The following is a 122500-nucleotide window of genomic DNA, read 5'->3' on the forward strand; positions in this document are numbered from 1 at the left end:
ACGTGATAAAGTGAAAGACACTGACCACATGACAGCCGGAGGTCACATGAGCCCATTTTGGTAAAGCCTCGGGCCTCTGTCAGCATTTCCTTGGGATCCTAGCTCAGAGCCAGTTGTATGGAACAATGTCCTGAGACCATGCAGAAGGCCACCACCATATCTGCCTCCCTCCATGCCCACTCAGTGAATCAAATAATGTCTTCCGGAAGTCATGTCCACTCGGAACCTCAGAATGTGGACTTATTTGGAAATTTGGAAATACAATCTTTGCCGTTGTAATTAGCTAAGATGAGGTCATCCTGAATTAGGGTGACCCTTAAATCCAGTGACCGGTGTCCTTATGAAAAGAGGAGAGACACACAGAGACAGAGAGAAGATGGCCATGTGACAACAGAGGCAGAGTCTGCAGTGATGTGGTTAACAGCCAAGGGATGTCAGGATTGCTGACAACCACAGGCAGCTGGAAGAGGCAGTAAGGATCCCCCCTTAGAGCTTTACAAGGGAGCACAGCCCTGTGACACCTTGATCTCAGAAGGAGGGAGGGGCCTCGATCCTCCAGACATGCTTGCCTCATTTTTCCTGTTTCCTCCTCTGTAAAATGGGGATACATTACCCAAATGCACAGGATTTTGAAGAACCTGTACTCTTGCACGTGCAAAGCACTTAGTGAAGTCTAGCTCTCTGTCAATGCTCAATAAATATTGTGAAAAAGATGAATCTGAGGCAGAAAGAAGCGAGGGGGAGGAGTGGAGACCACCCTGAATTTGTAACAGGTGCAGTCTCCGAGCCAGTGACTTTTCCTCTCTCGGCCTCAGGGTCCCCATCTGAGAACAAAACATGGTTGATGCCAACTTAGAAACAAAGAGCTTAATGGGACACCTCGCAGACCCCAACCGGGCAGGTACTACTTTACCTCACGGTACAGGTGGGAACCCTGAGGCCGGAGCCCCCCTGCCCCAGGCCACTCAGCCGGTGGGTGGTGGGGACAGGATGCTGCCCCGGGGTGGCCCCTGCATGCACCTCCGGGATGAAACTGGGCACCAACGGGCTCCTTTGGCTGGGATGTTGGGAGATTATAAGTGGATGGTCCAGCGCTGGATGAACGTGAGCTGCTGCTGCTGCTGCTGTTGTTGTAGTTATTATTATTGAAAGGAGCAGGAGGGGAGGAGGTGGCGGATGGCGGGGCACCACCCCCCCCTTAAGCCCTTTTCCGAGCTTATTAAGAGCCTCGGGCCGCTGCGATCGATGGCCACTGGGCGCCGGCTGCAGCATCCCTCCCGGCCGCGGGCCGCGCATGCGCACGGGTGCCGGATTGATCGTGGCCGCCTCGGATCCATCGCGCGTCGGCCCGCCCCTCCTCCCGGCCCGCGTTGCCCAGCAACAGCAGCTCGGCGCGCTCCCATTGGCCGGCGGCGCACGGGGCTACCCGGCTGCGCGTGGTCAGTTGGTCAGCGCGGCCGCGGCGTGGCCGAGGGCCTGGCTCCGGGCGAGGGTCGATGCCGCCTCCCGTCTGACCTTTCCCGGCGTGGGGAGGGAGATGCAGGCGGGAAGGGGGCCTGGGGAGGATGGAGCAACCCGGCCCGTCTTGGAGAAAAGTTTATTGACCCGTGTCTTATCTTGGGGACGCACGGCTTCCTGAGGTGGGGGCGACTGAATAGCCAGGGTAGGGGGTGAGGAGGCGGGGCGAGGACCCCTCCCCAGCTCTCCCCTGGCCCCAGCATGCACGGGGCTGCATCTGCGAACCCTACCTGGCCATCTCCCTGGACTGGCTGGCCCCATTCCCTTGCTGGGAAAACCAAGACTCGTAAGAGCGCAGTGGCTTGCCTGGTTCACAGGTCATAGGATGAAGGTGGGCCTGCCACCCAGAAAGTGTGGCTCAGGGGCTTTGGATTCTTACTGCCACATCTGTGTGACCACTAGTCACCCCCCCCCCCCCAAAAGGAGATAGAAACATTTATCCCGTGCTTACTGGGTCCTACACACTGGCTGCCCCTGTAAGGAAGGACAATGATTTAAACTATAATATAATGTTGAAATTAAGGGCTCGGGGATGCTGTGGGATCTTCCTGTTTAAAGGGCACCCCCCTTTCACAGAAGTTCAGGGAGGCCCAGAGGCAAGGGTGCAGACTTCAGAAAATACACTGGTTATTTTGAAGGGGGTGGGGGTATGTGTGCTGTCCTAAACCTTCCAGTTAAAAAAAAAATCCCAAAGCGCCCAACAGTCAATTGGGTTTATTAAAATGAACAATTGGATTTTGTCAAAGAAAGCTTTTTTGTAAAACTAAAGATGCTGTTTATAATAAAATGATAGGGTTCCTGGCATGGGGCAAAAAATATTTCTTTGAGGGTGAGAAACAGAAATGAGTTATTTGATGCAAATATGTGATTGTTAAAAAAATTGAATGTACATAATAGTTTTAATATGTATCCTGTACCAAGTCCAGTGCTGAGAGATTTATTTAAATGATCTCAATTAATCTCCCCTCACACACACATCCACAGATCAGCGTTGCTTTGCAGAGGTAGAAACTCTAAATTCAGTTCTATAACCACTTTAAAAGGAACGGAAGAGGACGCAACCATTGGCCACAGGCTCACCCACCTAAAATCAGCTGCGGTCATTCTGCTCAGTCCTCCTCCCTGGCTTCTGTGCACAGTACAGACACGCTTTACAAAGCCGCCAGCCTCCCTGGGTTTTGCATTTATTTTATTTTATTTTTCGCATCACATTGCACCCAGTCTCCTTCCCTGGCCTTTGCCTTTCTAATTCTTAGCAGCTGAGGAAGCTTGCATTGACTGGTGGAGTGTGTGGGGTTATTTTTGAAAGCAGATGCTGGAATTCCATTTTTATTTTAACCTGGTTATTGAGTGGGGTGGGGGAGGGAGAGGCTGGCCAATTCGTGTGCAAGGTGAAAAAGCTGCATTTTATCACAGGCTGAGCAATTTTGACAATGGCTGCTTGGGTGTGTGCTGTGTGAGTGGTTCCAAGGCAGTCCTGAATGCGTGTGTGTGAGTGTGCAAATGTGGGTGCATTTGAGCGTGTGAACGGAACGGGTGTGAGTGTGTGTATGTGTGTGCACTGTTTGAGGGGGTGGGGAGAGAGAGGGGGCAGAGGCTGGTCTGTGCACCTGACCGTGTATTCTTAGTGTGTGCGCACGGGTGTGCGAGGGTGTGTTGGTACGTGTGTGTGGTGTGGGTGAATGCATGCGTGTATCTGTGCGTGTGCCTGTGAGTATGTGGATGATGTGCCGGAGTGTGTGGGAGGATGCGTGTGTGAGTGCATGCCTCTGCACGTGTGTGTGAGAACTGTGCGTGCCCGTGTGTGAGTGGTTACAGGTTAGATAGGCGTGCGTGTGCTTGGGATCACGTGCCTTGTTGGTGCACATGCGTGAGCGCGTGAGGCTGTGTGGCTGAGCCTCTGCCCCACCTGCCTTCCTCGCTCCTGCAAGCTCAGCTCCCAGCTTCCCGAGACCGCTCTGCCCCTGCCCGGCCTCCCTGCCTTCTCTCTGATGCCCCTGCCGCAGGGACGCGGGTCCGCACCTCTTCACTGCTGCCCTGCTCAGTCTCTCACGAGCCTCAGGTGCCCCACTCGGGACAATATGCTGAGATGCAGTCATTCCATAAATGTTCACCTCCCCTGGGAGCTGTCTGAGGGCAGGGCCTCGCGTCCAAAGCATGGCTCAGTCCTCAGTCCCCAGAGCCCAGGACAGGACGACCGGACGAGAGTACGACACCCGTAGATAAGAACAGTGGCCTGGATTGTAGGTGCCCGCACACTGCGCCAAGGGCGGCCGTGGAAACCCCCTTGATGGATGGGGAAACTGAGGCCTAGACAAGAGGTCCCCCCACCCCAGGGATGTGCCTCCCACCCCGACCAAGCACCGGCCCTGCTGGGTGTCAGCTGTCCTGGAACACTTTCCCTGTCGGACCTGGCCCGGCGCATGGATTTCCGCAGCCATCTCTCCATCTGGCAGCTTTATTAACCTGATTCGACCGATCGAGTGATTGACGTGTTTGCTTATTGGCTACTCCTGCCCCTCGAGGGACCCTGACTAGGAGCCCCCCACCTCCATCTCCATCAGCCCAGGAGGACAGGGAACACTAGGACCCTCTCACAGGCCCATCACACACACAATTACTCACAATTAAACACTTGTGGTGATTGGGTCCATTTGAGTGGATCTTTCCAGAAGATGATGTGCCAACATCTAACAAAAAATTAAAACCCAAACTGAAAATGCGAGCTTGGCGAAGACAAGAACTTTTATCTGCCCCCTTCCTCCCTGGGTCCCGAGCCCCTTAAAACCATGCCAAGCACACAGTCGGTACTCAATAAATAGTAAATGAATTCCCCTGGCCTGTGTTCTTACTGTTAGAAATGTACCCCATCCCATGGCGGCATGCACAGTGGGGCAATATTTACATAAGAGTATGTTCCTAGAGGCATTCATTGTTCCAGCAAAAATCTGGAAACAGCCTAAAAGCCAGGGATGAGATGCTCTTGAAATCAGTTACAGAGTGCCAGCAGCTCCGAGTGCTACACAGCTGTCCCAAAGGCGAGTGCCGCCCAGGCAGCGGCACTGAATATTCCCAAGATGTATTCAGTGCAAAGGCTAGTTGCCCCAAAGGAGCCAGCAACTTATGTCCGCGCAAGGACCTGCACAGGGGTGTTGATGGCAGCTTTATTCCTAACTGCCCAAACCAGGAAGTAACCGAGATGTCCTCTACTAGGTGGACGGATCGTCCAGAAGATGCAATGTTACTCCACACTAAGAAGAAAGCTAACAAGCCACGCATAGAAAGACACGCAGGAACCTTAAACGCACATGGCTGAGAGGAAGAAGCCAGTCTGAAAGGGCTACACACTATGATTCCAACTCTGGGACATTCTAGACAAGGCAGGACTCTGGAGATGAGAGTAGGATCAGTGATGCGGGGATTGGGGGAAGAGGGATGGATGAGCGGGGCCCAGAGGGTTTTTAGGGCTACAAAACCATTCTGTATGACGCTGTAATGCTGGATGAACAGTATGATGTCATGAGAGCCCATAGAACTTACAACACAAAGGGTGAGCCTTAATGGAAGTTATGGACCTTAATGTGCCCTAACAAGGGACCTCAGACTGAGTGGCTTAAACAACAGAAATGATTCCCTCCCAGCTCTGGAGGCCAGAAGTCCAAGCTCAGGGCATGGGCAGGGCTGATTCCTTCTGAGGGCTTGGGGGAGCATCTGTTCCAGACCTCTCTCCTGTTTCTGGGGATTGGTGGTGATCCTTGGTGACCTTGGCTTATAGAAGCACCACCCCGATCTCGGCCTTCATGTTCACATGGCCTTTTCCCTGTGTGTGTGCTTCTATGTCCAGATGTTCCCTTCTTATAAGGACACCAGGCATGTTGGATTATGACCCACCCCAATGCCTATCTCAACTTGATCTTCTGCAAAGACCTGATTACTAAATAAGGTCACGTTCACAGGTGAACTTCAGTGTCTTTTGCAAGGGACAAAATTCAACCGATAACAATCACTTGTAATGTATTAAGGTCAGTTCATTAATTGTAGCTCGTGTACCACACCGATGGTAATAATAGAGGACGGTGTGTGTGTGTGTGTGTGTGTGTGTGGTGGGGGTGTATATAGGAATTTCCTACACAGTGTTCACTTTTCCTGTGAAACTGAAATTATTCTAAAAAGCAGAGTCTATTATTAAAAAAAAAAAAGCTAGGTACTAAACAGTGAGAAAGATGCTCAAATTTGAGCAAAGCAACGGGGGCACATCTTTGTGTGGGGCTCGCACAGATACAGGACACAGAGGCTGCCAAGCTCGCCCTCCTCCTGCCACCAAGCCTTTGCATATGCTGTTCCCACTTCACTTAATTAACTCCTGTTCTACTTACAGCTCTCAAGGCAAATGTGCTCTTCTTGGGGAGCCCTCAGGCTGCCTGTCCAGCCCCCAGTCCCCCTTTCAGCCCCCCTTAGTCTGGGTCATGCTTTAAGGTCTGTCATCCCCAGACTGAACTCCCCTGCTCCCCCTGCGCCCCGTCCAGTCCTGGCGCACAGTAGGTGCAGTAAAGATCCTTTGAGCGATTATAAGATTAAAATAAATGGAGACTCCACAGCCTCTTGTAGCAGGAACTCAGCAAATGGGATCACTGTTTGAAGGGTTATTAGCAGCCATCAGGAGCCCCCCCCCCCCTCCATGAGCCCTCGCAAGCCCGAGGAGGGGGGGACAGAGGCCCCTTTAAGGGTCCACCGCCACCCGGCACCCACCCACCTGATGAGCCTCAAGCAGCCCATTAAGCGATTTTTCCCCTCCACTTACAGCTAGCGGCATCGACAGGGATACTCAATATCTGAGGGGCCGCTGGCCTTGGAAGAGAGATTGCAGCCACCTCGATAAAACATTCCCTCTTGTCAGCGCCTCCCCCGCCCAGCCGAAGCTGTGTGTCTGATCCCCTCCCCTAATGAGCTCCGTTCTCTCCCCTCCAGGAGGATGAGATGCTGCCCCCTCCCAGGCTTTCAAGCTCAGCTCAAGGGTTGAGGGTGGTGGTGGAAGGAGAACCATTCCTACTTCCCATCTGTCCAGATTCTGGTGGGGTCACCTCCCCCAGGAAGTCCTCCAGGACCACCCGAGTCAGGCTCTGGATTCCTGCAGCCTTGCTTTGGGAGGTGGGAGGCTGGGGTACATAGAAAGAACCGGGGACTGAGTGGGGTCACCCAGCAGTGTCCAGATGCCACCACTTTCAATTGTCCATTTGCTCAACAGAGAGCGAGGCAGAGCTGGGCTCTGGTACTCCCAGCCCCGTGAGGCTAACAGGAGGGGCTGGGTAAGATGGGGTGGGGCGCCGGAGCTACAGAGCAGGGAGGGACCAGACAGGGTGCAGGGCTAGAGGGAGCCGCCTCAGGATGCGATGGCAGCAAACTGGAGGGCGGACAACCCGATGTGACTGAACTGGGCTCATCCAGCCTGCCTGGGGAGGGGGGACATGGCCTCTGAACGCTGTGGCAGGGGAGGGAGCTCAGCTGGCCAGGTTGAGGGGGCGGGGGGAAGCCCTCTCCCCAGGCTGAAGACCTCCGGTTCTAGCTTCAGCACCAAGAACAGCTCCCCAGTCCTCTCTCGATGGGAGGGGACCTCATTCGTCAGAACGCAGGACCTCTGAGAGACACCTCCCAGGACCTCCTTGGGTCTCAGTGTCCCCAGTAAGATGAGAAAAATGCCTCGCCTTTTTGTGGTGGGGGGGATGGGAGGCAGCAGAGTCAACGCCAGAGTGAATGAGTAAATAAATGATTCCAAAATTTCAAATCTGACTCAAACCCCTTGTTCAAAAACAGGGAAACTGAGACCTGAAGAGAGTGTGGCTCTGCCCCTCCTCCACAGCCATATTCCAGAATCTTCTCTCCGGGCCTAAGGGTGAATGGGAAGGGGGAGGCAGGGAGGGAAGAGGGTTGAGGGAACTGCCACCTCCCAAAACGAGCCCTGTTCATTGTCCAGACACTGATCCACTGCGCTGGGAGATGCCAAAGTCCCGGAGGGCCAGCTCTGGTCTGGATCTCAGGAAGCCCCCAGGCTGAAGGGGAGATGGGCGGGGGGCACTGGATGGGCCAGAGTGCGAGCCCCAGTGTTCAGGAGTCCCTGGAGCGGGGAAGTGAGGGTGCTGGAGTCGGGCAGCTGGGGAAGGGCAGCGAAGGTTCTATCTGGGAGGGGTGGGGAAGTTGTATAGAGTGGGGGCATTGGGACTGGGCTCTGCAGGTAGAATAGGAGTTTTCTAGAGTGAGCAGAGGGACAAGCAGAAACACAGGTGAGAGATCATGGCTCATTTGGGGAGGGTTGGGAGGAACTCAGATGAGGAGTACGCCCCCCGCCCCAGAGGGGAGAATGGGGGTGAATTGAGGGACCCCCTGGGGCCTTGGCCGGGACTAGGAGAAGGTGGGGGCTGAGGAGGCCTGCTCAGAGGGGCCCAGGCACCCACTGCGGGGACCAAAGCCTCACCTTATCCCCACTAGCCAGACATCAAACCCAGCCTCCCTGTCTTTCAGGTTATTAATTTTTCAGAGAAGAAAATGCTTTTTGTATTTTTTCCAGGCAAAATATTGATAATGGTTTTAATGTGCCTTTCCTGCTTTTGTGTGTTGAGAGGACTTTTCCATCCTGGTTGCCGCAGAGGCTGCTATCCCCCCTACACACACATACACACACACCGCTGCAGCCCCCCATCAGCGGACCCGCGCTTGGCTGTGGAGGCCTGGGTGTCTGCAGAGACGGCTGGGAGTGGGGTGGGGGTGTTTTGATTGCTGCCGGGTGGGTTTTGATTGCAGCTCCCTACCCGCCTCAAGCCCCCCACCTCTGCCTGCACAAAGCCTAGCTTCAGCCCACCCGCCCCAAGGTGGGTCTATGTGCCCTGCCAGGGGAGCTGGTGTTTCCAGCAGCTCCAGGCTGAGATACATCTTCAGGTTGTTTGAAATATGCCTGCCTTATTTTCATGACGATCAAGAAGCAGGAAGGTTGGGAGGCCCATTCATTTGTTCATCCATCCATCCATCTACCCATCCCTCGTTCACTCACTCACTTGTACGTCAGCCGGTTACTAGGCACTTACTATGCACCACGCAGGGTACTGGAGCCACAGCCACCACCAGGCAGCCCCTGACCCCTGCCCTTTTGGAGTTCACAGTCTGGTAGCAGAGAAGGGTACTAACCCAAAAATTCCAGGAAAAAAGATATCATTACAACTTGTGACATGACCGCTGTGAGAGACGCATAGGTGTGTGAGACTGTAAAACAGGGAGGGGTCAGGGACTTCCTTAGGGCCGTGACACCAGCTGGGCCCTGATGAGCCAGGAGGAGCGGCCTCTGGGAAGAGGGGCAGTGAGGTGCTCAGACCTCCTCCGAGGGGAGCAGCCTGTGTGGGACCCCAAGGCACCAGAACCGACTCTCAGTGGTTCTGAAACATAAGCAGGTTTCACAGTCCCATGGAAGGCTCCCTGATGCCCAGCCAGCCAGCCCCCCACCTCTGGGGCACTGATTCAAAAGGGGATCCTCTCTCTGAAGGCCACCGCACCATGGGAAGCACCAGTGATTGGTGAGATCCAGACAAGGGCCATACCTCCAGGTACAGGCAAAGGGGGGGCCCTGGGGCCAGACACCCTCAAGGCCCGGCTTACCGTCTGCATGCTCTGGGGGGGCTCACTTCAACCTTCAGGTGTCAGCTTCCCTGTAGGGAAAACGAGCACGGTGAGCATCCCAATTTCCTGTGACAGGAGAAGGGACGAACCAAGATGACCCAGATCAAATACTTAGTGCAGAGCCTGGCACACGGTAGGTGCTCAATAAATGTGAGTGCCAATGATGATCAGGTGCGTGACTAAGGAGCAGGAACCCTCCCCTGAGCTGATGCCCGATCAAAATGCAGAAAGCAAGAGCACGTCACACCATGTATCAGTTAGCTACCGCTGCATAACAAAGCATCGCAAATGTACCAGCTTGGAACAGCACACATCTACGATCTGTCAGGCTCTGTGGGTCAGGAGTCAGGGCACTGGGTCCTCTGCTCTGTTCCCACAGGCCACAGTCAAGGTATCAGCCAGGCTGAGTTCTTTTCTAGAGTTCAAGTTCCTTTTCCAAGCTCACGTGGATGTTGACAGAATTCAATCCTTGTGGTCGTAGGACTGAAGTCTGGGTTGTTTCATTTTTTCTGGCTTTCAGAAATGAGTGTGCCAGCTGTTTCCCAACACATGCTCCCCTCCAGGGACCCCTCACAATATGGTAGCGCACCTCTTCAAGGCCAGCAGGAGAATCTCTGCTGGGATCGGGTCTTATATAACACAGTGTAATTATGGGTGGACACCCATCACCTTTGCCATATTCCACTCGTGGAAAGCAAGCCCACGCTCACGGGGAGGGGGTTATACAGGATGCAACACCTGTGGGTGCAGGTTCCGTGGCCATTAAAATTCTGTTGAGCACACCCTGCTTGGGCACACACTCACATGCACACGTCCAGGACCAGGCTTAGCAATGGCCACAAAAGTATGCGTGGCCACAAGTATGAACATACCGGCAAGTGCTTCTCTTTTCACATTGCCTGCTGGGGAGCTCAGAGCCAATACTGTGGCCTACCTGCTGGGTTTAGAACCACCTGCTGTGGGTTTTATGGACTAACTTCTCTTCCAGCTACAACTTCTCTCGACCTCATTTCTAATTTATTTTCTCTGGCTGCCTTATCCCTCTGCAACCTCCTCCGTCCCAACTTTCTGGACCCAAAACAGGCTGATAAGGATAGCAGTTCCCATCTGCTCAGTAGATGAACACTGTTCTAAGGGCTTTACATGAATTCTCTCATTTCATCCTCAGTAAAACCCCCTCTTGCAGATGAGGGAAATGTTGCACAGAGCGGGTGTGAGAACCAGCCCAAGGACACCAGCTAAGAAGTGGAATAGAGAATCTGGATGAGAAGCTGGGCTCAATTCCAGGAGATTGGGTTTGAGATCTTGGGCTATAGGCACCCATCACGGACCTTCAATGAAAACACGTACAGAGACTGATCTGCAAAGCAACCTCGGAGAGGGTTGAACCAGCAGGAAGCCTGCCCAGCCGTCACCTCCTCCCCGCTCCTGAACCCACAGCTGGACTGTGGGGCTGCCCCAGCATAAATAATCTTCTGCAAACGCGCCTCCACCCACACATCGATCTGTGGGCAGGACGGAAAGCGCTGCTTCAGGGAAACAGTTGCTCCAGCGAGCAACGTGAAGCCCCTGCACCAGCCTGCTGGGGACCCCCCTCCAACCCCCGGACAAAGGCCCGGCCCCATGCCCCTCCCAGAGCCCCCCCCCCAAAGGGAAGATGAGGGGCCCAGGGCTGAGGCAGGATGCTTGCTCACACCATGTGTTTAGCTGTCCTCAGGGACTGCACAGGCCCCAGCCTGCTGCTGAAGCACGCTTGAACGGACCTTCCGGGCAGGTGTCCGTCCCTACTGAGCGCCCCTGGCCTGAGCGGGGCGATGGGGACACCAGGGCACCCCAAATCCTGTTTGTGCCTTCAGGGGATGCCCAGGCCTGGGAGAGAGACAGCAGGTAAGAGGCAGGGCAGTGCACACTCTGGGTGGAGAGCAGATGGAGCGAGACACGACGGGATCACAGTGGGGCCTCTCAGAGTGTGGTCCTCAGACCCTCCAGGCCCCTCTTCCAGAGCTGCCTCCGTGCAGCTTTGGGCAGCCCCGGGTTCCAAACACAGGCCTGAGTATGCATCCAGCCACCTTCATTAGAACAAAGGCCCTGCATTTCCCTTGAATCAATTCACAGTAATTCAACGTGATCCCCATTTTACAGATGGGGAAACCAAGGCGCAACGAATTGAGTGTGTTACCCAGAGTCCACCAGCGGGGGCCTGAGCTCACACCCCAAGTCTGTGATTGTCAAGGTAGCGGGGGAGCTGGGGCCTCAGTCTCCTCACTCGTAAAAGGGGAGTGACCACCCTGGCCTTGCCCACCTGCTGGGATTGGGGGCAGGAGGTGAGCTGAGGCCCACAGCTCAATGATGCTCAAGGATGCTGAAACCAGGGCCCTAGCCCTGCCCCTGCCCAGTCATTTCTGCCCCATTCAGAGGAACAGAGGGAAAAAATAGCCCTGGGAAGGTACAAGGAACAGAAAATCAGGGGCTTCGTACACAGAGGCAGACTGGGAATTCCAGAACCGACACACAAAACGAGGGCTGGCTAACCAGAGGCGCCTGAATCCACCACCATGCGCCTGGCACTGCCGCCCTGGAACCTCCTGTGAAGTGTGGTCGGGGTCCTGCGGGGCCTGCAGGGGAAAGGAGGAGCCTCCCTCGCCCCTGCCCGCCCCTCGCCCTTCTCTCCTGCCTCTTCCCAGGATCAATGTGCAGATCAATGCCAGGCTCTGTCCTCTTGGCCCTGCCTCAGGGACCCTCTGACCCCCACCCGGTTCGCTCTCCCTCAGACACAGCTCGGTGGCTGCACCTGCACAAGCATTTCCTGGGCATCACCCAAGAGCCCTTGGGTTTGCACCATGCATGTTTTGTGTCCATTCCACAGATGAGTAAGTTGGGGCACTGAGAGGGTCCGTGAGGTGGGTAAGGGGGCACTGGGGTTCACATTCAGAACTCACCCTTGACTTTGGGGGGGTGAAGCCCTGGTACCAAGGACCCTGAACCAAAGAGGCACCCACAGGGGATTGGCGCCCCAGGGGGCTGGGGTCAGTGGCTTCACGGAGCAGCCAGCATAAGGCTCAATCTTTCTATCTGTGAAATGGGTCGCCCCTCAGAGGGGTCGAATCAGCCATGGCAGCACTTAGCTGGCTTGACAGGGGTCGTCCTCCTGCACCCTGTCCCCCACTATGCTTCTGGGACCTTCAGAGGGCTTTTCCCGGGCAGCGGATAGATGCTCAGCACTCTGGGAGGCAGGAGCCTGGGTTCTGCCTCAGTTTCTTCACCCAGAAAACAAGCAAGGGGTCGACCAGATGACCCTCGTCCCTCCCCAACCCCTCCCCCTCCTGCCACTGCTATGGTCCTGGGGAACCCCGCCCCCCAGACGTAGCAGCCCACACGGGGACCCTCCTGATGGGAGCACATCCCTGATTTCTCGCTCCACCAGGGCCCTTGCCCTCCCGTCTACCTTCCCTCTATGCGGAGGGCAGGTGAGGAGGGGGCTGGAGGAGCTCTCCCTCCAAGTTCCCCTGGGAGACACAGCCAGTGGGAGCCTGGCTTCTTCCCTCCCGATACACAGGGAGTTCGAGGTCGATAATAATAGAAATGTTATGTTGTGCATGTGTGCGTGTGTGTGTGTTTGTGTGTGTGTGTGTGTGTGTGTGTATGTGTGTGTATCTTAAGTAAAGAGGAGGAAGCTGGGTCCCTACCCAGCCAAAGTAGGGGATTTATTACAGAGGCAATTACACAGGGAGCCGGCAGGGACTGCCGGGGGGCCAGGGTGCTTGTTAAGGAAGTGGGTTAACCAGCAGTTACAGCTGTTAGCAGTGGAGGGGAGGGGAGTGGAGAGAGGGAAGGAGGGGGAAGGGGAGGAAAGAAGCGGGGGAGGGAAGGAGGGGGAGGAATAGCTGGAGAAGGTGGGGGGAAAGGGAGGGATGGGGGAGGGAAGAGGGAGGAGGGGGGCATCAAGACCCCCCCTCTCCTTCCTGGCAGACCCTCTCAGTCCCTCCGTGTTGGGGTGTCTGGGCCAGGCTCTGCTCTCCCCACTCCCGGGGCTCCCCAAAAGTCAAGCTGGAGAGAGTTCGAGAGGGACTGCAGCGGCCTTTTCTGGAGGAGCCCCGTTGACCCTACCTCTCCCCAGTTCTTTAATGATTATCTGGCTGGGTGGGAGTCATGGGGGAGGAGGCAGGAGCCCCTCCAAACTTTAGCCTCCATGGCCCGGCTGCTGGTTCACAGGCGCTGAATAGGGGACGCCCCGAAAGCGCAGGCTGGAGTGTCCCTCTCAGTCTCCTCATCATCACCCCTCCCCCGAGTCCCTGGGACTGTCCAAAGCGCTGGGTTGAAGGGAGGGACCGCAGGCAGGGATATTCTGTGTAGCTGGACCCCGTGCCCCACAGATTCGGCTGGGACTTCAGCGTTGCCGCCAAGACCAACTCTATCCCCAGCTGGACACACCGATGTGTCCACAACACATACAAACTGGGCGCACACTGGGACTCAGGCCTGGGGTCGGTCGGCTCACCGGCTGGGAGTCTGGGGCAAATCCCTGAACCTCCCAGTGCCTCAGTTTCCTCATCTGAAAAATGGGAATGATTAGCGTTGCTCCCCCAGAGTCTCACCTCCCCAAGCGCACAGCAAGCATTGCTGGGGTGGGGGGAGGGCAGGCAGGTAGAACCGGGTTCTGCTGGGCGCGTGACCCGCCAGGGTTCAGGGAACCCCCTCACGCACACACCTGGGGAGGGAGGAAGAAGGCGGCAGATGACAGAAGGAAGGAGAAAACTGTTTCCTTCCCGCACACCTCGGTGACTCACCTGCTGGGCTCGGGAACAAACAGCTCTCCCTCCCCCAGTGTCACCGCCCTGGGGGGAGGGGGAGGCATTCAGCCCCCACCACATCCATGAGGACGCTTCTTTGTACAGACTGGGGCTGGAAGGAGTTGTTCTAGAGGCCACTGGGACCCCCTCCTGCTGGCATCCCAGCCCAGGAGAGAAAGCCCAGCCCCACTTAGCCTGGCGTTCAAGGCCTGGCTTTGACACCCACCCCCTCCTGTCAGGTCCCAGTTTTATCTTATTGACTCATTTAACAAATATTTCCTTGATGAAGGCCTGTGAGCTAACGCCAGCCTCCTGCCCCTGCTCCATTCCCTTCTGCCCCAAGTTAGAAGGGGTCTTTTCATCCCTGGACTCGCCTACCTGACTCAGACTCCTGCAGGTCATACAAAACCCAGCCTCGAGGTCCTCCCCTCCAGGAAGTTTGCTCCCTCCCCCCAGTCCTGCCCTCGAGGGCAAGAGTGACGGTAATCTTTGTCTCCTCCTCCCCAAGTAGAGGAGCTACACCTGGAGGGCGGGGGCTGCAGCCTCAGCTCTGGGGTGAGGACTGAGCAGAAGGGTTTGTTAAATCAGGTGAACAGCCCAGCTCCGTTCCTCCGTCCTTGACGTGTAGATTCTGCCTGGCGGGGCGCGCACCCCGGTCCCATTCTCAACTTCTCAGTGTCCCTCAGACAAGTCTCCTAGATCCCCTCAGCCCCCAGGGGTGCAAGCAAAAGAGACAGACTTAGAGGGCAGCTAGGAGGTAGGGGGCGGTCAGCCTTGGGGATGGGGCCGGGAAGCCTCCTCTGCCTCCCCTCCCCCTTCCTGGCCCAGCGGAAAGGGCACGGGTGTGTTCAGATAAATGGCGCATTAATGGGGCGCCAGGCCAGGGCGAGGCTCCCCTGCCGGATGCCGCGGAGGGTAACCCACGGGGGCGGGGCGTCGGACCCTCCCCGAGTAGGGGGGCAGAGTCCTCCGTCCCCGCTGGGCCTCCGTCTCCGTATCGGGAAAGTGGGTGCTCTCCCAGGCCTGTGCTGCCCACCCCCGCCTCTGTCGTCTCGTCCTGGGCTCTGGGGATCCAGGGCAGGACCCTCCCGGGGGTCGAAGCTGGCGTGCTCGGGCTCAGCAGAGCCCGCACTGCGACCCGGGCCAAGGTAGCTCCTGGAGGTACCCCAGGGTCAGCCCCGCTGCGGTCCGGCCGGGATCACCCGGCCTGGGGCCTCCCCGAACCCATCCACAGCGCCCCGTCCCACCCCCAGCTCCAGGATCCGCGGGCCGCCTTTCTGCAAGGGAGAAAGCGTAGTGGATTAATATATACATCTTTACTTGTCAAAGGAGCGTCCCTTCCGGGAAGGGCAGAGGACGCTCAGGACCGCCCAGGGGTGGGGGGACTCGCTTCACTGTCGGGCCCGGAGCTTGGCCGCGGGGATGGCCCGGCCTCTCCGGAGCGGGCGCCAGAAACGGGTTTCGTAGCGCCGGGGAAGTCAGCGGCCTGCGATGCCCGGGCCGCGAGGTCAGCGGAGCTGGGTAGTGGGGCGCCCCCCTCTCCCATCCTCCGGGAGGCCGCAGCCCGCGCCCTGCCTGGCCTGGCCTCAATTTCCCCGACTGCACACCGCGGAACAAGGTCGAAGTTTCCTCACTTAGCAGGCGGCGGGTGGGGGGGGGGGGGGGGACGACGGGTTGTGATCGCGAAGGAGCCGAGAGACCAGGGGTTCGGGCCTGAGGGGGGCGTCTTCGTGTCCCCAGCCCCTTCTGTCTGCGCCTCCAACTCGGCCTCTCCGTATTTACAAGGTCGGCGTCCTAGGCTCCAGGCCCCCAACCCAGCTCCGGGACCTGCACGCGATCCCCGGCGCGCAGAGGGAGCGAAAGCAGGTGGAGAGGGCGGGAGGTGAGCGAGCAGATATCCAGAGCCCTGGGGTCCCCTCGCCCCTGCGGGTCACTTTCCAGACCTGGCAGGAGGTGTGGGCCCAAGCTCCGCAACCCGGGCGCCCCGCGCTCCAGCCCGGTCCTGGCCGCGACCACCCACCCGGAATCGTAGTGGTGGGGGTGGAATTCTCTCCGCTATCTGTGCCTGGAACTCCCGGGCCCGCGGAGGCCGAGCTGCTGGGGGAGAGGGACGAGGACGCGGGGCCCCAGGGAACCCCCCGCCGGCCGCGGGCTCCCGGTTCGGGTGCCCCGGCGCAAACAAGCTTGGTGTTTGCAGAGAGCGCGGCGGGCGGCTCGGCCCGGGAGCGATGAGGATTCGATGGAGCCGCGCGGCGTGGCGCGGGCAACGGAGCCAGGGCGGGCGCGGGGATCGATCGGGCGCAGCTGTCGCCGACACGCCTGCGGGAGCATCCACCCCGCGGGCCAGCGCGACCCGGCGCCCCGCGACCGCGGGCAGGAAGCTCGGACGTTCTGCCCGCCAGCTGCGAAACCCCAATGTCGTGGCGCCCCAGGTTCGGTGCTGGGATGTCCGCACACCCAACGTCCGAGACTGGAACCTTCGGGCGCCGCGAGCGCAGCCGGGCCGGGACCCCCGGCCGGGCAGGAAAAGTCTAGCGCCCTCCCCCCACGCCCCCAATCTAAATAAAGTCCTCCGACCCCGCCCGAACGAAGGCGCAGGAGTCTGGAGGAGCACGTGGGCCCAGCCAAGTGCGAGCCGGCCAGGAGTTGGGGCGTCTGCAGGTTTGGGGGACTGTACCTGGGGCTGACACGGATCTCGAGCTGGGCGGGACTGGAAGGGGGACATTAATCGTCACTATTTATTAAAACCTCGCTCTAAACAAAAAGGAAGGTGCGCAGCGGCTGGTGAGTTTCATTTCCGTGGGCGACAAATCGAATCACAGAATCAGCAGAGAACCGTGCAGGGGCCTAGCGGAGGCCCGGAAAGGGAAAATTTTGAGTATAACACCGTCCCCCCCCCAAATTTTTGGCTGCGAGCTGGAGTCAAAACAACAAGGAATGTTGCCTGTCCAAGAAGAGAGGAGGTGGACGGTACTGATTTGAGTTGTGGCGGATTGGGGGTGTTGAACCGGAGGAGATGGCTGGGCCCCCTGGAGCGGGGAGGAGGCCCGAGCTCCAGCCAAGCCTCCCTGCCGCTCGCTGGACGCTGCGAGCCCCCGGGTTAGGGGGATGCGGGGTTGCACTTCCCGGCTTCTCCCAGGCCCGGCTGTGCACAGAGAGGGTGGGCATTGACAGAGGCAGCCCAGCGTGGGCCGAGGCACCCCCAGGCACAGACGCGGGCTCCAAGCGTCAAACTCCAACTTTCCTGGACAGGATACTGAGGCCAGAGAGCGTCCGCCACGTGGCCAAGGTCGGGGCAGGGGCGAGGATGCGGGTCGCCCTGCCCCCATCCAGCCCACCCTTCCCCCTGCCGCAATTTGCCTAATGACCCAAGATCGATCAGGGCCTGAGCCGCCGGCCCGTCCGTGGTCAGCTCAATTCTATTTTACTAATTACTAAAGGCCACTGGTGGGGGAAGCCGGTTCTGGAGCTCCAGGGGGGCTCTCCACTCACTCTCTGGAGGGTGGCAAATTTTTGCTCAATCTCCCAGGGGGACCATAGCCTCTGCGGGAGCGGGATCCCTGTCCCTGTGGGTGTCTGAATGTCCAGCCTAAAAGGGGTGCAGGGCTGCATGCACCTGGATGAGCCTGGTTCCCCCGCCAGGCATCCCCTGCCGAGTGGAGGTGCTCAGGGTGTCCTGAGGCAGCAGAGGGGAGGGGGCTCCTTCATCTCAAAGCTGCTGGTCTCCCTCTTTCAAGATGGACGCTTTCCGCGTTAGAAAAGGCACACATGCTTGTTATAAAAGTGAAAGTGATAATCAAGCTGGAGGAAATATTTATATAAAGATGGAGGTAAAAGGCTGCATGGCCCTGACCCCCACATAGCGCCCCTTGGTTGACTTTGGGGGCACTTCCTTCCACCTTAGCTTTCCCACCCATAGAGACCCCCCCGCACCCGCCTGATCTGTGCTTGTTGGGCCTGGGATACGATCATTTTATGAAGGCTGATTGATTTTTAGATCCCACGATTATTTTTAATTATCTGTGATTGTTGGCGAGTGAGATGGGGGGGCGGGGGGGCTGGAGCCCCGCACAGCCAGAACCCAACCTCCCAGACTTGGAATCTGCATGGGGAGGGGGATATTCACTTGTCCAGACCTGCCCATCTCTGCCACCTCTGTTTTCCTACCTGGAATATGGGTGTACTGATATATAACCTGAAATTATGTATAAGTCCTGAATTGAAAACGTCATGGACCTGGACCTGGGGGCAGTGTTGGCCCTTGGGAAGAATGCCAGAACAATCACTGCCACAGTCTACCTTGGACCTGAGGCAGAAGCAAAGCAGCCATGCAACTTCCCCTTGGGGCTTGGTGAAGAGTGTGTGTGCCTGGTAAAGAGTAGGCAGCCACTAAATGCTGAGTCCTGAGCACAAGGCACTAAGAGGGGTCCCTTTTAGCCCTATCCCACCCCAGGCCATTCTACTGTCTGATTCTCCAAAGCTGGGGGTCAGGTCATCCTGGTTCCCCAACTCCCTCACACTCAGAGACCCTCACCTCCCTCTCCCGCTATGACGGAAAACACAGATGTGCCCCAGGCTTTCAGCTGGGGCAGGCAGGACGGGACCCTCCTCCCCGTCAGAGAAGGGGAAACAGACACAGAAAGGGCCCTGGCACAGGGTCCAAGCCCAGTGGCCGTTCAGAGAATCAAACCTCCAATGTGTAGCCGCGTCTACAGGGGCGGGAATCCTGTTGAAGGTGGTGAGGGAGGGGCTGCCCCAATGGTCTGCGGCGGGGTGGGGGGGGCTAGCTCGCTGATAGGGTCTTCCCCTCCCTCCGCCCGCAGATTAGAGCCCTGATCCTCCCCTCGAGGTGGGGGTTCCCGGGGTACCCTAGCAGAGGGCTTACTAGCTCTACCCTTCCCCTCCCCATTCTGGAAAAGGCAAAGGTTTCCCCCTGGGGCAGATGTATGGGGAAGGAAGAAGGGGTGGGGCCAGTTTGGGGAGTCCCTCCTCAGCCCACACTCTGGCCTTCAAATGGGAACACCCTTTGGGGTCTGGCTTGGCCACTCCAGACTCCCCTCCCTGATCTGCATCTTATTCCAATAGAGGGATCACCTTGGGGGGGGGTCTCTCTGAGTGTGGGAGGCCCCCTCATTTATCCCAGTTCCCAGAGATCCCTGGGCCTCACCTGTCTCCACATGGTGAGGAAAAGGAGCACCCTCGCTCCCCCCCTAAAAGCGGGGCTTCCCTGGTGGCGCAGTGGTTGAGAGTCCGCCTGCCGATGCAGGGGGCGCGGGTTCGTGCCCCGGTCCGGGAAGATCCCACATGCCACGGAGCGGCTGGGCCCGTGAGCCATGGCTGCTGAGCCTGCGCGTCCGGAGCCTGTGCTCTGCAACGGGAGAGGCCACAACAGTGAGAGGCCCGCGTACTGCAAAAAAAAAAAAAAAATAGGAGAAACCCCAGGGAGAGCATGGAGCTGGACCGGGGCTTTGTGGGAAGCTGGGAGGATGTGTCTTCAGCCTGCCTGCTCTGGAGGGGGAGAGGGGTTCTTCAAGAGTCACCCACAAGCTGCTCCCATGCTGGAGATGAAGGAAACTAGAAGGACCTGGAAGTGGGAGGTGCCTTGGGCACCCCTGAAGCCAGGCGCTCCATTATACAGCTGGGGAAACTGAGGCCCAGGTGCCCACACATGGGGGCAGATCCAGACACTTGGGAGGCACAGGCCGTGACCCAGCCTGAGGACCTCGCTCCAGAGAGACCTTTGTGGGGGGCTGTGACTCCCTACCTGTGCTGAGATAGAGGAAGGTGAGTGAGCAGAGGGACCACCTCCTGGGGGGTCTGTGTGGGTCGGGGGGAGCACGATCACAGACCTCCACTCAGCCACGCTCCTGCGCACTCCCTAAAGATGGACTCATGGGTGCCAGGTAGGAAAGTAACCTTCACGACCCTCGGGAGAGACAGGGAATCAGAGACCCAAAGACAAGGTCCCCAGTCTCACCTCGTCAGAGTCTGTCCTCGACCCCCGCCCATTGTCCCCGGATACGACCAGTCCCCAGGGGGCACGGCGGAGACAGAGGCAGGGGACCCCAGAAGCCCGGAGTCTGGCCCACTCTGGCCTGCCTGGCGCTGAAAGGGGCCGGGGCGGGCGGAGAGCAAGGCGGCGGGAGGTGGCGGCGAGGGGAGCCGGTGGGCGGGGGCACTGACGTCAGACCCGGGCCCGGGAGCCGGCGGCCGCTCCCCCGCCACATCCTGGTGGCCGCGCTCGCAGCCGGGCCGGGCCGTGCGCCGCTCAGCCGGGCAGCCTCGCGCGCAGCCACCGGGGAGCGGGCGGGGGCCATGCGTCGGCCTTGAGCGCGCCGGGCCGGCGCCAAGGAGCGCGCGCGGCGGGCGGGCGGCCGAGCCGGCGAGGGGCCCGCGCGCGGCGGCCGAGCATGGAGCTGAGCCTGGAGAGCCTGGGGGGCCTGCACGGCGTGGCCCATGCGCAGGCGGGAGAGCTGCTGAGCCCGAGCCACGCGCGCTCGGCGGCGGCGCCGCACCGCGGCCTGGTGGCGCCCGGGCGCCCCGGCCTGGTGGCCGGCATGGCGAGCCTGCTGGACGGCGGCGGCGGCGCCGCCGGGGGCGCGGGCGGCTCGAGCGGCGCGGGCGGCGGCGCCGACTTCCGTGGGGAGCTGGCGGGCCCGCTGCACCCGGCCATGGGCATGGCCTGCGAGGCCCCCGGCCTGGGCGGCACCTACACAACGCTCACGCCCCTGCAGCACCTGCCCCCGCTCGCGGCCGTGGCTGACAAGTTCCACCAGCACGCGGCGGCCGCGGCCGTAGCCGGGGCGCACGGCGGCCACCCCCACTCGCACCCGCACCCGGCGGCCGCGCCGCCCCCGCCGCCCCCGCCGCAGCGCCTGGCAGCCAGCGTGAGCGGCAGCTTCACCCTCATGCGCGACGAGCGCGCGGCGCTCGCCTCCGTGGGCCACCTCTACGGGCCCTACGGCAAGGAGCTGCCCGCCATGGGGTCGCCTCTCTCGCCGCTGCCCAACGCACTGCCGCCCGCGCTGCACGGCGCCCCTCAGCCCCCGCCGCCGCCGCCGCCGCCGCCGCCGCTGGCAGCCTATGGCGCGCCGGGCCACCTGGCGGGGGACAAGCTGCTGCCGCCCGCCGCCTTCGAGCCTCACGCCGCGCTGCTGGGTCGCGCGGAGGACGCGCTGGCCCGCGGGCTGCCCGGAGGCGGCGGCGGCGGCGGCAGCAGTTCGGGCGCCGGGAGCACCGGGGGGCTGCTGGCGCCGCTGGGCGGGCTGGCGGCGGCAGGAGCGCACGGGCCTCACTCCGGCGGCAGCGGCCCGGCCGCGGGAGGCGGCGGCCCCGGGGCGGGCGCGGCGGCCGAGGAGATCAACACCAAGGAGGTGGCGCAGCGCATCACGGCGGAGCTGAAGCGCTACAGCATCCCGCAGGCCATCTTCGCGCAGCGCATCCTGTGCCGCTCGCAGGGCACGCTCTCCGACCTGCTGCGCAACCCCAAGCCCTGGAGCAAGCTCAAGTCGGGCCGCGAGACCTTCCGCAGGATGTGGAAGTGGCTGCAGGAGCCCGAGTTCCAGCGCATGTCGGCGCTGCGCCTCGCAGGTAGGAGCGCGGCGCGTACCGCCCGACCCTAGGGGTCCGGCTCGGGGCTCCCCAGCACCAAGCAGTGCGGCAGCGGAGAGCCCCGGCTCCCTCCCCAGTCGGCGGCCTTGCGCCCCGCCACCCCCTCAGGACCCCCTTGCAGGAGGCTAGAGCGCGATCTGCGCCCCTGCCCGTCAGTTCCGTCAGCAAAAGGGGGAAAAGGATTGTGCCGCCGTCCCTCCCGTAGACTCCCGCCCAGCCCCTCCGGGAACTGGGAGGGGGTCCCTGGACCCTTTTTAGACTGCTGGAGGATCCCCAAGCTGCCAGCAGGGTGGCTCATTGTGTGTGTGATGTGTGCGTGTGTGTTTTAGGGGGTGGGTGCCCAAGACGCGCCGCCGCTTTCAGCTCGGGGTGCCACTCCCCCCCTCCCAAACGACCCCTCGCTGCGCCTCCAGCCCCGGGGCAGAGCGCCGGGACCGTGCACCGGGTGCCAGAACCTTAGCAGCCAGGGCCGGGCCCGCGCTCAGCCCCCGGCCCCAGCGCGCGCTTCTTTGTAGCTGGGCCTCTGCGATCGATAGCCCCCTCCCCCTCTCCGGCCGCTGGCAAAGGTCACCCGAGAACGGGCGGGGGAGGGCAGCCCGGGGGACTCTCGGCCCGCGCGGCGCGGAGGCCTTTACACCCCAGCCGGCCGCCCGCCCCACGCGTTTGCTCCTGGCTAGGGTGCGCGCACCCCACTGGCCTCTCTTTTCCGTTTTGTGTTTCTCTCGCTTCTACTTCTCTCTCTGTCGGGCGAACTGGGATCTATTTTTTTTGCTCTGTCTCCGTTTTCCTCCTGGTCTCATTCTTTCTCCTTCTCTCTGTCCCGCTCCCTCTCTACCTCTCTCTGCCTCTGTCTCCGTGTCTCACTCACACTGATGCTCATCCCCCCCTCGCTCCCTCCTCCCTCCCAGCTGACAACAGCTGGGTCCACACCTGCCCCCAGAGAGCCGGCGGCCAGGACCCCTTCTCCTGGGTGTGCGTGGTGGGGTGCAGGAGAGCCCCCACTCTCACCACGGTGGCCTGGCTTGGGTTGGGGGGGAGTCTTTTCCTGGCCACTCTGGGGAGGGCTGCAGCCGCCCCAGCAGCGGGGACAATAGCGGCCCCGGGCGCCTGATCGATTGCTTCTCTGCGCACAGGGGCGAGTGGGGCTGGGTGGAGTGGGCTGGGGCTCAAACCAGGCACCCCGTAAGCGGGGAGGCAGGGAGGGACTTGGCTGTGAAGGGCTGGGCAGGGGGGCTGGGGAAGAGGGGGTGCCGTTGGGGGATGGAGAGGGGTCGGTGTTCGTTGCTCCCCTCCCCCTAGACGTCCTGGACAACCTGGGGGACTTGCACCCACACACGGGCCTCAGTTGCCCCTTCTGCAGAACAAGGTGACTGCCTGAGCCCCGGATAGGCTTCCTAGATTCTCCACATTGGGGACTAAATCCTCCTTTGATGTGGCAGGTAACCAAGTGCGTGGAAAGGTGGCCGTGAAATGTTAGAAATGGCATCAGGAACCTGGACGGTCTCGTGTGTAAGGGCAGTACCCACTCCTCATGACACATGCAATGACACAGGTGTGCTCACGGGGGACACTCAGTCACACCAACACACAGCCACAGCCTGCCGTGTGTGATGCAGGTGATCAGGGAGCAGACGCCGTAGGTACTAAGGGCATGGCCCTGACGCCGTAGGTACTAAGCAGCCCCCAGCGGATGGGGTCACTTGTGAGGTTTGACTTACTGTACACTGGCCACCTTCGGCCTCCTCCCCGGCGCATGTATTTTGGGGACATCGTGTCTGACATGTGTGTACCCAAAGGACACACCACTTTCCGTTTTTTTCCCCCCGTCACTGCCATTTAACTAACTGGACCTCTTTGTGGTATTTAAGTGGCACACTTCGGGGCCACCCGATTGGCCAGGGCATCTTAGAATGACAAGCCTCATGTGAGAAGTCCCTGTGGCGGGTGCCTGCTGTGAGGGATCAGTGCCAGCCAGCAGGGCACCAGCTCCCAGAGTCGGTGTAAGTGCCGGGAGGGCAGGGGAAACTGAGGCTGCGTTTGCATCCCAGCCGGGCCTCCCTGGCTTCTGCGGCGGCAGTCAGACGCCTCACCTCTCTGAGCCTCGGTTTCCCCTTTTGAAGTGGGAGTCAGAATAGTGGCCGTCTCAGGACCTGGTACATGCTCAGGTCCAGGCGACATTGAGCCGCGACACCCGGCCTGTCCCCGGCTCCTCCAGGCCGCTGCCTACGCGTGACCCACCCACCCCACCCCACCCCCGTCCGCCTGGTCCGCGCGCCCGGCCCTGGGCCCCCGCCACACCTCTAGCGCGTCCACAGCGCGGGGCTGGCCTTAGGATGTCAGAGGTGGCCGGGCCGGGGTAATTAGGCACCGACCGGCCGAGAGGCCTTTAGTTCCGGTCGCTGCGCGAATGAAAAGCGGTTAAGTGGCGGCAAATCGCAGCGGTTGGTGGCGGAGGCGGGGCACATCCCTCCGCAACGCGCCGACCCGCAAGCGACATCCCAAAGCACCTCCCGGCGCCCAGACCCGCACAGTCCAACCCCGGCAGGGAGTACTCACCGCCGCCCTCCCTCCTCCCCGCCGCACCCCGGGCCCAGCGAAAGCCGCTCACCTTACCGGGACCCTGCAGCTCCGCGCCCCAGTCCCACCCCCTCGCGCTGGCCCGCCTCCGGCCTCCCCTCTTGGCCGAGCTGTTCCGGACTTCCCGTCAGGTCGTCCCGTCCTTGCGCTGGACCAGGAGGGTGAAAGACACACGCAGAGACAGAGAGAAAGAGAGATAGGTAAGGAAGGACAGAGAGTGGCAAAAAAAAGAAGAGAGAAAGTCAAAGAGACAGAAAAGGAGAGACTGGAAAGGGGAGTTGAGAGGTCCCAGCGGCTGCCCGTCTGCTGGGTTCCACTAGTCTGGATCCTGTCACCTCCCAGCTCCCCCGCCTCTCTCCTTCCCGACTCTGGGGCTGAGGAGGGAAGAGCAGTTTCTTTGTTTCTCTGAAGCACCCAAGAAATCTGGCCAGGTAGACCTGAGGGTCTCCCACTCCGTTGCCCCCAGGCCTGCCTGTTCTTTGTGACTCAGTTTACCCCCCTGTACAATGTGTGTGCATCGGGGGAGCCAGGCTCTGGGTCTGACATTCTGGGGATGGCCCATCCTGCATCCCCCCAACCCCACTGCCATGGTGTGGGGGGGTGTCTAGCCCTACTCCACCCCAGGATCCTCAGATTCCCACAGCTTCGGAGCCGCCGCCTCTTCGGAGCCCTCCCCGACTCTGTCTCAGACAGTAATTACGGGAGAGGGGCTGGGGGAGGGGCTGGCGGACTCCGCGGGGGCGGGGCGGTCGATGAATTCGAATTACCGTCTCTAATTCATCACCGTCGCCGGGTCGATAACTTCGGCCGTCTTCAAATATTGTTTAAATTGCAACTCCGGAGGAAAAGTAGTTTTTGTAACTGATCGGAAAAGATATATAAAATAGCAGATGGTGGCGATTGAAAGAAGGGCCCTCTCCTCCTCCTTCTCGCCTGCCGATGAGCCCCAGACCCAGAATCCCTGAAGGCTGCGGGAGACCGGCCGTGGGGGAAACTGAGGCAGAGAGGGAGCCATTTCCGGAGGTGACAGGGGGTGGGCACGGTGAGGGCAGATGTCAGGGTTGGTGGTGGCTTTGCAGTGTGGTGGCCAGGGACCTGGAGTCTGGAAGGAATGGTGATGGAAAGGGGAAAGGCACACCAGCTGCCCCCCCGCCAGGCTAGGACAGGCTTTTCCCCCACCCCTGCCCCCATTCTGCAGCCACCATCCGGGACAGGTGTTGAACGGGAAGAGAAGACGAGACTCAGCCCACAAGGTCCAATTCCAGAGTCCCACTTGGAGGGACACTATCCATCCCCCCCCCCCCCGCAAGCACTCTCGACCCCCTCTCCCCTCCCCCCATTCCCCCACCCCTGCAAAGACCAGTGTACCTTCAGTAAAACCTGACCTTGATCCACCCACAAGGGTCCACACCTCTTGCAGACCCCTCCAGAAAGCCACCCCAGCAGAGAATTTGGAGACCTGGCCTCACCCGGGCTCAGTCACTGATGGATCTTGGGTGAGGCTCTGAGTCTCAGTTTCCTCATCTGAGAAATGGACAGAATCAGATACCACCTCCTAGGTATTGGTTGAGGTTTTTCTTATCAACCCCACCCCCGCCCCTGCCAGAACCCCTCAGGATGTATTCACAGACCCTGTACCCCGAGGTCACATTGCTTAAGCACCCACTCACACCCACATCTCCTTGTCTTTAGGGAGGACCTGGGTCACCCCTGGCAGCCTGTGCTTTGTGGGACCCACAGAGAGTGGGAAGGGGAGCCAGAAGGGGTCTGGGACCTGGAGGGGACACTGCAGGCCTCCTCAGGGAAGCAGGGAGTGGGGGGATACTGTCCGGGGCTGTGTGTGCCAGGGCCATGAGGGGCTGTGCGTGATGCCTTGGGTCCCCCAAACCAGTCCCTCCTTCTAGACCACAAGACCCAAGTGGGGCAGCACCAGCACCCTGCCCAGGTTCACTGATTCTGGCTTCCATTTCCATGCAGAGGGGGAGGGAGAGGAGAGGGGTAGGCTGTCAGATGGGGAGGGGGCGGGCTGAGATGCCCGGAAGCCCTCCCCCTCGCCCTCGGTTCACCTACCAGAAAGGAGGGACCTTTTAAGCCAGTTTGGATGTCGAGTCCATTTTGCAGACCAGCAAGCCAAGGCTGAAAGGAAAGTGCTTGCCAGTGCTGCACACTCAGGGTGACTCAGAGCCTTTAGTAAATGGGGCTTGAGATGCTCCGGCTCCCACCTCCCTCAGAGATGGGGGGACATTCCGGGCAGGTGGCCCAGCAGAGGCAAAGGCTGGGAGGGGAGCTCAGTGGACTGAGGCCAGGGACAGGAGGGAGGCTCTCAAGGTCATGTCAAGGTCCATTTTACAAACCGTTTGGGTGACCCTTGGGCCGGGAGGGCAGGCCTGCGCTTTTCCTTCCGACTCAGAGTTGGACAGGATCACGGACCCATATGAGTCCCCCCAGGGACCACAAGAGACCCTGGGAATGGGTCCTGCTGCTGCACTCAGAGCCACCCACTTCTGCTTTTCCTGGTGAACTGCTCCCTCCTGGCTGCCAGCCCTCAGGGGGAACCTGGGCCCTGAACTGGAGGTCCAGCCCTCCTTGGACCCCAGTCCCGATAGTACCTTCCAGCCTGAGAGACAAGGATGGTCGTTCCCGCGTCACAGAGAAGCACACAGAGGAATCTCCCGGGTGAGGGGCTGGAGCTGGGCTTTGGCTCCTTTATTCTGAAGTCCCCTTACCTGAAAATCCTAGGACTAACCAAGACCCAGCCATTCTCCCTAAACTCCCTCCCTATCAACCATCACCACTCTAGTCTGAGCAACCCGCCTCTGGCCGCTGCCTCCTCCTTGCTGGTCTCCAGGCTCCACTCCCTCCCCTGATGTCCTCACTCCAAAGCTGGAGGGGGCTTCTTACAGTAAGTCAGAGCTCATCATTCTTCTGCTTAGTACCGTGCCTCGTGGCTCCCAAGAGCCCAGAAGTAGAGGAAACTTCCTGCCACGGCCCTAACTTTCTGTCCTGCGTCAATGCAGGTGGAACCACCGAGGACAAAGGCTGGGAGGTGGGAAGCCAGAGCTGCTGTAAGGATGGAGGCTGGACCCCTGCGGCTGGAGTCTTTGTACGTAGCAGCGAGATCAGCTGAACCAGGGGAGCTCAGGCTGGTTTGAATCAAGTGTTTAATTAAATATGGCCCTTGATCAATAAGGAAGGCTGTGCTCGTGGGGGAGGGAAGAGGCTGACCGGGAGCCAGGGGCAGCCTGGGAGACCCACCTGACCTTGGGCAGTCCAGGGACACCTGCGGCCTCAGTTTCCCCTCTGCCAAGTAGGTGTGGACGTGGTGGGGCTAGGAAAAGGGGGGACTCTCCTGCTGCTGGTGTCTTGCCCTATGGACAGATGTGGGGTAGGCTGGGGGCTTAGACCTAAAGAGTCACACGCATAAAGCCACAAATTGGCAGCAGATGGAAACGGACAAGGAGAGGTGCCCATGACCGGCGCGGGCCTCTGGAGAGAGGGGACGGGAGTGTAGACGTGCCAGTGCCAGCGACACAGTGTAGATGCACGCGGGGAACGCAAGCGGAGATGCAAAGGAACGGGGGATATAAGTGTAGATCCTCACGGGACACAAGTGTAGACGCCCACATCCACACTACGGCAAGCGCGCGCAGACTCCGGCCCAGGACCCCCACCGCCCTCCGGTCGGGGTCTGGCACATCCCGGTACTGGGGGAGCAGGGAAGAACCCACTTCCCTCCCCCCCCCCCCACACCTTCGCTGGCGCCTGGGAATTTTTCACGGGCCCCCAGCAGAGCCGCTGGGCCACCTCTCCTACCCATCCACTTCCGGGCAGCTGCTGTCCGGACCCCACTCCCTAGAGCTGGGGTTGGGAGAGGGTCACGTCCGCCCGCGGTGATGGAGGTAGGTGATGGGGGACCTGGTGCGGAAACAGCAGGGTTCATGCTTTTCTACGCACCCTAGCGCATCCGCGCCCACTAGGGAAGATGTCGGTGCTTCAGTTTCCACCACCAGGCCAACGCCGCCCCGCAGTGCCGGCAAAGCCGCGGAGTGCAGCCGGGGCCGCCACGTTCCGCACGTCTGTCTTCAGCGGACGTGGGATCTCACAAACCCAAAAGGATCTAGCGTGCATCCGCCCTCCACAGCCTGGAGGGACGTGGGCGCACGCAGCCCAGTGTAAGGACCCGGCCCCTTGCCCTGCACACCCGCGGCCTCCGAGCCTCAGGGTCACCGGCGCGCCCTCAACAAGTGCCCGCATCCTACCCCGGGGGAAGTCATATCCCACCCGTGGGGAGCCACCTCTGGGTTTGCCTCCCTCTGGCCCAACCCAGGGCGGCGGCGGACTTGACGCGCTTGGCTGTGCGCTCGGAACGTCGGGTCACAGCTCCTGGAATGCAGACAGCACAGCGCGGGGGCCGGGGCGCTTGGGGAGGGATGCGCGCGGCAGCGGTCAGGCCCGGGACTGTGGACAAGGCGCTTCCCCTGTGCACCTCCGTTTCCCCAAATGGAGACTAGAATCCCCAGCTCGGCTGAGAACGAAGCACGTAAAGAAAAGCCTCCTGCGCGCGTTGGAGCAACGGCAAAGTCCCTGCTTGCTTCCTCCACCTCCCTCCTGTCTACCCACCCTGTTCTTTAAAAAATGCTGTATTATTTTTTTTTCACACAGCGGACACATTCGCCAAGTTCCAAATTTAAGTGGAGCAGGTCCCCTTTCTGTAAACCGCAGTTCGTATCGCTCCTCCTAAAGAGAGGTTACACTTAATCCGGCAGCCATAATGCAGGTATTTTCCTTTTCCTTTTCCTCTTTTTAAAAAACACCGGCTCTGCTGTGCTTTTGCTTCACCGACAGCCGGCACATCCACATCAGGAAAGAGAGAGCCTCGACGGCATTTTTGCCTGCTACATAGTATTCTCTTTGGCCCTTTCCTTCTGTCTTCAACCACGTCCCTGCCCAATGGACATTTAGGACAGTTCCAGGTGGTTTGTTGTCGCCCCCAGGGCTGCAGTGAGCACGACAGTTTTGCCTGTGAGTTTATCTGTGGCTTAGTTTCCCAGTCACTGAAATGCTGGGTCCTCCCCGCCCCCCCCCACCCCCCGGCCTTTTCTGCTTTGGCTTCTCTATGCTTTTTCTTATCACCAAAGGTTCCTTTCCTGTCATCTTTTTCAAATCCATTTCCAGCTGTCAGCCGCTGTGACTCTTAACAATTTTTTTAAAAATAAAAGCTCTGTGTGCACCCGCTGATGAGGTTTGCCCCCAGTGCCTGAATGGGGGGGCGGGTCTCAAGGCGTGAGAGCTGCCCCTGGACACCCCCGTCCCCCCATCCCCAGGCGTTGCAACCACCAGATGGAGCCCCCCCCCACCCGGGAGGGGCAGCCCAGAACCCAGTGGAAACGCTCATTTCCCTGATAAGTCTTTGAAAGGCTCAGAACTAATTTGAAAATGCGGCCATTAAAATCCCATCAGGGGAAGCAGTGGGGTGGGGAGGGAGGCTGGGTGACAGCCAAGGTGCGTTCAGAGGCTGGGGGAGGGGGAGGTGTGGACCTGGCGGGCAGGGGAGGGGTGGAGGGGCAGAGAGTGGAGAGGCATCGGAGACAGAGGAGGGGCTACTGAGGCTTCCAGGGGGTCCACATCTGAGGGCAGGGGCCTGGCTCAGCATCGTCTCCCTGGAGATGACTCCCCTCCCCCCCACCCATGGGAGCCTCTTCCCGGTGCCCTGAGGAGTGCAGGGTGTGGATAAAGCAGGTCCGAGGCATGTATATGCTCCAGGCTCCCCTCCGAGTGACTCACTGTGTGACCTTGGGCAAGTCACTCACTGTCCCTGGCCAGGGGAGGCCAGCGGGGGATGCTCAGGGCAGCTCAGCCCAGTGGGGACAAGCCACTAGGGTGGTGGCATCAGTGTGGCCCACATCTGGGGCTGAGCAGCTGGTGGCCGGGGTGGGACGTGTCGCCAAGGAAACCGGTCATCATCCCAGCCGGGGACCTGGCTCCGTATTGAATTGTCTGCCCCGAGAAGCTGGGCTGAGCGCAGGAGGTGGCCGGAGGGGAGGGAACGGGACAGTGGCTCTGGCTCCCGCTCCCACACCACCACCCCGTGCCCAGGTAGACAGATCCTGCGAAGGGGGTGGTACAGGCACACAGGGCTGGGGCCCTGGGGCCAGGCAGGAGTGGCTCCGTGGTGGCTTTGACACTGCACAGAGGGTGACACAGAGGGATGAGCACTTCTGGGGCCAACGTCTGGCTGCTGTCCTCCCCTGTCAGACCCAGGCTTTCACAGTGGGGGGAGCCACCCTCCTGATGCCACCTGGCTTCTTCCAGATCTGTTCCGCCCTAGCCGGGCTCATGTCTTCCCCCCCAGAGAGCCCAACCGTGCCCACCTCCATCCCAAGCTGCTGGCGGCCCGTCTGGGAACAGCCAGTCATCGGTTTCCCTGTATCTGTGCGATGATTCGGGTGACGGTGTTTTCACACCACATCGAGGCTCCGTGGGGCCTTGCACACAGTGCACACAGGAGGTGCTGATAACTGTGTGAGTGGAGGGGGGAGGGGGAGGAGTGAGCAGCTGCAGGGTCCGCCCCGGCCCACATTTGGAGCCAGCTTTGCTTGGGACGCCCAACCCCACGGACAGACGGGGACATCAGGACCAGGGGTCGCTGGGCCCGCTTTATAAACCAGGAAAACCGTGTCCACAGACTGTGGGCTCAGGGCCACTCGGCCGCCGGAGCCCAGGCCCAGCGTCCCCGCTGATGGGGAAGGGCAGGGCAGTGGGGCAGCTAGCAGGCTCAAGGCCAGAAGACAGACAGGAGCCACCCCGGGGGTCTCGATGGCCCGTCCTACATCCTGTAGGCTTAGCACCGCGCACACTGGCTGTCACACCCAGCAAGTCACCTTCAGCCCTCGACTCTTCACACTGCATCCTTTGTCTGACATCCACACTGTGTCCCCAACCCCCGAGGCCAGCTGCAAGCCAACGTCACGCTGAGGCCTGCTGGCCTCCGGGTCTTCCCCCGCTGCCCACTGACCTGCCACATCCTCTGAGCCTCTGCCCCCACTGCCCCCCAGGTCCCCACCCGCTGCCCACCTGTCTGCCTGTCGCACCGAAGGCTCTGGCTACCCTCCCAGTTTTCCCCGTTCCTCACACGCGTACGGTCTGCTCTGCGTGGCTACCCCTCCCAATACAGCAAAGCCACACGGCACACACCGCCTTCCACCCGGCCAGGCCCCGCGCAGCCCCACGCGGGCACACCCAACTGATGGGGGACAGGCAGACTCCCGCGTGCGCAGCCGGCTGGGGCCAGGGATGGCCCAGGACAGGCACAGCAGGGGCACTCAGCCCCCCATGTCACCCACCCAGACCACAGTGGGCCTCTGGAGGAGGAGAGGAGGAAGGTGCAGGATGCCAGAGGGGAGGGGGAGACGGAGCGGGGGAAGAGACGGGTGTTTGAAAGGTGATGATGGGGGTGAACAGGTGCAACCCTAGCTCCCTCCACTGCGGACCTGATCCTTTCCATCCACTGAGGGGCGACTGAATCCAGGGACACCCCCCTCCCCCTCCTGCTGCACAGCCCCAGCTTCTCCCTGGCTGACTGGAGACAGGGTGCTCCCTGCTGAGGGCCCTCCCTGGGGTCCCCCTGCTTTACCGGACCCTCCAGGGCAGTGACCAGCCGGGTCTCCCTGCGCAGGGTCTTCCAGTCTGGGCTGAGTCCCCTATCACCCACACAGGGGTGTCAGGCATTGGACAACACAGCCAGCTGGTAGCCTCCCATGGATCCACTCTGTGCTGGGCACCAGAAGGCTCCTAGGGGAGAGAATTGGGGCTCTGCTGAGGGTGAGGGGAAGAGTTTCCTGGGGCAAGGGCAACTGGGGCTGGGCCTTGAGGGATGTCTAGGAGTTCTTTGGCTGAGGCAGCCCAACTCCCTACTCCAGACCTCATTTTCTCCATCCCTCCCCCCTCCAGGAAGATTCTAGGGAAGGTGCTGAGGCTTGAGGCCTGCCCTGAGAGGGGGAGAAACTTCACGGCTGCCCTGCAAGTGGGGCCCAGAGCCTAGCTCCTCCCCGGGACCCCCATATGGGAGCTGGGAGCCTCATCCCAGCCCCATCATCGTATTCAAGACTTTTCTGGCTAAACCCTTTCTCAGAGCCTGACAAGGCAGAGATCATGATTAAGACAATTTTCCACTTGAGGAACCTGAGACTCAGAGGCCGTCACCACGCAGTAATCCACGGTGGGGACGGGTCTGACTGCCCTCTTGGGCCCCTGGACGCGAGCAACTTTGTAGAAAGGCAGGAGGGACAGAGGTGCCATGGGAGCAAGTCTCCGAAGGTCTGAAATGAAAGGGAACTTGAGAGTCCCGCCAACTCACCTCCTGTTGCCGCCACCTGAAACGTGGACCAACAGGGCCCACCCTCCTACCTGGAGTCCCAGCCAGCGCTGGGGCGGGGTCAGCTCCCCTGTCAGTCACTGCCAGAACCGGAACCGTGGGCCAGACCAGCGGAAAAGCCTGCCGTTAGCGCCTGCTGGGCTCCCTGTGAGGCAGCTGATTTGGGAATAAGGTCTCTTCTGTATCTCCTTTGATCTCCTCCAGGGCTTCTGGGACCCCCCCAGGAGCCAGCCCCAGACCCTCCTCATCCCTGGACTCCAAAAAGACTGATAGCAATGAGGGAAACAGGATGGGGTGTACCCGCCACCGTGGTGTACCTGCATCCCCTCCTCCACCTGAATCATTTCTATCTCCATCACCTTCCCCGCCATCTTGAAGATCAGAGTATCTTGGAATCAGCAGCTCCAAGTATCAGATTCTCAGTCCCTGGAGTCATGGAGGGTGGACAGGAGAGAAAGTTGGGTGCAAAACCCTCACTCTGTGGCACCCCTGGATAGAGTGGGAGAATGGTGTGGAAAAAAGAAAGAAAAAAGCAGAGGAGGGAGAGAGTTGCAGTATTAAATTGGGGGGGGGGTCAGGGTGGGCCTCACAGAGAAGAGATTTGAGCGAAGAATGGAAGGAGGCAAGGGAACAATGAAGAAACGTGGGAAGAGCAACGCAGGCAGTGACTTCCCTGGTGGTGCAGTGGCTAAGACTCTGTGCTTGCAATGCATGGGGTCCAGGTTCGATCCCTGGTCAGGGAACTAGATCCCACGTGCCACAACTAAGAGCTGTCGCAGCCAAATAAATAAATAAATATTAATAAATAAAAAAGGGCGATGCAGGCAGAGGTGGCAGCCAGTGCAAAGGCCCTGAGGTTGGACTGTGCCCGGGGGATGTGACCGGGGTGGCCATGGAGGAGCGAGCTGAGTGAGGGGCAGCAGGAGGAGGTGAGAACAGAGAGGCAGTGGGGGGCCAGGGGCCGAGTGCGATGGGGAGGGCTTGGGCAGCTGATGTGCCCTGAAAAATGTTTGAAGGAGGCAGAACGTCCCATTTTGCAACTGAGGAGACTGAGGCAGGCCCTGCAAGGGAACTGACCCACCCAGGGTCCCAGAGCATGTATGAAGGCCACCCCACCACACCAATCCCACAGGCCAGCCCTGCTGGCTCCTCCTCTGCTGGCTGTCATGGCAGCCGTGGTTGGTGGTGAGGGCCTGTGTCTGAGGCCACTCCCTGTCTCCCCACCACAGGCTGGGTGGTCCTGGTGGGGGAACCTGGGCTGAGTCCCCCTGTGCTGGGCACATACAAGGTGGACTCTAGGATGGGGTTTGATGGTGTCGGTGAGGATTTTGGAGGAGACGGTGGTGGAGGTGATAAAATGGAGGTGATGGTGGTGGAGGTGCAAGTGGAGGAGGTGATGAGAGCAGAGGTGGTGTTGATGATGGAGTTCGGCCGCGGAGAGAGGTGGTGGTGGTACAGGTGGTGGTAATGGTGGAGGAGGAGGGGCTGGTGGTGGAACTGATGCAGATGCGGGAAGGGATGGTGGTAGATGGACACCGATGATGGTGGAGACGAGGTGATGGAGGTGGAGGAGGTGGGGGTGGTGGAGGAGGTGATGGAGGGAGAAGTGATGCAGGTGGAGGAGGCGATGCAGGTACACCACAGTGGCGGTCCCCACTGGAGATCATCGTGGAAGAGGTGGCCGCAGCAGTGGTACCGCAGTGTGAGGCTGCTGGCTGGTGCCATGAGTACATCCCAGGCTGCTCCCCGGGCTCCTCTTCCCCAGCCCTGCTCCCTGGCCGGTCCTCTGGCAGCCTTGGTTTTCACTTCTGTGAAAGGGGCCCATACCCAGGCCTCTCCTCCTTCTGGGGCTGCCTCCAGGGGTGCAGTGGTTTTTAGGGCTGGCCCGGGTGATGCTGGGTGCTGGGAGGGATACTGATGAGGGGCAGGGCAGCGATAGGACCCGCTGCTGGGGGGCTTTGGGGCACCTCCCGGGCTGGCACTCACACCCCCGCCAGGGGCAGGGGGCCTCCAGGCCGGCACCGCCGGGGTCTGTGGGGGAGGGAAGCAGTGACAAAAGCTGCTCGAGGTAAACAGCTCCGACTGGAGCCCGGATCGATCCAGGCTGTGAGGAGCTGTAATTAGATTGAACGCTGGGAAGGGGGGCGAGCGGAGCCTCTTTTTGCTGCGATCGACAAAACGCGAAGTTTTTTCACCGCTCTGCTTCGCCCGGCCCCTCCCCCAGCCTCTGCCTCTGGCGCCCCCATTAGGCTCTGGGTTGGAGAAGGGGGAGGCCGGGGGCAAAGAGGCGACCCCCATCTTACCTCCCTCCCCTCTGCCAGTCAACTCTGGCTGCTGTCTTGCCCCTGCCAGGACTTGCTGGGCGAACTTGGGCGAGGGGCTTACCTTCTCTGAGTAAGTAAGAAGGAAACTTCCTGCCCTATGGAATTATAAGGCCCTGCACATGCAAAGCTCTTGCAAGCTAGAGCATTGATACAAAGGAGCATTTGTATATCTGTCCCTAGTGTAAATGCATAGTGAACTCATGAGAAAATTGCTGAGAGAATGAATGAATGAATGCATGAGTGAATGAATGAATTGACGATCGCAACAGGAGGGCAAGAAAGGCCTCTTTTGGAACGTAAAGGCCTGGCTGAGTTTTGACTCTTCCCTGGCCTTGCTGCCTGAGACCCAGCTTTCCCTTGAAAGAGTGGGGGACGTGGCCTCCTCTCGTGAGCCTCACAGGCTTGCCAGGTTCCAAGGAGATGGGAGGTCAAGGCAGTTGCTTGTGCTTCCTTCGAACATTTCTTTAAGCAGATAAAGTACGAACAAATGTTCTCACTCCCCTGTTTTGTATACAAAAGGCTGCCCGGTACACTGTTCATCTCCTAGGTTTTGCCTCATACAGTACCAGGATTGCTTTTCCTTTCTTGCACGGCTGTTTGTTTTTCCAGGAGTTAATTGTTGCCAATCACAAACTCTTCCCGCATCCTCCATCAAAGTTCGAAACCAACGCATGTTAGGACATTTCCATTTCCCTTGGTTCTTCTGCTCTGACCTGAATGGGACTGCCCTCCGTGCCCTTGGTGCCTTTGTCCTGCTGTCTTTCAGGCTCTCCCGTCTTCATTTGGGGGACCGCTTTTCCCTTTCCTCTAGGTTGAATCACATTTCCTGATTCCCGCACCTTCCTTTTTTGATTTACTTCCTCATTTTGATGGAACACACCCTCTAGTAGCTTTCTGAGAAAAGGGTATACAGAATTCAACTTCTGGAGACCTTGAATGTCTGACTATATCTTTAGTCCACCTTCATGCTTATGTTTGGCCGGTCACACAATTCTAGCTGAATACAGTTTTCCCTCAGAATTTTGAAGGCATTGTTCCACTGGCTCCCAGTTTTCAAGAAGCCCAAAGCCACTCTGATTCTTAGGTCTCCAAATGGCATGTGGCTTTCCTCTCTGGGACATTTTATCTTCTTTTTCATCCTGGGTCCCTGACATTTCACGAGGATGAACCTCAGGGAGTGTATTTTTTTTCATTCAGCTTCCCTTTCTCTAGCTTTGGATGGCCTCTTGCTCAGATGACAAACCTGCACATTCATCCTCTAACTTTGTTATCACCTTTCCCTCATTTTCCATCTCCGTGTCCACCTGTATTTCCAGAGATATTTGCTTTATGTTCCAATTCTTTTTTTTTTTTTTTAATTTTTTGGCCCAGTCACATGGCCTGCAGGATCTTAGTTCCCGGACCAGGGATTGAACCCGGGCCCTTGGCAGCGAAAGCACTGAGTCCTAACCACTGGACCACCAGGAATTCCCTATGTTCCAATTCTTACATTGACTTTATTCCAGCTATTATATACTTAAATTCTAAGAGCACTGTCTTCCCCTTTCATGGTTCTGTTTCATGGATACAGTATTTTTCTCTTACCTCTCCAAGAATCTGACTTCTAACAGTGCCTGACCTGTCTGTTTCTTCTGAGAGCATCATCCCCCAATCCTCCTGCCATTTTTCTCACTTTTTCTCTCTCTCCTTCATTAGAGGCTTTTCTGAAATGTCCAGTAACCTCTGATCATCACTCTTCTTTAATCATGAAACCTGAAACAGCCAATCAGAAGCCCCGTGTGTGTTCCAGGTCAGAGGGGGCCAGGGAGGGACTTGGTGCGTCAGTTCACACAGGGGAACCTGTCGTCCCCGAGAAACGAGCCACAGTGCAGGGGACGTTCATTTATTTTTGCTGACGTGTGTGGACATTGATCTGGCATGTCATCAGGTTCAGACTGTCCTGGAACCAAAAAAATCCAGCTTGGCTTGTGGTCCCAGCAGGCCACTAGGCCTGGCAGCAGGGATCTGCTAGTACAGCCTGTGCCGCCGGCCACTATGGGGGTGACAGAGTCGCTGGGGCAAGCGGTTGGCGGGGAGGCAGGATGGGGCAGGTGTCCACCACCCACTGCCCCTGACTGCTACGTGGATGAGGATTTGAGACTCTGATAGAGTTTGTGCTGATGTCAGCAGCCCCCGGGGGGAAGTAGCCTGCTCTGGCTGGTGAAGCTCACCTTTTCCACCCACTGGCCCCCATGGCATTGAGGGGAGGGGTCCGCTTTGGAGCTGGGGCAGGGAGGAGGAGGACCACAGGCTCCAGCCCAGCTCCACCACCCTGAGATGTTGCCATTTCCCCTTTGCAAGCATCCACCGACCACAGGGCAGCCTCCTGCCGCCTTCCCGGTCCTCTGTGCAGGTGGCCCTGGGAGAGGGAGGGTTGGTCTCTCAACCCCCCTTAGATCCTCCCAGCTCCAGAAGTTCCTCTGGGGACTTGAGGGGAGCCAAACCTTAGTCTCAGTCTGCTGGTGGGGGGAGGCCAGAGTGGGGGCTCAGATATCAGAATCAGGCAGTGGACGCCCATGTGAGCCTGGTTCAGGGTCCCTGAGCTGGCCAGGCGCCAGAGGACACCAGGGAAGGAAGCATGGGCTGTCACCCCGCTTCTGAGAACCCTCTTGCCCCATCATTCCAGGGGGAGGTTACTGGGGTTTGTGACACATCTCCAAGGACCTATGAATTAACCACTTCTTTCACCCAGGTCTACACTGAGCCAAATAACTCACATGTAGAGTTTCCATGTCATTTCCCCCAGCACCCCCCAGGTGTGGGCTGCAGAAGGGAGGGCAGAAAGCCACCAACACCAGTGGTGCTCTTGAGGTCAGGATTCTTGGGGGGGTGGGGAGGGGTTTGGGGATATGAGGCTGGGGAGGGGGCCAAGCATGCAGAAGAGGGATGGGAGGGGTGGCGACCCGTGCCTGTGGAGGTGTGCTCACACTGTGTCCCCTTCTGTTTCTCCCCACCTCCACATCTGCCTCCTCTGTCTCTGTCTCCTGCCCACGACTGTCTGCACCCCCCCTTCCTTCCATTACTGGCGGTCTCTACTCGCTGCCTCCTGGCCTCTTTCTGTGTCTCCCTGTCTCTTTTGGCCCTGTCCCCGGGTCGTCTCTCCCTCCATCTCTCGCGTTTCCCGCGTATTTCTGTGTTTCCTCGTGTCTCTCCGCTCCGGGACGCGTGGCCTGTCTTCTTCCGTGCGGCCGCACGGTGGCGCTGCGTCCCGCTCGCCCGCCCGCTCGCCCGCAGCCTGCAAGCGGAAGGAGCAGGAGCAGCAGAAGGAGCGCGCGCTGCAGCCCAAGAAGCAGCGCCTGGTGTTCACCGACCTGCAGCGGCGCACGCTGATCGCCATCTTTAAGGAGAACAAGCGGCCGTCGAAGGAGATGCAGGTCACCATCTCGCAGCAGCTCGGCCTGGAGCTCAACACCGTCAGCAATTTCTTCATGAACGCGCGGCGCCGCTGCATGAACCGCTGGGCCGAGGAGCCAGGCGCGGCCCCCGGGGGTCCCGTCGGCGCCGCGGCCACCTTCTCCAAGGCCTGAGGCGCCCCTCCCCCCCCCGCGCGCCCTCCCCTCCCCCCTGCCCCACCGCGCCCTCCCAGCCTCCACGGCCCGGGCGCTGCCCTCCCACGTCCCCCAGCCCCAACCCTGCCGGCCCGGAGACCCGCGCCAGGGGGCGCCTGGAGGGGCTGCCGTCCGGGTTCCCACACCCCGGGAAGGGACACAGCACACCCCCAGCCCAAGTGCACAAAAAGGGCCCCCCTCCTCCCTCCGTCCCAATCTCCTTCAGGCCAAAGGAAGCCCTCCACCCCCCCGCCAGAGGGGAGGGGGTAACAGAAAGGGGCTCCCGGGCTCCCTTTCAAGGCAGGACGCCCAGGGGGCTTCGAGGAAAACCAGGGCTCACGTGTCGTCCCGAAAGCGGGTCAAGAAGCACATACTAGAAACAAACCGGGTATTTAAAAAAGGAATTTATAGAATAACCCCTCCTTCGCCGGCCCCCCGACCCCACGGAAGGAGGCAGGGAGGCTTCCTCTCCAACGGTACCCCCCCAAACCCCCGCCACGGACCCTTCCCCGAGAACTCAACCCCTCCAAAGTCGCCAAAGCCCACGTCGAGCTGGAGCCTCACACTGCCCCCACCCTACCAAGACCACCCCGGGTCCGCCGGCAGAACTGCCTCCGCAGCCAAGACCCAGCCGCCCCTCCCGGCAGCCGGGATTCCTTGTGCCAAGAATTGCCTGCCTTAACGTCTGGGGGGGGGGTGCCCTGCAGCGGCGACCGCCCAGCACCCACCGGCGATCACCCTTCCCCACCCTGTCCCAGACCGGAGGGGACGGCAGCTCAAACAAGCGGGTAATTCCAGACGCCTCCCTCCCCACATCCCTCTGCCAGTTCACTTTACCGCTAGGCACCTTGATGAATGACGCGCGGGGAGAGACAGACCCCAGGAAACAGAAGAAAACACCCAGATTCCACGGAGAAACGGGCCCCGGAAGAGCAGGGCACACCTGAGCCTCTGCTCGCTGGGGTCGCGGCGTCGCCCTCTGCTCCGGACCCCCCGGAACTTCCCCCACCTCCCAGCGCTCGGGGGGTGCGGCGCTGGGCCTGCAGGGGCGCAGGGGTGAACTGGTACTGCTGCTGCTTTTTCTCCAAAGAGAGAAAGAAGATGATGAACAAGGTGGAATCTGCTTGCTCTGATTTTTGCCAAAAGAAAAACAAAAAATGACAAAGGGGAAGGAAGGGTCAGAAATGAAGATGAGCATGTCCCCCTCCCCCCAGCTTCCCCTGCTCACCCTCTCCAGGTGACCTCCAGGACTGGCCGGCAGCTGGATCCCAAGAGCCTGCTCCCCCGCCCAAGCTCAAGAGCTGGAGGCTAGAAGGAACCTCTCCCCACCAAACCGCCTCCCACCCCCTGACCACCGCCGCCCAGAGAGGTGGCCACACCCCTCCCCTTTGAGAATGCAAGAGACATTTCCAATGAAATGCCCCTCCTCCTCCCCAGGTAAAGGCTACCTCACTCAAATGTTCATGTCTGTGATTGGAAAAATCACGCCTGATACCAAAGATTTCCCCCAAGGACTTGTGCTGGATGCTAGGATTCCCTCGCCTGGGGACCAGGTGTGGGCGAGGGTCTGCTTTGGGCCCTGCCCCCCAGGTACCACCTGTCCACCACCAGAGAGAGCAGAGAGAGAGACTGAGAGAGAGAGACAGAGAGAGAGAGTGGGAGGGAGGGAGAGGGTGGTGAGGTCGATGAGTGCCTTTTTCTTGAACCAAAGACGTGTGTGAGATGCTCTCTTGTCCTTATCGACTCGCTATTCTCCCCGCTTTTCAGGCAACCGGATCTGAGTGATGCTTCTAGAACCTTTGGGTGTTGGGGCAGAATCCTAAGGGTCCCCGTTCCCGCTCAGCAACAACCCCTCCCCCCAGACACACGTATACACTCCTGTGCACACACTGGTCCCACAACACCGGGGGCTGGGAGCTGGGTCTGGGTGGACACGGCCCCTCCCTCAGCCTGCCACGGACACGTGGGCCCCACTTGAGAGAGCACCTGCTTTTGGGGGATGGGAATTCTCTGCTGGTTAAGTCACTTGCTGGTCCTGCATTCAAGGCCCAAGCGTCAGAGGCCAGGGCCTCCTGGGTTTGTCCCATGTTGGACACTTAGGAGTGGACATGGGACCTTTCTGGTGACGGGACCCCTCAAGCCCCAGTGACACGGGTCACAGAAGCGTCCCTGACTCCTGCGTCCCTTTCAAACACCCTCCTATTACATATGCACACACGCACGCATACACGTGCACACACACCATCTCCCTTCTGACGCCCCCCCGCCCAGCCCCGCTTGCCCCAACACCCAGCTGGTTGTCACATACCAAAGACAATTCTCCACACAGGGAATGACACCTCCAGCACAGCTCCTTCGAGCCTTTGACAATTTTCTCTGAAATACCTCAAGATATTTAATGTATAGTTTATGTGATTTAAAAAAAAATCCTTAGCTAGTTTTTGGAATACGTGACTTGAAGCTTTATACCGTTAAATTATAATTTTGCAGACGATGGTATGTCATTTCTTTTGGTGAGCTCCGTGGGAGACGCGTTGAATGTCAGGGCAGGGGAAGCTGGGTGGTCAGAGGCAAAGGGCCGGGGGAGCATGAGCGAGAGAGAGAGAGAGAGAGAGATAGAGAGAGAGAGAGAGAGAGAGAGAGAGAGAGAGAGAGAGAGAGAGGGAGAGAGAGAGAGAGAGAGAGAGTCTGGGAGCGCACGAGGAAGGACCTGCGGCGTTTACAGATTTCTTATTTCAATGAGTCCTTTAGGAAAGAGAGGAGAGAGAGCGTTGGATACCTTTCTGTTCTCTGGCGTGTTCTGTTTCTTGTTTTTTGAAGTCATGTCTTATAAGAGTATTTATTATTCTATGTGTTGTGTGTTCAAATGTAATTTAAGAAAAAAAAAAGGAAGAAAAATGAAAAAAAAAGACGCAATGGAATTTGATTTTATGCATGACTAATGTACTTTTTCTTGAAGATAATGTACTAGGTGGAAGGGTGGGGGTGGGGCGGGGCCGCGGGGCGGGAGCCCTGGGATTCCGTGTCGCATCTTGTGTTTCATGCCCCAGTCGGTGCTGTTCGGTGCTCCTCGGCGCTGCTCTGTGTTACTTTCCCCCCTTTCCAAGGATCTGTGTCTAGCCGGCGGTGGGCGGACGGGCCTCAGGTGCAGAAGGAAGGCGGCCGGTGGCGGGGCCTCCAGCTCCTGACACCAGAGTCCCTCCGGCTCCTGGTCCTGGGGCACCAGTGGGCGTCACTGCCACCTTGGGCCCCCCACCCGGTGGGTCGGTCTCACGTTAGCATGAATTCCCAAGTGTCTTGTTCAGAGGAGACAGACAATCAGCCAATTCGAGTCTTGTCGCCTAAGTTGGTGGGGGGCGGGGTGTACCCCTACTTCCTCAGATCTGAAGGGCCCTCCTGAGACAAGCCCCCCAAGGCGGGCACCTGCCCGGGCTCCACCCACACGCCCCAGCCCCCTCAGGCCTGGCCTTCACCTTTCTGTCTGGCCTGGGAGGTAGGGGGTGCACACCTGTGGAGCCCTCCCTCCCAGCCCCCACTAGTACCCAGAGAACAAAGGGGCCCCCAAAAAATCATGAAAGGGGGCTCTGGGACAGTCTCCCGGACTGTGACTCTTCTGCCACGGGGCCCATGCTCCCACCAGGGGAGAGCCCACTTTCCAGGACAGGCCCCAGGTAAGGTGGGTTTGGGTTGCCAAAGGGGGTCTCTCACACCCCAAAGGACAGAAGGCCCAAGTTTGGAGGGCTGGGCCTGGGGGCGCAGGTTCAACCCACCTGCAATGAGGGCGGGGGGTAGGGTGGGGCGTGTTCCGGGGCCCCTGCACCGGCTGGAACTGGGGACACTCACATTCTTGGCCCAAAGCAGTTTCAGCCACACCAGCCCATCAGCTCCCTGGTCTCCTCCTGTATCCCTGGCAGGCCCCCCAAGGGCTGGTCTTTGGGAGGATTGTCTCCACCAGGGGTGAGGGCGGCCAGGAGGCCACGTGGCCCTGAGTGTGTAATCACAACTGGACACAAGGGCTGCTTTCAGGGGACACACGATTTGGGTCATCCAAAGTCCTCCCCTGAACCCCCAGGGCTAGAGGGAACAGAGGCCCCCTCCACCCTACCCTCAGGCGACAGGCTTAAAAGTTTAAAAAAATATATCATCATCGTTGTGAACCATTGCTGTGCTGGATTTGTTGTTTTGTTTCCCTCCAATAAATTATTTTCTAGTCACTCACCTGGGCTTGTGCCTTTGCTGAATGGTGGGGGGGAGGGGCTGGTGCAGGAGTGGGAGGCATGGGGCTCACCCTCCATGAAGGAGGAAGGGGACGGGGGAAAGTGGAAGCGGGCCTCTCCCAGCCCACCCCTCTCTGCTTTGAACTCAGCCCTCCCTGAGCCCCTGCCCCCACAGGGCTCCACACTCCACAGGGCCTTTGGGCCACCTGAGCCTCGGATCTTGCTGGGCTCTGCTTCTGAGGTGTCACTGACCACTGCCTTCTGGAGCCTGAAGCGTAAGGTGGTTTGTTTGAGAAGAAACCAGGGCAGCCCAGTGGAGGAAAAGGCTGGGTGGTGTCAGGACTGGACCTTATAAGCTGCCCTGAGATAGGCCAGCAGGCTGCAGGCAGGAAGCCAGGGCTGGTAAGCAGAGTCTGCTCAGCACCTTTCTCCCTTCTGAGAGCAATAAAGCTTTTATCCACATTATCCCAGGGTAAAGAAACCCGAAGAAACCCAGCTTTCCCTGCAAATCCCTCATCAGGCCACTAGAGGTCAGTGTTTTGATTTTTAAAACCAGAAACGAACTATTTCATGGGACATCACAGAAAGAAGTATAGGAAGAGAGAGCCTCAAGGAGACCTGGGGTCAGACAGACCGTGGTTTATTAGAGAAAGAAGAGCAGGTGGAGCCCCTGTCTTTGGGGGAAGGCCTCACGATGCGGGGTGACACTTACTAAGCCTGGGCAGTCACTGCTGTTCCTCAGGTGAGGGCGGCAGCCCTGCCAGATCGGGTGGAGTTTGACCCTCGCTGGGCCCTGGCAGCCACTCCATGGGCGACGGCTGCTTCTCCACAGGTGGGGGCTCCACCTCCATCGGCTGCTCGCTGGTGGATGATCCTCTCGCAGTTGGTGGTGGAGTTTCCATCAGAGCAGTGAGGTTCGAGTTGGAAACTGGTACCGTCCCCTCCTTGGGGGGGCCTGGACTCCTTTTGCCAGGTGTATGGCCAGTTCTTCCAGGACAGTTTCCGGATCTTCCAGAGGAATGTCTTCTCCTGCAAGTGTGCTGACTGGCTCTTCAAAGACAGCTGGCTTGAAGGCAGCATCTGGCTCTCAGAAGAAGTCATCTGGCTCTCCTCCGCTGATAGTGGTGTCTCCTTGGTTGGTGGCAGACTCTGGGGAGTATATGGCCACAGTTCACGTGACAGTGACCTCTCCTGCCTCTTCGGCAACTTCTCCTGGAGAGACCCGGACAGCCGGTTTTTGGTGAGAGAGTGCTGGCTCTCCTGATAAGGAGAGGACTGCCCATCCACAGGCAAGGATGAGCTCACCTCAGAGGCAGGCTGAACATCTTCAGAGGACACCTTCCCCTGGTGCTGGCACCTCTTCCTCCCCAGGAACGACATCTTCCTGGGGTACCAGGAGGACTCCTCCATGCTTGAGGGCAGTTCATCAGGTGGCCTCGTGTGGTCAACCAGCGTGTCGCTGTTGACCCCTGGCGACCTCCGCAGAACTGTGCCCTGTGTGATGAGGTCCGCATAGCCCTCCCGGTGGGATAAGGCATAGCTGGAGTGGCGGGTCCGTGCCTCCCGGAGGACATGGGGTATGGGCTCCACGGTGATGATCTCCTCCTCCTTCTACAGAGCAAAGGGGAAAGCAGGAGTCATCAGGCTCCTAAGCCATGTTGACTGCTTTCGGGTCACCTGCCCCTCCAGTGGGGGCCAATCAGAGCCCTTTGCCACCATGGATTGGCCAGGCTCTTTCCTACCCAAGTTGACCCAACTGGAGTCCTCCATGGGACCTGACTTTTTTCTCTTTTTCTTTGGCCACACCGCGCAGCATGTGGGATCCTAGTTCCCCAACTAGGGATCGAACCTGTGCCCCTTGCCATGGAAGTGCAGAGTTCTAACCACTGGACCCCCAGGGAAGTCCCATGGGACGTGACTTTGGGCCAGCCAATCAGATTCCTTCCCTAGGACCTGACTTTGGATCAGCCAATCAGAGTCTGGGGCAGCCCAATGTCCAGCCTGTGTGGGTGAAGGTGGCAGGTTTGTGGCCATGTCCTAGTCCACCATTCCAGTCAATTCCGGGGCCCAGCCCAGCTGCGACCCATCCTTCTAGATTCTGATTCTATGAGCCAGTGAGTCCTCTCCCCCACCTTTTTTCACTGTGGTAAAATACACATAACATAAAATGTACCATTTCAACCATTTTTAAGTGCACAGCTCAGTGGCATTAAGTACATTCACACTGTCGAGCAGTGTGAATCCCCACCATCATCTCCAGAACTTTCTCATCTTCCCAAACTGAAACTCTGTCCCCAAGAAACACTGACTCCCCACCCCCTCCCCCAGCCCCTGGCCGCCACCATCTACTTCCTGTCTCTATGGATTTGACTCCCCCAGGGACACCCTGTGAGTGGGATCAGACAGTATTTGTCCTTTTTTTTTCGGTACGCGGGCCTCTCACTGTTGTGGCCTCTCCCGTTGCAGAGCACAGGCTCCAGACGCGCAGGCTCAGCGGCCATGGCTCACGGGCCCAGCCGCTCCGCGGCACGTGGGATCTTCCCAGACCGGGACACGAACCGTGTCCCCTGCATCGGCAGGCGGACTCTCAACCACTGCGCCACCAGGGAAGCCCTGGTCTAATTCTTTTAAAGCAGCACCTTTGAGCCTGTTCTAAGTGGATGACTTCAATAAAAAGCTACAGGAGGGAAAACGGCTAGAGAGTGTGATTTTAGATCGTTTTCGATTTAGGAAATCACTGATGGGTAGGAGAGTTGGAAGAGACCTCAGAGACAAATAGCCCAGCTCCCTTCCCGAATGCAGGAATCCAGACTAGTTAAAAGAATATCAGGTTCAGTTCCAAAAACCACTTTATGTGCATTGTGGGATTGAGCAAATAAGTAACGATCAAACTTTTTTTACCAGAATCAAGTTTCTCAGCATCGGAGATAAGAGTCACAAAGCAGTAAACGGAAAAGGTTAATCTGAGCCTTGTTCTGTGGGTCAGGAAGCAGAGGTATCAGTGTGAACTCACATACACAAAAATAGATAGATGGATAGGTGTCGATAGAGATACAGATTTGCATCTAAACATGGGTTAATATGTGTGCATTTCCTAGCTCTGTCTACCGAGAGGATAATGGCATCCCAGTATCAAAATGACCACACTAAGCACTTGGATCTTGGTGTCTAACTACCATTCTCTGGTGAAGAGAACCAGGGCTCCATATGGGAATGGCTCATTCCAGGCTTGGGGCACGGAAAAGACAAAATGGGCCTGGAACCTCTTGTAGCACCAGGAAGTGAGGATGTACTCAGAGAAGAGCAGGCACGTGGCAAAGGGGCAAATCGGGGACAACTTGAGCAACAAAGCATAGAATAAAATAAACACCCATGAGTCCACACTGATAGAAATAAATAATTGAATAAATAAATAGGGGAGAAGGAACAGTTCTTCCCATGGAAGAATTCCAATTAACAAATACAGAAAGACTGGACACTGTCCCCTCTAAGATCAGGAACAAGACAAAGGTGCCTGCTTTCACCATGGAGCAGCTGGGCCCGTGAGCCGTGGCCGCTGAGCCTGCGCGTCCGGAGCCTGTGCTCCGCAACGGGAGATGCCACAGCAGGGAGAGGCCCGCGTACCGCAAAAAAAAAATATATATATATATATATATACATATATATATATTTATGAGGGTTGCTGCTGTAAAGCTCTCTCTCAAATACCTTGGCATTAGTGATGGGGAGCTCATTCCCTCTCACTGTAGTCTATCTTCAGACTATTTCCTTACACACAGGGGACATCACTGCCCTACAACTCCTCTAACGCTCTGGAGAGCACAGCTAGTATTCACCATGATACTGTCAAGAGTCTTGAAGTTAGGGAACCAGCCCCCATAGTCTTATCTTCTCTCAAGTTCAAGCTCTCATTGTCTCCCCTTGAAGGATGTATATTTGGAGCACCTGTCCTGCCCTTGCTCCAAAGCTCAAATTTGCCAAATATCCCTGAAAATGCTTGGCACTGAGCTGGGCGTGGAACCATCCCTTCCCTTCATCTGGAATCTCCACCTCTATGAATGCAGCCAAATACAGGTCTGTGCTGCTCTGTGACTTCAGGCAACTCTGCCCCGTGATGACCCGAGTGTGAGCCTGCCTGCTGCCTTCCTGGAGGCTACGGGAAGGACACGGCAATCCCAGAGCCCAACCGCCCCCCCCCCGGCCCCCCTGCCCCAAGAGGGGAGTTCCCTCCAGCGCACCTGGGCAGTGAAGCCGCTGTAGAAAGCGAACCAGATCTGGACCATGATGGTGGCCAGCGTCTTGTAGATAAAGTAGCGCAGGAACTCGCAGACGCGCGTGTAGGACCAACGGCCATGCACCAGCAGCAGCCGCCGCAGGAAGCAGAACTGGGCCAGCACATAGTCGCTGTTCTGCACCGCCTGCATGCTCTCCTGACCCAGCCCCATGCCGATGTCCGCAGCTGCAGGGGCACACGCAGCCTGTCGGCCCCGGGCCCCTCAGTTACCACCCCCGCCTGCTGCCGGCCGCCGGCCTCCCTGCGCGCTGCTGCCCACCACCCACGACCCGCCACACCAGGGACAGGCGTCTGGCCTGCAGGAAGTCCGCCCTCTCCTCTCTGGGCTCCTGCCAGGGCTCCTCCTCTTCCAAGCTCACGTTCTGGACCAGGGCCCGGGGCTCCGTGCGCAGGGACAGCAGCAGCTGGTCCTGGCCCGCGGGGGACAAGGGGCGCGTCACTCAGCTGCATCGCTGCCCTCCAGGAACGCCCTGACTGGGTCCTCCTCCCGGCTGGACCTGACTGCGGGCTTCCCTTGCTCTCGCCCTGCTGAGAACCATCTCTCGGTGTGACGCTTCAGGCCCTTTGCCTTGGCTGGTCCAACACCACATCTGGGGGCCTTTTGGTGGAGGCCGTCCCCAGCCCCCTCCCAGGTACCAGGGCACCGCTGCCCACCCTGAGCTGACACTGACCAGGAACTCCCCGTTAATGACAGAGGCCATTTTGACCTGCAGGGGGAGCTGTTTGTTCAGGAGGCCCTTCTTGCCACCCTGCAGGCTATTGTTGCTCTCCCAGTAGACCTCCAGGATCCGCCTGCAGGGGTCCAGCAGGGGCTCAGCCACACCAGCTGCACAGGCTTCCGTGCACCCACTCCCCAGCTGTGCCTTGGTTTCCCCCTCTGGGAGCCCCACCAGGCAGAGGCTGAGGGCATTCTGCAGACCCCAGAGCCATGCCTGGGCCATGGGTGGTGCCCTGCCCCAACCCTGACCCCCCCAACACAGGCTCATGCACCCAACCACCCAACCCCCACGTCTTACACAATCTCCTTCTCCTCCAGAATGATGTTTTCCGAGAGCAGCTGGCAGGCAAAGCCAATGTTCACTGCTGTCTCTGCAAACCAGCCCAGCTCAGCCCCTCCACGGCCCCCTGCCTGGCGGCCATGCCCACTCTGCCCATCACAGCAGCATGCCCCTCCCCCTGGCCACAGCAATTGGTTTGGAGGAGGGCATGTGACCAGGCCAGCCAATGAGAGTCAGCCCTGAGACTTTGGCTGCAGCTCTGAGCAGAGGGGGCTCCATTCCACTCGCCTGGCTGGATCTGGGCTGCCGGTGCGAGGTGGGTCTGAGGCCAGGGCCAAGGGATCGTTAGACATATCGTGCTTAGGGCCCCAAGGCACTTCCAGGAACCCACAAAAATGAATTAATTTGTTTAAAAAAAATAAAGAAGAGGGAAAAAAATGAATATAAAACTGCAGCCTGGGGCTTCCCTGGTGGCGCAGTGGTTGAGAGTCCGCCTGCCGATGCAGGGGACACCGGTTCGTGCCCCGGTCCGGGAAGATCCCACATGCCGCGCAGCGGCTAAGCCCGTGAGCCATGGCCTCTGAGCCTGCGCGTCGGAGCCTGTGCTCCGCAACGGGAGAGGCCACAACAGTGAGAGGCCCGCGTACCGCAAAAAAAAAAAAAAAAAAAAAAAAAAAAAAACTGCAGCCTGGATAGTTGTCTTTACTCCAGCACAGCTGTTAAACGTCATTCTAAATATTTTGTGTGTACGTGCCTCCTGCCCGCAGAAGTTCTAATGCAGCCCTGCAGGCACCCATGCCCAGTGGGGCCCCGGAGAAGCCTCAGTGGAGTGGAGTCATGGCTCCACGGCCACATGACCTGAGGTTCCATGCCAGCTTGGCTCCTGGGTGGCTGAGCAACCGCGGCAGGTGCCCATGCTCTCTGAGCCCCGCTGGGTCATCTATGAGGCAGGGGTAATGAGGGCCCCACTGCATGGCGCTGCCAGGGGGCCAAACCCCAAGGAGACGCTGAGCGTGGCACCGGCCCACCCGAGGGAGGCACCCAGGGGACCCCAGTCCATTGTTCCCAGTCCTCCCTTCCCAGGGACAAGGTGGAGGGCAATGCTGAACTCAGACAAGAGGGATAGGCCAGGACTTCCCTGGCAGTCCAGTGGTTAAGACTTCGCCTTCCAATGCAGGGAGTTCAGGTTCGATCCCCGGTCTGGGAGCTAAGATCCCACATGCCTTGTGGCCAAAAAACCAACATATAAAACAGAAGCAATATTGTAACAAGTTCAATAAAGACTTTAAGAATGGTCCACATCAAACATAAATCTTAAAAAAAAAAAGAGGGATGGGCCGACGGTGGTGCCCAGGCAGGGGTGAGCTCTCCCCGAGCCTCCCTTCTCCCCACGTTGGGGGTGGCCGCCCTGGGACCCACCTTGCTTGTCCCCTGTGGGAACCCACACTTTGATGTTCCCCTGCTTGAGACACTTGATGGTGTCGAGGACACCGTCCTGGAGCCTGTCCTCGATGGCTGTGGCTCCCAGCAGCTGGGGGTGGGTGTGGGGACGGCCTGAGCAGGGAGCCAGCTCCCTGGTGGGGCTGAGGGGCTGGAGCTGGGGTACGGGCGCCCCTCCCCCTGAGCTCCACCCACCTGGAGGTTCTGCTCCATCTCCTCATACAGCGGGTGCAGGGCATGGGCACGGTTCTGCAGCAGGATGCTGGCTTCCTGGTGCCGCTGGCGCCACTCTTCGTACATGTCTTCGTCCACCTCCTTGCAGGCCATGCACAGTGTCCGCAGGGTCTGCTCGGCGAAGGACTGGGCCCCGGGCGGGCAGGCGGTGCTGGCACCCCCGCCAACCCCTGCCCCCTCACCCGGGCACCCCTCCAGCCCTCTCCCTCTGCCTGGGGTCACCCAACCTACCCGCCACCCACAGTCTGTCTTCCCGGGCAGGGGGAGCTGGGACCACGTGCCGCCCTGCTCCACACCCGCTATGTCTCAGCCCGCCCCTCGCCCCCACCCTGATGCCCAGCTCTGTTTTGCCCCCAGACCTCACAGGCAAATTCTAACTATTCCGCAAGATGCTCGGTGCAGCCCTGCCAGAACCCTCCGCTGTCAGGGCTCCCCCAGCCCCAGACCCCTCCCTCTGCCTCATTTTTCAAGGAGCTGAGGCCTCTGGGTGGAACTGTAAGGATCCTGGGGACCTTGTCTCCAGACCCCAGGGAAGACCCAGAGCTCGCTCGCCCCAGGGGGGCCCATCGTGGCTCCTTCCTTCCCTCCTATGCCCCAACCCTCCCCCAGGCTTTTCGCCTATTGCCCGGGGTCTTGCTTCTGTTCCTGACTGGAGGTGGGCTTGAGCGGCTGAGCTTGGACAGGTCAGGAGCTCCAGACAGGCCTGTGCTCCTCTCGTGCCTCAGTTTCCCCATCCACTCCATAGGCGGTTAAGCCAAGCCGTCTTGCCGAGCTCCTGGGCTCTGGGTCATGGTTCTGACTGCACTTCCTCAGTTGTGGGTCACAGACCAGCTGCCTGTTCCCCACCGCCCACCCGCTTCCCGGCAGAGGTAGAACAGGGCAGTCTGGGAGGCCCCCGTGTGGAGGGACACGGGATATTTCTTTCCCCAAACAGCCCCACTGGCCCCTGTGCTGGGTGAGGCTGGGGACCTGCCGGGTCAGGGCTGGGCCAGCACGGCAGGACAGCCCCATATCAGGGTCGGGGCGGGAACAGCTCCCTGGAGGTGGGGACCTATGGCTGAACCTTGAGGACCAAAGGACGGTGACTGAGCGCCAGAGTGGAGGAAGGCATTCCTAGCAGAGGGAGTAGCGTGTGCAAAGGTCCTGAGGCAACACCTGAGCATGGAGGAAACTGCAAGCCAGAAATTGGGGTTCTGGGGAACCCCTCGAGGTCAAGGAGGGACCAGGATAGACAGGACAGCAGAACACAGAAAGACAGCCTGGAAAGTTGGGCCAAGGCGTTTGGGCTTCACCCATGGAGACAAAAGTTTTGGGGCAGAGAGGGCTAAGCATGTCCTGGAAACTAGGCCTGGCTGGGATAGGGGGGTAGCAACCAGAACAAAAGCCCAACCACAGGGTGTCCTTGCGTGACTGAGAAAAAGGTATTCCCTTTGGGCAGGTGCAGCTTGGAGTTTGGCTCCCTCTCCAGCCTCTGTGTGTGTGTGTGTGTGTGTGTGTGTGTGTGTGTGTGTGTGTGTGTGCTGGGCAGAACAGTGCACAACCTGATCAACTGTACATGGCCGCCCTGGGTACCTGAGGCCATTTCTCTGCACACTCTCCTCTCCTGCCCTTCTCCTCCTGTCCCTGTGCCCTTGAACCTGCCCCTCCACCCTCCCTTCCCACAGGGACTCACGGCCAAGGCCTCTTCCGTGGTCCACTCCATCAGGCCTTTCTTCTGCAGGCGCTCATAGATGATCATGTCAGCCCTTTTGGTGTAGAGGTAGATGGAGCCCTCGGGGTTGCGGACTGTGGAGGAAGAGGCCTGGCTGCCCACACACGCTCCCCTCCCCACCTGCCCCCACCCCACCTGGAGCCACAGGGGCTCACCCAGCACCGACATCCGCTTGCACACGCTGTTGAAGTCCATCATGGCCTGGTACACCCACTCCTCTCCCAGATCCATCACAGTGACGCTGTCCTGTGTGTGCACCAGGAACACGTAGCCAAAATTCCGGGCCGCCATGACTAGCGCCTCCTCGTCTGGGGAAGCTGCCTGGTACGACAGCTGGTCTGGGCCGGGAGGGGGGTGGGGTGGAGGAGGGGGAGGGGGCTGAGAGCCTGCCCTCCGTCAGGGACCCACCACCCACCCATCTGTGCGGCCTTAGCACGGGGAGGAAACGGACACAGGAGGTGCCCGTCAGGTATTTGCGGGATGACCGTCTCTTGCGCCGGCACCACCTCTAAGCTTGGCTCCCAATCTCCATGACCTCCTCCTCCCCGTGCGATGACAGGCCCGGACACCCTCTGCAGAAGAGGTTGGGGCTCGGGCCAGGGGCCTGCGCACCCTCTAAGCCGGCTGAGAGGGCCCCGGGAGTTGGGCGGGAGAGTCAGGAGCCCAGGGCAGAGGCAGCCTGGGGGCAGGCTCACTGTTCTTCTCCTGCACCATCACCGTGTGGCAGATAGCCAGCACGTGCCAGAACTCGCGCACCCTCCGGTCCTGGTTGGCCCGCATGGCCTGCAGGAGCTCCGCGTTGCGGAACCACCATGTGGTTTAATGACAGTCACCTCCCGCACTCCCTGGGCCACCTGAAGACAGGTGTTAGGGCCACTGCTGGGTCCCCAGTACCCAGAATAGGACCTGCATACAGTAGGTGTTCAATACAAGTTTATCGGATCAACGGATAAAAGCAGAGTGTCTCATTTCACTCAGAACAGAACGAGAAACCGGGTGCGGCTGGGGTGCTCTGGAAACTGCCCATCCCTCACCCATCTCCACCCATGACCGGCCTGATGCCAGGAAGTGACCTGGCGGGTCCCAAGAACCTAATCCTTCCTCCTGGCCCTCTGGGATCAGCTCAGCCTGCTGGGGCCAAAGGGGTCAGGAGGCCGCCTTAGACCTGGAGGGGCCACCCATGCACCCTCAGCATCCAACATATATTGAGCGCCTCCTGTGTGCCAGGCCCTGGCTGGGCAGTGGGGACCCAGCCATGAGGGTGCTCCCAGTGTGAGAGGGGCCGGACACTGACTCACCAGCCACACAGATAAACACGGGGTAGGACCACCCTGGGTCTACAGAGCCACGTGGGAAAGTGGGAAGGGAGGGCTTCCTGGAGGAGGTGGCTCGAGCAGGTAGAAGGAGTGGAGTGGGCACGGCACTGACCCCTGGGGCTGCCCCACCCGCCCCACCTAGAGGATGATGATAAGGAAGTAGAGGCTGGACATGCGGTGGAACTGCTCGTACAGGTTCAAGGGCAGGAAGGAGAAGACATTGTACTTGGCCGTGTGGATGACGTTCCCCTGGGACGAGAGCTGGCAGCCGGCATGGGGGCACCGCCCAGGAGGGCCCGGGTTCCCACCCAGCCCCATCTGCCTCCCCCTTCCCTCCGGCCATGACCAGCGCGGGTGCGGACCCAGTGAGCCGAGCTGTGACCCCAGGACTCCCCACGTGAGACGCAGGCCGGGGGTTTCAGGTAGAGCCCAATGGACACGCTGTACCGTGAAGGTTGCCTAGTAACTTATTTAGGGTGGAGGAGACACGCGAAGCGCCAGCACCGGACCCCACGACTCGGCGAGGGCGGTGCTACAGTCCTCAGGACTAAGTGGACTGACCCAGCATGCAGAGCTTGGGTGGCAGGTCCCGAAGGCCCGCGGGGGTTGGGCCTGCCCACCTTGTACTTCTTCCTCTGCCAGCACAGGTAGACCTTCTCCTTGAACTGGTTGTGGTAGGACCGGCTGTTGGCTTGCACCTCCCAGGTGAACTCTGAGGCCTGAGAGGACAAACACGGGCTAATGACACCCCGGAGGAGGGCTAAGGGGCCCCCCGGGGATCCAGCCGGTAAACAGATGAGAGGGCCCACGCGGCCCCTGCACAACAGTGGGCACTCAGGGAGCCCAGGTGGATCTGAGCATCCGGCTCCCCTTGAGCCAATCCCTAGGCCCTGGGAGACCCACTCACGCACATTCCTTCTACAGAGGGGTAAACTGAGGCCCAGGGACGGGCGCCGAGGTGTCCAAGGCTCCACTCCCCGCCCAGACAGTTCTGGGCTCACAGGCTCACAAATCCTGAGTCCACCTTTCAGTGATAGGATTTTGAACTCTTTGTAACCCACTGAGAACCGCGTGCTTGGCCTCCCGTCTCCCCACTTCAGTCATTGCACTCTAACGCCCCTTGTCAGGGTCCCCCTGGCACCCCCTCACTCTACCCCCAGCCCTGCGCCCGCGCTTGGCCAAACATGCACCCGAGTTCTTCTCCTCCTCAAGGTCTTCTCGGTACGCGAGGCTGCCCGTGCTGGTGGGGCTGTCGAGGAGAGGGGTCTGAGGTCACACTGGCAGCCGGACGGTGTCCACCACTCCACCTTCTTTGAAATGTCACCTTCCACGTCCATCTGCTGTCCCCTCCCCAGGCTCTGGAGGTCCAGTCACCAGTTGTGAGTCCTTCCCCGTTACAGCCAGTCGGTCACCTGGCCGCTGCTCCCCACCCCTATGGCCCCCCATGGCCCCCATGGTCATCCCCCATCACCTCTCCGGGGCCGATCGCACCCACATCCTCCCGGGCCCCCCTGCTGCCCCTCCAGCCCCAATCCCCACACGGCACACGACGCCCAGCCTGGTCAGGTGCTCAATGTTTGTTGACAGACTAAATGGGGCCCCAGGGCTCTCCATCATGTCTCGAAGTGTGTTTGAGGACCAAGGGGCTGAGAGGTCTGAATGTGGTGTTGGGGCAGGGACCGCCAGCCCTCCACAGAGCCCGGAGCCTTCCCACCAGCTAGTTCATGGTCACTCCTAGTCCTTCCGTGCCCTTGGCAGCTCCCCAAATGACTCCCACTCCCAGCACTCAGCAGCTCCCTACTCCCCACGCCCCGGCCCCGCTGTTCCCTCTGCCGGGAGCACCATTCCTGCTCGCATGGCCGGAGCTTTCTCACCCTTCGGCTCTCAGCCCCTACTTCTCCTACTGCCCAGCCTTGTTCTGGAGCCTCCTCTGGGCTTCCCCTCTGCCTGCGGGATCCCCCATCCCATTTCTGATCACCCTCTCTCCTTTGCTTCTTCCCCTGTGTGGGCTGCCTGATGAAATTGGAACCTCCCAGGGCAGGGACTGCTGGCGTCTGGGTCACTGGTCCCGGGGGCCCCCGGTGGGGGGGAAGGGCCTGGCTCAGGGCCAGATCTGATGCTCCTGGGGGCCCGAGCAAGGCCAGTGCCCATTCAGCAGATGAGGAAAAGTGAGGCTCATCCCGTGGGGCCACAGCCGGGATGAGCTCTGGCCCCACCGGAGCCAGAGCCGCGGGAAACCCGGCCGGAGTTAGACGAATGCTGTGGGCCAGAATCCAATCAAAGCGTATCAGGGGGCAGGGACACGCCCTCCTCCCTCGCATTCGCAGCTCACCGGAACGCCCACTACCCCCCCGGGAAGCCCTGAGCATTCCCGCAGCGAAGCGGCTCAGGGTTCGACGCCCAGCCCCCTGGGAAATGCACCTGAATATCCGGGCCCACACGACACAGGGCGCTCCGGCGCCCGTCCGGACCTTGGCCCACGCGAACCTCTAGGGGGCGCCCCCGCCGCCGCGGCTGCGTCCTCCCGCCCTCAGGCCGGGCGGAGTCCAGAGAGGGGGCGCGGGCGCCCGGGGACGCACAGCTGCGTGAGCGCCGCCGCTCAACTGCGCGGGCCGGGGCGGGCGGGGCCGGGTTTCCTGGGGCGGTCCGCAGGCGTCCAGGGCGACGGACGTGGTGGAGCTCTTAGCCCGATGCCAACGGGCCTGAAACGGGCCTGAAACGGGCGGCGCGGGCGCGGGGCGGGCTGGGGCGGGGCGGAAGGTTGGGGCCTAGGGGCGGGGCCGGGCAGAATGCAGGGGGCCGAGGGCGGGGCCAGGGTGGAAGGTGGGGCCGGGGTAGAGGGGGCGGGGCGGGACCCCAGGCGTGGGGCCAAGACAGAAGGCGGGGAGGGACAGAGGCGGGGCCGAGCTAGGCCTTGCCTAACAGGGCCAAAAGGGGCGGGGCCTAAGGCGGGACCGAGCGTGACCTCGAGGAGCTGGGGCGGGATGGAGTCTTAATCTGGGCCTAGGAATTAAGGGGCCCAGATTAAGGGGTGGGCTGGACCCGGCTGAAGCTGGGCGGGGCCGGGTGTGTGTGCGGGGTAGAGGCTAGGGGCGGAGAAAGGACGGAGAGGTAATCGCGGGTATGCGGGGCGTGAGTCTGAGCTGTGTGCGCGTTCCAGTTCAGCGAGCATGTCGTACGCGCAGGTACAGTGTTGGGCTTCGGGCTGGGGGAGGCTGTTAGAACCAGAGATCATCCCGCCAGGAAGAAGCCCACAGGGTTCTAACCCGGTGTGTGTCTACCCAGCACGCGGCCGGGACTCCGGGGGCCTTCCTGGAGGTGGTGACAGGGGTGGGAGACAGCGATGAGGCTGGGGCAGCGTCCAGGCCAGAGATGGGGGACTTGAGCCAGGGCGGGGAGGGTGTGTGGGAGGCGCTACTAGGAGAGTCAAACTTGGGGGTTTAGGGGAGGTGATTAAGCTCTGTTTTTCATATTCTTTTAGGAACCCTCTGAAGCGCAGAAAGTAGGAAGGTACTGGACACCTCCACCACCCTTTCTCCCCAGCCTCGGGGTTGCTCTCTCCCTCTGGCCCAGCCGCCACCCAAAAGACCAAGGGTGCCTGTCTGACTGTGCCCTGCCTGGGGCACGGGCATCCCCTCTGAGCTGATGTTGGGTGAAGGAATGAATGATGGGGTTGGTGACAGCACCCAGGAGCTGACTGCCCCCATCAGAGCAGCAGCCTCCGACTCCCATTTCTTAGGAAGACCTGCACACCCAGTGGCCTCTGGGGGATGCCAGGTAAACCTCTCCTTTCCTTCATTCACTGGAGAAACGTTCATCCAGCCCTACCCAGCGGTTACAGAGAAAGACACTGCGGGGAGGGTCTTGGACAAATTGCTCTAACAGCCTTTAGGAGACACTTCACCCGGTGGGCGCCTGTGAGGAGGGGGTCGGGATCGGTTCTCCCCCCTGGGACGGTGACAGAAGGGAGAGGAGTTTCCCAAGCAGCGAGTTTGCAAAGGCTCTTTGGCCTCCAAGAGGCAGCAGTTTTGGCAAGCTGAAAGCTTGCACCCCCCCACACACACCCGGGAGCTCCTCCCCCAACTGCCCAAGGCCTCCCTGGGGCACTCATGCTCTGGGGAGGGGGACAGACCACACAGAAACGGGGCTCCTGGGATGCTGCCTGCATCCTTTCTTTAGAATAACACTCCTTGTTCACAGAGGGTGGGGGAAAGTCAACTGGTCACAAGAACAGCCCCGGAGGGACACGATGGTGGCAGAGGCCTGACTTCACCAAGAACCCTCCCCTCAGGGCCCCTGTGGACAGAGAATGTTGCTCACCATCAAGCCTTCTGCCACTGCAGAGCCACCCCCCTTCCCCACAGTGGTGCACCGTGAGGGGATTCAGGATGGAGAAGAACCAGATACTGGCCCTGGATAGCTGAAGTGCATATCAAAGGAATGATTTCAGTGAGCCCAGACAGCATCTAGCATCTTCCCATATACAGAAAAGCACTGCAATCATTAACTAGAGATGTCAGCTTTTTGTGATTAGCAGGAACCTTTTGATGTTTGACTCTATGGGGTTTTCTTCAGCAAAAACTCCAAGGAACAGTTCCTCAGAGCTATATGAGAGGCAATGTCTTGGGTTACAGTCCTCAGTAAGTTCCTGGAATAAAACATAACTCACAGCTTTCAGGTCTTGTATTTTTCAGTCGACGCCCCCTGGGAACTCTGCAGCCCTGGCTGCTGTGTCCTCAGATGGGGGCCTGCCCTCTTGGCCTTTAGCAAAAGCCAGAGGAACTTCTGTGGAAATGGAGAGGCAAGGGGGCCTCCTCCAGGCAGCCCTCCTTCCAGCATCTTCGTGCTCCTGCACAGGGACCTGGGGCCCCCCAGCATCTCCCCGACCCATGAGGCTCTTTGGGCTTCACTTTTTGCTTTACCCAGTGGCTGCCCTTCCCTTCCCAAGTTAGCTGCTCAGACAGGGAACATGCAGCGGTGGCCGGGGTCTCCCCACTCCCAGCCCCGTATGCAGGCCCCACCTCATGAGTAGGCAAGGCAACTGCAGTCCCAGGGCCTGGCCGCTGGCCCCACTGTCACGGAACCCCGAGGGGCTGGAAGCATGGGGCCCTGGTCTGCTCTGGACACTGGTCCTGGGGGCAACCCGAGCACTGGACTGGTTTTTGTGAAGGACAGCAAGGTCCCATTCCTGATTCCCCCCATTACGGGTGACGGTGACCTCCACTGTGTGTGTAGAGCCACACCTGGCACCAAGAACACCTCCAGACACCATGAGCTCTAAAATCCATACAAACGTTTATTCTGCCCCTGCCTGGGGGTGGGGGAGAGGGGATGCAGGAACTGGGGCACTGCGGGCCTTTACAGACAGCCCCCCGAGGAGGGCGGGGCTCTGGCGGGAAGACAAGTGTCCAGAGGCTGATGGGCCCTGGGGCGTCCAGAAGGCAAGGCCCTGGGGGCTGACGGAGGGGCTGGCTTGGTTCCCAGAACTCCCAGGTCCTGGCGGCTGTTGGGGTGCCGGTGCTCCACTCCCAGCTCTACCCCCGTCCCCCGGGAGGGAAGGCAGCACCAGGGCCTTGCTCCTCCAGGTGGGGGAAGACAACTGTGCAAGTTATCAGGTTTAAATTACAAATAATAAAAATAACAATACAAAATAAAAAGACAACTCCTGTCACAAACAAACCCTCGACAAGCCTGCCCAGCCGCCCCCCACCCACGAGGAGCAGGGGCAGGTGGTCTCGCTGCCTGGGGCACGAGCAGGGCCCGCTGGAGGTGCCGGGCGGGAGGGCCCTGGCCTCGCCCGTCGAGTCAGCAGCAGTCTCCAGAGGACAGAGGTCTGGGGCAGAGAGGCAGGGACGGGCGACAGGGTGCGGCGGGGGCTCGGGGCTCCGGGGTCAGTCTCGGCTCTGGGCTCTCGTGGCCTCCGGCTTGTCCCATTCTCTCGGTTTTCTGTGTCTTGGCGACATGGACAGGGTTAGATCTCAAGATTTATTGCACTGTTTTGGAAGAGGCCTGGGGTAGAGAACGGGCCGGGGCGGCAGGAGAGGCGGGCGGGTGGGCGGGTGGGCGGGCGGGCAGGCGGCGGTCACCGCTTGGTCTTGGCGTCTTCGCGGATCTTCCAGATCACCAGGTGCATGCAGGCACTGGCGTCCTCACTGGAGCTGTGCCCGTCCACTGCAGGGCAGACAAATGCGTCAGGGCAGGGAGCCCACGGCCCCCATGGCCCCCGCGGCCCGGCACTCACCATTGTCCTGGATGATCTGTCTGAGGTAGTCGGCCATGAGATTCCGCAGGGAGCGCTTATAGGGGAGGCCCAGGCGATGCGGGAATAACACGGACGTGTCCACCACGGTGCTATGGATGACCTGTGGGCGGGCGGGTGGGCGGTCAGGGACCACAGGAGGGCTGGGGTGGCAAAGGGGGGAGGGGGACGCCGAGTGCCTGGTCCCCGACCCTACAGCTCCTGCCCTGGTCTGAGGGCAGCGGGCCCCAGACGGCCCCACCCACCCTCTGAGGACCCTCAGGGAGCCGAAGACGAGGTAGGCGGGTACCTTCAAGGCCAGCAGGTCGCTCTCCAGGCTGTGGCCGATGAGGATGGTGTCTGAACTGAACATGCTCAGCAAGACGGCCTGGACGTCCCGCAGCGAGATGCTCGTGTCCGTGAGGTCGGCCTCAGTCACCCCTGAAAACCTGGGGCGGGAGGATGGAGGCCTTAGGGAGCTGGGGAGGGCACAGGGACCCCAACCCGGGGCTGGGCTGCGGGCAGGAAGGCTGGGCCGTGGTGGGGAATGGGGGTCCTGCCAGGGCTCCCAGCTCCTTGGTCAAGGGATCGGGGGTCAGGGTGGGAGGGGCACACCTAGTGTTATAGTCGACGATCTCATTGTCCGGCCTGACGAAGGTGTCGTACACAACCTGGAGCTCTGTGTCCACCACCGTGACACGCGTCAGCTCCAGGCCATACGTGGTGTAAGACTGCGGGGCCAGAGGACAGGCCTCAGACGGAGCGCCCGGTGGCCCTCCCCGGCCCCGCACACCAGCGCTCCCGCCTAGGCCACCCCTGTCCCTGAACCCTGCGGGCGGAGGCTCAGCTCCCACTCTCAGATACGGAAACCAGGCCAGAGGCCTTCCAGGTCTTCTCTGCGGGTCAGAGGGGGCGTGAGCCCAGGCACCCTCCCAAAACCAGAGCTGTGCTCATGAGGCCCACACAGCCTCCGAGAGCCAAGGTGGACCTTGTGTGCCAGGCCCTCGGGCGCAGGCAAGGCTGTGACAGGTGCTCAGCGGGCAGGTGGGCCCGGCTGCCGTTCATGCTCTTATCCCGGCACCTGCGCTGGCCCGAGGCTCTGGGAAGAGAGACCGGGTCAGCCCCGCTGGGCAGCCGGGCCACCTCACCATTTCACAGTCGAGGGCGTAGACTCCTGGGTGTGCATCTCCTGAAAATTCTTTCTCAAAGGTCTTCACAAACCCTTCGAGGTTTTCCTTCCGGCCGTCCTGCACGTGTTGCTGAGGGTGGGAGGGAAGGAAGGTCAGGGCGGCAGGCTCGGAAGGGCAAGGCCGGGCTCAGGGGGCTGTGCTGTGCTGGTGGCTTTCACAGACTGTCCACCTCTTCCCAAAGCCCCCAGACCAGGCAGGTAGATCAAGGATGGGAAAAGGGCAGCTCAGAGGTCAGGACTCTGGCCAGAATGGGGGAGGGGCTTCCCAGGACGAGGAAGGGCCCAGGACACCTACCTTGGCGACCTGACAGCCGGCGGAGCCAATGGCGGCCGAGCAGCATGTGTACTGAGTCTCCCAGCCCCCTGCCACTGCAAGGGAGACGCGGTCAGCAGACCTCCTTGATGCCCTGGGCCCAAGCCTCCCGCAGGGAACTACAAATGCCAGCTGGTTTGCCTGCGCGGGGCAGGGGCTTCCCAGTGCCCTTCCCTGGAGGGGTGCCAGGCCCGACCAGGCAGTGAGGGGCCAGGACAGCTCGCAGACCCGCCGCCCTGCCCAGGCTTAGCGCAAGCCCTTCGCATTTGGTAGTGAGGACACGCCTGGCGCGGCCCCCAGGGAGGCCTGCCCACCCAGAGACGGGTCTGCGGGCGGCCAGCCGGCAGCTCCACCCCGTGTGTCCCCAGGAGAGGGAATTTGGCCACGTCGGCGACAAAATGAAACAAGCAGTTGCAGGACAGGACGAACGCTTTGTTCCCACTGAGGCAGAACCGCCCACGTAGTTCCACGGGGACAGTCGTGGAAAGGATGCGTGGAGGCCTCATGAGGTGGGAGGCCTTCCTTTTATCTACCCAGGAACACTGTCACAGGAAGACCTTTGTGTTACTTTTCCCATGAAGAACAACCGACGGAAAAAAGTTACAAATGGTCAGAGCTGGCGCCAGCGCAGCCCAGCGGGGTCTCACCTCGGTTCCGGCGGAGCCGCCCCCAGTGGTAGCAGCACTCCTCGTCGCGCACGCAGCGGCCGGAGGAGGACACGACGTACTCGGCGCCGCAGCGGCAGCAGACCCTGCAGGCGGCTGCGAGTGGGGACGGGGCAGGAGGAAGGGCGATGCGTCAGGCCAGCCTGGGCCGGGCGTTCCCTGTCCCCAGATGGCCCCCTCCGCCCCAAGGGCAGTGGCGCAGGAGGTACTCACAGTCCTTGGGCTTCTTCTCCTCGGCCGTGAAGATGATGGCGCCCCCTGGCTTCTCGGGGTGCGGGAAGGGGTAGCCGTTCTCCTTGAGCTGGGCCTCGGTGAGCAGGTACTCCTTGAGGCGGCTGTACAGGGCGGCCCCTGGGGACAGGGGAGAGGGGGTCAGCCCCCAGCCGGGATGGGGCTGGACCCAGCGGCCGGGGAGGGTGGGAGAGCCTCCAGGGGCCGCACCCAGAGGAGCCAGGCTCACCTTTCAGATCCTCCACGCGGGGGCTGCTGGGACGGCTGAGCGAAAAGCTAGTCTTGGCAGCCAACTTGCCCCCCAGCACCACTTCATGGGACACCACCCTCCGGCCGCTGGGTTCTGGAAGGTGAGGGGAGGGTAAACGAGGTTCAGACCTCAGCCCTCACAAGTGCTCCTCCACCCTCCTCCAGAAGGGGACGGCCTGACCTCCTGTGACGTGCACTCTTTGGGGAACAGCAGGCTGCCCGGCAGCCCCTCCACCGCCCCTGGACCCCCTGGGGGGTCTTCACCCCTTGGAGAAGAAAGGGAAAGGACTCTACACAGGCTCTGATGGCCACCTCGGGCGCTGTGCGCAGCTGCCTGCCAGGGAAGCGGGCCGAACCGGAGAGCAGGCGGAGCAGACGGGCGCTAATGCATCCTTCAAGAGGGCTCAGGAAATGCCGCCCTGCTTTGTGCTTTGAAGAGGCCCCCATTAGTGGCGGCCCTCGGCTCGCTGAGGAGGGCGGTTAACAGCAAGAGGAGGCTGTTCTGAGGGCATGGGCCCAGCGCCATCCTGACAGGAGCCTGGCAACCGGGTGGCCGGCGCGCAGAGCCTTTGTCTGACAACCTGCCGGTGGCCCGGGGAGGGCTGGGCCCCGGTCCTCCGGAGGCGACTTACTGTTAAGACCAGGCCCAGTGCCAGGGCCCAGGCCGCGCAGCTTCTTGAGGGTGTTCACGGCCACGTTCAGGTAGATGTTCTTGCTGGGGCTCCGGTCGTAGGCCACCTTCTCCTCGTTGAGCGCCTGCAGGAGGACACTCGGCTCAGCCCAGCCCAGCCCCGCCTCCCACCAGCCCCGCCCCACGCACCTTCTCTATGGCTTCCTGGTTAGAAGAGCAAAACTTGAGGCACTCTTCAATGAACAGGTTGAGATAGCGCTGGCGGATGACAGTGGGGACTTTGCCCCCGAACTCTTTTGGGATAACGGGCTTCTTTAAACTCTAGGGGAACAGAGACCAGCAGAGTGTGGCACGCTCCCGTCTGCACCCCGCTCAGGGTCTGCAAACTGAAACTGCTCGAAGGAGTAAGGCTACGGGTTAAGTGGAAACAACAGGGGAGCCGGGAGAGGCAAGCTAAGCAGAGGGCTCACCTGTAAGGATGGACTGTGCGCCACACGCTTGGGGGCCACGGTGGCGGTAGTCTTGGACGCCATGCCCGACAACGTACGCGTCTTCAGGGGCTGGCTGCCCGGCTTGGGGCCATTGGGGGGCTGGCTGCTGCTGGCCGAGAGGGTCCTCTTGGCACCTGTAGGGGCTGGAGGGGGACGGGGGACGTGAGTACGGGAGGAGAGCACGCCCATCACTGAGCTGCAGAGCACCAGGCAGCCGCGGCCGTTCAGCACCAGCAGGACGTGCATCTCGGGGCACAGGTGGAAGGGCCGGGGTCTGGCCTGTGGGCTGTGGAACGCCATTAGGCTCTATCAGCTTTCAGGCAAGTCCATCGAGAGGGGACGCGACGAAAACGGGGCTTCGGAGGCCGGCTCAGGCAAGGTCGCCACTGGGGTGGCCCTGCAAGTGGCGGGGGGGTGTGGGGAGCCTCTGCCACATGCTGCGGCCCCGACCCCGAGGCGCTCAAGTGTGAGGGACGAAAGGCCCTGGCTCCTGGGCAGAAGGCCTGCTCACTGTGACCGGCCAGCCTGCCCCCAGCGACCTCTGTTCTGTCTCTCTCTTTGATGAGGTCACAAACCAGACAGTCTCCTGTGACCACCAGCAGGGCTGTTTCCAAGGGCCCGGAGGGTGGGTGGGGTGGCCGGAGGGCTCAGCCCCGAGGAAGGACAGAAGCAGCAAGGAGACCGAGGCACAGATACAGAGCGGTGGGGCCCACACCAGGCCCAGCCTCTCGGGCCACAAAGGAGGCCAGCTGCCGACCGGCCTCGGCTCTAAGAACGCACACTTTTCAGTGACGGAGGAAGGAACGCTTTTACGGTCATCTGGAGCATGAGGCATCGGATGACAGGTGAGTCCCCCTGGGGCTCAGGAGAGCCACCACCCCACCCGAGCGCGTGCAGTGACAACGGTGGCAGGACTGTCCCAAGCCATCGGTGATGACCAGACAACCTGAGAGCAGGTGCAGGCTTTTGAGAGGGTGTGTCTCAGGTCCACAGCTCAGGTCGATCTCTGTTCACATCCCCAGGGCCAAACAACTGCTAAAACCCATGCCTGAGATAGAGCCCCTGGCTGACAAGCCGCCTGGCTGTAAGCGCTCCCTCCAGCATCCTGGGGCAGGGGGAAGGATGGGGATCTGGCCAGCTTCTCCTAAAGGAGGCTCTAGCACCCAGGGAAACCAAGGAGGCCTGCGGAAGCCTGTATCCACAGGACCAGCGTGTGGAGCCATCTCCTCGGGGCTGACTCCTCAAAGGGGTCTTGGAACTAGCAGAAAGGACATCCCAGGCAGCTGTTCAGACAGTAGGGGTCCCCCTGGCCCAAGGGGGCAAATGACTGCATCTGAACGAGCCTCCAGGTGGCTGCAGAGCCCCGGCACCTGTCCCACGTCCTCAGCCCCAGACACACCACTGAGCACCTCACGCATTGGACTGCTGAAGGGCAACCCAGCTTTCAGACAAGCCCAAGTGGGGGAAAAGGGGCCCTCAGGGTAGGAGGGGGAGGAAAACCAGCCCCCAACTCCCACCCCAGATCAGCTGGCTTGACTCAAGGGTGAAGGCCTCCAGGACCACCCCCCCCCCATTGACACCTTACCAGGTGCCAGCCACACCTGGGTGGGAGCCCCCCACAGAGCAGGCAGCAGGGGCAGAGCGGAGTCACAGGCAGACCTCTGGGGCTGGTGGACAGACAGGGAAGGGAGGAAGACACCCCTCAGACTCCCTACGGCCCGCCCCACTGCTACCACCAAAGCCCACAGAGGCCCAGAGCCGCCGGGCGCCACAACAGGCCTGCCTCAGCCTCCCACACAGCTGGGAGACTTTTATCCCCGTTTGACATATAATCACTGAGACGCAGCCAGGCCCTGCTCAAGGCCACCACTACTGGCATAAAAGGAGCCCGGCCTTGGGGTCCTCCTGCTGGACAAGAAGCACTCCCGAGACCACAACCCTGGGACCCACCTGCAGCCAGGAGGGGGTTGGGGACGTGGGCAATCCTCCTCTTCTCTCCGGGGGCTGAGATGTGCATGGAGGACTGCTTCTCGGCCAGCGGCTGGGCAGCCTGGAGCCGGCTGGCTGACTCCCTCTGTGCCTGCTGGGCCCGGCGGTAGCACACCTCCTGGGCAGTCGGGGGACGGGTAGGAGGCGCTGGGCCTCTGCTTGTGGGCTCCGCCTGGGTGACAAATTTCAAGTCCAGACTGCACATCAGAGGTACCCAGAGCAGGCCTCGCGGGGTGTCAGGAGAGGGGTAGTACTGTGGGGCGGGCGGCAGGTGCTCCAGGGCTGGGATGGAGCAGGCCACCTCAGAAGCCTCTTCCTGAGTGTGCAAGGGCCCCGGAGGGAACCAGCTCTCCTCCTCCTGAGTGTGCAGGGGTCCCGGAGGGAACCAGCTCTCCCGCTCCTGAGTGTGCAGGGGCCCCGGAGGGAACCAGCTGGTCTTCTGAGTTTGCTGATACCCTGGAAGAAACCAACTAGCTTCCCCCCAAGTTTGCAGATACCCGGGAGGGAACCAGCTTGGTGCTTCGGCTCTCAAATTCACCATGATGCTTCACTATCCCAGGTCCCTTCCCAGCCCTGCTGTCCTGGCTTCCAAGTGCCCAGACTGTGCTCTCAGCCCTTATATAGACACAGAGTGGGTGGGAACCCCCAGCACCTAGACTAGATTCTGCTTGATCCAATCTTCTCTGAACTGTACTTCCAAAATCCCCATCCGGGTGGGGCAGGGGTCTGGTGATTGGATCACCTGCAGTTCTTCAGCCAGGAGCCCTGTCTTCTGCTCCAGCCTTCCCTGTGCTAACTAATTGAGCAGCCCCATAGTGACTGACAATTGATCCTGTCTCTGGACCACAATGGAGGAAACCTAGGCTCAGAGAGGTCACACCACTTGCCCAAGATCACACAGCGTACCTCTGAACTGGGACTGGGATGGGGCAGTGCGACCCTGCTGGAGGGCTGCCCCTCATCTCGCTGTCCCTGCTCTGTGCCCCACTCTGCGCACTAAGTGCAACTTGATGACTGGACGTGGGTCCCTGGCATTTTTCTGCAGTACACAGGCAGTGCTGGATCCACGGCTGCCAGAGGCACCCATGGGCAAGGGAGAGCGCGGCCCATCTCCCCCCTGCCAGCCTCCACCCAGGACCCAGAAGCAGGCCCTCCCTTACCTCCTTGCCTTGCTTGGAGAGGTGAGAGATCCTCCTCTTCTGCCCAGGAAACAGAGTGGTCAGCCCCGAGTGCCCCTGTTCCTCGGTCTTCTCCTCCTTGGGGGGCTGAGACACACATCCGGCCCTCAGCGAGGCCACCCGCCCACACACACCGATGCTGCGGCTCTTCTCACCCTGGCCCGCAGCACGTGGAGGATCTGACTCCCAGGCCCGAGGAGCAGGTGGAAGACAGTACCGTGCTGAGGGAGGGCTGCCTCGTCTAGAGATGCAATTTGGGGCATCTGCCCCACCTCCCAGGTGAGCAAACAGACTTGGCGCCCCGGAACCAAGGCCCCCAGTTGCTGCCTGAACCCCGGGCCCTCCTCCCAGGCCCTGCGGATGGTGAGTTCTGCAGACTTGGCCCAGCCCACGCTCACGCCTGCCTCTTGCTCTCCTCCCACCCAGCCAGCACAGGAACGAGCTCAGAATCGTGGGAATGAAGGGGAAGAAATCAGAAAAGCAAAGGGCCAAGAACAGGGTGGGGCACTAAGGGAGGGAGTAAGGGGTGGGGCCAGGGTCCCACCCTGGGATCCCTCAGAAGCCGCAGGTTCTCTGGAGGGACTGACTGGCTCAGCCTGCTTTGTTTAGAGCAAGCTCCCTCTGGTGGCGAGGTGGGGACACTGCAGCAGGAGACCAGAAAGGTGGAGGCTGGCTGAGTTTGGGGGGGTCAGGGACGGGTTGTGGGGGGGAGGAAGCCGGGGAAGGAGGGAGGAGGGGAGAGGCAAGAGAGGCAGGGGAGAAGCAATGCTTCAGTGGGGAGAGAGGGCTGGGGAAGGCGGGATGGTGGTGCCTGATACCCCTTGGCCAGGATGCTCTCAGGAGGCTGCCGCGGGAACCCCGCCGGGTGGGCCATAAGCCAGCGTCCTCTTTCTGGACGGGGTGCAGGGGGGCAGCAGGCAGCCAGCGAGGGGTCCTGAATTCTGAACGAGTTGAGAGGCCGACGCTGAGCGAGCCGTCTCCACCAGGCGCTGGGACTCCAGTCACAGGGGAAGCCAGGAAGGAGCCCGGCTGCCCGAGCCCAGCCCGCCCTCACCTGCCGGGCCAGGCGGCCCTTGTCCTCCGTCTTGACAGCGGTGGACTCGTTGAAAATGCGCAGGCACTCCTCCATGGGGTCGGAGTCAAAGTCGACCTCCTTCTCCAGGGCCGAGTAGTCCACGTCGGAGCCCGCCCCCGAGGAGGAGGAGGAGGAGGTGGAGGAGGAGGAGGAGGAGGAGGAGGGGCGGGGAGGGGAGGACCGGCTGGCCGAGGGGGGTGGGGAGGCCTTGAGGCGTTTGGGCGGCCCCTGCGCGCCACAGAGGCCCAGGCTGGAGTCCGAGTCGGAATCGGAGCTGGAGCTGAGGCTGGGGAGGGCAGGCGGCCGCGGGGTGGGCGCCTCGGGCCCCGGGTCCTCGTCCTCGCTCTCATCCCCGAAGAGCTCAGCATGGCTCAGGGCCCGCCTCGGCAGCTTGGGGGCACCCCGGGGAGCACCCTCATCCAGCGAGCGGGCCTTCCGCTGTGCCAGCTTCCCTGACGGGGTCTTCCTGCCCGTCCTGTCTGGCAGCTGGTGGGCAGCCCCTTGTGCGGGGCTGGGCCGCGGTCCCGGCCCCTCGGGCCGGCCTTTCCCTGAGCTGGCCACCGGAGTGGCTGAAGATGGCTTCTTCTTGGTCCCTTGGGGCCACTCTGCCCTGTGCCGGGGGCTGCCGGCCCGCGGGCCCCTCCTGTCCACACAGGGCTTCTCGGCTGGCCTCCCATGCTCTCCATCCTGACCCCTGCCTGTCTTCCCGACACCATCCTTGTGGCCGGCGGCCGGCGGCCCCCCGCTTTTCTTCTTCTTGGGTCTCCCCTCCTTGGGGCTGCTGTGCTCCTGCGAGGCCCTGCCCGGGGAACTGGGCTTGGCAGGAGGCAGCCCGCCTGGGCCCTTGGCAGGCTGACCGAGGTCCCCCACGTCGTATTGCACGGCCATCTCCTTGGTCTCCCGAAGGCTGCCCTCCTCAGGCTCTGGGCCCTCCCTAGAGCCCGGCTTCCCCAGGGCCTTGCTCTCAGGGCCCGCTCGGGCTCTCGGGGGGCTGGCGGTGGCGAGCCTGTCACCCGGAGCAGCAGCGGTATCATCGTCAGAGTCTGAGAACCTGGCGTCGCAGCCGCCGAAGGGGTCACAGGGCTTCTTGGGTGCAGGTGTGTAGGGCTCACTGCCGCGGGAGCCCCGGGGCCGCTTGGGGGCCCTGTCGTCCTTGGTGCTGGCCCTGCTGAGCAGGCGGGCGGAGAAGTTGGACAGGGGGTCGTATTCCAGGTCTGTAGATGGCTTGGAGTTGTCCACCACGTACTTGCTGCTGGAGATGGGGCGGCCATACCGCCGGGGCTGGCCCACGGCCTTGGGGACGTACTCCAGGGTGCCACCAGCCCCTCCACCATGGCCCTGACCCCGGTCCAGAGAGGCCAGCGAGTACTTGGTGCCAGGCTCGGTGGGGCTGGCCAGAGGCGTGGGCTGGTAGCTGGCATCGGGGCTTAACAGGCCATGGCCGCCGGGGTTGTATTCGAAGGATAGAGGGAAGGTGTCCCCATCCAGGCCGGCAGTGGGGCCGTGGGGCGCCAGGGCGGGGGCCTCGGCCGAGCCATGCTCCCGGGCCGTCTCCAGGAGCTCCCGGTAGCGCCTCTGCTCCAGCTCCACCTCAGAGCGCACGGCCTCGATGGCCTGGTTGACCAGCTCCAGCTCCAGGATGTCTGAGCGGGGCTCGGCACCTCTGCCCAGGGCGCCATTCTCCCTCTGGGCAGGGGGCTTGGGCAGCTCGGGGTTGTACGGGTCATAACCGAGCCCTGAAACGGAGAGGGAGAAAACAGTAATGAGCAGGCGGCTATAGCAGCAGGCAGACGAGCCAGTGACCGGTCACTGCCTCGTCCCGGGCCTCGACCCCAGGTGCCAGCAAGGAAGAGCAGAGTACCAGCCTCCAGAACCTACCAGGGGCCGGACCTCCGGCCGACCCCCACCAAGGCTCCAGCAGCAAGTCAGGGTTTCCAAAGGGCCCCTCCCTGCAGATCCTGCCCCGAAGAGGCTGCCAGGTGGGGTGACGGCACAGAGCCCAGGCCCCAGAGGAGGCCACAAGATCCCGGGGACTTCACTGCCTGGGACAGGGGATGGTGAGGCCTGGGGAGCTGGGCGAGAGGGTGGCTTCCCCCCAGGGCCCAGCCCACACTGAAGACACACCACGCTGCTCCCTGCAGCCGGGGAGGCCGGACACCCAGCCGGGGCAGAAAGCGCAGGGCGCACAGACGCCTGACTGGGGGACAACAGGGGTGCGAGAGGGAGCGGGAGGCGGGGCCGACACAGCCCACCCACAGCAGTGGGTGGACAGGCGGATGCACACGGCCCTGCCTGGCGACAGCGCCTTTAGGGCTCTGTCCCCCACACGTGCTCTCGCCCACAGAGAACTCCACCGGCTGCGTGTGTACCAGTGAGGACACAGAAGCCCCGGAGCGTCCACTGGGAAGGGGCAGCGGGTGGGGTGGACGAAGGACAGCACAGCACATCTCACGGGGGAAGCGAGGCACGACGATGTCCAGGGAACAGCGCCACAGCGTGAAAGACGTTCCGGCAATGGGCAATGCTGGGGAAGCACGAAGTGGGGTGGACGGCAAGGCGGGCACAGGACACACTTAAGTTTGTATCAATCTGAACAGGGGTGGCGGAGCGGCTGGCGGGCTACCTGGTTCCAGGGTGTAATTCCACGAGACCAGTCCAACCCCAATACCACCCACGTTGACACGAAGCTCACGGGAGACTCAGGACAGAGGTGCGGAAATTCTCAGTAAGATGTAAGCAAATAAAGCCCAACGTTCTGAGAGAGGATAACGTGTTCAAATATTCCAGAACGTAAAGACGGTTCATTGTTAGAGCGTCTGCCAGACATAATCTGTAAAACCTCTGACAAAAAAGTGGATCGATTTGGTGCTTTCTGGTTAGCAAAGTAACAGCCAATTCTCACAGAACCTCCAGATGGGATAAGCCATGTCCACACCTGGACTGTAGCCCAGGGAGACCCACTTTGGACCTCTGAGCTCCAGAACCACCAGAGGAAAAATCCTGTGTTGTTTTAAGGCACCAGTGAGTGGGGTCTTGCTGCAGAAGCCCCGGGAAACGCACGCATCACTGATGAAGCACCAGAGAACCCGGCACTGCCGGGGCCAGTGGCTGGGCCTGGGCCGCCTGGGGGCCCAAGGTGGGGCGGGGCCCACTGCAGGCCTGTTGTCTGGCTTGTACCTTGGAACCTATTTTTCAAACAATGCTTAGAAAGGAGAAAGGACACGTGCGCGCGGCGCGTACATCTGTGCTTCAGAACACCGAGGACACACCCAGGCTGCAGGTTATAGATGGGGAGGTAAAACCAAGCTGCACAGGCCGCAGGAGGCAGCGGGACTGGGGTGCCGGGGAGCAGTCACTTCATGCCCCCACCTCCCAGCTGAGGATGCCAGGGTGAAGGGCGGAGTGGGGGACAGGTCAGGACACACAGCCACTGGGCCCTCTGCCCCCCCACAAGGTTCAAGGTGAAGGCACCACAGAGAGGAAAGGCTAGAAACCCCAACAGCGAGATCCAGGGCCCTCTTCCCAGCCCACCCTAACCCTCAACGGGTCTGAAGGCACTAAAGCAGACCCACCCCTAGCCCACCACCCGCCCGGATGAACAGAAGAGCCAGCGCCCCCGCACGCCGTCCCCTCGGAGTGGAGGGCCCAGGACACAAGCCAGGGGGCACTTACAGGGCATCTCAAGTGAGGGATGGGTCAGGTCTTGCCGGTCTCAGGGGGCCTCCAGCCCAACCCACCTCACTCCCAACCTCCCTCCTGAGGCCAAGATGGCTCCCACCCCAGCCGGCTCCCCTAGGTGGGGGACGGGAGCAAGGGCCCAGCTGGTGGGAATGCCCTCCCCCAGGAGAGGTGGGCAGGGCAGGGTGAGGATCAAATGGATGGGGGTCCTTCCCCACCCCTGACCTGCTCTGGAACAGGTCACAAAGGGCCACAGACAACATGCAAATCACCCAGGAGTGCCTCTAGCCCTTCCCAAGTAAGGGCACAGTTCAAACCCCTGCACTTTGCATTTTGAAAGGGATCCACCCACAAACAAGTCTGTGCTTTGGAAGCAAGGAGAGGAAGGAGGTGCCCTGGGACCCAGCCCCCAACCCCTTAGATCTGAGCTTCCATCTGTCAGCGTGGGGTGTTTTCAGTCCCAGGGGAGGCTGCCTCCTCACACCCCTTCAGGCTACACCAAAAAGCAAAAGAAACAGCCCGAGGTGGGCCTGAGGCGGTCTAGGCCAACACCCTCCCCTCCAGGGCCTCAGTGTCCCCAAGGTACCATAAGGCCAAATCACCAGCCCGAGGAGCTCCAGACAGATCTAGACGCGTCAAGGACACAGCTGCCGGGGGCTCGGCAGCAGCCCCCTGTAGCTCAGAAGCTAGTGCATGGGGCCCAGAGCTTGGTCGCTGGAACTGCAGCCCCAAGCCCCTGCCAAGGCTACTGGAGGCTCGTGGGGGGAGGCGGGCAAATGGAGAAGATATCTGTGATGCTACCTAGCGCCCCCGCCCTACCCCGCCTCAGGGACCGGTAGGAACTGGAGAAGCTCCCCGAGAAAATGTTTTACAAGCGACTCGACAGGTGACCCTCGAGAGGTCAGGAATGGCCGTGGGAGCACCGCAGAAGCGCCTCCCCATTACTGGGGAGTTAACCTGGCTGGGAGCCAATGGGAGTTCCTTCGGGGCTTGCACCAGGGAAGCATGCCTTTGGTAAACAAGATTAATTGGGCTGTTTTTCGGAAAGGGGGCGAACCTCGGGATTACTGGAAAAGCACCTTGAAGGCCTGGCTGCTGGGGTTACACTCTCAGAAGCTCCTGCCTCCGGCCCAGGGCAAGGAAGGGGTCGGCTACTGCCACTAGAGGGACACCCACAAGGCCAAGGGCCTGCCCAGGTGGGCCACCGCTTGAAGGATGCCCCTTGGGAAGGCTCCCGGCCAGCTCATGGGGCCGAGCCTTCTTCAGCCGTCCCTGTGCCCAGTTCTGTGTGCTCCAGCTCCCACTCCCGGCTCTGGTGCTGCTGGACACTCTCCCAGTGACCCAGTCCCGACCGGCTCTGATCACCAGCTCTGAGCAGGCATCCGGCACCGCGGGGCCCAGGCCAGCTGCCCCACCTCCACGCCGGGAAAAGCAAACACTCGGGGCCACAGAGCTCAGGGAACAGATCACGCACAGCCCACGGCGGGTCGAAGGACAACACGGGGTGGTGGCCACCTCCAACCCCTCCAAGCCTTCCCCCCGCTCCTCTCTGCTCCCACCACACCCTTCCATTCCAGAAAACACTCCGCACCCTTCCATAACTGCGCAGACGCCCCGCCCACAAGCTCTAGCTGCACGTAAAATTAATGACAAGAGAAAATGAGCAGACACACGAGCGTGAAGACCCCACTGGGAGGCACGTGACCCCCACCCAGCCGGCTCCAAGGCCTTCCCCTTTAATCTCTACGTTCGCCCTGCTCGCGTCAGCCCCCCTCACAGAGGAAAGAGGAGGCTGGGTCTAGGGCAGCGGGTGAGGGATCTGCCTAACCCCAAACGCTGGCTCCCCGCCCCCAGACCAGAAGACCCAGCGCCCCGCGATCCTTTCCGGGTCCCAAAAGACTCCCCATCACCCCACCCCTCCTCCCCGCTGCACCTCCAAAGACAAGAAGCACACAGTCGTCCCACCCCCACCCCCTGCCCACTTGTGCTCTGATTAGACATCAGTGGGGACTCCTCCAACCCAGGGGACGGTCACAACACAAGAGGGTGGGCAGGGGGGCCAGGAGAAGACAGACATCGTCCCGCCACACGAGAGGTAAGCAGGACACAAGAATGAGTCAAAGAAGAGCAACCAGACCAGCCCTGCCCCAGGAAGCTACCCAAGTGGCAGAGGCCTCAAAGGCAGTGAAAGAATGGAGGACATTCCACTTCCAGCCACTAGGCAAACTTCTATTCATCCTTCAAAGCCCAGCTCGGTAACTGCTTGCCTGGGGACACTCGCCTAACTCCCTGCAACCTCAGGTGCCAACGGCTCGCTCCCCCGGACTCTGGGCCGTTATCTGTGCTGCTGGACACCCCTCCTTCCCTTGCAGAGTCCCTACAGCCTGGTCCCCAGATAAGTACTGAATTCAGACAGACCCAGAAGAGCCCTTGAAGGGCCCCAGAGCCAGCTCCTGATTTTACGGACGACACAGAAGCTGTGCCGTGCCTGCGTGCATGCCCAGGCTGAGGCCACAGCTTGTGAGATGGCCAAGTCCCAGCCCCCAGAGCACCCAGGTCCATCAGCCACCCGTCCTGCTGCCCCCAGCAACTACAGCAGCAGGCAGGAGGGCAGTTCCCCCAGCAACGTTCCTGGGCTTTCAACACTGCCTGCCACCCGCGCAGCCCTCGGGGGCAGGGTGCTCCACATGGTCCTTTACAGAAAGCCTCAGTGCTCAGAAGAAGCCACGGACCCAGTGCCCTAAAACCGCTGGCACATGTGCCTGCTTCTTCAAAGGGCAGACTGGCTACCGCAGGAGGACAGGGGACCAGGAGACAACCCTGTGGGGCTCTTGCCGGATCTGCCCTGACCACCTCTCAGCTCCCGTGATCCTCCTTCCGCGCTTTTCCTCTTTAGCGTTCCAGGTTTTGCTTTGAGTCAGGTCAGACCAGCAAAAGTCTACCTTCCGCACTTGGACAGCTTAAATAATAATAAACCAAATTCCTATGCACCCAGCACTCGCTCGTCACTGGAAATGATCCTGTGCGGGGGATTCTGAGGGCAGAATGGGAGGGGAGGAGGACGGCAAGGCAGGAGCATTGCGCAGCACAGCTGAGACGAGAGAGGCGCACTGTGTGTAGAGGGTCTGCGTCGTGACCCCGTTTTGCGGAAGAGGTTAACTGACGCCAGGCTCTTCGCACAATGGAAGGTGGAGCCAAAAGGTCTTCATCTGAGGCCCTACTCCACCTGCAGGGCTGAAAGCCAGCCGTGGCACCTGCACCTCTTCTCTGGAGGATGCTCTGGGGGTGGGGGGTACACTCGGGCACCCACGTGGTCCTCTGAGCTCTCCCAGCGGGGTGCTGTCCCTGTCCACCCCAACCTGGGCGCCTGGGCCGCCCTGCCTCACCTCCAGAGCTGGAGGAGCTGGGGCAGCGACGATTCTAGGGGTTCTTGGCTCTCTGCAGGCGTGGCCAGCCCTCCTGTCCTATTCTCAAATACGAAAGGGGCCAGGTGCTGGGATACTGATCAGGCTGCTCCATGTCACCTGGCACCACTGACGTTTGGGGCTGGAAAACTCTGTGTGTGTCAGGGAAGGGGGCCATCCTGGGCACCGGCGGGCACTGAGCGGCATCCCTGGCCCTCGCCCCCTTGTTGCCAGGATCACCCCCAAGTCATGATGTCCCTGTATCGCCCTGTGTCCCCCAGGGGATCAGGACTGTCCACGGTGAGAGACACTGCTTTACTGACACGAAGCAAAGAAACCTAAAATACCAAAAACAGCTTTAAGGGCAGATGTACCCTTATTCAAGTGTCCCAAGCCTGGATCTGGGCAAGAAGGCAGGTTTTTAAAGTTCCCCAAGTGCTTGAAGAGGGGCCGCAGGCCTGGGGACGGCCTCTCACCTCACTGGAGTCTCTGGAGCCTCCACAAAAGAATGCAACTTCACCAGTGAGGCAGGGTCACGAGTACAGGAAAGAGACACAGAGCCTTTTGTTTCTGAGGCTGGGAGGACGCACAACAAGCCGGCAGATGCAGGACTTGCGACAACATACGAAACATCTTTCCTTTGACTTTGCGGCATTCTCCAGTGGTTTTAAAATGAACGTTCTCCGAGTCCAGAAAAAAAAGTGCTCTGAATGGAGAGACAACGTGTCCAGGCTGCCGCTGGCTGGGACACTGCCCCTGAAGACAAGGGCTGCATCTGGGTGGGGCCGAACCACAAACACAACCTAGATTCTTCTCATCCTGGTGTAAGAGAGGAACTCTGCTCTGAAAATCCAACAGCACCTCTCCTCTACTCCCTCTTTACAAAAAAGTCAAGAACAATAGAACAAGAGAACCACCCACGGGATGGCAGAGAAGGCCCCTCCTCTGGGAGGCCACAGCTTCTATTCTCTGAGCCTGGTGGCCTGGGCTCCCTGGGGCTGGAGCTGCACCTGGGCACACAGTTCCCTGGGAGGGGCAGGGAGGAGACTTTAAATAAAAAAAAGTGGCTTCAGCAAGAAGCAGTCTATGACCAGGGAGTCTCACCCAGGGTGATCCCGCCCCCCCAGGGGACACTGGGCCACGTCTGGGGACATCTGACATCTGTGCATGTTGTGACTGGGGGGCTGCTGGCATCAAGGGGCTGTGGCCAGTGAGGCTGCTCCACACCCCAGGACTGGCCCAGAGGATAACCCCCCATGTCCCCAGTTTCTGCTATTATTCATAGCTCCCCCCGACCCCCCATGAAGTGAGAGGCCCTGGCTGGCCTGACCAAAGACCACACCTGACAACCAGCTAGGAAAATCCCTCCCAGGTCCTCAAGTACCCTGGCTGGGCCTCCAGACACAAAGGCGATTCTGCTCTCTGCTGAGGTTTTCTCAGTATCAGTTCTCTCCCAGGAAGGGGAGGAGGGAAGTGCACACGGCAGTTCACTCTGGAAGAGAAAGTGTCAAACCGAGGAAAGCACTGTCATCAGGGCAGTGGGAAAGCTGCTGGCACCCAGCCCACGGGGGAGGCAGCTAAGGGGCAGGCAGCTAAGGGGCAGCGTGGCCAGCGGCCAGGGGCAGTGATACTGCAGGGGCTGCTGCCCCGTCCTGTTCCAAGTCAGCTCGCGGAGAAAATCAAACAAAACCCACCCTCTGCTGGAAGCACTCGTTTCTCTGGCTGCACCCTCCCTTCCCTGCCTGACTCCTGGCTGCGACCTTCCCTGGAGAAGCAGGGCTTGCTCTCAGGATTCCAGACCACAAGGAGCCGCTGCAGAGGCCTAAATCTGAGACCCCGGGGAGGGGGTTGCCCAGGGAGCTGCCACTGCCACCCAACTGGGGCCACCCCCGCCTTCCAGCCTCCTTCCGGCCCATCCTTGGAAGGTTTCAGTGCTCAGGCCCTGCTATACCGTCTTTCCCAAATCTCACTGTTACCTCCCAGCCTCAGGGCACAGCACTGAGCCCACGTGTACTGGGCACCCAGGTGCCCAGGTCCCACATGTGCCAGGCAGCAGGAATCAGCCGTCGGTGGTGAGGGGCAAGGGCCTGACAGTCCAGCTCAACCCCATGTCCCCCACTTACCAGCCATGTGTACACAGGTGTGTGGCTTCCCCTCTCTGGGCCTGTCTCCTTGTCCGTAAAATAGGGACAATCGTCCCTACCACTGGTTAAAGAGCACCCCTGAGGGTGCGTGGCGGTAACTGGGCATCCCCCAGCTGAGTGCCAAGGTGGGGACCCTGGAGCACAGGAGGGCAGATTTGAGGGCCGGGAAGAACGGGATGCCCACCCAGCCCTCAGGAGGCCATCAACCCAAGGCCAGAGGTGCTGGGCTACACAGGGACCCCTACATCCTGCCTGCAGGTGGCCATCACCCAGCACCTCAGCATCCTTGCGCAGCCCACCCTTGCCAAAGCACCTGTGCTTGGGCCGTGCCTATCTGGTCAAAAGTGGACCCCCAAAGCCTGGATTTTTGCAGTCTCTCCAAGCCCGATGGAAAGTGGGTTTGTCAAAATCTGGTGCAAGGGGAGCTGAAGGGGTGGGGGAGGTCTAGGCACACACTCCCCCTGGCCCACGAGCACGCCACAGAGGAGGAAAGACAGTGTCAGAGAGGCCCCGCAGCGAGAAAGAGGCCAGGCTGGGATCTGCCCCTGCCTCTCTGCAGGGCAAGGCAGCCCTCGACCAGAAAGTAACCAGAGCACGCCCCCCAGGCCCCACCCTCCGTGATGGAAAGAGGGCTGCTTATTCTCACCTGCAAAAGGAAAATGCAGACACACTGGGGTCAGAAGTAGGCAGCTGCACTTTTTCCTGCGGGAAAGTGAAGCAGACAGGGCTACATCACCGAATGGATTCTCAAAAACGATCCTTTGGGAAAATGGCCATTTGTGGTGCAGGAAGCAAGCGAGAGACTGACTTGGCACGAGAGGAATGCACGGGAAAAGAAGTCAGCGCCCCAGAGCGCAGACGGCTGGAAGGCCACCTGTGGGCCTGCAGAAGAGTCAGTCCCGGGGTCTCAGGGAGCCGGCCCGCCCGTTCTGTCCCGACGGTGAGGAACCCAGACGCCAGGGGCTCTTTACAGAACGCCACACACCGCGCCAATAACTCAACAGATGGAGTGAGAAACTGCCCTGTGACAGGGTGACCACCGAGAGGCCTCCCACTCACCCCCTTCCCCTCTCCCAGACCTGAAGCTCAGGCACCTGTGTGCACAGCTGTCTTCCCTCCTCGAGGGAAGGTTCCTGAGACGCAAGCCAGAGCCCAGCGCAGGTGTGGAGCCCGACCTTGTAGCAAACACTGGGCTATAGGGGCCAGTGGTCTGAGCAAATTTACAGTGGAAATTTGAAAAAATTCTACCTTTTTTTTTTTTTTCTGGCAAACTGGGAAAACAGCCCTATAGTTTCTCCTAGCAATGACGCCCCTCTCTTCAAGTAAGAAGACTCTGAGACAAGGACCAGTGCCTTATGGGGGAAATCTGGGCCCTGATGGAAAGGGGGAGCCAGTCCCGGAGGACAGGGGCCACAGCGGGAGCCTGAATTCCCCTCGGAAAGAATGACACCACACTCGATCCTCCCGGCGGGTCTTTCCTTGTGATGTCCCTCTTTTTGCCCCGTTCTTCACGTCTCGGCTCAAGGCCCACACTTCATACGAGAAGCACTGCCTGCCCCCTGACAGCTCTCACCGAACTCTGCCATGACATTGATAATCACCACGCTGATGGGATGCGCAGTCTCTGAGCGTTCTCTCGGAAGGCGGTCCCCGACCCCAAAACACACACAACACACAGTCAACCGGGTTTGATTCACTCCCTAACCCTGGCATGACACACCAGGCTCGACACACAGTCGGCAGCCGCTAAACAAGACCCTCTCGACTCCGCTGTAGTAAACAGGAGCGGCCACGAGCAGAGGCGCGGCGGGGGAGGAAGCGCGGAAATAAACAACGGCTGCAACCAACACCCCGGGCCAGGGAGGCGGCGGGAACGGTTCCCCGGGCAGGAGTCCCGGGCCTGCAGACCAGTGTCGGCCGCGCTCATTTCCCGATCCCTGCGCGCTCCACCCTCGCGACACCTCTAGGAGATCAGGTCCTCCCATTGTTTACGTTTTACACTCATGGAAACGGTGGCTTACAGAGGTCCCGCGACTGGCACTGGGCCCCGGGGTGGGTGGTCCCGGCTTGGGGGGACGAAGCCCGCGACCATGCAGGGAGAGGGCTGAGCGGGGAACAGGAAACCATGGAAACCCGGGCGCTGGGGTCCCGGCCCGCGCCAGGGAACGGAGCCCGGGACGGGCGCGTAGACATTACCTGCTGCGGGGGGCGCCGCTCCGCCTTCGCCAGGTGCGCCCGGACCCCGGGCCCCGCGGTGCCGGAAGTGGCAGTAGGGCCGCCGGCAGGGTCCCCCAGGCGCCCCGGCCCAATAAGGGCAGTCGATGGTCCGGAAGAAGCCGGTGGAGCGTAGCATGGTCCGTCCCGCGGCGGGGCCCCGGCCCGGAGCCGCCCGGGCCCCCGGGCCCCCTCACTGGCGCCGCGGTCGCCGCCGCCCGCGGCTCACGGACCCCGCCGCCGCCGCCATCTTGCTCCGAGGTCCCCAGAGGCCCCCGGGACGCCGCCGCAAGGGACCCCGGGAGCGGCTGCCCGAAGTGCGCCTGATCAGAAACGCCTGCTCCCGCGGGACCGAGGTGGGTCACGGACCCCTGGCCTGGGACAGGCGGCTGCGGAGGGAGTGATAGGGGGGCGCAGGCTGCCCTGCCTGCGGCTTCCGGGTGCCTTGCCCCCATCGCCGCCCGGGCCTCTGTGGCGGTAGAAGCACCATCTTCAGCCCCAGGCCCCTGCGGCACCTGGGCTGTCCAAGGCGCGCCTGATAAAAAAAAAACGCCCCACAAGGCCCGGCTGCGGCTCATTTGCATTCAATTTGCGTTCTATTAGCTTGTCTCCCGAAAGCGCCCTCTGCGGGTCGATTCGAGTCCTGCGGGCGCATCTCACCTGCACCTGGGAACCCTCACCTGAGTTACCCAGTTCAGGCTCTGAAACTCAACTCCTCCCTGGTTGACTGGCAATAATCGCTTCATTTCTCCCACCTGGACTCTTGTCAGCAGTCTAATCCCCAGGTCTACCAGAGGAGACCTGTTCCAATTCACTCATTTGTCCATCAAATATTGAGCACCTATTATATACCAAGGCCCTGCCCTAAATCGTATTTTATGCATTCATCAGATGATGGACATTCGGATTGTTTTTGCCTTTTGTGAATTTTGCTGTTGTGAACATGTGTGTATCTGAGTACCAGTTTTGTTTCAGTACTAGTTTTTCAAATGATGTAAACTTGCCTGTTGTCCTTTTTTTTTTTTTTTTTGCGGTACACGGGCCTCTCACTGTTGTGGCCTCTCCCGTTGCGGAGCACAGGCTCCGGATGCGCAGGTTCAGCGGCCATGGCTCACGGGCCCAGCCGCTCCGCGGCATGTGGGATCTTCCCGGACCGGGGCACGAACCCGCGTCCCCTGCATCGGCAGGCGGACTCTCAACCACTGTGCCACCAGGGAAGCCCTGTTGCCCATTTTTAAAATGTAGGGAGATGTCACATACAACTACAATTCCCAGCCTGTCCACCAGCTGGCAATTACCAAGGATCCTCCTGTGAGCAGGCGGTAGTTTGTGCAGGTCACCTCCCCGCTCTCCCAACCCACCTCTCTCCCTACCTCAGCCACCTGGCCCTGCAGACATATGGGCTTGAGACCCCTCACCCCAGGGGTCTCTCAAGGCCTCTCCTTCATTGCCAACAGGAGGGTGGGCTCCTGAACAAAGCAAAGATCCCCACCCTGGTGGCTGTGGCATTATAGATGCAGACAGACAACAGGAAATCAGTAAATATCTTGATACAAGGTAAAAAGTGCTATGACAGGGAAGCAGAACAGGGTAGGGGGCTGGGACAAGGGGTGGTTCACATAGTCCTATGGGAAAGGTGGGATTTGAGCAGTTCTAAGGAAGCGAATGAGGAAGTTAAGCAGGCAGCTGGGGGAGGGGCTTTCCAGGAAGAGGGCATAGCGCGTGCAAAGACCCTGGGGCAGGGCCGGGCCTAGCATGTTGGAGGAACAGCTAGAAGGTCCGTGTGTCTGGAGCAGAGTGAGCAAGGGGCAGAGAGGGAGGAGGGGAGGGCAGGAAGGGGACGGGACAGGTCGTGCAGGTCCCTGTGGGCCACGGGGAGAGCATGGGCTTTTACCCCCAGGGAGGTGGGAGCCTTGCAGGCCTATGGGCAGAGGAGGGACTGGACCTGGTACAGGTGCTCACTGGCACCCTGTGGCCACTACAGGGTGGACAGACTGTCAGGAGCGAGGGTGGGAGTCAAGGACCACAGGGGTGGCCATGCTGGTCCAGGTGGGCCATGATGAGGTGGGACCAGGTGGAGGCCGAGGAGGGGGGAGAAGTGGGTGGATTCTGGATATGTTTTGAAGGTAGAGCTCTAGGGAGATTTCCGGGTGGACTGGATGTGGATGGTAAGACAAAGAGGGGAGTCAGGGGTGACCCCAAAGATTTTGGCCTGTACACCTGGAAAGATGAAGCTGCAGTGATGAAGGGAAGCCGACCAAGGCAGACTGGGGGCAGGGGTAAGAATATTCCGGGCCTGGAGTTGAGGGTGAGGCCCAGCTGGCATGGACCAGGGGGTGTCCTCAGCACACCTGGGGAGGAGGGCCAGGGGTCCTGAGGCCACCTGCCAATGAAGCGTCCAGGAGGCAAAGGGAGCATCTTCGAGCTGTTTCCGGGGCGCGTGGGAGTGCGACCAAGAGAGACTAAAGGGGGGGCTGCCCGCGTGGACCCAGCATTCCAGGAACCCTGCCACAAAGGAGCAGAGAAGCCTGCCAGAGCTGGAGGGGGCCGGGGGCCAGGGAGCGAGATTTGCGGGCTTTCGGGCCAGATTCCAGGAGAAAGGGAGCAAGGGGAGTGCCAGAGGGAGGCCACCCTCGAGTAAAGGCGAGGGCCCCGTGCCCAGGTTGGGGCGACCTTGGTGGCCTCAAGCACAGGACCCTGGGGAGGGGTGGGCCGGAGCCGGTGGTGCAGTACCAGGGCAGGCCACCAGATGGCAGGTCTGCCGCCTTCCCGGGGGCGGGAAGCGGGGAAACCCGTGGGGAGGGTCCGCGCTCCCCCCACCACAGTCCCCCACACGCCATCCGGGCTCTGGAGACCGCTGGAACCTGGGATACACTTTTCCTAAGAAGGGGTTCAGAGCCCTCACCAGTTTCTCAACGCTCCCGAGGCCCCTCGCCCTCTCAATTGGGAGCCGGCATACAGCAGGCATACACGATACAGGAGCGGCCAGACGATGGGCACAGGAGCCGGGCAGGGGTCGAGGGGAACCTCCGGGGAGGAGCCCTGTCAAGCCCGCGAGTCCTTTAGAGTCTAGAGAAGCGCGGGCTCCCCCCGCCCCCGGTTCCGGAAGGGGGCGGGCAGCGGACGCCCCCGGGCGCCGTGTCACCGCGCCTCGGTTGCCGGGTAACGGAGCCGGAAGGCGGGCTGGGGGCGCAGCTGCGCGAGGCGTGGGTGCCGCTGGACTGCAGCACGCGCCACGCGCCGCAGAGGGCAGCCCCCTCCCCGCACCTTAGGGCTGGAGGGGCGTTGCCAAGACCGCCACCGGGTCCCCGAATTCACTAGCCCACTGCCTCAGTTTCCCCAAGAGGAGGCTGGGGACCCCATTGGCGAGGGGGACAGAGGGACTCAGAGGGCCCACCGTCTCGGACCAGCGATGGGAAAAACCACAAGGCTCTGGAAATCGGGTTTAAAAAAGACATGTTTAATTAATTAAATACCAGGATGAGGCCAGGCAGGGCAAGGGGAAGGGGGGGGTCACCCGAAAGCACAAATCCCTTGGGACCCTACCTCCCCACACCTCGAGAGGCCACAGCTAAAATGGCTGGAGCCAGACCCCAATGACCATCGGTCCCTCCAGACTCCTGGACACGGGGGGGGGGTGGGGAGAGGGACAAGTTCTCAGCTCCCTGGTTCCTCAGACCACAGTCCAACCCCCGCGGACATGCACCGGCCAGGGCTGGGACAATGAGGGTGGCGTCCAGACAGACACAAAGGGAAACAAGGCCCGGGCCCGCCCTCTGCCCCCTGGACTAAGGCATCTCACCACCGCGGGAAGATCCTCCGCAGCCCCACCGCCCGCCCCAGGACCCCAGGCACCTGTCCCTGGATCCTGCCAGGGCCGTTCCGGTCCACGCTAGTGCCATCCAAACGCCCCAGCCGCCAACTGGGAGGCAGGAAGGTTCTGGAACACAGAGGGGTGCCACAGACCTCGTGCAGCCAAAGGCGGGATAGGCCTTTTCAGGGTACGGGACAGGGAGCCTGGGTTCCTTCCCATTCCAGGGCCGGGGTCTTCAGTCCCTCTGTCCAAAATGAAATCCAACCGCAGCCACGGTGGGAAGACACCAGGAGGGGACGTGACATCTGTCCTTCCTCATCTTAAGTTCAGACCACGCAGGCCCTCCCCCCCCACACCCACAAAGCCTGAGGACAACAGACCACCCACCAGGTCCCAGATCAAGGAAGAGATTGGCGCCTGAAAAAATATTCTACCCGGTCCAAAAAAATCGAGCTATCCCAGGGGGTTCGGGGGTCAGCCCTCCCACTTCCCGCCCGCCCGCCCGCCCGCGTGGGTGGGACCTCAACCGCTGGTCCAGTGGCCATGCCCGGGGCAGGATGGAGCAAGGGCCCGGGGCCTCCTCACCCCCATCCGCAGGGCGGGGAAGGGGTGCATTTCGCCCAAAGGCTGGCCTGGTCCCAAACAGGAGGGATTGATTGTCACGTGATGCTGCACAAGGCCAAAGTCGGGGACTCTTCCCCTTCAGGAGAGGGGAGCCAGCCATCCAAACTGGGGGCCAGCTTCCCCCCAGTCTCTCTCACTGACACATTCGCACACCCACCCAGAGGGGCAGGGCAGCCCCCCAAGCCAGCAGACAGAGGAAAATAAATAAGCCTGCAGTAACTCCCATCCGGTGATATTCGCGCCCCGCACCCCGCCCCCACCGTGAGTCAAATTGCTCTTTGGAAGAACCCCCCTTTCTCTCCCTCCCTACCCCAAGTCTCAGAAGCAAAACCGGTACCCCTATGGAAACCCTACGACCTCCCCCGTCCCCACCCACCCAGCCCTCGAGGCTGGGGAGCTGAGGGGCCCCTCCCGTGAGCAGTGGGGTAGAACCTGTGGACACCTGAGATTGAGTACCCGAATGGGGGCGGCCGGGCCACACCCCCGTTTCCCTGAACGTCTCCAATGGCTTTCGGTGGGGTGAGGGGCTCCCGGGGTGGGGGATGGGGGGACACGAGGCAGCCCGCGGTAACCCCTGGTTCACCTATGGCTCTTTGCATACTTCATCCCAACCTGGACAGAGGGGCCTGGGGACCAAGTGTGAACACCGGTTAGGGGGTGCCTTTCCTGGGCCACCTCCCCCCAAGGCCCACACGTCCCTCAAAGCAGGGAGGTGGCGAAGGGGGAAGGGGGACGCCTCCTGGCCACCCACCCGGGGTCCCTGTTTAACAGCTGGGAAGAGAGTTAACGATCATGGCTATATACAGACACGGGGCCACTACCCCTCCCGAGAGCAAACTCCAAGGCCCGGATGACCCCGGTCCAGTCTCAGACCCCTCCTTGTTTTCTCGAGGGGGCAAGGGCATCTTGGGGGGCCCTCAGGGGGACACTGGAAGGGGCCGGGCTGGCGGTCAGTCCGTTCCCCGCCCCGGGCCGGGACAGCAGGCGTGTTGCTGGTACTCCATGCCCAGGCCCAGCGGGGGCGCGCTCAGGGCGGCTGGACTGGGGCTCTACAGGCCGGCGGGAGCCGGGCTGGGTACTGGGCTGGGCGCAGGGCTGCCCGCCAGGCTGCAGGGCAGCGAGTCGCTGGGCGAGGTGCTGCGGGCGCCCGGACGCCGGAGCAGTTCCGGGCGGAAGCCGGGGTGGCGGCGTGCGTGCTTGGTCAGGTGGTCGCTGCGGGTGAAGCGCTTGGAGCAGAGCGGGCAGGGGAAGCGCTTCTCGCCCGTGTGCGTCCGATGGTGGCGGGCCAGCTCGTCGGAGCGCGCGAACTTCTTGTCGCAGCCCGGCCAGTCGCAAGCGAAGGGGCGCTCACCTGCACGGAGGACAGACAGACAGCGGTCAATGTCGGGGGAGGAAGTCCCATCAGATCCCCAAGGGTCCTCGTCATCTGCCTCATCCCTCCCCACCTCGTTCTAGAGGCTGAATTCTGGACGTGAATTTAAAACGTGTAGATGTTTAAAGAAAACGGCCCCAACTCATTTCGCGAACCCTGTGAATACTCTCCCCTCTATTTCCTACGACAAATGGTAATCAGACTGGGAGCAGCTGCCATGGGTCGAAAAGAGAATCTACAGAGACCGCGTTCTCCTAGGACCGCGCGCCCGCGCGCCCCCACCCCCAGGAAGGCGCCACCTCGGTGTCATGTGTACTTGGCACACACGTGTCCGCTCCGAACGCACGTCGAGTTTTCGGAGAGGCTTCTTATGCAAACGGGTCCTGCCGTCCCCACTCCCGCGAATCTCCCTTCTGCCCTTCCTGTGGGGGCATTCGGGGGCTCCCAGGTGCTCGCGATCCCAGTCAAGCCCCTTCCTTTTGGAAATGACCACCCCGTGGGGGGCACTGTCTGGGCAGCCTCAGGAGGCAGCTTTACGCCACTGCTGACCCTCGTGGCCCCTCTAAGAGCAGAGGGACATGTGAAGGGACCCCCAACCCCGGCCAACCCCGGGGCCGCACTCGCAGGGTGCGGAGGGACGCAAGGCGAGACGCAAGGCGAGACGGGGACAGCCCCTGGGTGTGCGCGGGGGGGGGGGGGGGGGGGGAGGGGGGGGGGAAGGGGCGGAACCGGAGCCAGCCCAGGACTCGCCCGCCCCAGCGGAGCAAAGGCGAGGGGAGGGGCGGGCCGCCACCGGCAACTTCCTCCGCAGACCCCTCCCACCGCCAGGCCGGCCTCGCCCATCCTGCCCCTGCGGGCCACGGCCTTCCCCGCCTGCCAGTCCCCACCCGCCTAACCCTTGGGGGGGTCTCCGACCCGGAACAGGGTCGCCCGACCCCCCTCATCAACCCGGGGGGTCGCCCGACCCCCTCATCAACACATCGTCTGTGTTGTCAGCGTGTCCCCAGCCGACCCAGGGGGACCCCCGCCACGCCCCAGGCCCGGGGGCCGTGAAGCACCCAAGAGTTTGCACCCTTCTGGACCCAGCGCCGGGTACCTGGGACCCTGGAATCCCCAGGCGTTGTGTTGCCCAATGCTCAGGGGGTTTGCAGGGTGTGTTGGGGGTGGATAGAGTGTGGACACGTGGGCAGGGTCGCCCCTCGTGGCACTGGACGGAACCCAGCAGAGGAAGAGGGGGAGGCCAGCTGGGGGGCAGGAGGGGGAGCCACAGTGGGGTCAGGGTAGGTTACACACTGGGAGGCCCACACGGAGCACTGGGGACTGCGATGACCCAGGCTGACCCTGCCTCAGGAAACACGCCCACCGGTGGGGGAGGTGTTGAGGGAGACAGACTGAAGGGTGTCCTCAGCCGAGGATCAGAGAAGCACCTGAAAAGCAGCACCCTAGTGGGGGCGTGCACAGCTGACCAGGAGCCGGAGGTGGGGGCCATGGGACAGACCCGCAGCCGTGGGGTGGAGGGAACCTGCATTCTCAGGGTGACCCAGTGACATCTCTGCTCTGGAAGCTCAAGGCCCGCCCTGGGGAGAGGGCTGGGAGGGGGAAGGGATCGCGAACCACTGAGGGGCACCAGTGGACTTCAGAGGGCCTGCCCAGGAGAGATCGAGACTAAAACCTCCCCTCCCTCATCCCTTCCTCCTGGTCGCACTCGGACACCACCAGCGAGGCAGAAAAGCGGGGGGGGGGGGGGGGTCAAAGCCCAGCAGCCTCCCCCAGAAAGTTTCTTGTGGGATACCTGTCGGTTATACTCACGGCTGGGGGAGGGCACGCCCCTGGAGGCTGGGGACCCAGACGCGCTGGTGCCACCTCCCCCAGGGGTCACAGGCCACAGTCATGGTGCTGGGGGGAGAGCAACTGTCCAAGACCACAGGTGGCCCCAAATCCCTGGGCCTGCCCCCCCCCACACACACCCCATGCTTCCCCTGCAACAAGCCAGCAGGCAGAGTCCGCAGCCGTTGGGGAGGGGCCCCGGCGGGGACGTCCTCCATAGAATCACGGGGCTCAAAACAGCCCCAGAAGGTACACCCCACCCCACCCCACTTGGAACCGACAGGTCCCGAGGGCCTAAGTCTGCGGGCGGGGCTGCTGGCTTCCAAGCAAACGGGGGCCTGGGGGAGCGACGCCCCTCCGAGGGGCATGCGGCCCTGTCGCCATCTTGCAGGACGCAGGCTGGGGAGAAGGGGGGGAGAGGGGGGCCAGCCCGCCACGGGTGCGCCCCACAGTTGGCTCACTTCCCCATTTAGGGCAGCGGGGCCCGCCTCCCGCCCTGCCCTCCCCTCTCTCCGTCCCGCAGCTCTACTTTGCCACCAGCAGGTTGCAAGAGCGGTGCCAGTGCCCGCAGGGGCCGGACGCCTGCAGCCGCCGGGAACACAGCTGCCGCACGTAGCTCGGCGGCGGCAGGGACATCCGCAGCCCCAGCCGGCCCCGCTCACGTGGTCCCGCTCCCGCCGGGGCCGGGGGTCGCCTCGCCGGCTGGCCGCCTGCCAACCCCGCCCCACGCCGGGTTGCTGGGTAGCGCAGCGCACGTGCACACGTGGGTGGCGCGGCCCGGGGCTCGCAGGCTTCCCTCCCCACAACGTCGGGCGGATGCCTGCAGGATGCCAGGGCCTGCCACCCTCTCAGTCCTCTGGCCGGGAAGGGCGGTAACATTCAGAGGCTCAGAGCCGGCATGCCGGGTGCAGCTGCCTGTCTGCTGAGTCCACCTGGGTGCCGGAGGGGGATGCAGTGGGCGGGGCTGCGGTGGACTTGACCCTCTGACTTGGGCTGGGACTAGGGGTGAGCTCAGGACGGCCGGAAAGGAGGTCCTGGCTCAGTGTGCTCGGCCTTCGCGGGGGACAGTGCCCCACCTCCCCGGGCTGGGGCTGGGGGCCAAGGGTCTGACAGCTGACCTTCACTGTGACCTCCTGAGGTCATCACTAACCTAAGAAGAGGGTGTGTGGCCCACAGCCAACCGTTGCGCAAATGCCCACCTACCAGGTGGGCTGCACCGGGGGAGGGGCCCAGGTAAGGTAGCATCCCAGGAGAGCTGGAGAAGGCTGGGACTGCAGCAGGTGCGGGGGCAGGGGGCTTCCCAAAGGAGATAGGCCTGAGCAGGCCGCGAAGGACAGTACGGACATACAGCCAAAAGGATTGAAAATTGATGGTGAGGTCCGGGGGTCAGAGCACAGGGTCCCCGTGCGGCTGGCCATCCTGATGGCTTTAACAAAGACCAACCCGTGCGAAGTTCATGTGCTCTGCGATCTTAAATACTCCCTAGACGTTAGCCACCCCCATCTCTCTCCCTGTCCCCGCCCCTCCTGTAGGTTTTCCATTTCAATTGCTCTGCGGTTGCCACCAAAAACCGTAGGCAGGGGTCTTGCAGGCCCTCACCTCCCCACGTGGTACCTGGCAGCAAATCCCATCAGAGCCCCTTTCAAAATATGTCCAACCACCCCCCCACCGTCCCCCCGCCCCCGGCTCTTCGTGGCTCCAGCCCCAAGCTCAGGCCAGGAGTGAGGCGGCAGCCCATCGGCGGGTGCCTGGGCCGCCCAGCCTGTGCTCTGCTCCCTGGCTCAGAGTCGAAGCTGAAGTCTCTACTGTGGCCTCGCTTCTCTGCAGCCCCGGTGGCTGCTCCTCACGCACCGCCTGGAACCTCTCCCCCATCACTCCGTCCCTTTTCTGTGCTAACGTCACCCTTCAGAGCAGACGCTCCTTATCCCGCTGGGGTACCCCCCCCAACTGTCCCCGTTCTCGGCTTTCTTATGCTTATGCTCAGTCTCTCCTGGGAATGATATGTGCCCCCCACCTGACCATAAAGCTGACAGCACAGGCCTGGCACACCGTGGGTGCTTAACACATGCGTGGAAAACGTCTACAAGCCCCGAGAATGGCACTCAGGTTGCTACAGCTCCAGCAGCAGCTAACCAGCTAGCTTGCTGGTGCGTCATCTGGTTTACCTCCTCACCCCCCAGGTAGGAGCCACCACTACCCCCATTTACATAAAAAGCGGGCCACCTGCCACCCCACACCTCTCCTCCCTCCTGGGGAACCCAGGCTGCCCTCGCTTTGCTTCCCCACCCGGGCTGGCATCTTCAGCATCGGGGGTGACGGCCCACTCAGTGCCTGTGTGTTCAGGCCCCACAGAGCATGTGTGTTCCGGAGCCCCGCTGTTCTGGAAATGGGACTGGGTGAGGGTGGCCCCCCTCCCTCCCCGGGAGGCCAGCTCCTCAGGCTGGTATCGTGTGCCAACTCCCGGGCCATCTGGGCCAGCTTTATCAGGGAGCCTGGGTGGGGGGTGGTTATCGCCCCTTGCAAGGTTGGGGGCACCCTCCCCCACCCCCCAGCTGGGGCACCGGCACCGTGAGCAGTCCCAGCTGCTCGCTGCACCCTGCTGCGGGAGGAGGGGGCTGGGGGGCGGGCAGTCCTGGGCACTCGCACCCCACCCCGCGCCCTGGCACTGGCCCCCCAGATAAGCCACCAGTCTCCTGCGCCCCACCTGGCACGCTAGGGGCGCTCACAGCTCTGCGAGGCGTGGAGGTGGGCTCTGCTGACTCAGACAGCCCTGGGGGGTGTGGTGGCTACTTCCCCTCTGGGCCTCAGTTTCCCTGTCTGCCTCTCCTCCTGGGGGCCTGTTCAGCAAAGAATACCACCACCACCACCACCACCACCCTTAGGCCGCTCGGCAAACAGGGGTTGCCCTAGCCGCCTCTTGTCCCCCAAGTCCTGGGCCTTGTCCCTCCCACCCAATTCGTGCGGTGGCCCACTGCTCTCCCTCCAACACAGCGGCCCCCCTCCTCGATCCCTCTGCCGGATCCTAATCCCTTCCCCATAAACGGATTTTCCTCTGCAAAGCCGGGCCTGCCCGCCCCCCCCCACCTGCCCTTGGGATTAAAGGGCACACTTACCTACTCTGCCCCCTCCCCACCTCCCACCCACCACAGCCGCAGCCCTCCAAATTCACGCCCCGGGTTCCCTGCCCCCACCCCCTGCAGCCAGGGTGCCGGCCCCTCTCCTGGGACACACCCTTCCCTGCTACATCTGACCCCACGGTGTCGCTCAGAGGCCTCTTCCTACAGGAAGCCTTTTCCTCCATCACCGCTGCTGTCACTGTCCCCCCAGTGTTCCAGGAGTCCCGGGGGACGGGGACTGGGTTGTCCCCACAGTGCCTCTCACACACTGTAAAGGCTCAGCTACTCTTGCTCTGGCTCAAGCAGACAGGGTTTTACGGGGGTCTCAGCTGGAGGTATTGCAGCAACGCCCAGGGGACACTGGATGATGTCTGAGAACATATGTCACTGTCACAACGGGGGGTGCCCCAGGTGGGGGCCAGGGAGGCTGCTCAACACCCTACAGTAGCCAGGACGCCCCACACAGACAATGAGCCGGCCCCGAAGTCAGCAGGGCCGAAGGGGAGACCCTAGACTAACAGCCCCACTTCCAGATCTCAGCTCCTTGCGGGGAGGGGGCCTGAGCCCACCAGAAGGTGCTGGACACTGGGGGCACTGGGGCAGGGGAGCAGTCCGAAGACGAGGGAGGTTGGGAGAGAGAGGAGTAGATTGCCAGCCTCTCCACCCCCGCCCCACCTCCCTCCCTCTCCCTCTCGGTATCCACGGCAACCGCGTCAACATCTCCTGCAGCTTCCCAGTCCTTCCGTGCCCCACACTGGAGGCAGGAGAGCTCCTTCTGGGCCAGGGGCTGCGGGCCAGACACAGGGGACCGGAGGACAGCCGTCCCCGCTCCCCCACAGCTGGGTGGCCCTGTGAAAGACCCCATCGCCCCTCCTGGTCTCCCCACCCCAAACCTCTGTGCCAAATGGAGCAGGGATGATGAGACACCACACTCAACTCGCCGGGCTCCTGCTGGGCCTGCTTGCTCATCTGTAAAATGGGGCCAGGCCAGGATGGGAGCTCTCTTTACTCTACAGAGAGGAGAGCCGCCATCAGGCACAGGCGAGTGGAACGGGACTCCCTCCCAAAGGCCCTCGGGGGACAACGGCGCAGCAGACAGCCATCATCTAATTAAAGCTCCTCATCAGATCACTCCCCAGGCCTGCCCCCAGCAGTGGGCAACAAGAGGTCCAGACAAGCATGGCTTCCCCACCCCAAAACAGGCATAAAAACAGCTGCCCCCTCCCCTGGGGGCTGGAAAAACCCAAAGGCCTTGACACAAACCCTGGGTAGGGTCTGGTGGTCCTGAGCACTAGACAGATGCTGAATTAGCAATCACTGAGCACGAAGATGCCCCAAACCCTCCAGAACCGGCACCAAAGGTGCCTAGGTGCACGACTTTCACTCTCAGGAGCAGCACCCCCCCCACCCCAGGGCCCAGCACCATTATTATCCAGGGGGCAAGGCATGGGGGGATGGCACCCTGACCTTCCCCACCCATCACCGGGACACCCCAACTCAGTCCCCTGGGCCTCGCTTTCTCTTTAAAACCAGAATGGCAATACTGACATCCAGGCCCTCGACAAGGAGTCCTTTCTCCCCCAAAGGCCTAGGGGGGCGGCCAGTACTGCCTGGGGGCCCACGGAGGTTCTCAAGGATCCCAGAATACCCTGGGGAAGTGTCCCTACAGAGCCACAGTGGGAAGGGGGGTGGCCACCCCCTTCACCAGACCCAGAGACTCAAACAGAATGTGGAAAAAAACAAACCAAACTAGAGCACTAGGGGGTCTGAGCCACTCGCAGGGGTCACACCGTCCGTGTCTCTGCCACAACGCTAGGTCCAACCCCGCTTCCATGCACCCGCTCCACGTGTTCCTACAGTGGGAGCGTGTCCACTGAGCCAAGGTGATGCACCCTACTGCCCGACGTGACCCCCATAACGGCCCTCAGGAGAAGGCAGCCCGGAGGAGGTAGGTAATGTGCTAGAAACGGACAGAACCACCAAGTCCAAGTGCACGCCCACCCAGCTCCCCTGCCCTTTCCAACAGAAGGAACACCTCCAATGTTCAAACTCAGGCTGGTGACCAAGGCCCACCATCCCCAGACCCCCAGCCCAAGAGAAAATCCTCAGGGTTGAGGGTGGGACTCCGTGGGGAGGACTGAGGGGACCCACAGGAGGAAAAAGAGGGGGTGACAGAGTGAAAGGGTGGCCAGAGCCCCCCTACCTCCGGCTCCCTAGCGTCCCTTCCCCACCCCCGGCTGGGCTGTGAGACGTGACAGTGTCGCGCGGAACCCACCCCCGCCCCCAAGCCTTCCCGGCTCCCGCTGCAGGCGGGGGCGTGGGGGGGACCCAGGAAGCTGCGAAACGCACTGAGGACGTGACACCCTCAGGGGTCCCCCTCCTCCCCAGACTCAAGCCCTAACCCGCACTCCCAGCCCTGCCTTCCGCGTTATTAAAATACATATAAAGGAAAAGAAAACGTGTCGGGCACCCCCCAACCTGGCTCTGCACCAGGCGCTCCGCCGCTCTCTGGGGTGAATCCTCGCGGCCACCTCGGAGGCAGCGCGCGGTTCCTCCTGCCTTTCTACAGAGAAGGAAACCAAGGCAGGAGAGAGAACGAGAACCTCAGAATTGGACGCTTCGACCACGATGCCCACCAACTAGATCCGAAACCAACGGAAAATAAAAGAGAAACGAGGCCGAGAGCGAAGGAGACTGCCCGGGAGCCCCGATCCCGCCCGCGGACCCCGCCGCGACGCGCGCCCCGCGAGCCGCTGCCGCTGCCTCGGCGCCCGCCATCCGCTCGCCGCCCGACCGCGTGGCCGCCACGCCCCCCGCGCGCGCCCCACCCACCAAGGCCCCGCCCTCCCGGCCGGCGCGGCGGCGGCCCGGGCGCGCCCCCCTCCCCGCCCCCGACGCGCCACGCAGTTTCGGGGTCCCGGCGGGGGGGTGGGGGGAGCGCGGGAGGCCGCCCTCGCGCGGGCCGGGCGCGCGGCCAGACTCACCTGTGTGCGTCCGCAGGTGCGACTTGAGGTGGGAGGACTTGTAGTACGCCTTGGCGCAGCCCGGGAAGGGACAGCGGTGGCTCTTGGCGGCGGCGGGCGCGGCGCCGGGGGCGCGGCCGGAGGACGGGGACGAGGCGGCCGAAGAAGAGGAGGCGGGCGAGGCGCCCCCCGGAGCGGCGCCGGGCCCGCCGCGCAGGTCGGCCAGGATGCTGGCGGCCAGCAGGTGGGGTGCGGCGGCGGCGGCGGCGCCCGGGCCTGGGCCCGGGACGGCGGGGGCCGGCGGCGGCGGCCCCGGGGGCCCGGGCGGGGCGGCCTCGCGGCGCGGCGCGCGCACATCCAGGCCAGCGGCCGGGCCCGCGCCCTCGGGGCCCGGTCGCCCGCGGTGCACCACGGCGCCTGAGGAGATGGCCATGAGCACGTCGGCGGCGAAGTAATCCACGCACGCCACGGCTGCCGACATGCCAGGCAGGGGCGGGCGGCGCGGCCGAGCGGGCGGAGCGGAGGCGGCGGGAGCGGCGCCCGTCCGGCCGGCGGCGGCTGATCGAGTGCGGGAGGCGGAGGAGGAGGAGGAGGAGGAGGAGGCCGGCGCGCGCCGCCGCCGCCGCCGCCCGCGCTCGGCCTGCCCCGCCCCGCCTGACGCGCCCTGACGCACCGGAGCCCGCGGGGGCGGCCGCGGCCCGCCCCGCCCGGAGGACGCCCCCTCGGGGCGCACGGCCACGCCCCCCGCCTGGCGTGCCCTCCACCACCCTGCCCGCTGCGCGCGGCCGCCGAGGGCGGGGCCAGGCCGAAGGAGCCGCCCCCTGGCGCGCCTACTCTGGCAACGGAGTACGCCTTCCCTCCTTCTCCGAGCGCTCCTTCCCCACGCGGGGCGCCAGGCCGGGGAGCCAGCCCCCTCTGGCCCTCCTCTCCCCCTGCGGCCACCCCTGGTCCGCTTCCCCGAGCACCTTCTCCTCACACCAGGAAGCTCCGCCCGGTCCCCGCTACGGTCACGCCTCCGGGGCGCGCCCCGCCCCGTCCCGGCACGCCCCTCCCTCCTCGGAGGGCTACGCCCCCTAGGGCGCGCCCCTCCCTGCTCGGCGCGCGCCCCGCCTCCCCGCGGGCTCGCCCACCCCACGCTGGGGCGCGCGGCCGGCGGGGGCCCGCCCCTTCCTCGGACGCTTCCACCCTGGCCCGGGCGCGCCCCAGGTCAAGATGGGGGAGGGGTCCGTTCCCCACGTGGCCCGGTGGGGGTGCGGAAGTGGCTAGCCCCGCCCCCCGGCCACGTGCGCGACCCTTCCCCCTCTTCTCCCCAGTTTGTGGCCCTGCTCGACCGCGCGCCCCCTGCCTACTCTCGCCCGCTTGCTTTCATGGGGGGTGTCCCCCTCGCCGCTCCCGGAGACCCGCAGCTAGGTAGGGGAGGGGAGGACTCCCCGCCTGGTAGCGTCGAGCTAACGTGCGCTCGTTCCTCTTTTTTTGACCCATTGGGGAGTGAGGAGAGCTGGGGTCACAAAGGGTGGGGCGCGGGGTGCTTTGGGTTGGAAGAGTGGGTCGGCCCCGCCAGGACAAGGGGGTCGGGAACATCGCTACCGGCGCCAGTCAGGGATCTTTGGGGCGCAGACGGGGCAAGTGGGGCCTCGGCAAGACCCCGAGGACGTCCTGGCCAAGTTGTCTAATGTCGATGACGCCAGGAACGCAGATGCCCGGGGTCTGCCCAACCCGCAGTTCTGAAGCAGCGGGCGCGGGGAAGTGGGGCGATGGGGTGGTCCCCTCCATTGCGATCACGCCCCCGCCCCTTTCTAGGCAGGCCACGGGGACCGTGCAGTGGCAGGAGCGGCCTCCAGGGGACCTTCCTGAACGGGTTCTTGTTTTCTCGGTGACCCGCCCTGAGCTGGGTGTGGACAGAGGCCGGGGGCTCTAGCCCAGACCCCATCCCGGGACTGAATACTCACCCTAGCCACCTGCAACACATAACCCCCTCCACGCGCTAGCAGACAAGGCCTGGCTCCGCCCCATGCGTCCCCCTGGTCTAGGCCCGACCATCCTTGGTGGTGCCAGCTTGTGCCAGCCTCCTCTGGGGGCCCGCCCTTGCACAAGGGTGGACAGAGGGAGGGAGAGGAGAGGGACACTGGAGCAATGACTTCAGGCTTCAGAGAGGAGATGCCGCTTCTTCCTTTAACAGATGAGCCCACTCCCACTCCAGGTGGGCACTTGGTGGGCGCCGGCTGTCAGCATTCCTTCTGGCCGAGGCCTCCTGTGCCTTTGAAAGTCTAGGAGGGTGGCCCACCTGGGCAGGCCCCCACCCTCCACCATCTCAGCACAGCCACTCTCAGGTCTTCCCCCAAGTCCCTGTGCCTGGCCTCTCCCAAGTCCAGACAAGGCAGGAAGTGCTTTGCAGGCTGCCCCCATAGGCCCCAGCTCACCCCAGCATGTGGGGAAGAAGCAGGACAAGAAAGATGCCGGGACCCTTTGTTCGTTCCTTCCACTGATGTTTATAGGACCCGAGCAAGATCTCCCCAGTGGCTTTGCCCTCCAGGGGCTCAGAGTCTAGGGCAAGGCAGCTGGGACTCAAGACAGTGGCACACCGGATGGACACAGGCCTGACAAGTGGAAGAAGTGGGGGTAGCATCCCAGAGATGGCTCCACCTGGGGCCTGCAGTTCAAGGGGGCAGCCACGGGAAACTGGGGCAATAACTGAACGGGGCCCTTCTTTCCACAGGCAAGCGAGGGTTGGACCGTGGCAAAGCAGGGCTTAGGACTGCCGTCCCAGCTGTGCCTGGCAGATCTCACGGCCCCAGACAGACCATTTTCTCAGAACCCCAGGTGTGCACTCGCTCCCACGGATAATCAGGGTCTTGGACCTGTGGCTTTCTTCCACAGACCACTTGTGCAGGCAGAAGACCCCAGGCGGGGGACCACACTCCACCCACAGTGTTTCTGTTCACACCCCAGACCCTGAGGGATGCCTGGGTGACCCCTGATGACCCCCCCTGCCCCCATGCCCACCTCTGCCTTATGTTTTGTCACCCTATCCTCACTATAGCCCTTCAGGAGTTGTCACCCCATTTCATAGATGAAGACATCAAGGCTGGGAGAGGTCTCAGAAGTGGCCTGAAGTGGCTGGCCCACGTGGAAGAGCTAGGAGGCAGCAAAGGGTTTAAGGGCCTGAGCTTCTGTCCTGGCCGGGGCACCCACACAGAGGTCAGTCCCTTCTTTCTCCAGACCTCAGTTTCCTCACCTGTAGATGGGGGCCCATCTCTAGCCTTCCCTTCTGGCACCAAGGAGTTCAGGGGGGCTCTCGCCAGACCACAAGGCCCATGGAGCCAAGCTGGGCAGAAGCAGACACAGGGAGGTGTGGAAGGGAAGGGGGCTCAGAGGGTGAGCCTCCCAGCTGCCAGTGAGGGGAAGGCATTATAAAGTGTAGCTCATTAGAAACATGGACGCCCTGGGGCCCCGACAGGTCAGAGTGGGAATCTAGGCTCGTGTACCTGCGTGTACGTCTGTGTGTCTGTATGTATAGACATTCTGGAAGGACCATAGCTTTTTTTTTTTTAAAGACAGTGAACCCTTTACTTTTTGTCTTAATAGTACTTTCTGTATAGTTCAACCTTTTTTTAAATCCATGTGGATTTATTACTTTTATTTTCTTTAAATGTCAGTAGATATCTAGGCAGTGCAATTATGGGCCATGGGCCCTTTCCTTTCATACTTTTCTGTATGAAAAGTTTTTGTTTTTCTTTTCGTTTTGGACATGCCATGCGGCTTGCAGGATCTTGGTTCCCCCAGCAGGGATCAAACCTGGGCCCCTGGCAGTGAAAGCACAGAGTCCTAACCACTGGACTGCCGGGAAAGTCCCTGAAAAGTTATCTTCTAAATAACTCCCCCGCTTTGGTGTGGGCTGGGCTGAGGACAGTAACCTGCTTGTGGGGAAACCTGGGGACCCCACCTTAGCCAGGAGGTCAAGGTCATCTTCAGGCTGTCAGCAGTCCCCAGTGGTATATGATGAGAAGGGCACCTCACTTCTGGGTGTTCTTCCCTATACCCATAGCCCTGGTCTGATCACGAGAAAACCTCAGAAAGGCCCAGATTAGGGGACATTTTACAGAAATTCCCGACTGGTCCCCAAACTGTCAAGGTCATGAAAAACCAGGAAAGACTGCAGGAGCGTCACAGGTTTTAAGAGGGTAAGGAGACATGATGACTGAAGGCCATGTGGGCTGCCGGGTCGGACCCTGGAACAGAACAGGACGTTAGTGGGAAAACTGCGAAGACGGGGGAAAAAAGTCTGGAGCGTGCGAATGGGCAGGTACACAAGTTAGTCCTTGGTTTTCACAAGACCCTCCCACGAGGGGCGCTGGGGGAAGGCTAGACATGGCAGCTTTTCTGTAAACCCCAAACTAGTCCGAGGTGAACATTTGAAATTAAACACGAGGAGTGGATGCTAGCAGCCCACATCGGAGGCACCAGGAGTTCTACATTTTCACAGCTGTGTACAGAGCTGTCACAGCCGTAAGTGTGGTACCTTGTGACCCAGCAATTCCACTCCTGCAAAGGTACACAAAAAATACTTTTTCTTTTTTAAAGCCGTGCACTGTGTAGGATCTTAGTTCCCCGACCAGGGATCGAACCCGTGCCCCCCGCATTGGGAGTGCAGAGTCTTAACCACTGGACCACCAGGGAAGCCCCCATCCCTGTTTATTTCTAACTTGTGTCAGATTACTCACCGTGGTCCTAGGGGTTGGTCACACGTAGGAGGTGCAGAAGGCCCCAGCCCAGGCCTAGCCGGGCAGTAGGCATGTGGCTATCTTCCCCCACAGGAGGTGCCAGGTCCCTGCTCCCAGCTGCTGGGGAGAGACCCAGCCCACCCGCCCACCCCCGCAACCCGTCCCTTCTCTAGGAGCGGGAGGGGGCGGGTATGGCCTGAGCCCCGTGAATTCCCTCCCCAGGGCCCCTGCTCATCCTCCATTCCTTGCTGGCCTGGGACCAACCCCTGGAAAGCAGGGGCTTCCGGAGGAAAGTTTCAGATGGCCAGCTGCAGTGGGGGCCACCCGTGGGCCTGGTCTCCTCATGCCCTGCTGGGGGAGACGACAAGCCCTCTTCAAGGCCCTCTCCTGTAACGTGGGTTGCGCGGCGCTCTGCTGGGCTTCAGAGAGCACCTGGCTCGGCTCCTCCCAGCGATGACCATGACCACAGCCAGGCCCATCCCTTCCACCTCACCTGGACGTGCTGTGGACACACACGGGGCTCTGACCTGTGCCCCCTGGCCCTGGGGTCTGGCAGCACAGAGCTCACTGTCCAGCAGGGGCACACCTGTGTCCCAAGACCACTTGAGCACCAGAGAGCCCAGGCCTGAGTCCTTTCAGGGTCCCAGGCCTTCTTCTCTGGGCGCTTGGCCAGAGCCATCTCCCCTGAAGTTGGGACAGTGGGGATGGTGACCCCAGTAGCCCAGGGTTGTCGTCGTGAAGATCCACTGCACACGGCAGGAGCTTTGAAACTTAAGGGGGACGTTGATGCTGGGCTGGCACTCCCACCTGACGGAATCGCACAATTAACACGTTGGCCCTGCACCCTGACCGTGAAGCATACAGACAAGTGCCTGCCCTGGGGGAGCGCCCAGGCCCTGGGTCGGGGTGCTGGGGGCCCTGAGGGGTGGCACCCACCGCGAGGCCCCATCTCAGATCTGGGCCCTGAGGGGACCACAGCTCCTCACATAACCTTAGTCACTACGCATCAGGGAGGACACTGAACTCCCCACCCTCTTCTGGGACCCCTGGGGCCCCCCAGTTAACACGAAGACGGCAGAACCAGAGGGGTGGGTCCCACCAGTTCAGCCTGATGGGTGGGCAGTGAAGCAGGGTCGCCAGAGCAAGGAAGGGAGGATGGACGGAGGGCCCTCGAGGGCTGGGCCCCGCAGGAAGTCCAGTCGGGGCTCCTGAGGGCGAGGGGCATGCGCACAACCCGGACCCCACCCTCGGGGAGGGGCCTGTGCCTGGCTGAAGCAGCCCCACCCCCTGGGCGGGCTGTGTCCCCCGGGGTCTCTGGGTGCCAGGCGTGCCTAGGCCGCGGAACAGAGAGCCTGGACCCTGGTTCCGGGACCCAGGGGCCAGGTGTCAGGTGAGGTGCGCCAGGCCAGGTGTCGAGCGGAGGACGCGAGGCTCTGGGGAGCCGGGGGGCGCCTGCTGAGCAGCGCAAGAACGCTGCCCGGTGTGAACACGTGTGTCCTGGGAAATTCACAAAATGGAGAACCGAAAGTTGGCCCTTGTCCCAGGCGGCCTGGCTCATGGGCCGTACCAAGTGGAAAGGAAGGGGGGGGTGCATCCCGGAAGGTACCACTCCCCCATCACAGCCCCTGCGGTTCAGAGGCTGAGCCCCTCAGAGGCACGCCCCGTGGGAGAGGCGAGTCCCCCGCAGAAGGGCAGAGCCCGCCGGCCAGGCCAGCCTGAGGAGCCCCTGGCCTTAGCTTATCCCTTCCTTGCAATGGGCAGGCACCGGCGAGTAAAGCACTGTGCTGACCTCAAGCAAGGTCAGCACCTCGCACTGTGACTGTACATGGGGGCCAGGGGGGAGGCCCCAAAGGCTTAAGTTTTCAGAATCCTATCTGTCAGAACTAGCATTACAGGGAACATGTTCAAGCCATCAGTTATTTATTATGACAGAACTTTTCTTTATTTTCACGAGGGGAGTTGGGGCCTCCAGACAGTAAAGAAGTCAGCAGGGTTCAGGATGACTGGGGTGATAAGGTCTAGAAACAGAGCCCCGGACATGGACAGCCCCTCGTGCGTGCGGTAAAGGCGGTGCTTCAGTCGGGGAAAGAATGGCTTTATCGGGAAATGGCTTTGGGGTCGAACGATTTGGGAAAAAGCAGTTTGGGTTCCTACCTTACTCCTTCTCAGAAGTCCTTTCTAGAGTTAGACCAAAAATTTAAATACATATTTAAAAAACAAACCAATATATTTACATAAGAAAACATCAAACGTTTTACAATCGTGGAGTAGGGAAGATATCTCTGAGCACTATACAAAATGCAGAAGCCATATTGATAAGGTAATGACTGATAACGATTTTAAGTGCCTGGCAAAACTAAATAAATAAAATTAACAAACGAAAAAAAAAAACCCAAAGAAACCCACACACAATCCAAGTCAAACACCAATGACAAGTTGGAAAAAATATATATCTTTTTTAAGACAGTGGGCTAATTTTCTTTATCTGTAAAGTATTCCTATAAAACAGTAACACCAAGAACCCAACAGAACCCAACCCAAGAACCCAATAGTAACATCAAGAACTCAATGGACAAAGAATGTGAAATACAAATGGCTTTTTAAGTATATACATGTTTATAATAGACTTCCAGTTTCAAAATGATTATATTAGTGGTAGAAATGATCAACATAAAAACAAATCTGATAGAAGCACTGAGATGTTTGATTATACTTCTAGGAAACACAAATGAAGCTACAATGAAATACTATTTTAAGGGCTCACATACCCATTTAGAGTTCTATGGAAAGCCCTTGGATCTAGTCCTTCTGTATTAAGGAATTCAGCCTCCAGAAGTACTCGTATTTGGGTAGAAAGATATTTGTACGAGGATACTGGATCTAGCATTGCCTGCTACAGAAGACTGGAAAAAACCTACATCTCAACCAACAAGAAACAGGATGAATAAATTATAGTGCTAATAAACTGTGGCGTGGCCACCAGGAGGACTGGATCCAATCTATCTATGTAGGGGAAACTCAACACTCTCCAAGGCACGCTGAGTAAGAGGATCACACTTTTGTATAAACTCATTAGGTACACATGCATTTTCTTTGTTGACGCGTTAAGAAACTGCTTCCTCTCTGCCCCAGTGGAGGGGAGCACTTGAGGTCAGGGGTGGGAAGAACACTGAGTTTTCACCCAACACTCTTCTATACTCTGAATTACTGTGTGTCTGAAAACATTTTTGTTCAATCGTGACCCGTCGCTTTGGACTTGCTGCACTGCGGAGCCCCGGCACTCAGGGAACTTACATTCTGATGGGGTGAAAAAACGGCGGGCTCTTGTGACACGGGCAACAGTGGGGTCAGTGGGAGCACAGGGCTGGGGGGCGGCTTCGGGGAAGAAATACTGCAGCGGGAGGCTGAGGAGCCGGACGTGCTGAGGGGGATCGGCGAAGGCCGGGCCGTAGTGGCGGCACGTCGGTCACGAGGACCCGTCCGTGCAAAGGCCCCGCGGCGGAAAGGATCCGATGCTCTCTGCTCCCGAGAGAACGCACCCCACGTTCAGTTTTGCTCCCAGACGTCCTGGATTATCAAACACGAGCCTAGCCTCCCAGCGGGAGGGCCCGTGGGGCTCGGGAGGGTCAAGGCCGGGCACCGTCCTGGGTCAGGGACGGCGTGCCCGGGGCCACTCCCGGCTCTTCCAGCGTCCCAGGCCCGAGGGCCAGCTGTGAGCCACAGAGAGCGCTGACACACACCCGCCGCCGTCGGCCGGCCCGCTGGGCGCGCCCCCACGACCGGGACGGCGGCAAGGGCAGGGCCGGCCAGCCGGAGCCCGAGCCGCTGCCACTTACCGCGCAGGCCGCGGTCTCCTCGCGCTCCGCCACCCACCGCCTCCGCCGTGCGCGCGCCACCCCACTTCCGCTTTCGCCCGGCCGCGCCCCTTGCCGTCTTCCCCGCCCCCAGGCCGAAGCACCGCCCGCTCTTAAAGGGGCCGCGGACCCCGAGGGGCCGAGGCGGAAGCATCGCCGGCTCCCGGCCTCGCCACTGCCTAGTGTCGCCACACACGCCGAGCCGCCGCCCGACCTCGGAGTGGATGACAGGCCTCTGAGGCCTTACCCACTCTAGAGTGCCGCCCTTGGAGGTCGCAGGGGGTACTCCGGAGGCCGTTGATGAGCCAGGCGTCTGGCCAGGGTCCAGGGTGACGCGGACCGACCCTGTCTTCAAGGGCACCCCGGGCGGAGGATACAGCTCAGACCAAGGTCCGAAGGCGTGTTGCGGGGTGCTCATGGTGACCTCATTCCTGGGGAGGCCCCACGCGGCCTCGGACCTGCCACTGCCCTCCACTGGACCCAAGCGTCCCCGTTTGCAAGACTCTTTTAGCTCTCTGGGCAGCGGGAGCCGAGGACGGGTGGGGTGGGATGGGAAGAGCAGCCCTGCGATGTCTACCACACGGGCACGGAAGGGTTGTCTGCCTCTCTGGGGGCCCGGAGCAGGCCCAGCCTAAATCGGCGGCGGCCACTTCCACCCCCAGGGTTGTCTCGGAGACAGGAAGCCCACCACCCTCCCCAGGCGCGCCGAGCACGCAGCGTCCTGGGTTCGAATGCTGCTGCCCCTCGGTCACCACCCAGGCAAGCTGCAGCCCCAAGGACTCGAACTGGACCCCTCTTCTGTAGGGAGTGACCTGACATCCGCAGTTGTGAACTTTCCTTGGGGGGTTGGGGACAAAGCCCGGCCCCCTCTTCGTGCTTGCTGAGCCCCAGGAAGAGCACGCATGAGCCAAGAAAGGGAGAGGAACCTTAAAATTTTAAATCTTTAATTTCTGTTCTCACGTTTTTCCTTCGTTTTGCTTCCAAAAGGAAAGGAGAGCATAGCTCCGTCGCCTGTACATTGTCCACGGCCCAGGGGCCGGGTCAGGTCCCGACCCCTACCGGCCAGCTGCTTAGAGGACGTGGGGCGCCCGGGGGTTCACATGCAGCCCCCGGGGCCGGGGCCGGGGCCGGGGCCGGGCGCCGCCTTATTGCTGAGGTCCCGGCGCGGCTCGGGCCTGCTGCTAGGCTAGGCGCGCTGGCTGGGCAGCTCCTGGGAGATGAAGCGGCGCAGGCGCTCCAGGTACTGGCTGTAGAGCTCGATGTCGTTGTGCCCGGCGCCCTCCACCCACAGAGGCTCCACGGCCTTGGGACAGCGCTCGTAGAGCGCCAGCCCGTGCGAGAAGTCGATCACTTCGTCCTCCGTGCCGTGGATGATGAGCACCGGCGACGTGATCTTGGACACCTTCTCGATGCTGCGGGTCGGGGCACATTAGGCCTCCACTCCCCAACCCCGCCGCGGCCCCGCCCCCTGGGTCCCCACCCCCGCCCGCGGCCCCGCCCCCGTCCACGCTCACTTGGGGAACGCGTCAAAGCAGTAGGTCTTCTTGGTGTCGGGGAAGGCGACGCGCATGCCCGAGGTGAGCGGGGAGTGCAGCACCACCGCGGCGCACTCGTAGCGCGAGGCCAGGTCCACGGTGGGCACCGTGCCGATGCTCTGCCCGTACAGGACGATGCTGTCTGGGCTGATGCCGTACCTGGCGGCGGTGGGGGCAGATCAGCCGCGACGCAACACGCACACCCCTCCCATTGCCTGCCCTCCTAGTGCAGTCCCCCGTTGTTCTCCGCTTAGGCTCCCGGCAATAGGGTGGCACCCAGGCACCCTCCCCTGCTTCCCAGCCCCGAGGCGGTCCGCTCAGCAGGGGAGGCAGGACCCACAGGTGTGAGGGGAGCTGGCTGCCCGCAGCCCCAAGCCCCCAGCTCTACCCTCAGTTTCGACAGCATCTACTTGGTCACATCTGGGCAGTGCACCTGTGCGGGCTGTACCTGCGCTGTGTGGTTCCTGGGGGCAGATCCCTGGGGCCTCTCCTGCTCCTCCTGGTCACCAGGCCACCCCCACCCCTACACACACTCGACCAGGGCCACATGCAGAACCTGCTTGGGGGCCTCCTGTCCTTGCTGTTCGGAATTCGACAGCCTTTCCAGGTCGCACGGCAAGGGGGTGTGTCTTCCTCCCAGCACCCTTCACCCTCACCCGCCCCCTTGGCCTCGGGGAATGGAGGCAGCCTCGTCCTCTCTCATCTCAGCCAGTTTGCGGCCCCTCAGCTGCTTAGTACAACGTGGGTGAGCAGGCATAGCGGCTCCTGAGGGGAGGAGGTGGGTGGCCATCACCTCCCTCCCTGGGCACCTTTCCTACACAGTGGCCAGGTCCTGACCCCCCACCCACACACCCCCTCCACACGGGCCTCCCCCAGCGCCATCCCAGCACAGTCCTCTCCTGACCCCACAAGGACCCACTCACCACCCTCCCACTGCAGGGGGCCTCCACGGCCTTCCTCCCCACACCCACATCCTGATCTCAAAGAGGGTGCCCCTTCTCCGAGTGGCCAGGGAAGGTCTTCGTCTCACCTGGGCAACCCACCTGGGCAGCCCACCTGGGCACCCAGGCGCCGTCTGCCCCCGTCCCTGTCCTCTGGCCCCAACCCCCAGGCCTCGGGGATGCCATCTGGCCTTGTGCCTACCACCTGCAAGCTCCTCCCCGACCTGCTCCCTGGTTCACCATGAGTACTGCTGTTCTGAGCACCAGGCTCGTCCTATCACCCAGCTCCAGGCAGGGACCCCCAGCTGCCACCTGGCTGTCTCCACCTGGACAAACATGACAGGTGCCGGATGACACAGCTCTTCTTTCCAGGCCTGCCCCACCCCAGGCCACCACTTGGGCCCCAGCCTCCCACCCTCCTGCTGATTCTCAGCTGTCGGGTCTGAGGGACCAGGTCTCTGGAGGTCAAGGCTGGCAGCAGGACAGATGGATGGATGACAGAGCTCAGACCCCTGACCCTTCGGCGGGATATGATTCTGCCAGCGACCCCCAGCCAGTGGGGACAGGCTGCGGCAGCCGAGTGTGGACACACACCTGCACCACGCCACCCAGCACGGGTCCCCAGTGCCAGGGTGGTGCCAGGGGACCATGCTCCCAGGGCCTGCATCAGGGACTGCCTGGTGCATCACTCCAGCAACCAGGGCCCCGCCTCCCCATGGCAGGCTGGCTGTGGTCCCTGAAGGAGCTGGTTGCGCCAATCGGCCAGGCAGGGCCAAGATGGGGCGGCCCTGGGCAGGCAGAGGGCACCACCTTCGGGAGGGTGGGGTTGGGTGGGTCTCCCTCTAGAGCAGCACAGGGCGCCGGGCCATCTCTGCACAGAGACTGAGCTATTGTGCTTCAGTGAGCGAGCACGGGGTGGAAGGGGGCTGCCAGGACCTGGATGACCGGGGCAGTGGGGTCTGGGGACGGAGGTGTAGACCAGACAGCGGGGGCCCTGTCTGAGTCAAGCAAGCAGCTGTGTGCTGGGCACAATGCCTGCGGAGGACCCAGCCTCCAGGAGCTGACCTCCCTCCAGCCACCAGGACTGTGCTGGGTACGAAGCTGTCCGACAGAACCTTCCAGGCCCAGAGGAGACCCTCCTCAGGATGAGGCCAAGCTCCACGACCAGAACCCTGATGCAGAGGCCCGGCCCCTCCCCGCGCCCCAAGTGCTCCCTCAGCCTCGGGGCTCCCAGAGTCCTTTCACACCGCCCTCACACGCCACCTCTTGGGCTCAGGAGGGGCCTCGTCCTCTGCCTGCCCACTCCCTCCAGGCGGAACCTCCATTCCCATGGGGACAGTCCCAGGCCAGCGGCTCCCAGGAGGGCCCCCCCCCCAGGGAGGCTGGAGGACCGCCCTCCCCCTGCACACCAAGCATGCCTGTCACCCTGCAGGGGGAACAGGGGTCGGGCCTCTTCCTGTGGCCCAGTGTGGCCGCAGACCAGCTCCCTCTCCCGCGGGGCTACCCACCTGGGCTTCCTCCCACCTGGTCTCACCAGGTCCAGCCACCTGTGAGGAGACACGTCCGCCAGCCCCTCCCCGCCGCGTGAGCTCACCTGGTGCGCAGGGCCTGCCAGGCAGCATCGATGTCGGCGTAGAGGTTCTTCTCGGAGGGCTTGCCCGAGCTCACGCCGTAGCCCGAGTAGTCGTAGGAGAAGATGTTGCAGTTGAGGCGCGTGCCCAGCCCGATGTAGAAGCTGCTCATCTGGCCCAGGTCCACTGCGTTGCCGTGCGAGAAGAGGACCGTGTACCTTGGGGTTGGCAGTGGGGAAAGCACAGGTCAGACGGCGAAGGGCGGAGGGGGCAGGAGCCCTGCCGAGGGGAACAGTGCCTGGCTCTGCCTGGCGTGACTTAGGCCATGACACACAGTGGAGCCTCGGGCTTCCGCTCATCAAAGGGGGCCGCTGGGCCCACCGGTCACCTTCTTGGCACAGGTGGACCCCCAGCGTGAGCCCAGGAAGCCGCAGTGACCATCACATTGACGCCCTGAGCAGCAGCCACCTCTCCCTTGGAATTGTTCCTGTTGGAGGGACTCTGACGGCCCGAGGATGGGAGGCACGTCTGCCTACTGCTCGGAACCATCCTGGAGGATGAGACGCGGCCCTCCGACCACAGGCGAAGAGAGCCAAGCCCCGTTCACCGCGGTGCAGCTCTTCCCGCTCCTCCAGGGAATGACCCGGGCCGCCACCTCTGCCCTGTGCCCCATGGCGGCCCTGCCAGGCAGTCATGCCGAGGGCAGGTGACCAGGCTGGATCCCGGCTGACAGCCTTGCAGAGCCTTCTTCCTCCAGCCCCGCTGTGGCCCTAGCCCAGCCCAGCTGAAAGGTAAAAGCTTGCCCTTTGGACCCAGCCTGCTCTGAGGCGGAAGCAGCTGGAAGGTCCCCCTCTGCACCACTGTAGGGCTCCGGCAGTCAGACCTGGCCCAAGCCTCCAGCCAGGCCTCAGGGGCCACCGGCCCAAAGCAGGTGCCGGGCCTCACCAGGCACCCAGGGCCCAGGAGACCAGCCCTGGGCAGGTGAACACCGAGACCCGGAAGCATACGGCTCCACATCGAGCAGGTGACGTGACGCAGCCACTCAGAGCCACCCCCGAGCCTCAGGGTTCTTGTCCACAAGACAGGGTGCCGAGAGGGCCCCCCAGAGGGCCGCAAGTGGAAGGGCCCCCGGCAGGTCCTCGGTGGCCATGGGCAGATCTCATCTGCTGCCCCTCTGGCGAGAAGAATCCCCGGGGCACCCGCACCTCCAGATGGGCTTTCGCCAGTCTCTGGCCCTCCAGGGGCCACCAGTGGCCGAAACGAGAGCCCTGAGGATGGAGCACATCCTGGGCTCCCACCCCCGACCCGGTCCCTCTACCCCGGGGGGTCGAGTCCATGTGGCTCACCTGGCGCCGGGCACACAGCGCACATACATGCAGGAGATGCGGTTGCCCCGGCTGCTCTTGGTCAGGAAGACCTCGATGGTGTCCAGCTCACGCTGGCTGTACTGGAAGTCGGCGCGATCCATCAGGTGGAGCTTCCAGCGCCTGGGGGTGCCGGCCGAGGCCCGCAGGGTCCCCGAAGGGGCGGCCCCGGCCCCACCAGGCCCGGGCTCAGGCTCAGGCACCAGCGAGTAGGTGGGCTCTGGAGGCAGGAAGGCGAGCTTGGCGGCGATGCGGCCGGGGCAGGGCGGGCAGCAGAAGAGGCAGCAGAGCTCAGTCACCGACAGGCCGTTCATGGCGGGCGCCGGGCCCCGGGGCGGGCCTCGCCCGGCAGGGGAGGGATGGGGGTGCTCGGAGACACGGGCAGGGGGCAGGGCGACCCCCGGCCACCGCCCCAGACGAGAGCCCCGTTAGGAGGCTGCAGCCCAGCCCCATCGTGGTCCAAGCTGAGCCCTTGGGAGCCTCGCAGCCTCGTGTGTCCATGTCGCACAGAGGGAAACCCTGCAGGGGGACAGCAAGATGTGGAGTTCCCCCGGGGCTCCCAAGTGACCTTGGTGGGACCTAAACCTGACCAGGACCCCGCCTGCCACCACCCTTCCTCCGCTGGCAGACACCAACTCTTGCCGTTTAAGCCCATTCATCAACCCAGCCTCGGCCTGCAGACTGTGCGGGGAGATCAGAGCCCTGGCCCACCCAGCTCTCCTGCGCACAGCTCCTGCTCCAGGCCCTGGGAAACGTCACCCCAGCCCACCCCCGCCCCATGCCTCTGTCCACACGGCTGGCCCAGACTCTGCCCTGGGGCCCATCCCCATCTGCCACCCCCAGGTGCCACAGCTCAGCCAGGCGAGGACCGACTGCTGACCACAGGGACCCAGGGGCACGCTCCCAGCTCCCAGGGCCTGCGAAGTCCGGAGACAGGAGCCCAGGCAGAGGAAATACAACAAACAAAGGCTCTGGAAACAAAAGCAGGATACATCTCGAGGCTGGGAAGGCCTACTGGGCTGAGACAATGGCTCTCTCCACTGCTTGGGGCCAGGCCCAGGGGTCAGCCTGCTGCAGGGGGGAGGCAGGGCAGGGTCATGGGAGTCTGGGGTTCCTTCCCCAGCTCTGTCAGCTTAGGTGTCTGTGGCCTTGGGCAAGTCGCTTAGCCTCCCTGGGCCTCAGTTTCCTCATCTATCAATCAGACACCACTCAGGTCACAGAGACAGTGAATAAGATGAGGAGAAAGTGGCGGAATAGGCCACGCTCAGAGAAGAAACGCAGAATGTCCTGTGAAACGTGGCCTTGAACAGACTACAGCGAAATTGCTAAAGCAACTACAATCGTCCATGGAGCTGCCAACAGGGAGACTGGAAGAAAATACAGAGGTTTGAAAACACGGAGTACTCACTTACTACATTTTCCCTACAGCCTGGAGTGAGGGAGGGACACACGCTCACAACTCAAGTGTCAGCAGCAGGGCACCTGAGCCTGTTCTGTTTCGGGGCCACAGCATTTGTAAACCACTGGGCCAGGGACACGCGGATGCACAGCAGGCCGGCGCAGTCTGAGGCCCAGAAATACACCTGCTCCCTCCAGACCTGTGATCTGAGACCGGGGGCTGCAGAGAGCCGCATTGCAGTCACTCGGATGGGGGCACACGGAGGGGTGTGGGAGAGGGTGGCTAAAGCCAAGGCGGGGACACGGACCACCTCCAGGAGTCCCCAGACTCCCAGGTGGGATGCTCGCTTTACAAGTCCATCACACTGTCCTCAGACGAAGGCAAGTTTGCCCCCCGGGGACACTTGCCAAGGTCTGGAGACATCTTTGGCTGTCATGACTTGGGGGCGAGGGGGTTACTAATGGCACTGAGTGGGCGGGGCCAGGGGTGCTGCTCAACACCCCACAGTGCCCAGGACACCCTCCCTCCCCCTCCAGAGTGTCAACCAAACCGATGTTGCTCAAACACATTCTCAAAGAGGCCCAGGCCCCAACAGATGACACTGCCCTGGTGCTTTTGGTGACTTGGCGGGTCTGGAGTTTGGGTGGCACAGGGAAGGCTTGTTTTGAGAGAAAGGTCTGGCTGAGAGCTGGTGGGCAGGTAGGAGGCCTCTGGTGACCCGAGAATGAACAGGCATACTAAGGTGGACAAGGTCCCACTGACCAAGCCAGAAACCGGGGTGCCATCCTTGACACCTCCCTGCACCCTCAGATCCGCCCGTCACAGGGCCTGCTGACTCTGCCTGGGGCATGCACAGTCTCCTTCCTCGCCGGTCCCCACCCCCACCCCCGGCTGGGCCACCATCACCCACTCTGGGCCATTCTCACCCCAGTTGCCAAAAGATCTTTTCACAACACAAATCTGATCATTCTACCTCCCTTTTGGGGTGCCCCAGTAGCCCCACTATTTTCAGGATAGAGATCAAAGCCTTCACCACGATCTGCCAGGTTGGCACCAGGCGTGGGGCCGACCTCTCCAGCCTCACGCATCTTGTACCTCACTCTCCCCTGATGAGCCCCACTGCCTTCTCCTGACTCAGAGCCGAAGCCCCAGCAGTTCCCCTAATCTCACCAGAGAGCCCGTGACCCTTGTCCCACCCACCCTTCACATCTCCCTTCCCGCACCCTTCCAAACAGGGTCGGCCCCCCCCGCACACTCTCATGGCTCAGATCTGTCTCTGCAGCTTGTAGTTGCATGTTCAACCATACCCCTCAAACCAAAGAGAAACTCCATGAGGGCAAGACTACTACCTGTTCTTGCTCAGTAAACACTGACTGAACGAATGGACAAAGTACCAGGGGCAAAAGGGAAAGGGGGACGCTACAGTCTGCCAGGTCTCACATCTGACAGGGAGGGGGGAAGGTCTCTTCTCAAGCCACGCAGACCTGAGACCTCCCGCTGTCTTTTATGGATGTCACTGAATGTGACCTGAGAGCCTGGCCTCGGACTGGACAGAGCACATCCAGATGCCTCACTCACTGGGCAGGCATCCCTGGCACCAAGAGCCCAGCGATTTCACCCACAAGCACATAATCGGACACCCCGCTGCCGGGCCCGGTGCAGGCTGGCAGTGTCATGAGGACCAACATGGAACCAGGCAATTACAATACTCCAGGACGACCTAAATACGGACGACTATGACCGCACCTCATTCAGCCAGTCAGCCTGAAAGGCACAGGCAAAGTGCCGGGTGCCGGGAGGGGAGAAAACAGGCAAAACCCAGAAGTGACAGCGGGTTCCAGGAACTGCGGGTCCCAGGCTAGAGGGACACTGGGGGGAAGAGGAGAGCAGAGGGATCCTGGAGAGAGCCAGAGCTGGGTCGGGCCGCGCCTGTAAGCCCTGCTGCAGTTTGGACTTCATCCTGGGGGAAAAGGAGGAGCCCTGGAGGAGTCCCGGGCTGGGAATGGAGCCCGTGGGTTAGAAGCTGTGGATATGCCCTAGCTGTAGCCTGGAGATGGGACTGGAGCAAAGGCTGGGAAGCCTGTCCAGGTGTCCCAGCCCGCCAGAGGACGCCCGCGAAAGGGCAGAGGTGTCTTGGAGACGTTTAGGAAGCAGGGCTCCGGCTGCTTCGGCGGGTCCGGGTGTCAGGCTGGGGCACTGGTTCGGGGCCGGGGATAGAGTATGCGGCTCGGACAGCGCATTCCCCGAAGGCGGGGCCGCGTACCCGGAAAGGTGGGAACACACCCCAAGTCGGAGGGCTGAATGGACTGCGGACGGGGCTATGCCGGCGTCTGAGACGCCGTCCCGCGGTGTCTGGCCCTGATCCTGGGGTCCTCCGGCTGCGACCTCGGCCGCCCCGGGAGTGCGGGGTCTCGGGGGCGTCCGGCCGGACTGCCCCGGCCTCGCGGCCCGGCCCGGCTCTCCAGACGGCCGCGAGAAGCACTGAGACCGCTCCACGCAGCCACGCCAGCCCCTGCAGGACACTCACCGCCGCGGCCCGCGCCCCCCGGCCCCGGGGCCGCGCTCCATGGCTCCCGGCCGCCCGCCCGTGCGTCCGTCGATCCCCCGGGGCCCCGGCCCGGTCTCCTGCGCCGCCACCGCCGCCGCTCCCCCGCTGGCGGAAGTGAACCTCACTCCCACCGCCGCCCCGGAAGTGACGCGCAGGTGTGCGCGAGGGCCGGAGGGGCCGGGGGCCAGGCGCCGGGCGCTGGGCGCTGGGCAGGGTTTGGGGGTGGAGCTGGCTCCCTGGAGGGGCGGGACCACGTCGTGGTGGGCGGGGCAAGAGTGGGTGGGCGGGCCCGGGCTTTGGGTTCCCCTTAGGTTTCAGGCAGTGGAGACTCAAAACCATTCATTCATTCGATCCTTCACTCATTCCAGCGCCAGGACTCGGGTGAGGCAAGTGAGGCACTCTCCTAGAAAATAAGCTTACAGCGTGCCAAAAAACTCAGTAGTCAACATAAAAAAATATATTTTAATGCACTACTAAAAACCCCACAAAGTTTTGTTGGAACGAGGCCCCTGACTGGGGTAAGGCAAGTGATCCTGCCTTTATTTTGTTCATCATGGGTTCTTTTGCCTTGGTTTTGGCTTTTTTACTAGTGCAATTAAAATATTATGGATCGGGGACTTCCCTGGGGGTCCAGTAGGTCCAGTGGGTAAGACTCTGCACTTCCACTGCAGCGGGCACGGGTTCCATGCCTGGTCAGGGAACTAAGATCCTGCATGCCGCGCGGGGCAGCCAAATAAATAAATAATATAGTAAAATATTATGGATCGCGAGCCCCTCCCACTCAGCTCACCCCGCGGGCAGGGAGGCGGATGGTTACCGAGCTGAAGGTAGGGGAGATGAAAAAGGATGTCAGTTGAGAGCAAAGTGGCGGTGTGGCTGAAGGTGACCAGGGAATCTCTTAGAGGGTATTCAGGGCAGGCCTTCCTGAGGAGTGACAGGGACAGGGGCAGGAAGGCTGCAGAGGCCAACAGGGCCCAGCCTGAGTCAGGGAGATGAGTTAGTGGGACAGCCTCGTCATCCCAGGCCTCCGCCCTTTGCGTGTTCCTTTCCCTGGGCCGGCCAGCCTACTCCAGCTCAAAATCCGCCCCACCAGCTGCAGGCAACCCCAGGCCCCTCTCCTCCCTAGGGAAGCCTAACCTTCAGCTTCATTTGCAGAGATAAGCCTCCCTGGCCAGCCCTCCCCCAGGGCCCCATTCCCGGAGAGGCTTAGGCTCAGGAGAGGACACTGTCCAGAGGTAGTTTCCAGCCGGTTTCCTCTGGCCCCCAGCCCCGGGATCAGCTGCCACCTTCCACAGCCATGTGCCAGGGGGCTGTTGAGGGGTGCCCCGGAGTCCTCCTGCCTTGGCTGCCCCCCTCAGGGCTCCTGGCATCAGCTGTTCTCCTGAGGTCCAAAGGTCACACCTGGGCCAGGCTCCTTCCAGTTTCCTTGTGCCAGAACAGGAAGAGGCCTGTCCGCAGCTTCCTTCCCCTGCCCATCTTCCCCTCCAGGCCGTCTTCCCCTGGGCTAGAAAGGGCCAGAGCAGTGGCGCCTCCAGAAAGCCAAGCTCAACCAGGACTGAAATGCCCCAAGAGGAACACTTGTGAAGGGGGTGGCCAGGATGTGGGGATAGGCTTAGTCCCCACCCAAATGTGGCCTGACCCGCTCCCACGGAGTTCCCCCATCAACCAGAGAACACTCTGAAAGGATGAAGGCGCTGCTGTGAATGCGCCAAGGTCTCAGAAGGTCAGTCACCCCTCTCTCCTCCCCTCCCCAAAGCCCCTGCTTGGTGTTGCCATGCAGCTGCTGGCCCATTTTCCCCATCTCTTTTTTTTTTTTTTTGGTTGCACCATGAGGTGTGTGGGGTCCTAGTTCCCCAACCAGGAATCGAACCCATGCCTCCTGCATTGGAAATGTGGAGTCTTAACCACTGGGCCACCAGAGAAGTCCCTTCCCCACCTCTTTTGCCCCTGCTCTCTCTGTCCCAGCCAAACCATCCTTGCCAAGTTTGTTCCTACCTCAGGGCCTTTGCACAAGTGGTGTCTACTGCCTGGAGTGCCCCCAGATAGACACATGGCCGGCTTCTCCTCCTCTTCAAGCACCTGCTCAAATATAACCTCCTCAGAAAGCCCTCCCTGACCACCCCCAGTCAAAATCCCTACCACACCCTATTCATTTCCATCATAGAACTTGACATCATTTTATTGAGTTGTTTGCTTGTCATCTGTCTTCCCCCCATTCCATGAGCCCCCCCCATTCCATGAACCCCCCGGGGCAGACACCCAGGCTCTTACCCACCAGGTCCCCAGCTGTCTCCCATGCTGTCTGATGAATCAATGGATGCACAGGAGGAAGGTAGTTCCCAGCCCAGAGGAAGGCTTTCGGGAGGGTGGAGGGAGGCTCCATGAGCTTTTCGGTGCTACCGGCACAGACCTCAGGCTGGCGGGATGCTGTGCTTTTCCTTCTCTCCCGAGACACTCAACCCATTGGCAAAATAACGTGACCACGGGAATCAATGGTCTTAAAAGCAATCCTGTTTGAGGAAAAGATCAAGAGGTCACATATTTCCCATCCTTGGGGCAAGGGAGACACCGCACATGCGCAGAAACCTTCCTTTGGGGACAAAAAGAAGGGGGCGTCACCCCATAATAGGTGATGCCAAGGACCCCCATAGGCCTCTGGGCTGGAATCCATCTTGGAAAAAAGTTGCGCACGCGTGCTGCGGAAGGTCCTAGGGCAGTTCAGGTGTGGAAAAATAAGCCAGATAATTGGCCAAAGGTAAACAAAGACCCGGAAGAACTGCCCTATATGAATGACTTAACCGCCCCTTTACTGCGCTCCTCCTCTTTAGTGGGGACGCCCATATCTTTCTGTCCAGGGGTGCATCTCTGCCTTGCTTCTGTCTTAACTAAACAAATTGTTTTTCCGTGTGCTCTCCCGCTTGTTGTGCTGTGTCTCTAATAACAGACTTTGTACCTGTTTCTTACAGTTTTTGCCTCCTTGAGAAATGCATTTTTCAATGGGGGCAAGAGCCAGGGGAACCTTGCTTCTAGCCTCTAGTCCTTGGTGGACTAGCGGCTAGGATTCTTGGTTTTCATCCAGGCTACCCAGGTCCAATTCCTGGGTGGGGAACTAAGATCACACTTCAAGCCCCCGCTCACTTCTGTCTCTCTCCGAGATCAATCCCACCTGGAGCCATAAGTTCCAGCCCCGCACTATTCAATATGGAGGCCGTCAGCCCCAAGCCACTATTTAAATTGAAATGACTTGGGTTTCCCCGGTGGCGCAGTAGTTGAGAGTCCGCCTGCTGATGCGGGGGACGCGGGTTCATACCCCAGTCCGGGAAGATCCCACATGCCGCAGAGTGGCTGGGCCCGTGAGCCATGGCCGTTGAGCCTGCGCATCCGGAACCTGTGCTCCGCAACGGGAGAGGCCACAGCAGTGAGAAGCCCGCGTACTGGAAAAAAAAAAAAAGTAATAAATTGAAATTACTTGATTAGAAGTAAATTAAATTTCACTTCTCCAGTTGCTACGGGCTCATTTTCAAGTGTTCAAGAGCAACCTAGCGCTGGGGGCTCCCAGTTTGGATGGCACAGATGGAGAACAAGTCCATCACCCAGAAAGTTCTAGAAGCACCGGTCTAGCCCCTGAGCTCCAAGAGTAAAGGCATCAGCGTTGGTATCCTTTTGGTTTCCTGTTGCATCTCTGGTGCCTAGCTTGGGGCTTAGCATTCAGTCAGTGCTCAATGAATGTTTGAAGGAGGGAGAGAGGAAAGAAGGAATTCTCCTTGTAGGAATCAAAGTAAATAATCTGATGAAGATAGCAAGTTCTATCCATAGATGTCCATCCCTGCATTATTTACAATAGTGAAAAGTGTCCATCAATAGAGGAATGCATAAAGAAGATGTGGTACCTATATGCAATGGAATATTACTCGGCCATAAAAAAGAACAAAATAATGCCATTTGCTGAGACGTGGATGGACCTAGAGATTGTCACAGAGAGTGAAGTAAGTCAGAAAGAGAAAAACAAATGTCATATAATATCGCTTATATGTGGAATCTAGAAAAATGGTACAGATGAACTTATTGGCAAAGCAGAAATAGAGTCACAAATGTAGAGAACAAACTTATGGTTACCAAGAAGGGAAGCGGGGGTGGGACGAACTGGGAGGTTGGGATTGACATATATACACTACAATGTATAAAATAGGTAACTAATGAGAACCTACTTTATAGCACAGGGCAGGGGTCCCCAACCCTAAGGCCGCGGACAGGTACCCATCCCTGACCTGTTAGGAACCAGCTGCACAGCACGAAGTTAGCGGTGGGCAAGCGAGGGAAGCTTCATCTGCCTCTCCCCATCGCTCGCATTACCGCCTGAATCATCACCCCCACCCCCTCACCCCCAGCCCCCGCCCCCTGCCCCCGGTCCGTGGAAAAAATTTCTTTGGTGAAACCGGTCTCTGGTGCCAAAACGTTTGGGGACTGCTGGCACAGGGAACTCTACTCAGTGCTCTGTGGTGACCTAAATGGGAAGGAAATCTAAAGAAGAGGGGATGTGTGTACACGTATGACTGATTCACTTTTCTGTGCAGCAGAAACTAACACAACATTGTAAAGCAACTGTACTCCAATAAAAAATAAAAGAAAATATAAAAGAAAACAGAAAAACATCCTCAAAGTGGAGAGAAGAAATTAAGTAAAAAGATTATGGTCAACCTTTGATGAAAAAAAACTGCAGCCCTGAGGTATGCGGACCTATACTAGGCTGTCGGTCTTTTTAAAAAAAAAAACAGTTTGCGGGGACTTCCTTAGTGGTGCAGTGGTTAAGAATCCGCCTGCCAATGCAGGGGACACGGGTTTGAGCCCTGGTCCCGGAAGATTGCACATGCCGCAGAGCAACTAAGCCCGAGTGCCACAACTCCTGAGCCTGTGCTCTAGAGCCCACGAGCCATAACTACTGAGCCCACATGCTGCAACTACTGAAGCCCGCGCCCCTAGAGCCCATGCTCTGCAACAAGAGAAGCCACCGCAATGAAAAGCCCACGCACCATAACGAAGAGTAGCCCCCGCTTGCCACAAGTAGAGAAAGCCCGCGCGCAGCAACGAAGACCCAACACAGTCAAAAATAAACAAATTTTTTAAAAAAAGTTTTACTTTGATTTATGTTTTTATGGGAAATATATTTACATGGTTAAAAATTCAAAGGGTTTAAAAGGCTGTGCAGAAAACTTCTCTCCCCCAGTCCTGTTGCGCAGGAAACAAATGACCCCATCTTAAGGCGGCCAATATTCTCAGTTGCAACCGATTCAGTGCTGAGAAACCCAGGCATCTGTGTTCACCTGTGAGCAGGTGTAAAGACACAATCCCCATTATTATTATTATTTTTTGACACATATAGTAGCTTTCAGCAACACTGCACTTGCGATCCTCTCATGCAACTCCTAGGGCTGGCCCACTGTTTGTGTACACAGTCCGCTCTTGCTGGACACTTAGGTTGTTTCCGCTGTGGGCGGGACAAAAACAACACTTGGGGCATTTACCACTTGTGGGCGGGACTTGAGGGGAAGATTCCTGGAAGCAGAGGATTCTAATGAGAAGATTCACGGGCCACATCCAGCAAACAGCGCAACCAGCGCAACTGTAGCCGACACCCCCGCCCCCAAACACACGCCACAGTGGGAACGAGGGGGACGCTGGGGCATGAGGTTACAGGAGATTTTTTTTTTTCTCTCTTCTTCACTCTTTGATGTGTCTTCTGAGTTTTCGTTGGTTTTGCCAGGCAAAGGGAGTGTTTCACTGTTAGGATCAGCCAGAAGCTGAGATAAAACTAGATGCCTAAGGGAAGGCTGGCTATTAAAAATTAATGTTTGTGGGACTTCCCTGGTGGCTCAGTGGCTAAGAATCCACCTGCCAATGCAGGCGACACGGGTTCAAGCCCTGTTCTGGGAAGATCCCACATGCCATGGAGCAACTAAGCCGGTGCGTCACAGCTACTGAGCCGGCGCTCTAGAGCCCACGAGACACAACTACTGAAGCCCGCGCGCATAGAGCCTGTGCTCTGCAGCAAAAGAAGCCACCGCAGTGAGAAGCCTGCGCACCGTAACGAAGGGTATCCCCGCAGCTGAAGAAAGCCCGCGAGGCTTCCCTGGTGGCGCAGTGGTTGAGAGTCTGCCTGCCGATGCAGGGGACGCGGGTTCGTGCCCCGGTCCGGGAGGATCCCCCATGCTGCGGACCGGCTGGGCCCGTGAGCCATGGTCACTGAGCCTGCGCTTCCGGAGCCTGTGCTCCGCAACGGGAGAGGCCACAGCAGTGAGTAGGCCCGCGTACCGCAAAAAAAAAAAGAAAGAAAGAAAGAAAAAAACCCGCGTGCAACAATGAAGACCCAACGTAGCCAAAAATTAAGTAATTGATTAATTTTTTAAAATTAATGTTTGTGCTTCTGGGTACAGACCCAAAAGAACTGAAAACAGGTACTCAAACAGATACCTGTACAGGAATGTTCACAGCAGCATGGTTCTCAGCAGCCAAAGGTAGAAGCAACATGCGTGGATCGATGGATGAACAAAACGCGGTCCATCCACACAGCTGAACGTTATTCAGCCTTATAAAGGAAGGAGATTCTGACACCTGCTACCATATGAATGAACCTTGAGGACATGATGCTCAGTGAGAGAAACCAGACACAGAAGGACAAATATTGTCTGAGTCCAGTCATGTGAGGTCCCAAGAGAAGTCACATCCACAGAGACAGGAAGTAGATGGTGGGGGCCAGGGGCTGGGGGAGGGGCCGGGGAGTCAGTGTTTCTTGGGGACAGAGTTTCAGTTTGGGAAGATGAGAAAGTTCTGGAGATGATGGCGGGGACGGTTGCCCGACAATGTGAATGTGCTTAATGCCACTGAGCTGTGTGCTTAAAAATGGTTAAGATGGAAAATTTATAGTATGTGTATTTTAACACAATAAAATAAATAAAACTTTATGAAACCAGGAGGTGGAGGGAGGGCTGCAGGTGGTTGGGGGCAGTGCCAGGGTTCTGGGCTGAGACCCATGGAGTCACCCAGGACCTCACGCTCAGAAGAGCTGCACCCATGATTTACGGCTCTGTGGATTGTGTCTTGAAATTCCTCATAGTATTTGAGCAAGGGCATCTTCATTTTCATTCTGCACTGGGATCTGTACATTATGTGGCCAGTCTTGGTTCGGGGAAAGGACTCGAGGTCGGGGTCTGGGACCCTGAAGTCAGTGGAGAAACGCCACAATATGCAAGTTTGTCTTTGCTCCACCCTGAGGGGAGAGGATGAGACCCAGTCAGGAAGTGGGCTTCTGACAGGGCACGGAAGGAAGTGGGGGGAGGAGGGTCTGAAAATAGCACTTCTCACCCAGCTGATTGTGGGTGGGGACGGGGAGAGGGGCTTGGATGGGACTTTTCTGAGGAAGCCCCCTCCCCGGAACCCAGCCCTGCTCCTTCCCTGGACTCAGCCAGACCTTGCACCATGGCCCTACCAGCCCAGCCTCAGGAGTTGGGTTTCAAAGCAAAGAGGTGCCGGAGGACCACCCTAAGAGCTTGGATGAGGGTCCTCAAGAGAAGCAGAACCAACAGAATATATAAGGATACAAATATAGATATATTGTGGAGACTTCCCTGGCAGTCCAGTGGTTAAGACTCTGCGCTTCCAATGCAGGGGGTGGGTTCGATCCCTGGTCAGGAAACTAAGATCCCACATGTCGCATGGACAAAAAAATAAAGAAAATTTATTAATATATAGATATAGATATATTGCTACCCAGAAAGAGATGTATAATCAGTATTATGGAGGCTGAGAAGTCCCTCTATCTGGATCTACCGTCTACAAGCTGGACACCCAGGAGACCTGGTGCTATAAGGCCAAAGGCAGGAGGTGATGGATGGTCCTGCCAGCTGTCAGGCAGAAGGGACAGATTCTCCCTTTTTTGCCTTGCTTTTCATTCATGTCCACAATGGACTGGTTGATGCCCACTTAGGCGAGGGCCATCTGCTTTACGGGGTCCACCAATTCAAAGGACCACCTCATCCGGAAAGCCCTGCACCGACACACCCAGAAATCAAGTTTAAAAAATGAAGATATATTGGGAATTCCCTGGCGGTCCAGTGGTTAGGACTCGAAGCTTCCACTGCAGAGGGCGCGGGTTCAATCGCTGGTTGGGGCACTAAGATTCTGCAAGCCACCATGGTGAGGACAAAAAAGAAAAAAAAAAAGAGATGTATCTTACAGAGCGTAATGTTGCACGACTTAATGAAATTACACACATACAGGCAAATGTCACGACGGTAAAAAGATCCACGGTGGCCAGGGGTCAGGGCATGGGGGGGATGACAGGTGGAGCACGGAGGGGTTTCAGGGAAGTGAAAATACTCTGTGTGATGCCATAATGATAGATGCCTCTCATTATGCATTTGTCCAAACCCGTAGAACGTTCACCAGGAACAGTGAAACCGAGTGTCAACTGCAGACAATGGCTGATAATGACGTGTCAGTGTAGGTTCATCCTTGTCACAAACGTCCCATCTGGTGGGGGATGTTGATAGTGGGGGAGGCTATGTGTGTGGGGGGGAGGGGAAGTGGGAAATCTCTGTATCTTCTGATCAATTTTTCTGGGAACCTAAAACTGCTCTGAGAAATTGTCTTTAGAAACTGCACACAGGGGGACTTCCTCGGTGGTACAGTGGTTAAGAATCTGCCTGCCAATGCACGGGACGTGGGTTCGAGCCCTGGTCCGGGAAGATCCCACATGCAGCAGAGGAACTAAGCCCGTGCGCCACAACTACTGAGCCCGCGAGCCACAACTACTGAAGCCCATGCATCTAGAGCCCGTGCTCCGCAACAAGAGAAACCACCGCAATGAGAAGCCCGTGCACCGCAACGAAGAGTAGCCCCTGCTCGCCGCAACTAGAGAAAGCCCCCGCACAGCAACAAAGACCCAAAGCAGCCAAAAATAAATAAATTAAAAAAAAATCCTGCACACAAGGGAATTCCCTGGTGGCACAGTGGTTAAGAATCACCCGCCAATGCAGGGGACACGGGTTTGAGCCCTGGTCTGGGAAGATCCCACATGCCGCGGATCAGCTAAGCCCGTGCACCACAACTACTGAGCCTGCACTCTAGAGCCCACGTGCCAGAACTACTGAGCCCGAGTGCCGCAACTACAGAAGCTCGCGCACCTAGAGCCCATGCTCCACAACAAGAGAAGCCACCGCAATGAGAAGCCCCTGCACTGCAATGAAGAGTAGCCCCTTCTCGCCGCAACTAGAGAAAGCCCACACCCAGCAACGAAGAACCAACGCAGCCAAAAATAAATAAATACATAAATAAATGAATTTATTTTAAAAAACCGTTCAATTTTATTAATTGACATATATTAAATTCACAAATAGTCTAAATGAAGTCTTTCACAATGCACTGCATGATCCTAAGTCAAAATACAGATTTCAAGAATTCAGAAGCATTCTTGTTCTTCTGATGCACTGACCTAAGAATTATGATTTCTCTTTTTTTTTTTGAAGTATACTTGATTTACAATATTGTGTTACTTACTGCTGTACAGCAAAGTGATTCAGTTATACATATATATACTTTTTTTTTTTTCCGGCCACACTGTAGCATGTGGGATTTTAGTTCCCTGACCAGGGATCAAACCTGTGCCCCCTTCAGTGGAAGCATGGAGTCTTAACCACTGGACTGCCAGGGAAGTACTTACATTCTTTTCTCTTAAATATATATTCTTTTTCACTATGGTTTATCATTGTTTATTACGCACCACCATTTCATGACCCATCTCTTGCAAATGGACACTTGGGTGGTTTCCACTTTGGGGCTATTATGAACACAGCTACTATGAGTCTTTTCCTGGTTGTGTGTATATATATATATATTTTTTTTACTTTTGGCTGAGTTGGGTTCTCGCTGCTGTGCCCGGGCTTTCTTTAGTTGCAGTGAGCGGGGGCTACTCTTCGTTGCAGTGCACGGGTTTCTCATTGCAGTGGCTTGTCTTGCTGTGGAGCACGGGCTCTAGGTGTGCGGGCTTCTGTAGTTGTGGCTCGTGGGCTCTAGAGTGCAGGATCAGTAGTTGTGGCGCGCGGGCTTAGTTGCCCCGCGGCATGTGGGATCTTCCCCAACCAGGGCTCGAACTCATGTCCCTTGCATTGGCAGGCGGATTCTTAACCACTGAGCCACGAGGGAAGCCCGCACTCATATTTTATTGGGCACTGTATTCGTTTGCCTGGGCCGCCATAACACAGTACCACAGTCTGGGGGCTTAAACAACAGACATTGATTCTCTCCCAGTTCTGGAAGCTCCAAAGATTGATGTGTGGGCAGGGCTGGTTCCCTCTGTGTTCTCTCTCCTTGACAGCCATCTTCTCCCCATGTCATCCCTCTGTTCAATCCTGTGTCCTAATCTCCTCTTCTTACAAGGGCACCGGTCAGATGGGATTAGGGTCTAGACCCATTTTACCCTAATTAACTCTGTAAAGACCCTGTCTGCAAATACAGCCACATTCTGAGGTCCAGGCAATTAGGGCTTCAATGTATGCATCTAGGCAGACAAAATTTAGTCCCTAACAGATACCTACGCCTTCAGGAGCTTATTTGCTGGGTCACGGAATACCCATGAGTTTAGATTTTGTCCAAAATGCCAAATGGTTTTTCAGAGTAGCCGGGCTCTCTGGCTCCCTGGCTTCATCTCCTCCACCTGCCCCTGTTTTCCCCAAACTCAAATCCCAGGGAATCTTCCTGGTTTCAATGTGCAGAGCCATGTCCTGCCTGGAATGCTTTTCCAACAGAAAACGTCTCATCGTTCAGGCTCCGGACGCGCAGGCTCAGCGGCCATGGCTCACGGGCCCAGCCACTCCGCGGCACGTGGGATCTTCCCAGACCGGGGCACGAACCCATGTCCCCTGCATCGGCAGGCGGACTCTCAACCACTGCGCCACCAGGGAAGCCCAACCTTCTTGACCACTCCCTTTACCATGGCCACATGGTCATCCTGAAGGCAGCAATTACCTTCCATTCTCCGTAGAGCACTTCCTGTGACCTCATCTTTCTTTTTTTTTTTCTTTTTGGCTGCACAACGTGGCATGCGGGATCTCAGTCCCCCGACCAGGGATTGAACCTGGGTCCCCTGAAGTGGAAGCTCGGAGTCCTAACCACTGAACTGCTTGTGAAGTCCCCATTTTATCTTACTTGGTTATTACCTGTCTCCTTCTACTGCTCGTGAGTACTCCTAGAACAGGGACCAAGTTTGCTGTCCACGCTCTATGTCCAAGCTCAGGAGAGAGCCTGGCACACAGCAGGCATTCCAACATCATAAGCCATCAGGGAAATGCAAATCCGAACCATGGTGAGATGGTACCGCATGCCCACTAGGACAGCTGCATTCAAAAAGGTAGATGATAACAAATGGTGAGGGTGTGGAGAAATCAGAACCTCACACGTGGCAAGTGGGAATGTAAGATGGAGCAGCCCCTGTGGACAATGGTCTGGCAGCTCCTCAAAAGGTTAAACACAAAATTGCCATATGATCCAGCAATTCTGCTCCTTGATACATGCCCACAAGAAATGAAAATGTATGCCCCATAAAAATGTATGCACACATACTCACAGCAGCATGATTCATAACCACCAAGAAGTGGACACAACCCAAATGTCCATAACTTGACGAGTGAATAAACCAGTGTGGTCTGTCCACACACTATTACTCAGCAGTAAAAAGTAATGAAGCACTTTCACTAGAATGTGGATGAAACTTGAGAACATGATGCTCAGAGAAAGAAGCCAGTTACCAAAGGACAAATGCTGTCTGATCCATTTATATAACATTCCAGAACAGGCAAATCCACGGAGACAGAAAGTGGATTAGTGGTTGCCAGGGGCTGGGGAAGGGAGTGGGGAGTGACTGCTAATGAGGGGGGCAGGGTTCCTTTTGGGGTGATGAAAATCTCTAAAATAGATCCTGGTGCTGGTTGCACAACCTTGTGAAAACCACTGAATTGTACAATTTAAATGAGTGAATTGTAAGGCATGAAAATTATGTCTCAATACACATGTTACAAAACTTAGTCATTGTACCTAATTAATTAATCAATTTTAAAATGTAAGGCCGGGGCTTCCCTGGTGGCGCAGTGGTGGAGAATCCGCCTGCCGATGCAGGGGACACGGGTTCGTGCCCCGGTCCGGGAAGATCCCACATGCCGCGGAGCGGCTAGGCCCGTAAGCCATGGCCGCTGAGCCTGCGCGTCCGGAGCCTGTGCTCCGCAACGGGAGAGGCCACAGCAGGAAGAGGCCCGCGTACCGCAAAAAGAAAAAAAAAAAAAAAAAAAAAAAGTAAGGCCAAAGGAGCCAGGGCCCCTCCCTCTGCCCCCCAAAGGTCAGATCTGGGAGTGATGATTTGACCCCAGCAGCTGGAGGCCCAAGAAGCAGCAGCAGATCCCCTGGGGTCACTTGCCTGGATCCTTCTCTGCAGAGGTGGGTTTGGGTCACGCCAGAAAAACTCA

The 122500-nt window shown here is 60.3% G+C and overlaps 5 protein-coding genes across 6 annotated transcripts; 1 reads left to right on the forward strand and 4 right to left on the reverse strand.

Moving 5' to 3' along the window:
- Positions 1 to 20380: 20380 nt before the first annotated feature.
- On the forward strand, positions 20381 to 38422 carry ONECUT3 (one cut homeobox 3). Its single transcript, XM_065875310.1, has 2 exons — positions 20381 to 21560; positions 38130 to 38422. The coding sequence occupies exons 1-2, from the start codon at positions 20381 to 20383 to the stop codon at positions 38420 to 38422; spliced, it is 1473 nt and encodes a 490-aa protein (XP_065731382.1).
- A 4963-nt stretch (positions 38423 to 43385) lies between these two features.
- On the reverse strand, positions 43386 to 54108 carry ATP8B3 (ATPase phospholipid transporting 8B3). Its single transcript, XM_065873865.1, is given in 16 exon segments — positions 43386 to 43619; positions 43621 to 44271; positions 46899 to 47119; positions 47214 to 47364; positions 47626 to 47746; positions 47971 to 48043; positions 49372 to 49483; positions 49588 to 49752; positions 51299 to 51411; positions 51493 to 51675; positions 52033 to 52146; positions 52372 to 52465; positions 52795 to 52902; positions 53274 to 53365; positions 53844 to 53902; positions 53978 to 54108. Coding segments are annotated over 16 exon segments (2622 nt in total).
- Positions 54109 to 58735: 4627 nt separating this feature from the next.
- Positions 58736 to 78481, reverse strand: REXO1 (RNA exonuclease 1 homolog). Its single transcript, XM_065874694.1, has 16 exons — positions 78325 to 78481; positions 66882 to 68638; positions 65810 to 65914; positions 64611 to 64821; positions 62640 to 62803; positions 62359 to 62490; positions 62171 to 62294; positions 61519 to 61632; positions 61272 to 61409; positions 61041 to 61154; positions 60376 to 60449; positions 60040 to 60150; positions 59507 to 59622; positions 59202 to 59340; positions 58895 to 59015; positions 58736 to 58824 (listed from the first exon to the last, which is right to left on the reverse strand). Exons 1-16 carry the CDS (start codon positions 78479 to 78481, stop codon positions 58736 to 58738), a joined length of 3666 nt encoding a protein of 1221 aa, XP_065730766.1.
- Positions 78482 to 83829: 5348 nt separating this feature from the next.
- Positions 83830 to 92539, reverse strand: KLF16 (KLF transcription factor 16). Its single transcript, XM_065874978.1, has 2 exons — positions 92080 to 92539; positions 83830 to 84131 (listed from the first exon to the last, which is right to left on the reverse strand). Exons 1-2 carry the CDS (start codon positions 92537 to 92539, stop codon positions 83830 to 83832), a joined length of 762 nt encoding a protein of 253 aa, XP_065731050.1.
- A 9021-nt stretch (positions 92540 to 101560) lies between these two features.
- ABHD17A (abhydrolase domain containing 17A, depalmitoylase) lies at positions 101561 to 110064 on the reverse strand. Of its 2 annotated transcripts, none has more exons than XM_065874372.1 (5): positions 109971 to 110064; positions 106027 to 106563; positions 104704 to 104898; positions 102148 to 102327; positions 101561 to 102045 (listed from the first exon to the last, which is right to left on the reverse strand). In XM_065874372.1, the coding sequence occupies exons 2-5, from the start codon at positions 106356 to 106358 to the stop codon at positions 101820 to 101822; spliced, it is 933 nt and encodes a 310-aa protein (XP_065730444.1). In that variant the 5' UTR covers positions 106359 to 106563; positions 109971 to 110064; the 3' UTR covers positions 101561 to 101819. The 2 variants fall into 2 exon arrangements, with proteins under 2 accessions (XP_065730444.1, XP_065730445.1); XM_065874373.1 differs by lacking the exon at positions 109971 to 110064 and having other exon boundaries at positions 101820 to 102045; positions 106027 to 106167; positions 106228 to 106358.
- Positions 110065 to 122500: the final 12436 nt, after the last annotated feature.

This window comes from Phocoena phocoena, chromosome 3, assembly GCF_963924675.1.
Source record: "Phocoena phocoena chromosome 3, mPhoPho1.1, whole genome shotgun sequence".
NCBI lineage: Eukaryota > Metazoa > Chordata > Mammalia > Artiodactyla > Phocoenidae > Phocoena > Phocoena phocoena.

Excerpts from the sequence above, each read along its gene's own strand:
- KLF16 (XM_065874978.1), bottom strand. The coding sequence starts at position 92,539 with ATGTCGGCAGCCGTGGCGTGCGTGGATTACTTCGCCGCCGACGTGCTC. Across the intron at positions 84,132-92,079 it reads GCACCTGCGGACGCACACAG|GTGAGCGCCCCTTCGCTTGC; the intron begins GTGAGTCTGGCC and ends TCCTCCGTGCAG.
- REXO1 (XM_065874694.1), bottom strand. The coding sequence starts at position 78,481 with ATGCTACGCTCCACCGGCTTCTTCCGGACCATCGACTGCCCTTATTGG. Across the intron at positions 62,804-64,610 it reads CAACCCCCTCCTGGCTGCAG|CCCCTACAGGTGCCAAGAGG; the intron begins GTGGGTCCCAGG and ends GTCCCCCTCCAG. Across the intron at positions 61,410-61,518 it reads CCGCGTGGAGGATCTGAAAG|GGGCCGCCCTGTACAGCCGC; the intron begins GTGAGCCTGGCT and ends CCCTGTCCCCAG.
- ABHD17A (XM_065874372.1), bottom strand. The coding sequence starts at position 106,358 with ATGAACGGCCTGTCGGTGACTGAGCTCTGCTGCCTCTTCTGCTGCCCG. Across the intron at positions 104,899-106,026 it reads CGCTGTGTGCCCGGCGCCAG|GTACACGGTCCTCTTCTCGC; the intron begins GTGAGCCACATG and ends GCCAACCCCAAG. Across the intron at positions 102,328-104,703 it reads TGGCAGGCCCTGCGCACCAG|GTACGGCATCAGCCCAGACA; the intron begins GTGAGCTCACGC and ends CACCGCCGCCAG.
- ONECUT3 (XM_065875310.1), top strand. The coding sequence starts at position 20,381 with ATGGAGCTGAGCCTGGAGAGCCTGGGGGGCCTGCACGGCGTGGCCCAT. Across the intron at positions 21,561-38,129 it reads GTCGGCGCTGCGCCTCGCAG|CCTGCAAGCGGAAGGAGCAG; the intron begins GTAGGAGCGCGG and ends GCTCGCCCGCAG.